This window comes from Musa acuminata, chromosome BXJ3-11, assembly GCF_036884655.1.
Source record: "Musa acuminata AAA Group cultivar baxijiao chromosome BXJ3-11, Cavendish_Baxijiao_AAA, whole genome shotgun sequence".
NCBI lineage: Eukaryota > Viridiplantae > Streptophyta > Magnoliopsida > Zingiberales > Musaceae > Musa > Musa acuminata.
The window spans coordinates 2,564,627-2,679,123 of NC_088359.1; the positions used below are offsets into that span (position 1 = coordinate 2,564,627).

The 114,497-nt window shown below is 38.1% G+C and overlaps 10 protein-coding genes and 2 long non-coding RNA genes across 15 annotated transcripts; 5 read left to right on the plus strand and 7 right to left on the minus strand.

The window, feature by feature from the left end:
* Positions 1–1,200: 1,200 nt before the first annotated feature.
* LOC135652691 (monothiol glutaredoxin-S6-like) lies at positions 1,201–3,825 on the minus strand. The gene is made up of 4 exons (XM_065173833.1): positions 3,586–3,825; positions 1,873–1,946; positions 1,644–1,742; positions 1,201–1,546 (listed from the first exon to the last, which is right to left on the minus strand). The coding sequence occupies exons 1-4, from the start codon at positions 3,750–3,752 to the stop codon at positions 1,485–1,487; spliced, it is 402 nt and encodes a 133-aa protein (XP_065029905.1). The 5' UTR covers positions 3,753–3,825; the 3' UTR covers positions 1,201–1,484.
* Positions 3,826–7,414: 3,589 nt separating this feature from the next.
* Positions 7,415–50,389, plus strand: LOC103970324 (kinesin-like protein KIN-7K, chloroplastic). 2 transcript variants are annotated; one of them, XM_009384056.3, is made up of 25 exons: positions 7,415–7,974; positions 8,181–8,278; positions 10,630–10,719; positions 12,221–12,273; positions 14,327–14,392; positions 15,834–15,887; positions 16,203–16,262; positions 17,472–17,550; positions 33,097–33,164; positions 34,338–34,394; positions 34,478–34,582; positions 35,925–36,029; positions 36,247–36,354; positions 36,442–36,573; positions 36,736–36,918; positions 39,284–39,466; positions 40,264–40,404; positions 42,913–43,032; positions 43,114–43,164; positions 43,324–43,371; positions 43,520–43,654; positions 44,959–45,717; positions 48,962–49,091; positions 49,184–49,291; positions 49,397–49,865. In XM_009384056.3, exons 1-24 carry the CDS (start codon positions 7,628–7,630, stop codon positions 49,267–49,269), a joined length of 3,258 nt encoding a protein of 1,085 aa, XP_009382331.2. In that variant the 5' UTR covers positions 7,415–7,627; the 3' UTR covers positions 49,270–49,291; positions 49,397–49,865. The 2 variants fall into 2 exon arrangements, with proteins under 2 accessions (XP_009382331.2, XP_065030770.1); XM_065174698.1 differs by lacking the exon at positions 49,397–49,865 and adding an exon at positions 50,366–50,389 and having other exon boundaries at positions 7,487–7,974.
* A 143-nt stretch (positions 50,390–50,532) lies between these two features.
* LOC135653143 (B-box zinc finger protein 20-like) lies at positions 50,533–51,939 on the minus strand. The gene is made up of 3 exons (XM_065174699.1): positions 51,639–51,939; positions 51,202–51,549; positions 50,533–51,112 (listed from the first exon to the last, which is right to left on the minus strand). The coding sequence occupies exons 1-3, from the start codon at positions 51,828–51,830 to the stop codon at positions 50,933–50,935; spliced, it is 720 nt and encodes a 239-aa protein (XP_065030771.1). The 5' UTR covers positions 51,831–51,939; the 3' UTR covers positions 50,533–50,932.
* Positions 51,940–56,156: 4,217 nt separating this feature from the next.
* LOC135652723 (uncharacterized) lies at positions 56,157–59,012 on the minus strand. The gene is made up of 3 exons (XR_010502182.1): positions 58,769–59,012; positions 58,489–58,611; positions 56,157–56,537 (listed from the first exon to the last, which is right to left on the minus strand). It is a non-coding gene; the product is annotated as an uncharacterized LOC135652723 (long non-coding RNA).
* Positions 59,013–59,678: 666 nt separating this feature from the next.
* LOC135652786 (uncharacterized) lies at positions 59,679–65,443 on the plus strand. Of its 2 annotated transcripts, none has more exons than XR_010502197.1 (3): positions 59,679–63,105; positions 64,892–65,038; positions 65,121–65,443. It is a non-coding gene; the product is annotated as an uncharacterized LOC135652786 (long non-coding RNA). The 2 variants fall into 2 exon arrangements; XR_010502198.1 differs by having other exon boundaries at positions 65,126–65,443.
* Positions 65,444–67,186: 1,743 nt separating this feature from the next.
* LOC135652438 (vacuolar iron transporter homolog 2-like) lies at positions 67,187–68,071 on the plus strand. The gene has a single exon (XM_065173366.1). It carries the CDS (start codon positions 67,265–67,267, stop codon positions 67,961–67,963), a length of 699 nt encoding a protein of 232 aa, XP_065029438.1. The 5' UTR covers positions 67,187–67,264; the 3' UTR covers positions 67,964–68,071.
* Positions 68,072–74,131: 6,060 nt separating this feature from the next.
* On the plus strand, positions 74,132–74,734 carry LOC135652738 (vacuolar iron transporter homolog 2-like). Its single transcript, XM_065173937.1, has one exon. The coding sequence runs from the start codon at positions 74,132–74,134 to the stop codon at positions 74,732–74,734; it is 603 nt and encodes a 200-aa protein (XP_065030009.1).
* Positions 74,735–79,839: 5,105 nt separating this feature from the next.
* On the minus strand, positions 79,840–81,315 carry LOC135652926 (uncharacterized). Its single transcript, XM_065174268.1, has 2 exons — positions 81,156–81,315; positions 79,840–80,526 (listed from the first exon to the last, which is right to left on the minus strand). The coding sequence occupies exon 2, from the start codon at positions 80,472–80,474 to the stop codon at positions 80,043–80,045; it is 432 nt and encodes a 143-aa protein (XP_065030340.1). The 5' UTR covers positions 80,475–80,526; positions 81,156–81,315; the 3' UTR covers positions 79,840–80,042.
* A 6,889-nt stretch (positions 81,316–88,204) lies between these two features.
* On the minus strand, positions 88,205–91,919 carry LOC103970865 (endoglucanase 4-like). The gene is made up of 7 exons (XM_065173127.1): positions 91,516–91,919; positions 91,002–91,409; positions 90,843–90,935; positions 90,575–90,763; positions 89,969–90,056; positions 89,663–89,826; positions 88,205–88,531 (listed from the first exon to the last, which is right to left on the minus strand). The coding sequence occupies exons 1-7, from the start codon at positions 91,744–91,746 to the stop codon at positions 88,205–88,207; spliced, it is 1,500 nt and encodes a 499-aa protein (XP_065029199.1). The 5' UTR covers positions 91,747–91,919.
* Positions 91,920–93,697: 1,778 nt separating this feature from the next.
* On the plus strand, positions 93,698–101,858 carry LOC103970328 (probable ribonuclease P/MRP protein subunit POP5). Of its 2 annotated transcripts, XM_009384061.3 has the most exons (5): positions 93,699–94,000; positions 94,512–94,714; positions 94,869–95,006; positions 95,826–95,980; positions 101,581–101,858. In XM_009384061.3, exons 2-4 carry the CDS (start codon positions 94,534–94,536, stop codon positions 95,972–95,974), a joined length of 468 nt encoding a protein of 155 aa, XP_009382336.1. In that variant the 5' UTR covers positions 93,699–94,000; positions 94,512–94,533; the 3' UTR covers positions 95,975–95,980; positions 101,581–101,858. The 2 variants fall into 2 exon arrangements, with proteins under 2 accessions (XP_065029472.1, XP_009382336.1); XM_065173400.1 differs by lacking the exon at positions 101,581–101,858 and having other exon boundaries at positions 93,698–94,000; positions 95,826–96,301.
* LOC103970866 (endoglucanase 8-like) lies at positions 100,421–103,748 on the minus strand. Its single transcript, XM_009384788.3, has 7 exons — positions 103,358–103,748; positions 102,844–103,251; positions 102,685–102,777; positions 102,416–102,604; positions 102,012–102,099; positions 101,616–101,779; positions 100,421–100,784 (listed from the first exon to the last, which is right to left on the minus strand). Exons 1-7 carry the CDS (start codon positions 103,586–103,588, stop codon positions 100,458–100,460), a joined length of 1,500 nt encoding a protein of 499 aa, XP_009383063.3. The 5' UTR covers positions 103,589–103,748; the 3' UTR covers positions 100,421–100,457.
* A 1,913-nt stretch (positions 103,749–105,661) lies between these two features.
* Positions 105,662–108,330, minus strand: LOC103970867 (endoglucanase 8-like). The gene is made up of 7 exons (XM_009384789.3): positions 108,157–108,330; positions 107,621–108,028; positions 107,435–107,524; positions 107,179–107,355; positions 106,566–106,653; positions 106,117–106,280; positions 105,662–105,985 (listed from the first exon to the last, which is right to left on the minus strand). Exons 1-7 carry the CDS (start codon positions 108,316–108,318, stop codon positions 105,662–105,664), a joined length of 1,413 nt encoding a protein of 470 aa, XP_009383064.2. The 5' UTR covers positions 108,319–108,330.
* Between the last annotated feature and the right edge of the window lie 6,167 nt (positions 108,331–114,497).

The window sequence follows — 114,497 nt, forward strand, 5'->3', positions numbered from 1 at the left end:
AAAAATCTATTAAAATATCAATATTTTTTTAATTAAAAACCATGACATATGTCTATAAGTATCATATCCAAAGCTTACTTCAAAATTTTAAATCGTTTTGAATAGTGCATTTATTTGATGCATTGTTTTTTTTTTCTCAAAAATAATGCATCACTTATTTGATTTTTTTTTTTTTTGCTAGACCAAATTTTCTATATATATTGAGGACATATTTAGAAACTTAAAAGTGAAAAATATTATATTATTACATTATAGTTTGTTAGAAATATAAAAAGAAAGAGAAAATAAAAAATGACACACATTTTAGATACTAAAAAAAATAAAAATATCAAAAAGCTCTCTAAAATAGAAAACTAGTTACATATGTCCATAAGTGTCCTATTCAATTTTTTTTTAATAATTTAATATCATTTTAAATAATGCATCTGTGCAATGCATTAATTTTTTATTTTTTTTTCTCAAAAATAGTGCATCACCTACTAGAAATTTTTTTCTAGACTAAAATAGAAAACCGAAGACATATGTTCATAAGTATCTTATTTAAAATTTTCATACAAATTTAAGATCATTTTTAATAATAGTGCATCACCTATTAGAAAATTTTTTCTCTGAACTAAATTTTTTACATATATTGTGAACCTCTTTAAAAGCTCAAATGTGAAAAAACATTGCATGGATGAATTATAATTTGTTAGAAATGAAATAAACAAGTGAAAAATAATTCACTTTGTTGGACAAATATTTTATTTTTATAAAGAATGCTCACAAATAGTGATAGTAATACTGTTCACAATAATAAACATCAATTCAACCCTAGTGTTCTAGCTATATAATAAACCAAAAATTCAAAATTTCTAGCAAATATTATTAGAGAAATGCAACCTGTGATATATATATATATATATCACATCAACTACTGCTCAATACGTTAAAATTATCACAACTATTCCATTCTCTAATACTAACCATCCAAATACTTGGATGATCACATCTCAGTATTTGACTGAAAATCCTGTCTCATATCAGAGACAATGGGCAAAAGCTCAGATCATATTAAGAAAAACCATCATAATCTTTTTATTTCTAATTACAGATTGTTAATACCTGCCATTAAGATGCAAACACTTCTTGGCTAGCTTGCTTCTACGAAGAGCGAAAATAACCGGTGCAAGAGAAGGAAAGGTGAGCAGAGGAAACAAATAAGCAACCTCGAGAATAATTCTTGTAGAAGTCATCATGTTTTACCACAATAAGACATTGCACATAGCCATGACAAGTATCTGTTGAGGAGCTTCCGGGACAGTAACATTAGCAATAGTCACAAAATGATCATCAATATTCCTGCATATTTTATAATTCCATCCACTCTAAACTTAGAGCATAAACATCAAAACATTCCAGGAGAAAAGGTTGCTTTTTGATCTGAAGATGAACTTGTATGTTGTTTCCACCTTTGCTACAGTTATTAGCATCACCAATAATAACTATATGGAACTCTTCCCAAGAAGTTTCTGAAGCTGACCATTAGCAAGTGCATCCAAAGTTTCTGGTGACATGGAGAAAAGTGAGAATCACACTGGAAATGAACCAAAAGTTGACTCAAATTTAAAACACAAAGAACTTATCGAGTGGGGGATGCCAACCATCTGAGCCACCAACATGTTGACCATTGATAAATACTTGAGGTACAGTGTAGCGGCCAACTAAATCTAGCAGAACATTTTGAATTTCTCGGCCATCATCTGCATAATCAGATACCAAGCGAGAAAAATGGCAAAAAGAACCGGTTAAAAGTTGGAACATTTTAACTTTTTAGGCAATTCTTTTCCATTCTGCTGAAAGTTGTATGCAAATAAAACGCAATGTCATTACCCCGAAGATCAAGCTCTATAACAAACGGCTTCTCCTGTAGCTCACTGAAAACTCGCTTAGCGCGTAAAGAGTACCTACAGCAGAAATGCAGTATCAAACCATACTTGTATTTTTATCAAATGAAAAATGATGATAACCAGAATAAAATAACAAATAATGACTCTAGTTGCATCCTGAAAGACTCGAAAATTCCAAAGTCCTTGCCAGCAACCTTAAACACCGTCCAACCCCCCCCCCCCCCCCCCGGGCGAAAAAAAACACCCACCCACCCACACACACACACACACACGCACAAAAAGGTCATGAGAGGAATCTAATAGTTCATTAAACTACCTATTATCCATTAAATACTAAGAATATCAACATAAAAAGGAACCTTCAAAACAAATTCTCAGCATCCAGTTTTAATGCACTATTATTACAAATTATCAATTGTGAATGAGTTTCCTGGACCTTGTAATCTATTTTACTGCTAATATATTATTATTTTTTAACATCTTGAGATTTTGTTTGGAAGTAAGGAGCAAGTATGCTTAGAATGACTTGATATCAATGGGGTCTGTTGCAGATATACCATCAATAATTATGATATTATAATTTCCTTTCAGAATTATTGCCGTCATCATCGCATAAAAATTGCACAAATGCTTGATTAACCAAAGTTACATTTGAGAAACAAACCATGCATGTGTTTCCAACATATTTATCCATTTTCACTTCTTTGTAAACAATAACAACAAGATTACTAGGCCATCATGCACAGAATATAGATCAATGACTTGACAGATTGAAGATTTTTGCCAAAGAGAGAGAGAGAGGGAGAGAGAGAGAGAGGAATCTCAGTTTGTCAGTGGCTAGCATTATGGAAGGACAACCAGAAAGATTCAGGGTAAGTTAAATAACCTGTTAGTTTAGCATTCAATATATCACCTAAGTTGATGACTATATCAAGCATAGGTTCCTACTAGAGATGTTGAATGAAATCTGACTTATCATGATCCACAATTTTTTAAAGTTTACCTCCATAACACCATTGATAATCCAGTTTATTCCTCATAGTGAAAAGCTTTAGGAAAGAATGAGCAGAACAGAGTTACTACAGAAACACATCCAAATTCAAGAAGTGACAAAAAATTTCTTCGACCCTATCCAACCTAAATCAGTGCATAATTGTTCGATTACCAAATTGCCTATTGCAACCAACAAAAGGACCTGCTTCGAGGAAATCCTTTTTAAAATCTTTTTGTTCCTATTGTAAAATCTTTTGCAAGTGCCTATTCTACCAAAATTCCTTTTTCAAAGTGAATATTGTAAAACCTTTAAACCTTATTTTTTGCCTATTATAATTTTAGTGCCATTTAGGCTATCAATATATGTTCTATTATAATTTTAAATGAATTATTAACAAAATTAAGATAATATTATGGTCAAGTAGAACTTTTTATTGGAAGAGAAAACGGGAAATTTTGCTTGAGCTCATTTATTGCCTCCCCGGTACATTAAACGACGACGATGACCAAAATCTCGTTTTTTGGTAGACCAAGTCTCGATAATCAAGACATCAATTCATATAGGTCATCACTGAATCATAAGAACAACATATAATTGCCGATACCAAACCAACGAGATCGAGATCATATAAATCCACATCGATCACCATGCAAGAATGAAGAAACTAAACCAAGAAACCAGAGAAAAGGAAAGGAGAGTTACGGGCAATAGGATTTAGAAAAGATGGCGATCCTGTTGGAGTAGACGACGTTTTGGACGAAGGCGGCGGCAGAGTTGCTCCCGCGGTCGGCCTCCGTCGCGGATCCCAAGAGCAGCAGCCCCACCGCGACCACAAGGCCGGTGATGCCCAAACGGCGACCACGATGCATCGTCGGCGCGTGAAGGGGCTTAGAAGAACACCTCTGCCGTGTTGCTGCGTCCGCCTTACTTTGAAGCAACCGTACGCTTGTCCGTGGGCCGAGCCTGACTTGGCCCATAACATATGTGGATTATAGCCTTCATTTCCCTGGTTTAGTGCAAAATAGAGATACATGTGCATGCAATTATTGAGTGTGCTGCTCGACCCAATCTCATATGCATAAGATTGCTCATGTGAATGCTCAAATGGTAGAAGTGAGTGTCGAGTTAGGTTGGATTCGAGCCTTGTCTCCTCGGGCTCACCTTCTCTCTTGGTAGGTTGTCTGCTTCTTCGTCGTCAAGCTCCTGCACATAAGCCGAAATCGGAATAGGATTTCTCCACTCGATCCCTCCGAAGTTTCAGTTAATATTGAGAGAAGTAAGAAGAAGTTGAATACTAAAAATCCTCTCCATGATGTTGGTCGAAAGGTTGGCTTTTATACCTATGAACGAGGGTCAATCGTACATGATTCTTTAATGATTGTCGACTCCTTGGGCGGCGGGCTTGTACCTTGCGGATGAGCACCAATTGACTTATACGAACCCGCGTCGTGTGGCACCATTCCGAGCTTTTTGAAACTGCTCGTACCCAACAGTACAAGGGCAAGTGGTCGCCATGTTCGGGGTCTGAAGTATCACGTCGTGCTAACCTGGAGCTCCTTTGTTGGCATTGTCATGGTCGTCAACAACTGTCACGTGAATGGTACTGAAATATGTCATATCATTCTCCCTCCCCCTCCCCCCTTAGGGGCATGCACTAAGTTCCTCTGGGAGGGGCTCGGGGCATGGCTTAGTACCTCTTGTTGGCTAGGTTGACCGTCATGCTGGGATTAGTGGTTCGGTCGTTGGTTAGTCGGCGGCTTCCACTCGGGGTTGAACAGGTTGCGGAACATCACTCGGGGATGGGGTTGGTTGATCAACATAACTCAAATGATACTGTACGAACACTCAAGTGGCTGAAGGGCATTTCTCGGGCACCTGGCGCATTACTTGGGCCCATGTTTGACCGAGCAACTACTCGGATAGTGATTGGACCAAGCAACGAGTGACCGTATATGACTAGCCGAGCAACACTTCTTGGGCATTGGGGACTAGTTTGGCCGAGCAGTTGCTTAAACAATGATTAAACTAGGCAATGATTTAATTGCATATGATTGATTGAGCAAAACTGCTCAGGCACTAAGGACTAGCTTAGCCGAGCAACGTAGCTCGGGCATTGGCTTGGCTGAGCAACACTACTCAGGCCTATGTTTGATCGAGTAGCTGCTCGGACAATCATTGAACTGAGCAACAACTGATTATATAGGACTGGCCGAGCAACGTTGTTCAAGCACTAGGGACTAGCCTAGCTTAGCAATGTAGCTCGGGCACTGGGTTGGTCGAGCAATACTACTCAAGCTTGTGTTTGGCCGAGTAGCTGCTCGGACAATGATTGAACCGAGCAACGACTGACTATACATGACTGGTCGAGCAACGTCGCTCAAGCACCGTGGAATGGCCTAGTCAAGCAACGTAGGTCGGACACTGGCTTGGCCAAGCAACACTACTCGGGCCTATGTTTGGTCAAGCAACTGCTTGGATAATGATTGAACCGAGCAATGACTGAAGGAGGGTCATTCTTCTAGTACTAAAATATCGAGAGACCTTTATGCCATAGCCGAAGTGTTAGTACGGCTTGGTCCAATCTCAGATGCTCAAGGTTGCCCATATGAATGCTCGGATGGTAGAAGTGAGTGTTCGATTAGATTTGGTTCGAGCTTCGTCTCCTGGGCTCACCTTCTCCCTTGGCAGGTTGCTTGCTTCTTCATCACTAAGCTCCTACACATAGGCTAAAGTCGAAAGAAAGAAATTTCAACTCGACTAATCCGAAGTTTAAGTTAGTGTTGAGTGAAGTAAGAGGGAGTTGAATACTTGAAATCCTCTCCCTAACATTGGTTAGGTGGTTGACTTTTATACAGGGTTGATCGTACATGATTCATTAATAGTTGTCGACTCATCGGGTGGTTGACTTGTACCTCGCGGATGAGCATTGATCGACTTATACAGACCTGCGTTGTGTAGCGTTGTTCCGAGATTTTCGGAATGACTCAGCGGTATACGACGTTGAATCGTACGAGAGCAAGTGATCGTCCTGTTCGGGTTTGAAGTGTCGCATTATATCAACCTGGAGCTCCTTTGTTGGCACTATCATGGTCACTGACCGCTGCAATATGGACGGTGTTGAAATATATCATATCAATTAGTGATATGAAATGAATATTATTTTTTATTTTATATACTCTAAGAACTATTATTTTATGCGTAGACCAAACAATTCAAAGGAGACACCATACATATTGGCATAATTCTCATAATGATTCCGTCAATCACTAAGACCGGGACATTTATTACTTGTTTATTACCCAATGATTGCTGCTTAGACTAAACCAAGCCAAAATAATTAGTGTGGTTCCAACCGATCAATGAGCGAGAGCGAGAGAGAGAGAGAGAGAGAGAGAGAGAGAGAGAGGTGCTAACTGTCAACTCCAATGGAACTTTTGCAGGCCAACAGTATATTGACACTGCTGGCTTCTGCTCCTCGGAGTTACTACGCCTGCAGTGCTCGTTAGAAGGGGAGACGAGAGAAGGCATCCAATGGGACGCCATGATGACTCCTAGTTAATGCCGCAATAACCAAAGCAGTGTCCGTAGATGAGACGATCCATTTGATACAAGGCACAACAACAAGGTACATCTTCTCATCGACAACAAGGTATGGTTCCGTTGCCATCAAAGGTCCGCAGCACAGTAGATGGACATTGGTATGAGCGTCCCTGTCACGTGAGGCGCACGCTGTGCATCTGCATCTTTTTCGATTCATGTTCAAAAGATCATAGATCTATTACAGCATTGATGATCATCAAAACGATCACATCGTTCTAATCACATGAAATATAATCTATATTTATGCTAATATAATCTAACATCCTGTTCAATCAATTCCCAGATTTGTTGTTTTGGTCCACCAAGAGTTCTACACCATAACCGGTCCGAGTCATGGAAGGTTCACCGTCGTTGTTGCCATCATGAAATCCGTGCCCGGTTCAGCCCGCGGCACCAGAAACGGCCGTTCCCATCACCAACGACGCTTTTTTGTCGAGTCGGACCAAATCATCCATCAATAAGCTGCAACCAGCGGTTATTCCCGCTCATTCACTTTATTTCAAAGTTTTCCCCTTGGTCGGGATCCCCTGCAATCACGGTGACCGTTCGAGTCTCCAATCCAACCTTGAATCAGCAGCCCCAAATCAATGGACGGCTTTGATCTGGAATAACATGTTTACAAATGAAAGGAAAATTGGGTAGGATCTACCCCCCTCTTTCCAGCTCGGTTACGGCTTACCCCACACGTTCCATCGGTCGTCGCGTCGCTTTCTCCCGCCCCGTAAACGAGTAACCCTTTCCATTGTGATTGGACAATCAAGTGGGACCGAGTTATGGACCAATAGAAAATTAGGTATCGCGGATCTGTCGTTTAAGTTCCATCTAATTAAGACGCTCCACGTCGGCTCACGTTTTCCACGTCACCCACGCCCTATTTTACATACGGGAGAAACCTACCCATTTGCTTCTCCTCTTTAACTCGTGCCCTGGCCACCGACTGAACTCTTCCGCAGAAAAGGGGAGACCGAACCCCTGCTTGCCTCTTCCTCTTTTATGTTTCGAATCTAGTCATGTGATATCGTCCGACCGATGTTTGCTTCCTCCTCGCCACTTCTTACCCTCTCCACCTTCTCTTCTCTTTCTCTCCGTTAGCGCGTGCCAGCGGGCCGAAGGAGTGGGGGAGAGTTCTTGATCGCCGCCATTGATGGTGGGTCCGTACTCCTCCTCCTCGTCGAGGGGGCGGAGCAGCTCTCCCTTCGGTCACCGGAAGCCGCCCTCCACCTCCTACTCCTCCTCCTCGTCCACCTCCTCCTTCGCGAACGGCCGCCTGATCCCCCGGTCCTCCCCGTCCTCGGTGTCATCCCACTTCTATGGGTCCTCCTCCAATGGAGGATTTTCCAGATCCGTGACCCCGACTCGCGTCCGCGCGGAGTACTCTAAGGCGCGGGTGGCACCGGCCGGGTTCTCGGCCGAGGAGCTGGTGGTCGAGCCTGCGGACTCCGGAGGATCTGGGGATAGCATCTCCGTGACCGTCAGGTTTCGGCCTATGAGGTAAGGGGGATGGATCTGAGGGTGTGGCGCAGATCTGAGTAGGTTGGGCTCGGGGATCTATTTATTTTGTTTATGGATGTATTTATTTTTTCATGCATTTTGAAGTGGGTTTTGGTGGTGAATAAGGTGTTCTTGGAGGTTATTTTTTGTTGTTATTTTAGGATGTCGAAATGAGTTTATCAGATGAATTTGGCTGCGCATTGCAGTGACCGTGAGTTTAAGCAAGGAGATGAGATGGCTTGGTATGCTGATGGGGATAAGATAGTCCGTAGCGAGTACAGTCCATCCACATTTTATGCATTTGGTAAGATTTTATTGCTAATTGTTTTCTGATTTTCGTGATACTGATATCTTTTGTGCAAAAAAGAAGAAGCAATGAATTATCTTTTGGAATATTTTTGTTGTTGCTGTTCTTTTTAGTAACCTGTCATGCTGGACAAACTAACTGCAGCTATTGAAACTTGCAATTGATCTCATTGTGATGTACTAATTGTCCACTGAGGAGTTGTTGCACATAGCTCCTACTCTGTCATATCTTCTGAACGTGTCCCAAGCACAGTGGGATGGACTTTCATCTTCATTGTTCTGGAATGGAAATAGGACCACTGCAAAGTTATCCACTTCACGTGTCAATGTGACATTACTTGTTTTGTACATTGCTTTACTCGGCATTAGGATACTAGGAGTGGACAATTACAGTCTTGTGTCATCGTAGATTGGTTCATGCATGGACAGAAGTGGTTGTGAATCACATTATGTTGTTCTGTGCATTACCTGGCCTTTTGCTGTGCTCCTATATGGTTTCTTCTGTTCCCTGCTAAGACATTCATTTAAATATCCTAAGCATGATATCAATGCCTCTTGTCCCATTCCATTTTCATTTGACAGAGCTTCATGTTTCTGTTATCTTTCTGATGTTATACTGGTAATGCCAAGAATATAATTGCAAGATTAGCCTAATTTCTAGTTCTATTATTTCAACCAGATAACACAGCACGTCTTAGCCTTTTGTAATAGTCAAAAGCTTGGTGGATTTGGTTCACGTGTATATTGTTTTTCCTGATCAGCATCACTACTGCTCATCTTGTCATGCTCTAGGCAGTAAAGTACCAAGGTTGATACTACATTGTAGTTGTTCTAGCCTTCTTCATTGGAGACTTGTGCAAATCATCAAATACTATACGGACTGGTCAGTATGGGCTGTTATTTACCAGTCTGACAACTGATGGAGATGCAGATTGGATGATTTTGCATGGTTAGGGTTATATGGGTTGGACTGGCTGACTTGCTCATCATACCAAACAGTAAATAACCCAATACAAGTACTTGATGATAAGATTATTGTTCGCTATATAATCCGTTTCTTTAATTTTTGACATTTATATTTTTCCAATTTCATTGTCCTCAATCCTTACTTCTCTCTCCCCCCCTCTCCTCCTCTTCCAGCGCCATCTCCTCTTCCTCATTGCATGGCAGTTGTGTCCTCCATCACTGCATTCCTGTTGGTGTCTCCCCTTCCTCCTTGTCCCGGTCACCGTTTCCTCCACCATATCTCGTCCTCCTCTTCTCCATCTCTCCTCTTCTCTCCTGTTTGGATGGTAATGGCCTGTACTGAAATTTGATGCATTGGTTTGTACAGGAACCATACTGATAGGTATTGACACCCAACTGAGATCTTAAACCTTGGAGTGGAGATCCTTGCGACAAAAGGTGGATAGGTTCATCTGTCCCAACCCCATCTATGCTAGAGATCCGTCATAGGCTCACTGTCTATATAGGAGTTGCAATGTGAATTATTTGGGATCCAGACCACTTAGTAACCTTTAGTCCATCTTAATGCCACCCCTAATACATTATATTTCAGCTTATTAGGCAATTAGATTCAAGTTACAGTTTCTTCATAACCCTGTGAAAATGAGTCTTGATTGACATTTTTATAGGGCCATGAACTAGAACCTTTTTCATGAAGCTGGCAGGACACCTAAATGACTCATAGGTATTAGTTACTCTTCTCCCTCACAATGATCCTTATTTAGTTTATTGTTGAAGTAGATGAATGAACAGTGTAATTTGCCACAATTACATCTCAAGTGATGTTAATATAAAATTCTCATGATATTTCAGGACTTGGTTTAAGGGTGCTGTATGTGTATTTGAACTTTTTTTTGGAGTCTACAGTTGTAACTTTATGTACATTCTTCCTACCATGTAGCTCTACCAAGGCTATAGCTCGCATATGATGAGGTTGGAATTTTTTCCTTAAGAAGAATCAAATCTATCTTTTCTTTTGCAGCTAAGCTTTGTCAAGGGTAATTTTTTTGAAGGCATTGCAACTGTATGCAAAGTGTTCTTTTAAAATTCTGATTTTTACTCTATCTTGCAGTTTTTTGTGTGTGCAAAAATTCTATTCCACTGTCATCTCTTTCAATTTTGTAATCGCACAATGCGTCGAACAACAGAATACTGTCTCCTACTGTCCAATTGCCAAGTCTTGCTTGCTATGAAGTTTTGATATGCGTATACTGTTTTCCTCTTTGCTGAAATGGAAGAAACTATTGGATGATACATCTTTAAATAATACCAGTTTCAAACCTTAATTCTTTCTTATTCTACCCTTATTAATTTGTCATTATCTAATATTTGTTTATTTTGTAGACAGAGTTTTTGGTCCTTCCACAACTACTCAAGTAGTTTATGATGTTTCTGCTCGGCCTATAGTCAAAGCTGCGATGGAGGGCATCAATGGTTTATTAACTTGGTCTTCTTTTTCATTGTTTAGCTGCAAGTTCTCAAAATTTTATTTGCATATGTTGAGTACAAATGTGCTTTGTATTCTTCAATTATGCCGTTTCTTTGGCTTGGCAAGGACAAGGTTGGTCTTGTAGATAAAAATTCTACTTCTTTACTGTTATAAAATTTAAAGAAATAAACTTCAAAATAATTGGTAGGAAACGTTATCCAACTTTTTATAATATTTAGCACTTAGACTAATTGACTAATTACAAAATAAAAGGGATATGCAATGGGAGATATTTATACTATATTTGCTTGATGTTATTAAATTGTAACAAACCTTTTGTTGGTTGGTGACTAGTGGAATCATGGATTGTATGCCAATCAGATATATAAGTACTTGACAAGGTTTATTATTCTTGGTGAATGTTACTTTGGGCAAGAAAGGGGCAAACTGTGTGAGTTTGATGTAAAATAGAAAGATGTAAGGAATCAAGCTACTTGAATGCCTTTTCCTTAACTTGTGGCTCATTAATTTTTGGATGTTGCAATGCATTTATGGGCTTGTGATTCTGAAAGTCGTAGTAGTTGAGGAAGATTGTATGAAAGTGATCCATTAATTTTGTTGAGCATGAACCATTAGTCAAAAAAATTGAACCAGTAGTCAAAAATACCTAACCTTGAGTTAACAGCAACTATCAGACCCTTGTAAATCAGACATCAGACCCTTATAAATCAGCCGTTAGACTCTTATGAGTCGATATAGGTTCTTACTCACTTCGGATGTGAGACTAAATTGGTGGCTTGACGTTCTCATCAAGTCCAACATAGGCTAGACCAAACCATAGCATGACATATGTGAGGTTTGCATAATGGTGGCTCTATGCTGTGACATACCTTGTGGTCCGGTCTACGAATGATCTTTTCTACTCAAATCCCTCATCATGTCCAATACTTGATCAACTCACATCATTTGTCATGATATGACTTGATGGGATAACTAACCCATTAATTTTATTGAGCTGAAGCATTTGTTCACTCATCAGAGTCAATTTAAGTCCTTGCTGACTTTTGATGTAGGACTAAGTTGGGGTGTTACAAAGATAATATTAAATTCCTTGGATTCTTATAATTTCTACACCTTTTTTTTTTCAACTCTTTGATGGCTCTGATGTTTTTGAGCATGCCTGGTTCTTTACTATATTAACTTATATATTTTTAAAAGCTTTATTTAAGTTTTGGATTTCGATCAGGTAACAGTTGAGTGTAAGAAAGTTGCCAAGTATCATTGTCAATGAACTTAACCAAAAAATTGCTTGTATTTTCATATATGGCATTTCTTAGCCAAAAAAAAATTATTTGTGCTCTTCTATTTGAAAGAGGCTCTTTCTACTAATTGGAACTAATTAAAATTTACATTGGCTTGTTTCTATAATGCCGTGTTCAATCTAGATCTTTCATATCTAAGCATTAGTTAGCTGCTTACTAACCTCAACTCCACATTGACTTGTAGGTACGGTTTTTGCCTATGGTGTGACTAGTAGTGGCAAGACCCACACAATGCATGTAAGTTGACAGTCATGTGATAGACTATCCTAATGATCTTTATTTTTCACAATTCTTTTAGTTGATTATAGTATTTCTTTTGGTATTTTCTCTTATTTCCAACCCACGTAAAGAGACATGCTATCACCGTATCACGTTTTCAGTGACTCAATTTTGAAGTTTCCTGCTCCCAAATGAACCCATCTAGTTTGCTTGAGTTTTAATCATTGGTGCACAATTTTTGTCATATATTAATGTTGGTTCACTTTCTTTGTGATTGGTTCTGTTAAACTTGCTTAAGTCGTGTTCGATTAGTATTTCAAGTTGATATACTTTCTATTTATTTATTGCATTGATGCTGGTACCTTCAATAAAAAAGGGGAGAGAAGAAACTATAGCGTTGAATGATGTTCATCTTGATGCTCCATCCAATGAACCTTCATCTCTGATGCAAGTGAAGGAAATATGCATTCAGGGAGTAATACTAGTGTGTTATGAGAGAAAGCAAAGAGGCCCATTTGTGCTCAAGACTTAATTGAATAATAATAGGCCCTTGATTCTACTGCTCTTTAATTTGACTACATTGCACAATTGGTGGATCATTTCCACTTGATTCTGCTGTTCAATGTTCTTATCCTTGCAAAACTGGTGGGTCAATTTTCATGGAAGAAGATATAATAAAGGGAATATGTCACCATATCATATGGGAGTAGTAGAAATTCTTGTTTATTTCTCATGGACTTCATGTCCAAAAACTAATTTCCAAATATAGTTTTCTCTGATGATTACTCCAGGAATTCAACCTGCACCTTCTCCTTAGCAAAGTAAATTTTACTGTTTGACCATATACATGCAAAATACTGTGGGATAATTGAAGTTTGCATATTAGATCTAGTTACTCTATTGGAAGCTTGAACTGCAACATTTGACAATAATCAACTTCTGTAGATGCTTTTTGGTTGTTTACTTTTGCAGAGTACCCTCTGACAATGGCCAACTGAAGGTCACTTTCATCCTCTTCTATAAAACATTCTTGCTATGGTCACTTGATTAGTTGTTACTTAAATGCCTTTTCATTGATCTGATTAGTGTTAAGAATATCAGCCTTAGATTTCTCATGTGACTGATTCCTGACTCCATCTTTGGACAAGTTACAGTACAAACACTAAGAAACACTTGACTAATCATATGCTGGGTTGAGAACAGATTAACATTGGATTGCTTGACAAAGCATGTGTGATATTAAAATCAAAGAAGAAATAAAAGTTGATGAGATGTAGCAAAAGGAGACAAAAAGGGGGGAAAAATGAAGAGAATGATGATGCAATGCCAGATCAGTCTATGGTATTTCATAATTTGGAATGTATTCTTGATATTGACCATCAACCAGGGCAAAATTATCAATGTGCCAGCACATAGTGGTCAGTCACCAAGGTCCTTCTCTCTCTCTCTCTCTCTCTCTCTCTCTCTCTCTCTTATCCCTATACTTTCCTTAAAAGAATAGCTATTTTTAATTAGGCTATATTAGGAATTGTACAATTACTACAAATCAACTCCGTTGATGGGCTAATGCGGCATCAAGAAAAAGAAAATAAGGCATCTACAAGGAGGCTTCTAACGATGAAGATAATGTGGAGATTGTTGTGAACTTGAGTACTAAGAGATTTCAGATCACACAGCATATTAGGTATTTGGCAAGCAGCTGCTGAAGCTAAGCTCAAATTCTTACTTGATGTGATGTTTCAATTTATATCTACTTCTCTTGAAGACTATTGCATCAAGCATTTACTTCTTAATGTCTCATTGTATACTTGTAATATATTCTTTAGTAGGATCAGAAATTTACTGCTATTATCTTTTTTCTCTGTTTTCTCAGTATTGGCTACAATATCACCTTGTTAATGCATGAATTTTTTTTTGCTTGCTACCTGTGTGAACCATGAACTTCCACATTGAACCTATAAATATGAGCATGAATCTTTGAATCTTTGTGAGGTATATACAAAGTTTTCCATGCAGCTGCATCAATCCTTGTTTAAACTCATATCTTTTGTGCTGATTCTTTCATTTATAGGGGGATCCCAAGACTCCTGGTATTATACCACTGGCCATCAAGGATGTCTTCAGCATAATTCAAGATGTATGCTATTAAGTGTCTCTATTATTATATTTAGCCGGTTATCTCTTTTATTCAGATTGGCTGTAACCCAATATCTACTGCAATTTCTTTGTGGAACTGAGAACATTGAGTATTTCTCTATGGGACAATACATGGTTACAAGTTGCATTCGTAACCATGTTTGAGTTGATTATTTGAATTTTATTCATTATTATTATAGTCAGCATTGCTAAATAGGAAAATGATTAAATCTATGTGTTTACAGTGTTCAAGATGGCTTAGTGTTAAGAAATCTCTAAAATCAAATGAATATAGAAGCTTGTTTAATCTTATCTCTTGGATCAAACCATTAAATGTGGTTGTTATATTACATATTCTAGTCTTGTCGACTGACACTTTATTATATGTTCATATGATTATCTTGTCTCGTGAATAATGAACCTTAAACCAAAAGGAAATTAGATAGAAGATAACGAATAATAAATTATATGTCAAAGTGAATAAATTCGTAGCATACTTAAGGTTAGTTACAATTTTCTTTTCATTTGCATCATACTATGAGTACTAGGATAGCTAAAAGCCACTATGTCTTTCCACTTTCCCAATCATCATTGCAAGTCTGAAGATTAGTTGATACTAAAGAGCTTAATGGATTTGGTGGCATAAGAGAGGAATTGTATTGTAGTCTTAGTCTGAGGTCAGCTAAATTACCTGTTTCATGGTATTTTTGGAAGAACTACTTTAATTGTTCTTTAAAAGGCCATTCGTATTGGGTTTCCATAGTTAGGATGAGAGGAGAGCAATAGGAGAGTAGGAGAGGAATGGGAGAGCTACAGATTATCAGTGTTTAATTAATGTCTTTCTTCTTGCATAACTACTCCACTGCCCATTATATCAGATCTACTGGTAGAAACATTACAAAAGTAATTGTTTGGTATATACTACTAGAAGTTGATTTTCATATAACCAATAGTAGGTAGTACTAAATCTGATTTGGTTGTGTACAAATTAGATCTTGGTTGATCCTTACATGAACCAGTTAATAACCAGATTAGTATATCAATTCTCAAACTGAGTTTTAAGGGAAAAACTGTGGTCCATACGTGGAATAACAAGATTGGAGTAAATCTGATCTTGATTTAATCCATTTACAGAGTTCCATGAAGCTATTGCCTGATATGATGCATTGACCTTTCATGTGAAGACACATTGTTGCATTGATATATTGAAACTTGACCAGAAAGGTTGAAAAAAATAAAAAACATTATACTTTTGTGGTCTTTACATATTAAGTAGGCACATTGTGGGGGCAATGTTTGAAATTGCACGTGACATTGTAGCTGAATTTTTCTTTGGAAATTGTAATTTAAACATACCTTTTGTACCGGATCCTTCTTGCAATACTAATTCCTTGTTTAGTCAATTAAAATTGTGATTCTGAAACTTGAGTTTTTATTGGCAGACCCCAGGAAGAGAGTTTTTACTCCGTGTATCATACCTTGAAATTTACAATGAGGTAAGGGTCTACATCATGATTTATTGTAGTTGAAATATAATTGTTAACTTTATTCTATAGCTTACATGTGAGTCATTTATATGTTTCATTGGGTGCTAATCCAATTGAATATTTAATGTATACTTGTAATTCGATACCTGGATTACTGTTGTCTTGCTAGAAGTTTCCCGATCAAATGTACTTAAATTTGATCACAAAAATGCCATTGTAAATAATTTAACAATCTTGAGCTTTGTTGCATGTAATCTATGATACTCTTCAAAGCATATATAATTTCCTAGGTTTTTGCTAACCTATTGACTTGTTATTATTTAGGTTATTAATGACTTGCTTGATCCCACTGGACAAAATCTGCGTGTAAGAGAAGATGCTCAGGTATGAAGACATTTGTCTAATTAATGACAATGTGCATATTGTTTTCTGGCCCTTCGTAAAATAGTTATCTTGCCTAACAATGATGATGCTTGGAGAAGTAGAACATGACTTGTTTATAATGTCAAAAAACAATTCTATGGCCCTTCCTGACATTATTGTTAATGGTGGTCAAAGGTGGAGAAATATTCATGCAGCTAATTCCAACTGGTTGTAAAGAATAGGTTGTTATTTTTCTCTTACATGTGTATGCTTGCTTCCTAAGCTTCTACACCGAACCTTAGCAGGCCAGATTTACTCAAACAGTTAATGGTTTGTTGAAGCCATCCAGTTGTCTGTAAACTCTTTAGGTTGAATTATGCATTTTTAGTTGTTATGTTTGTTCTTATTTCATAATGGATATATTATTGGTGGGGTCTTGAGTCCAGATGGTAAACATGTGAACAAAATAAATTATCTTGAAGGTCTCATGTCACATGTCTAAAAATCAGATTTAGTATGATACAATGGACCATGAGCTATTTCAATTGTCATTTTGGCATGCATGGTTTGGAATTGCTTACTTATTCCTGAAATGTTCAAATAGCATGCATACTAAAAAAAATGTTACATTCTTGCATGAACCAAGAAGTGAGCAAGTATATTTGATCGAGGAGAAGGCTATATACATTTTGCGGGATATCAGCCAGTGACCATATTAAGATGGAATTTTGTATTTTTGGATATGAACATGATTTTATCTAAATTTTTACTTGCCTTGGCTTTAGCATTTTATCTCAATGAATGATTCGGCTTGAGGCTTGTTTTAATCATTTCAAGATGGCTAAGAACAGAAAAATCAGACATCTAGTGTCTCAGATATTGTAAGGCCAACATTAATGTTTGTAATAGGAGAGGAATTTCCTTTTGTAGATCAACATGTGATTTTTTTCCTCAAAATATTTGTTGTTGGAGAGCTTTGTTTTTTTTTAACTATGTATTTATGTTTTGGCATTTGTTAGTGGCCTTTTTTGTTTGGTTGTCTATGAAACTTCTGGAGCTTAATAATTGAGGTAAATATATCACTTCAATTGTTTCTATTTATGTGATTTGGCTATTCTGCTGTTGGCTTAATAGGACAGTTTCTCAATAAGTTGAAACCTTTCTAAATCAGTATGTTGTGGAGAAAGCTTTTTCTTTCCTTTTCTAATCACAGTTGAAACCTTTTTGTAGGGTACTTATGTTGAAGGTATAAAGGATGAAGTTGTTTTATCTCCAGGACATGCACTTTCTTTTATTGCCGCTGGTGAAGGTGGGTTTTCATTTATGCTTCTTTTTTGCCCATATGAATATTTAGTATGCAGAAACAGAAACCTAGCATGTTGGTGAAAGTTCACTTAATGAAAACATGGGAAAATTATTAATTGATATATGTTTTGTGGTTATGTCCTGTTCAAAAATGTGTCAACTGTAATATATTAAGTGGCAGATTTCTTTGTAGATAGTGTCTTTAATGTTCTATATGGTTGGGTAATCCTCGACATCGACTTTTGATGCAGATAATACATCTTATTATTCTAGGTAGACTCAAAAAGCAGATAACTACGTTGCAGTTTTCAGTTACTTTCTGCAGATTGTGTTTGATTGCTTGGCATGGTGTTGAGCGCACTGTTTTCTGGCTTTATTGATCTTGATCTTTGTTCTTATAAATTATAATTATATATATTTTTCTTAGAACCTTTTTTGTCTGTAAGTGCATTTCTATACTTCAGATTCTGTTGGCCTTTTTTATTAATCATTCATAGACAGTATCCATAGCTGCATTTTGGAGCTGTTGTCCAAAAAATGTTGGTGTTATATGCCAATTATCATGTCCCAATCTATATATTAATATTTTTTTTGAACCCTTCAGTTCCTTCCAGTGCCAATTATCATGTCCCAATTATCATTTTCTTCAGTATATCTTATTTTATGATATAGAACTATGTGGAGAAACCAAGGATTTTGTTTGAAGTAATATATCAGATGTATAACAAAACTAGGATCCCCTGGTGATTAGCAAATTGGCTTCTCCATTTTGCCATGTATCATATCCGCGGGATGGTAGGGCGACTTTCAAATACCCCGAATGTCGCCTTTGCCTATGAAATTTCAGGGGTGGTGGACTACCTGACGAGTCATGGCGTAAGGGCTTTACCAGGAAGAAGGTACTCCACAGCAGACATAAGAGGAAGGGATTGGACAATAAGACCTACTCAGGTGTCAATCCCCATGCAACCTGCTGAACTCAGGAGCAGGAATCTCATTGATGGAAGGATCTCCATCAGTTTTGAAAATTACAAGGCGGCCTCAACATCAAACAGAATTAGCTACAACAACGCTGATGATGAAACTTTCAGTGATGAAGAGGAAATAAGAAGCCACATAATAGCTGTCAATATTCAACTATCCGACAAAAGTGAAAATGATGCGGAAGAATTACAAGAAAATCTGAACAACTACTTCCAGAAGATCTACACTTCAAACGAGGACGTAGAAATGCCGTATCCCCAGAAACTTCAGAAGGAATTAATTGCGGCAGGACTAGAAGAAGATCTAGTCATGGAATACCCGCAACTGGCAAGATTATCACATCAGATATACTCATCATCTGCCATCTCAAATTACAGGCCACCCGAAGACTCAACAATGGTGCCAGTAAACTACCCCCCAGCAGTAAATATTGAGTCCACAAGACAGCAGCCTGAATATGAGGGAAGCTCGAGAAGACCCAGGTTCAAAACCAAAAGCTTTTCTGAAGCCTGGAACCTTCCCTCAGCATTTCAACAACAAGGAGCGATTTTCATAATCCCCACACAGTTGGGAATGTTTGATGAAGTATTTATGAGATGGGAATCCATAACAAAAAATTTAGTATCTTTACAAGGATTCACGGATACACTGGCAAAAATGGAGTTCATAGAAAACCTTCTCGGGGAGGCAGAAAAATTGGCATGGATCCAATGGAGGATGGCATACCCAGAGGAGTATCAATTACTCATAGCCAATGCGGATGGAACGGGAGGTACACAAAATATTCTTTCCCAATTAAGAACAATTTTTATATTAGAAGATCCGTTCCAGGGATCTACCACGGCTCAGGAGGAGGCCTACCGTGATCTTGAAAGGTTATCATGCACTAACCTTAAGTATATCATTCAGTTCTTAAATGATTATATGCGATTGGCATCCAAAACAGGAAGAATGTTTTTAGGACCTGAATTATCTGAAAAATTATGGTCCAAGATGCCAGGAGAATTGGGAAAAAGAATTAAAGGAGCATTTGAAGCCAAGTATAGAGGGAACACTATAGGAGTAATCCCAAGGATTTTATTTTCCTACAAATATCTGGAGGCAGAATGCAAAGATGCCGCCTTCAGACGAGCACTAAAGGACCTATCTTTCTGTAGTGAAATCCCTATCCCGGGATATTATAATAAACCAGAAAAGAAATACGGGGTGAGAAGATCAACCACGTACAAAGGAAAGCCCCATTCTTCCCATGCAAGAATTGAGAAAAGGAAGCATTTAGTGAGAAACAAGAAGTGCAAATGCTACCTTTGCGGCGAAGAAGGACACTTTGCAAGGGAATGCCCTAATGACAGGAAGAATATCAAGAGAGTAGCAATGTTTGAACAGCTGGACATCCCGGAAGACTATGAAATTCTATCTGTTCAAGAAGGGGAGAATCAAAGCGATGCTATATATTCAATATCAGAAGGTGAAGACATTGAGGATCTACAACATGGTATTCACTCCTTTACCCACAAAATCTTTGCATTAATAGAAGATAGTAGAACATGGTGGATTGGACCAGATACAGGCTACAGGGCACGAGTACAAGTTTCCCAGGAGCAAGCAGGATGCAGGCATGTATGGGAAATTAATACTGAACTACCACCAGCACTAGAGGAATGCAAATGCTGCAAGAGAAAATCCCAGAGGAGGCATAGGAGACATTGCCCCTTATGTAAAATCACGTCATGCGGAATGTGCAGCATCTACTATTTTGACAAGAGAACGCCTGTCATGATGGAAGAACCACCAAGGTACGAACCTAAGAACCTGCTTCAAACCCAGCAAGATTTTATTAATCATTGTGAAGCAGAAATAAGAAGACTCAAGCTGACAGTTGAGTTTGAACGACAAAAGTCTAAGGAGCTTGAGGAAATAAATGTTCAAGCAATAGCAACTGCACAAGAAAATCTTCAGCTAAAGAAGGAGCTTTTGGAACTCCGAGAAAAATATGAAAAATTGGAAAGAGAAACACTAGAGGTATATCAACTACGACTGGAAAAGGTAGATCTACTTAAAGAAATACAAAAGCTCGGAAAGAGAAAAACTGAAGAAAGTGAAGAAGATGAAGAGGCTTTTGTCCTCTTGGAAGATGAAACTCAAAAGATCCTCTCCATGGAGACAGAGGAAACGGGAGGATCAAGAAAATCCAAAAACATGCTCCTCAATCTCAAGGTACAAATGGAAATTTTAAATATTCCTCCTTTTGAAATAAATGCAATACTAGACACAGGAGCCACAACCTGTTGCATAGATGAGGAGGCAGTACCAAAGTTGGCGCTAGAAGAAAATCCCTATGTAGTGCACTTTAGTGGGATCACATCCAAAACTACAGCCAACAAAAAATTGAGGGGAGGAAAAATGACCATTGGAAACAACAGTTTCAGGATCCCGTACACTTATGCGTTTCATATGAAACTCGGAGATGATATCCAGATGATAATAGGCTGCAATTTTATCAGAGCCATGCAGGGAGGAGTAAGGATAGAAGGTAACACTGTTACATTCTATAAGAATCTGACGACTATTAATACTCTACCTTACATCCCAGCAGCCTCAGCAATAGAAGAGCTGGATTTAGACGAAGATGATTACATACAAATACAGGAATCGGTGTTATATTCAGCTGAGGACCAACAGGGCTATGAAACTATAAGGGCTAAATTCGGAAGCTTGCTAGACCAGCTAAAGGCCCAGGGATATATCGGGGAAGATCCTCTCAGACACTGGAAGAAGAACAAGATAATGTGCAAATTGGAAATCAAGAACCAGGATTTCATAGTAGAAGACAAACCCTTGAGGCATCTAACACCACAGGCGAAGGATGCATTTTCTAAGCACGTAAAGGCATTACTTGAAATTGGGGTCATCAGGCCCAGCAAGAGTAAGCACAGAACAACTGCAATAATTGTCAATTCGGGAACAACGGTGGACCCAATATCTGGGGTGGAAAAGAAAGGAAAAGAAAGAATGGTCTTCAACTACAAAAGACTCAATGATATCACCGAGAAAGACCAATATAGCCTTCCGGGTATCAACACAATCCTTAAAAAGGTTAGCAACAGCAAAATTTATTCAAAATTTGATTTGAAATCAGGATTTCACCAAGTCGCTATGCACCCGGAATCCATTGAATGGACTGCGTTCTGGGTCCCTGAGGGATTATATGAATGGCTGGCAATGCCATTCGGACTTAAGAATGCCCCCGCAGTGTTTCAAAGAAAAATGGATAACTGCTTTAAGGGCACTGAAAATTTTATTGCAGTATATATAGATGACATTTTGGTCTTTTCAGAAAATGAAAGGGAGCACGGGCAACATCTTGCTAAAATGTTGGAGATATGTCAGGAGAATGGACTGATTTTAAGCCCAACAAAGATGAAGATAGCAGTAAGAGAAATTGAGTTTCTTGGAGCAATTTTAGGAAACTCAAAGATAAAGCTCCAGCCCCACATTATCAAGAAAATTGCAGAGTACAAAGAGGAAGACTTAACCACAAAGAAAGGCCTTAGATCGTGGTTGGGTATTCTAAACTATGCCAGGAATTACATACCTAACTTGGGCAGACTTCTAAGCCCATTATACTCAAAAACAAGCCCGACAGGAGAAAAAAGAATGAATGAGCAAGACTGGAAGCTGATAAGAAAAATCAAGGGCTTAGTACAAAATCTCCCTGATTTGGAAGTTCCCCCTGAAAATTGTTTCATAATCCTAGAAACGGATGGGTGTATGGAGGGATGGGGAGGAATTTGCAAGTGGAAAAAACAGAAGTATGATCCCAAGAGCACGGAAAAGATATGTGCATATGCAAGCGGCAAGTTCAGTCCAATCAAATCCACCATTGATGCAGAAATGCATGCTGTCATGAAGACTCTAGAAGCCCTGAAGATATATTTTCTGGACAAAAGGGAGATTATTATAAGAACAGATTGTCAAGCCATAATAAGCTTCTTCAACAAATCATCTCAAAATAAACCTTCCAGAGTCAGGTGGATGGCCTTCGTGGACTATATAACTGGAAGCGGCGTGGACATCAAATTCGAACACATTGAAGGAGAAAATAATGTCCTAGCTGATTCATTATCTAGACTAATCAATGTTTTGGTTGCAGGATGGCCAAGCGAATCTCTGTTTCTGATCCTAGGAGCCACCCAAGAAGTACAGGCCAAGCCCAATGCTCGGGCAGTGGCTCACCTGAGCCAGATGATAAATCAAGTGACCTCCTCCTACAATACCAACAAGAATTGGATAAGATCACCACCGGAACACGTGGAGGACTTTCATTCAACAAAATGGGACTGTCAGAAAGAAGACTGGGAGCCATCCAGAAAGAAGCCTCCAGACAGGCAGTTAGTGCGCTCCAGCAATTCATCAACATCCACTCAATCAAGACAAAAGAATACAAGAAAAGAAGTGGGGGAAAAGACAACTGGTACAGGGATTGGTTACCAGTCATCATTCAACAGCAACAACAGCTGGAAGATGCCTTATCCCTGGTAAAAGACGTAGCGCAAAGAACAACCAGCTTCAGCATGTAGGAAAAGGCGGACCCCTGCAATCAGCTGAAAGAATCAACTTTTCTTCGCCGCCAAATAAGAACAAAAGAACCACCAGTAGTGTTTATACAATCAATGTACTTAGTTTTCTTAGCATTCAAGAAATGAGCTGAGCCTCGGGGAGCCGCTCATAGTGCATAACAACTGGTAATAGCTGCAAGCAAGAATTATATAAAAAGGAGTGGATATGAACGCAATGGGGCCCAATGAGCACCCGATTCTATCCTTCCCTTCTATATAAACCCTTGCCTAGAACTCTTGCAAGACATCGGTAGACAACCAGAGTCTTACTTGAGCTCAACCCTGTAAGCTTTTAAAGTTCAATTTCTAAGTTCTGAGTTCCTAGTTTTAAGAATTAATTCTCTTTTGTGTTATACAAGTCTTCATCGCTTCCTTTCATGTCTTCATCGCTTCCTTATTCATCGCTTCCTTATTGGTATCAGAGCCTCTAGATTTACTATTTTAATTTAGATTTTTTTTCCAAATCATCTCGACATTTGTACTTAGTATGCTTCATAATACGATCTCTTGCTCTCTAAATCTGTGAGGAGCCCGAGGAAGGCAGCCAGGTCTGGGAACCAAAGTAAGACCTTTGACGCAAGCCCTCAGGATTAAGAAAGTAAGTAGATTTAAAACGATGCTCGCTTAGTACATGTCTGGACTTTGGGAAGAATCTATTCAAAAATGGTATCTAGATTCTCGAACTTCTCATCTTGATTACTTAAACTTAGCAGAAACCACAAATCCCTCAAGAAAAGAACTAGCCCACAATATCTCTGTCATATATGATAGGACTTGTCTATCGAGTCGAGTAAACCTTAGAAATTTCAAACTCTTACTCGAAGAAAACCAAAATCTTGAAAAAAGGATTAAGGACCTTGAATCATCAGTAAAAATCCTTTCTTCACTACTCATTGAAAACAAACCGTTAACCAAAACTGAGATACGGAAATTAGCACTTGAAATATCTAAGCAGCCAAAAATAATAGAAGAAGAAGCTTTAAGGTTATCCAAAAACCTGGACCAGAAGATCCAAAGGATTGAAATCCTGCTTTCAAAAATCGAAAAGCAAATCTTTGGATGAGCCATATATCCTCACGAAGTACCGAGTCATATAAAGAAGCACTAAAAGCTACTGAATCTATTGAACCCCCATCACTTGGTTTCCTTAAATCAAGTGACTTCCCAGGAGCTCTCAGTCACCAGGTAGCAGTTATCAAACAACATAACGTACAAATCCAGCTTCTGGTACAAATTGCTGAGGACATTAGAGGAATAAGAGCAGAATTACAGACACTAAGGGAACTACAGCAATCTAAGGCTGTGCAATCCCAGGTGGTTCCTGACGAACTAATCACCAAACTTACAAATCTCAGCCTAGGACCTTCAGAAAGGCCTAAGGAAACTAAAGGAAAAATTCTGGTATTCAAAGATCCCATAAAAATCTTCCGAGAAGCAAAAGGATGACTTCCAGAACTCAAACCCAGGAAGCATCTACATCCGCTCCTCTTGTAGAAGACCAAATCCGGAGCTACAGAAGAAATCAGAGGAGGATATTCAACGCCAGAAGGCGACTAGGACAGCTTATTTCCAGAAATTCAGACACAAATACACAAATTCTGGAACAACAAATAGACCCCCAGGCACAACTACAGCTATCCATGCGAGAAAGAGCTGCAATAGCACCTGCTGAGGTTTTATACCACTCAAGAAGAGATGACGTACACCATCGGGTCTACACACACAGATCAGAGGAAGCCATGCTGGTCACAAACAACCAAGAGGACAGAGCATTTATCCAAGAACAGAGCTTTGACCAGCTTATAGGAAGTGGAATGAGGTACGTTCACCTCGGGATTCTACAAACAAGGATCCAAACACTCCACAGGCAAGAAGAAGGGACACTAGCTCTACTGGTGTTCAGAGACAATAGATGGGCCGATGATAGGTCCATCATTGCAACCATGGAGGTAGATTTGACCAGAGGAAGCCAGCTGGTCTATGTCGTACCAGACACAATGATGACGGTAGGAGACTTCTACCGCAACATACAGCTGTCTATATTGACCCGCGGATATGATACATGGCAAAATGGAAAAGCCAATTTGCTAATCACCAGGGGGATGGTAGGGCGACTTTCAAATACCCCGAATGTCGCCTTTGCCTATGAAATTTCAGGGGTGGTGGACTACCTGACGAGTCATGGCGTAAGGGCTTTACCAGGAAGAAGGTACTCCACAGCAGACATAAGAGGAAGGGATTGGACAATAAGACCTACTCAGGTGTCAATCCCCATGCAACCTGCTGAACTCAGGAGCAGGAATCTCATTGATGGAAGGATCTCCATCAGTTTTGAAAATTACAAGGCGGCCTCAACATCAAACAGAATTAGCTACAACAACGCTGATGATGAAACTTTCAGTGATGAAGAGGAAATAAGAAGCCACATAATAGCTGTCAATATTCAGCTATCCGACAAAAGTGAAAATGATGCGGAAGAATTACAAGAAAATCTGAACAACTACTTCCAGAAGATCTACACTTCAAACGAGGACGTAGAAATGCCGTATCCCCAGAAACTTCAGAAGGAATTAATTGCGGCAGGACTAGAAGAAGATCTAGTCATGGAATACCCGCAACTGGCAAGATTATCACATCAGATATACTCATCATCTGCCATCTCAAATTACAGGCCACCCGAAGACTCAACAATGGTGCCAGTAAACTACCCCCCAGCAGTAAATATTGAGTCCACAAGACAGCAGCCTGAATATGAGGGAAGCTCGAGAAGACCCAGGTTCAAAACCAAAAGCTTTTCTGAAGCCTGGAACCTTCCCTCAGCATTTCAACAACAAGGAGCGATTTTCATAATCCCCACACAGTTGGGAATGTTTGATGAAGTATTTATGAGATGGGAATCCATAACAAAAAATTTAGTATCTTTACAAGGATTCACGGATACACTGGCAAAAATGGAGTTCATAGAAAACCTTCTCGGGGAGGCAGAAAAATTGGCATGGATCCAATGGAGGATGGCATACCCAGAGGAGTATCAATTACTCATAGCCAATGCGGATGGAACGGGAGGTACACAAAATATTCTTTCCCAATTAAGAACAATTTTTATATTAGAAGATCCGTTCCAGGGATCTACCACGGCTCAGGAGGAGGCCTACCGTGATCTTGAAAGGTTATCATGCACTAACCTTAAGTATATCATTCAGTTCTTAAATGATTATATGCGATTGGCATCCAAAACAGGAAGAATGTTTTTAGGACCTGAATTATCTGAAAAATTATGGTCCAAGATGCCAGGAGAATTGGGAAAAAGAATTAAAGGAGCATTTGAAGCCAAGTATAGAGGGAACACTATAGGAGTAATCCCAAGGATTTTATTTTCCTACAAATATCTGGAGGCAGAATGCAAAGATGCCGCCTTCAGACGAGCACTAAAGGACCTATCTTTCTGTAGTAAAATCCCTATCCCGGGATATTATAATAAACCAGAAAAGAAATACGGGGTGAGAAGATCAACCACGTACAAAGGAAAGCCCCATTCTTCCCATGCAAGAATTGAGAAAAGGAAGCATTTAGTGAGAAACAAGAAGTGCAAATGCTACCTTTGCGGCGAAGAAGGACACTTTGCAAGGGAATGCCCTAATGACAGGAAGAATATCAAGAGAGTAGCAATGTTTGAACAGCTGGACATCCCGGAAGACTATGAAATTCTATCTGTTCAAGAAGGGGAGAATCAAAGCGATGCTATATATTCAATATCAGAAGGTGAAGACATTGAGGATCTACAACATGGTATTCACTCCTTTACCCACAAAATCTTTGCATTAATAGAAGATAGTAGAACATGGTGGATTGGACCAGATACAGGCTACAGGGCACGAGTACAAGTTTCCCAGGAGCAAGCAGGATGCAGGCATGTATGGGAAATTAATACTGAACTACCACCAGCACTAGAGGAATGCAAATGCTGCAAGAGAAAATCCCAGAGGAGGCATAGGAGACATTGCCCCTTATGTAAAATCACGTCATGCGGAATGTGCAGCATCTACTATTTTGACAAGAGAACGCCTGTCATGATGGAAGAACCACCAAGGTACGAACCTAAGAACCTGCTTCAAACCCAGCAAGATTTTATTAATCATTGTGAAGCAGAAATAAGAAGACTCAAGCTGACAGTTGAGTTTGAACGACAAAAGTCTAAGGAGCTTGAGGAAATAAATGTTCAAGCAATAGCAACTGCACAAGAAAATCTTCAGCTAAAGAAGGAGCTTTTGGAACTCCGAGAAAAATATGAAAAATTGGAAAGAGAAACACTAGAGGTAGATCAACTACGACTGGAAAAGGTAGATCTACTTAAAGAAATACAAAAGCTCGGAAAGAGAAAAACTGAAGAAAGTGAAGAAGATGAAGAGGCTTTTGTCCTCTTGGAAGATGAAACTCAAAAGATCCTCTCCATGGAGACAGAGGAAACGGGAGGATCAAGAAAATCCAAAAACATGCTCTTCAATCTCAAGGTACAAATGGAAATTTTAAATATTCCTCCTTTTGAAATAAATGCAATACTAGACACAGGAGCCACAACCTGTTGCATAGATGAGGAGGCAGTACCTTGAGATTGAAGAGCATGTTTTTGGATTTTCTTGATCCTCCCGTTTCCCAACTGTGTGGGGATTATGAAAATCACAAATACACAAATTCTGGAACAACAAATACACAAATTCTGGAACAACAAATTCAGACACAAGTCTTCATCATGAAAATCGCTGTATTGGTATAATTAAGTGAAAATCGCTGTATTGGTATAAAACAGAGCGTTCTCTTGTCAAAATAGTAGATGCTGCACATTCCGCATGACGTGATTTTACATAAGGGGCAATGTCTCCTATGCCTCCTCTGGGATTTTCTCTTGCAGCATTTGCATTCCTCTAGTGCTGGTGGTAGTTCAGTATTAATTTCCCATACATGCCTGTATCCTGCTTGCTCCTGGGAAACTTGTACTCGTGCCCTGTAGCCTGTATCTGGTCCAATCCACCATGTTCTACTATCTTCTATTAATGCAAAGATTTTGTGGGTAAAGGAGTGAATACCATGTTGTAGATCCTCAATGTCTTCACCTTCTGATATTGAATATATAGCATCGCTTTGATTCTCCCCTTCTTGAACAGATAGAATTTCATAGTCTTCCGGGATGTCCAGCTGTTCAAACATTGCTACTCTCTTGATATTCTTCCTGTCATTAGGGCATTCCCTTGCAAAGTGTCCTTCTTCGCCGCAAAGGTAGCATTTGCACTTCTTGTTTCTCACTAAATGCTTCCTTTTCTCAATTCTTGCATGGGAAGAATGGGGCTTTCCTTTGTACGTGGTTGATCTTCTCACCCCGTATTTCTTTTCTGGTTTATTATAATATCCCGGGATAGGGATTTTACTACAGAAAGATAGGTCCTTTAGTGCTCGTCTGAAGGCGGCATCTTTGCATTCTGCCTCCAGATATTTGTAGGAAAATAAAATCCTTGGGATTACTCCTATAGTGTTCCCTCTATACTTGGCTTCAAATGCTCCTTTAATTCTTTTTCCCAATTCTCCTGGCATCTTGGACCATAATTTTTCAGATAATTCAGGTCCTAAAAACATTCTTCCTGTTTTGGATGCCAATCGCATATAATCATTTAAGAACTGAATGATATACTTAAGGTTAGTGCATGATAACCTTTCAAGATCACGGTAGGCCTCCTCCTGAGCCGTGGTAGATCCCTGGAACGGATCTTCTAATATAAAAATTGTTCTTAATTGGGAAAGAATATTTTGTGTACCTCCCGTTCCATCCGCATTGGCTATGAGTAATTGATACTCCTCTGGGTATGCCATCCTCCATTGGATCCATGCCAATTTTTCTGCCTCCCCGAGAAGGTTTTCTATGAACTCCATTTTTGCCAGTGTATCCGTGAATCCTTGTAAAGATACTAAATTTTTTGTTATGGATTCCCATCTCATAAATACTTCATCAAACATTCCCAACTGTGTGGGGATTATGAAAATCGCTCCTTGTTGTTGAAATGCTGAGGGAAGGTTCCAGGCTTCAGAAAAGCTTTTGGTTTTGAACCTGGGTCTTCTCGAGCTTCCCTCATATTCAGGCTGCTGTCTTGTGGACTCAATATTTACTGCTGGGGGGTAGTTTACTGGCCCCATTGTTGAGTCTTCGGGTGGCCTGTAATTTGAGATGGCAGATGATGAGTATATCTGATGTGATAATCTTGCCAGTTGCGGGTATTCCATGACTAGATCTTCTTCTAGTCCTGCCGCAATTAATTCCTTCTGAAGTTTCTGGGGATACGGCATTTCTACGTCCTCGTTTGAAGTGTAGATCTTCTGGAAGTAGTTGTTCAGATTTTCTTGTAATTCTTCCGCATCATTTTCACTTTTGTCGGATAGCTGAATATTGACAGCTATTATGTGGCTTCTTATTTCCTCTTCATCACTGAAAGTTTCATCATCAGCGTTGTTGTAGCTAATTCTGTTTGATGTTGAGGTCGCCTTGTAATTTTCAAAACTGATGGAGATCCTTCCATCAATGAGATTCCTGCTCCTGAGTTCAGCAGGTTGCATGAGGATTGACACCTGAGTAGGTCTTATTGTCCAATCCCTTCCTCTTATGTCTGCTGTGGAGTACCTTCTTCCTGGTAAAGCCCTTACGCCATGACTCGTCAGGTAGTCCACCACCCCTGAAATTTCATAGGCAAAGGCGACATTCGGGGTATTTGAAAGTCGCCCTACCATCCCCCTGGTGATTAGCAAATTGGCTTTTCCATTTTGCCATGTATCATATCCGCGGGTCAATATAGACAGCTGTATGTTGCGGTAGAAGTCTCCTACCGTCATCATTGTGTCTGGTACGACATAGACCAGCTGGCTTCCTCTGGTCAAATCTACCTCCATGGTTGCAATGATGGACCTATCATCGGCCCATCTATTGTCTCTGAACACCAGTAGAGCTAGTGTCCCTTCTTCTTGCCTGTGGAGTGTTTGGATCCTTGTTTGTAGAATCCCGAGGTGAACGTACCTCATTCCACTTCGTATAAGCTGGTCAAAGCTCTGTTCTTGGATAAATGCTCTGTCCTCTTGGTTGTTTGTGACCAGCATGGCTTCCTCTGATCTGTGTGTGTAGACCCGATGGTGTACGTCATCTCTTCTTGAGTGGTATAAAACCTCAGCAGGTGCTATTGCAGCTCTTTCTCGCATGGATAGCTGTAGTTGTGCCTGGGGGTCTATTTGTTGTTCCAGAATTTGTGTATTTGTGTCTGAATTTCTGGAAATAAGCTGTCCTAGTCGCCTTCTGGCGTTGAATATCCTCCTCTGATTTCTTCTGTAGCTCCGGATTTGGTCTTCTACAAGAGGAGCGGATGTAGATGCTTCCTGGGTTTGAGTTCTGGAAGTCATCCTTTTGCTTCTCGGAAGATTTTTATGGGATCTTTGAATACCAGAATTTTTCCTTTAGTTTCCTTAGGCCTTTCTGAAGGTCCTAGGCTGAGATTTGTAAGTTTGGTGATTAGTTCGTCAGGAACCACCTGGGATTGCACAGCCTTAGATTGCTGTAGTTCCCTTAGTGTCTGTAATTCTGCTCTTATTCCTCTAATGTCCTCAGCAATTTGTACCAGAAGCTGGATTTGTACGTTATGTTGTTTGATAACTGCTACCTGGTGACTGAGAGCTCCTGGGAAGTCACTTGATTTAAGGAAACCAAGTGATGGGGGTTCAATAGATTCAGTAGCTTTTAGTGCTTCTTTATATGACTCGGTACTTCGTGAGGATATATGGCTCATCCAAAGATTTGCTTTTCGATTTTTGAAAGCAGGATTTCAATCCTTTGGATCTTCTGGTCCAGGTTTTTGGATAACCTTAAAGCTTCTTCTTCTATTATTTTTGGCTGCTTAGATATTTCAAGTGCTAATTTCCGTATCTCAGTTTTGGTTAACGGTTTGTTTTCAATGAGTAGTGAAGAAAGGATTTTTACTGATGATTCAAGGTCCTTAATCCTTTTTTCAAGATTTTGGTTTTCTTCGAGTAAGAGTTTGAAATTTCTAAGGTTTACTCGACTCGATAGACAAGTCCTATCATATATGACAGAGATATTGTGGGCTAGTTCTTTTCTTGAGGGATTTGTGGTTTCTGCTAAGTTTAAGTAATCAAGATGAGAAGTTCGAGAATCTAGATACCATTTTTGAATAGATTCTTCCCAAAGTCCAGACATGTACTAAGCGAGCATCGTTTTAAATCTACTTACTTTCTTAATCCTGAGGGCTTGCGTCAAAGGTCTTACTTTGGTTCCCAGACCTGGCTGCCTTCCTCGGGCTCCTCACAGATTTAGAGAGCAAGAGATCGTATTATGAAGCATACTAAGTACAAATGTCGAGATGATTTGGAAAAAAAATCTAAATTAAAATAGTAAATCTAGAGGCTCTGATACCAATAAGGAAGCGATGAAGACATGAAAGGAAGCGATGAAGACTTGTATAACACAAAAAAATAAGGAAGCGATGAAGACATGAAAGGAAGCGATGAAGACTTGTATAACACAAAAGAGAATTAATTCTTAAAACTAGGAACTCAGAACTTAGAAATTGAACTTTAAAAGCTTACAGGGTTGAGCTCAAGTAAGACTCTGGTTGTCTTTTAAGTTGAATAAGCAACTTATCAATTGACTTTTAAGTTGAATAAGCAAAAAGAACCATCAATATCATAGGGTATAATAAGTTCCTTTCAAGGAAACTTGCATCCCTGTTAATTGTTAGTTATTAGAAATATCTCAATGTCTTTCCATTTTTCAGTATTCTATTCCACAAAACTGGTTTTACATTTTAAATGGGCTTAAGAGAGATCTGACTATGATGGTGAATCAACTTTTTTATCAATATCAAGTGAATATCTTGTGCAGCACTTCAATCTTACTGGTTGCTTTTAAACGTCTGCTATTGTGCTAGTAATTTTGGATATAGAACTGCCTTTTGGTTTCTTATCTCAGTGGATGTCTAAAGCTTCAGTTACTCGCATACTATTACTTCCTTTTTTTATTTTCAACCATACTAAATGTGAATGTGTGTCTTCTTTATCACATTGCTAGTAAAGGCACAAATTTGTTATGGCTGTACTATAATTGTTGTGAACATTGCACCCCGAGCTTACAGATATATATCCAGCGATTTTGCCCATCTCCAGGATGCTTTGGTGCATTTGCACCATTACGGTTGCCATTAGGACTTTCTGGAATACTTGGATCACTAAGGGTGTCTGGAACTCTGGATAGATCTATAGCCAGTTTTAGTGTTTTTGCGGTTATCTTATAGCCATTTATTTTATATGTTATTTCTTTATTAGATGTTCTCGTGGTGCTACTGTACTACAGCCAATAGAAACAAACACAGAGGTTTCATCGGTGACTGAAGCATTATAAACTTGATAAATATTGGGTTTCTAGGGTTCTCTGTCTTGTGTTTTGAACTTATAAGTACAAGCCTTCCCAAGTATTTTCTGTTCTGTATTCTTCAGAGTTTGGACCATGATATAATGCTTATGGATATAAAGTTTCCTGATCTGTGGATTTTGTCCAAGACTTATGCTGTCCAAAAGTTGCATCCACAGTCAAGATTTTTTCTTTTGGAAGAAAATTATTAGTGGTTGCTCATGGGATACTTTATCAAGAAGAAAGAAAGATTATGAAAGTATTTCAAGGGTCAGATCAAGCTAGAAATGCTTATTAATGTCGGTTCCTTCGTATTAGGATTTATCGCTGCACAGTACAGTGATACACTACATTACTGTTTTCTCCAGGATATTTGCTTTTAGATATTCACCAGTTGCTTTTGTTATCAGCTACGTTAAAATAATTGTAAGAATTTAGTTTCTGAATGTTTGTATAGTCATCACTGATTATTGTAATTATTTTGTTTAAATCGCAGAACATCGTCATGTTGGTTCTAACAATTTTAACCTGTTCAGTAGTAGAAGTCACACAATTTTTACCTTGGTATGTTGGTACAACTGTCAGTATTGTACTATATCCATTTTTTAGTTTTGCTATAGTCCAAATATTACTTCCATTATCCTATTTCTATTAGCTTATGTTTGCTCATCAGGTTGCACAGATCTTTCCTGCTATCATTCTTAATGTTATAACTTGCTTGCCAAGTAAATTTGTCTTTGCTCAAAAATTAAGTCGTGATTTTAGTGGGTGGACAAAACGACAATCTTGGTTTAACTAGCTATTATGCCATCGTAAAAAATCTTGATTATGCCATCATAACTAGCTATTATTTGTTTGAACATCTTTAAATTCTGTCTCTAAGCACCAAGCAATGCCAATATTACCACGTTAAATTTTCTCATCTCTCTACTTAAATACAACAAACCTGCATTTCACGTTCATGTGGATGGATCTGCAATAATCCAGGCTTGCAATTGACATAATCTTTTCCTTAACTCTGCTATCTTGAAAAGTATACTGCTAGATATAAGTTTGTCATTTATACCACTGCATTTGATGAAAATACAATTCTCTGGAGTCTGGACATAAAAAAAAACCAATTTTTTTTTATTCTTCAATAATTTTGTACAAATCAGTTTGCAAATAAGTCAATAATTATTCTACTTCTATTATAGAACTTTGCCCTGTCATGTATGTAAAAATGCTCAATATTTCTGTATTTTTTGATGGAAAAAGTGCCACATTGTCTTTTCCTTAACTCTGCTATCTTGAAAAGTATACTGCTAGATATAAGTTTGTCATTTATACCACTGCATTTGATGAAAATACAATTCTCTGGAGTCTGGACATAAAAAAAAACCAATTTTATTTGATTCTTCAATAATTTTGTACAAATCAGTTTGCAAATAAGTCAATAATTATTCTACTTCTATTATAGAACTTTGCCCTGTCATGTATGTAAAAATGCTCAATATTTCTGTATTTTTTGATGGAAAAAGTGCCACATTGTCTGATTGGCTTTATGAAAGTGATTTATTATTTTTTTACAGGCATCATTGTTTTAACCTTTCTTTTAGGTTCATAATATTGGCTTTATCATGTTGGCTACACAATGATGAGATTTTGCTTTAGACTCTTCTTTACCATGTTGCTTCTTCTAAAGTTGTGTTCTTTGTCATCTCTCATTTACTTTGAGGAAATGGTTCACTTACACAGATGATTGAAAGCAGCGCTCATGGTGATGAATATGATGGAGTGATGTATTCTCAACTTGTATGCTCCGGTTCTAAGCTTTAAACTTGTATCATGTTTGGTTGACTTTATTGCTTTGCTTCACCCATGATCTTCTTCTTCAGAATCTTATTGATCTAGCCGGATCTGAGAGTTCAAAAACCGAGACAACTGGTCTGAGAAGGAAGGAAGGATCTTACATCAACAAAAGCCTTTTAACTCTTGGAACAGTAGGTGCTTAATATTATTGAATGATATGTATTAAAATTTTCATTAACTACATTAACTATTCTTTTCCTTTTTTCTAGTGAGCTGATCTCTAATAACTTGCACTTGATAGATTCTCCTGTCGGAAATCATGAACGTAGCTCTGAAGTTTCTAGGTCTAAAATTTTTCTGGTGCTGGACTCTCATACATTCACTACAAATAAATCATAAAATATGACATAACTATTCTCTAATAATTGTATGATATGTATTAAAATTTTCATTAACTACATTAACTATTCTTTTCCTTTTTTCTAGTGAGCTGATCTCTAATAACTTGCACTTGATAGATTCTCCTGTCAGAAATCATGAACATAGCTGTTTCTAGGTCTAAAGTTTCTATGGTGCTGGACTCTCGTACATTCACTACAAATAAATCAGAAAATATGACATAATATTTTCAAGAAGCAATATAACTTGAAAATTATGATCTTACAAATAAAGTTTTAGAACTAGTATTGTTTCTGTGTTTGATGTTGATTGTAGTTGCTTTAGGATGATGAAAACAGAGACATCAAAATTTTCACCTCAACTTATTACCATTTTGATCAACATTGAATTTTTCAGATACAAAATTTTGGTCCTATTAAAAATTTGTAACTAGTCATATTAGTAATTTTGTTTTATATAATATTTTTGATTATATGATTACTGTTTTATGTATTTCATCACACTAATTTGATGATATGATTTTGTATAGTTGTCATAATTTATTTTTTATTTTAACTAAAATTTATTAATACTGTTTATCACTAATAATAAACTATTTTATTGTATATTTATCATAATAATGCATTTTTTTATTACTTTGAACTTTACATTTTTTGCTATTTGTTAATAATAAGAAAAACTATCTACAACTATTTTCGCTTCTATTATTCTTGTTTTTTCCAGACAACTTATGTCATCAGATCAAATGAACCTGCATAACAAGTAAAGGTTCTAGCATGAAAATGATTAGATTATCATTATACATGGTACTGAGAGAAGTAAATTAGTTTAATGTAGCTTTTTTGTTGATTTTATTATACTCTTCTCCCCACTTCACCTTCCTGCGAATTGTAACTCAATATTAGCATACACGTTGTAAATGCAGGTCTCATGAAAATTATTTTAATTTTGGAAGTAGAACCAACTTTTGCCTTAGATTGTTTAAAATTTATCAGCAAATTGTATTTGATATATGGTTCCATTATATGTGTTATATGGGCATCTGGTCTTGGTGTATCATTAGTAGTTTGTATCTATTTGTGAGTATTTGATTCTCCAGTTATAATGCTAACCTTGTCACTTACTTTTTAAAAGGTTATTGGAAAGCTTAGTGAGCGGAGAGCTTCTCATATTCCTTATCGTGATTCCAAATTGACTCGACTTCTTCAGTCTTCATTGAGTGGCCATGGGCTTATATCGGTGAGTCTTGACTAGCCATGCCTTATGATAATCTTTCAGTATGCTGCTATGCTTTGAGATGTTTGACTTGGTTTTCCATCATCTGTTGTACATATACTATTATTATATATTTCACTTTCCTACATGCAATTATGTGGTTGGATTTCTGAGTTTTGTATGTAAGCATAGTTGTTTACCAAACCGATGAAAAATCTAATTAGTTTTGTGTGTTGTGCAGCTCATTTGTACAGTTACACCTGCATCTAGTAGCATGGAGGAAACTCATAACACATTAAAGTTCGCAAGTAGGGCAAAACGAGTTGAAATTTATGCTTCTCGTAACAGGGTAGATATGCATTATTTTTTCTTTGGTTGGAAATGCTGATACTCTTAAATCGGGATGCTTATTAGCAATTTGAATCTGTTGTTCCAGATTATTGATGAAAAGTCATTAATTAAAAAGTATCAGAAAGAAATATCTAGCTTAAAGCAAGAACTTGAGCAGCTAAAGAAAGGAATGCTAAGTGGAGCTAGCCAGGAGGAAATCATGATCTTGCGCCAGCAGGTAAACATGTGAAAATGTGCTACAGGTGCCTTGAAAAGTACATTAAGATCATTCATGAAACAGATTTTTAATGGCATGTAGAATGAAAATGATCTCATCAGAACCTCAAATTTGGTAATAATACTAATGAGAAGGAATCATGTTCTCGTTTCGTGCAAGCAGCTTGAGGAAGGTCAAGTGAAGATGCAATCCCGTTTAGAGGAGGAAGAGGAAGCCAAAGCTGCTTTGATGAGTAGAATACAGAGGCTGACCAAGCTGATACTTGTTTCTACCAAGAACACTATCCCTGGTTGTTTAACTGATTTACCTCGGCATCAGCGCCATCTTTCCTTAGGGGAGGATGATGTAAGTTCTTAGCTCGAATTTGAATATACAATTGTTGTAATTCTCTTATTGTTTTTGTTTCTGAATATTCTCCATACTTCAAGAAATTAGCATTGACGTGATATGCATAATCTCTTTTAATTGCTGAAAATAATTTATTACTGAATGTGATACTTGCCATTCCAAGATTTTATTTTTTTGACCAGCGCGTTGATAAATATACCAACCTTTGGAGATGCTAGCGTAGGATGATCTGTACTTGCTCTTTTAAGAAAACCAATATCTGTCATAGAATAACCTGGAGATGCTAGCGTACGATGATCTGTAACATTCTTAGGATTTCAGTGGATCTTGGTAAAACTAAGAATTTTACTGATGTCACATGGCATGTTGGACGAGAAATTGAAGCATACTAATGGCATTTGTAAAAGGAAAACTTATGTTGCTTATCTCAAAGATGACCATATGGTTGAAAGCCAACATTTTGGTATCATGTGATGTGAAAAAGCCATTAAAACTATGACTGTTGTGAAATGTACTGATAATATGATATCGATGCAGTCATCAAAAGAATTAGTACGGAACTTATTAACAAATATGGGGTCTATGCTTGTAAGGTCGTACCTTTCCTCATCTTTTCTCTGAGTTCTCTTCCCTCTGTTCTTCATGCTCTGAAGTTAAATTTTAGATGAGTAATGTTTGTGTCTGAAGGTGTTTAGGAGAACACAAAACTTATTTTTTTCTCCAAATTGTTATGTTTCTTGGGCATTGTAATCCAATTCAATTCTTTCCATGGCACTAAAAGAGAAACATGTTTAAATTTTTTTTGCAGTTTACTTTCTCCAAATCTCTAACTTGGCAACAGCATTTTGAAAACTTATGTCCACTTATTTCTTCTAAATTGTTCTAGCTCAACACAGTGATCGTCATGACTCTATTTGGTTAAAGACATAATTCAGAAATATTCTATCGTAGTTTAATATGCAGTTATAATGAAACAAAAATTTCTGGACTTCTCCACCAATACTAGCTATTTTTAGTTTTACTAGTTTTCATTTATTTCCCTAAACAAAAGTCAGTGGCAGAAGAAGATCCATTTAGTTGATCCCAACTTGTTCGTACGTTAAGCCTTGCAGTAATAAATTTCCATTATATTTCTTTTCAATATGCTATTTTTGCTTCAATTGGTTGAGTTTGTGGTTTTATCATGTTAAGCTTTTACTGTGTTATAACACTAAAAATTTTATAAACTGAGATTTATTGTGGTAGTCTAAAAACTGGCAGAAGAACATCTTTGTTAGTATCACTGTATCAGTTTTGGAGTTTATGTTAGTTTTGTTCCAGAGATTTATGAAATGGATCTGGACAAATAATGCAGGTGGTTGGTTTTGAAATTCTGCAACTTGTGCAAGGGATGAGGTTGCTTAGCTGAGTTGGATTAAATCTCTGTTGGCGCTATAATTTTCTAAATTCTGCAACTTGTGTAAGGGATGAGGTTGCTTAGCTGAGTTGGATTAAATCTCTGTTTGTGTGCAATGTTCCGCTGTGGCAGAACTGTATTTGCTTGATCAATAAAAGTAGAATGTTTCTGAAAATAAGCAAGAAAACCATGGTGCATAATGAATTTTAATATCTTGGACCTTGATACACCATATTTGTGTTTTAATCCTCAAAACTGAGTCTTTGATTCGCAGATTACATACCCCATGCTTTGCCTAATAAATGTATACTATCAAAATAGAAGAAAATCATGTATGAAGCAGCTACAGCTGCATTTGACAATATTTTGATAGATTGAAATTGTCCAGCCATGTACTTAGCTCAAAGTTCATCGAGGTGATCTATGGTTGATTTTGTCTTGTAGTGTAATTAGTTGAGTGTTTCAGTATGGAACCTTATGTCCCATCAATAGCTTACTATACAACATGTTTTCTGATCCATCTATGTTATTTTCCTAATGGCTGTTAGTATAGCTGTTAAATATCAGACATCTGATTCTGAATAATAGTTTTGGGCTTTTTGCTACATGCACATATTGGTTTGGTCTTCTAAATTTGTAGATACAGTAATATCTTCACATTATTTTGTATTATCAATTTACATTGTAAGGGTTTTAAATGCTGGATACCATATATCATCTTTTATCCTTTTATATCTGCTACATTTTTTTCACCTCAGTTACCCAAGTGTTTTAGTGGCTTTAGTAAGTAGTGTTTTAGTTGATTTAGTGCTTATCCTCTAATCTCCTGCATTTGATGTGGGGATATACGATGTCCTTTTCCGTGCAGCTAAAACTTTATAACTTAAAGTGCTATGTGTTTCTTTGTGACTTAAATTTCTCTGTACATGTAATGTAATAACATCGGTCATATTTTTTTCTCCACAGAAACTGGATATACTCCATCAGAGTTCTCCACATTTTGAAAGTGAAAGCACCCTGAATGATGCAATGACTTCTTCTCTGTCAGATTCATTTGATACATTATCTGATGTTAAAAGTCGAAGACATTCAAGCAAGTTGAGTGAAGAACATTCGCCAGTCAATAGTTCAGTCACAGATCCAATGCAGGTAATTAAATTTGCTGTTGTTGTTGTTGTCAGTTGTTGCTGGTCTTGACTGATTGGTCCTTGAGTTTCTGTTGGCAGTTAGCTGGGAATTTAACTCTATCTTTGTGTAGGCTCTTTCCTTTTTTTTTGAGCAAATGAAATTTAAAGTCTTACACCATTCTAGGAATATTATGGACTAAATTAGTATATCTGTTTGTTTTCTATAATTTTATGATCTTGTTTCTGCTTAGTGGTTTTATCATTTATGCTAGTTGGTGTGTTATGTTTCTTTTTTGCTTGACCCTTCTATTATATTGGAGTTAATGACAACTCTTCTTCTGTGTAGGAGACAATTTCTTTTTCCATTGAACTGGCAAAGTTAACAAATATTTTTGGTTTTGATATCAGATGGTTACTTCTATAAATTCACTGATGTAATCAGCTAAATGGCCAACAAAGTGACTAGATTTCTGTATTTTGCAAGTATTCTGCAGATAATTTTATAATACTCAACGGAAACAAAACAACCTGACTCTTGATTAGTTTCCTCAACTGTGACAATTTATCTAGTGTAGGCAGGGCTGTTATGACAAAAGTTGTTATGACAAAATAAAAGCAAGTTAGTCTTTCTGCTTTCTTTTCTTTTGTGAGATATGATTAGATGCCTTTCATATCTAGGTCTCTATCCCCATTAATGTTGCTAGGATGTAACATCCTACTCGAAAGACAATTGTGCATGTCCAAAAGCACAATATTCCTGACTGCTTTTTAATTTTGTATTTCTCGATTGTGATCAACTTCTCTCATTCACATTTACAGACAAGGATCATGATGTCGGATGAAATGGATCTCCTGGCCGAACAAGTAAAGATGCTTGCTGGTGAAATTGCATTTGGTACAAGTACACTAAAGCGATTGATGGAGCACTCCGCAAATGATCCAGATGGCACAAAGATTCAAGTAATGTTAACCATCCTTAATGCTCGTCATTTTGGCTAGAAAATATTAAGCTGTACTGTTGAAACTTCATAAAAACTGGTTGTGCTTGTGTGTGCCATTGGGACATGAAGATCTAATGTCCTTATTTATTTATTTGAACCTGTTGTAAAAAATTGGTTTGAGGTTTAGCGGTAGCATTTGAAGAAAATGTTGAAACGTTGTTGAATGCACTTTCAAGTAGATCTATCAAGATTGCAAGGTTTAAAATCTTGGTCTGGTACTGATGTTGACCATTGTGACACTCATTATGGTTTGGTACTCCCTTGACCAAGAGAAAGAGGGAGAGAAGAGGGGAGAGGGAGGAGGAGGATGCAGAGTTGGAGCTTTGGCCAATGCCGAGGAAAGGAGGAAAGGGCTGAGGAAATGAGGGAAACAGCTTTTAATCATCAGACAATAACTTTGTAGCAACTGTTTCAGTCATTCAAACTTAAATTAATGTTAAAAATCAATATCCTTTTCCTGTTCGAACCAGACTGGATAAAATTGATCTGGTTTGAGTGTAAGTGGACTGGTAAATACTGTATTGCACTGGATGGTATGCCCAGTATTTAAAACCTTGGAAAATTGAACTATTATATATGTTCTATGGTCTCAAAAATTTATCCTGCAATCTTGAAGATAGCAATATTGTACCGGATGGAAAGCCCAGTATTTAAAGCCTTGGAAAATTGAACTATTATATATGTTTTATGGAGAATGGACTCTAAAATTTATCCTGGAATCTTGAAGATAGCAATGGATCCTGTTTGCTGCTCTGATGCTTCTTTAGTCAGTATGTGACTAGAGTGTTGGGTAATACAAAAATAAATGAAGAAAAAATTATTTGGATATGGTGTCTGTGGAATTTAAGATAATTGTGATCGTATGACATCTTCCTTCTCAGTTATGGCATATTTGTTTCCTCAAGAGGTTAAGGTTTTTATTATATTCTTGTCATCCACTTTATTCTTGTTATATCCTTTTCTCTCTATTTTATATGTGATAGAATGTTAAGAGATGACAGCTGCAACAAATAGAAAACAAAGTAGTAGACACATCTCTGTTTCATGGTCATGATAATAACTTTTCTCACTTTTATGGCATATTTATTTCCTCAAGAGGTTAAGGCTTTTATTTTATTTTTGTCATCTTCTTTATTCTCGTTACAAAGTAGTAGACACATCTCTGTTTCATGGTCATGATAATAGCTTTTCTCACTTTTATGGCATATTTATTTCCTCAAGAGGTTAAGGTTTTTATTTTATTTTTGTCATCTTTATTCTTGTCATATCCTTTTCTCTCTATTTTATATGTGATAGAATGTTAAAATATGACAGCAGCAACGAATAAACAACAAAGTAGTAGAAGCATCTCTGTTTCATGGTCATGATAATAGCTTTTCTCACTTTTATGAGTCAAGCGTATCATGTTGAAGTTGACCATTAATGTAACTGGACATGGAAGAAATTTGTAATCTTTTTGGTTCCTTAATTAATTAAGGGTCGGGCTTGCCTGAAAAATAGTTGATGGTTCATTGCTTTATGCTAATGCCATCTGTGCATTTGGATATGCTTCTTGGTTATTACTGAAGCAATTTATTGTGAGTTTGTCCAGCACATGCTTTTAGTTAGTTTGTACAGAAGGAACTTTTAGTTATAGGAACTTTCAGGTATTGATTATATGTCAGGATCTCATTTGATCATTTTTGCCTTTGAAAATAACATGAAAGTATAAAGGTTCAGGAGATAGTTTAACATGATCAAATACATGCTAGTAAAATCTGTGGATTTATTAGCTTCGATTTTGTTGCTTTTCTTAGTTACTATTGTAACAATTTATTTTGACTTCCATTCGTCACATGGTTCTAGCTGTATTATAAAGAAGCAAATATCATGGACTTGGACTTAGTGCTTCAACAATCAAGTCATGGGTCTTACAGAACTACCATCTTCATATGTGTGTGTGTGTTATTGTTTAAGAAACTTGCAAAATGATAATTGATCCTCATGAATTTCAATATTGGGGGCCATAGGTTTTGTTTAGGTATCTTGACATTTTGCTAAGTCTCCCAATAATTAGGTTCTAATTTTTCATCTCCCATTTAGTTTTCTTTGCTAAGAATATTAAAAAATTATGATCTCCCTTACTTGGCTAATGTTGTCTATTCCTGTCTCTTGGGTTTCATTTTACACTCTTTTCACATCAGAACAATCATTTTGTTTTTTTTGTTTGTTTGTTTGTTTTTTCCTTCACTGGAAGTAGCAGTTCTTCCTATGTAATCATCTGATCTGATAATTTACTCTGTTTCCTCATCTTTTGTCTCCTACAACCTCATCTTCCCTTCTATATGACTATTTTTGTTTTTCATTTTGTCAATAGTTTCAGCCTTGGCATAATTAATTATAAATTCGTCAGATGATCTAAAGTTACTTTTACTCTGTGCCTTCAAGGATTCACTAAACTTTTGATTGGCATCTCTATTTACTGTAGATCGAGAAATTGGAGCATGAAATCCATGAGAAACAAAAACGAATGAGGTTGTTGGAACAACGCATTATCGAGAACAGTGAAGCTTCCAAGGGAAATTCCTCAATGGTTGATATGCAGCAGGTATGACATCTTTGATATGCAGCATTATTTCTAATTATTTCTCTTGTTACTATTGACTCTTTCAATTTTTTTCACTCACAGACTGTAATGAGATTAATGACTCAGTGCAACGAGAAGGGTTTTGAGCTAGAGGTGACTTTTTTCCTTGTTTACTTCTGTTCATTTGACAATTTTACTTAGAGATGATTTTTAATTAGAATCAAATTTATAATGATTTCAATCTGCTGAGCTGTAGCCATATATTTATATATTTGTTGTTGCTATAATTCTACTATGTTATAATCAATGCAGTTAAAATCAGCTGATAACCGTATCCTCCAAGACCAGCTTCAACAGAAGGTTGGTATTGAGTTTTTGTGTGATTGGTATGCATATTTTTCAGATGACATACAAGTGCTAGTTCATGACTCCAGGCATCTTTTTTTCTCTCTCTTTTTTTTTTTTAATTTTTTATTCTAAAACCTCATTGAACTTTCATTTCTCTTAGTGCTCTGAGATCAAGGATCTGGAAGATAAAGTGCTTCTTCTACAACAACAGCTGAATTCATTCAAGTCTGAACAACTGCATGAAGAATTCGTCACAGAAGAAATCAGTGATATGAAGAGTAAACTTCAATCTCAGGTAATCTTAAATCTGCTAGAACTTTTATTATTCTACGTTGAACTGGATTTATATGCTTATGATGCCACCCTTTATTTCTTGTTTTGAGTTCTTTTAGTTAATTTGAAATATGAATGACTTTCTTCTATTACCAACAATAGTCATGTGCATTACGATATAAGTGTGAGGTTGGGGTAGGAAGGCTTATTATTAACAAAAATCAGATGCTTTATGGGCTGCTTAGTTGTATCATTTTGTCTGCTGTTTTTCTTGTCCCAATGACTTACCTGCTTCATAAGCTTAAAATAACTTTGTTAGATGCTTTTTGTATCACAGATAGGTTATTCATCTTGCAAACTTAATATGCCAGGAGCAAGGAATGTCATCTTGGGTCCTGGACCTATACTAGTTCATGATTGGACCCATATGGTTCTGATAAGTGGTGACGTGCCAGCACATAGTATGCTAGTATGTACCATGGTACCAAGAGAAGGGGGAGGAGAGGAGTACTGGAGATTAGATGGACCAACATGGCAAGCGATGATGGGCAGGTGATGGAGAGTGGAGCAGTGAGGGTGGCGAATTGATGGTGGGGTGGGTGCCGCTCACGAGCCCTAAAAGCCCTGCTGCAGCCTTTAAAGAAAAAACGAAAAAGAAAGACACTTTTTGCTTAAAAAAATGCACTTGACCGCCCAAAATGGGTGGTTCGTGTCCATGTTGACACATGAACCAGTAAATACCGTTTGTAATGAACCGTTCTGGGTGAAATTGAAGTCCTTGGTCAGAAGGATGGACTAGCTTACGTTATTTTTGACTGTAGTACGGAATTAGCTGCAGGCACTTGGACCATATGGAGCAGATAAGCGTCTATTCTTGTTTTAAACATTGTGTTTTTTGGTGTCGCTTATTATGATTCACTATAAACTAAATGTCTTGATTGCTTTGTTTTTTTTTAAACCTAAATTATAAATGGCTGTCATTGTGCTTAGTGGTCTTTGATCTGACCAAAAGTATGTACATTCCTGTGATAATATTGCTGAAACTGTGTGAAGTTTTGCTCATGCGTTTACGCATGCACATTGATCTGGTCTTTTCAATTCTAAGCATGTTATGTGAGATACTGAAGCGCAGAAACAACATTGATATGCTCTTTTCAATTTTAAGCTTGTTATGCGAGATGCTGAAACATGGAATACTTTTCTTTGTCATTGTGTGATAATACCAATCTTTCTTGTGCCTTTTCTTTTTCACTTTCAATCATCATATTCAGTCTGCATAAGTTTGATGGTTTTGAGGTAAATTACATGAATTTGTTATTTTGACAGGAGGCTGAGAATGAGAAACTAAATCTTGAACATCTTCGAATGATTGAGGAGAACCATAGCTTGCTTTCCCAGAATAAAAAATTAGCTGAAGAAGCATCTTATGCAAAAGAGTTGGCATCTGCTGCTGCTGTTGAACTCAAGAATTTGGCCGAGGAAGTGACAAAACTTTCATTACAAAATGCAAGACAAGCTAAAGAGTTATTGGCTGCTCAAGATTTATCTGGCCATTCAAAAACTGCTAATGGTACCATACGTAGGTTTCCTGAAAACAAGATAGATGGGATCAAACTAGGAAGAAGAAGTCGGCCTCCTAGTAGAAGTGGTGATTTTGGAAACACAGTATTTAATGATGTGGAAAACTGGAATCTTGATCTAGATGGCATAAGGATGGAATTGCAGGCCAGGAAACAAAAGGAAGCTGCTTTAGAAACTGCTTTAGCTGAAAAAGAGCATCTGGAGGAAGAATACAAGAGAAAACTTGAAGATGGAAAGAAGCGAGAAATGTCATTGGAAAATGACTTGGCTGGCATGTGGGTGCTTGTTGCCAAGTTGAAAAAAGGTGCTTTTGGATCCTTGGGGTTGAATTCTGATCAAAGATCTACCAATCCTGTTGATCTTATGGATGACCTCAAATTGAGCAATGATAAACACAATTGTTCTCTTCATCAAAGAAGACAAACAACGGATAGTTTTGTAAAGCCAAATAATGAACAATCGAATCAAAATCAAGAATTGGAACCTTTGCTTGTTCGTTTGAAGGTATGTTTCAGAGCTCACATATTTATTTCTAGATGTAAAATTGTTCTTCTATTTGTACCTTACCGTTAAGGACCGACATCCTCAGGTGCATGATGCTACTGCTACATGTTGGATAATTAACATTTCTATTTGTTGTTCTGTATGGTTTCTCTGGACTGCATATTTTGATAATGTTATGCTTTTATTTAGTGGTAATGCAACTATATCAGCTTGCCTAATGTACTTATCTAATCTTAGTAGTGCTTACATATGCTTCAAGAAATAATTTGCCTTGTTTTCATTTCCTCTGGTAGAGCAAGCATTCAAATTTACAAGGTTGGGTTAGATTTTATCATATTTGGTTCGAAACCAGTACATTTTACATTCAGTCACATCATTGTTAGTGTCATTATCATCTCCAAGGTTTGTCCAATCAGTACAGGTCAAGGATAGAGCATACCTCAATATTTAGTTTGCTGAATCATTACAACAAAATATAATCACCACTAGTCAATCCGACAGTAATTGTTCAAGTTGGTACCATTTTGGTACCAAAGTGTTATTTTGTACTTAATTGACATAATTGTTTTGATGGTTCAATAATGGAAATTCTATTTAGATCAAATTAGTGAAAATATAGAGTTACTATAGGTAAGTTGGATGGGCTTTTGGATCTAGTATGCCCTTTTAGGTTATTCAATGGCACATAGATAGCGAACTAATAGGCTGGTAAGTTTATGAGAATTATGTATTTTTTGGAGTTGTTTTATTGCAAGGTTTGCAATTTCAGTCTATATTGGTATACCGACCAATGATCGGTACGGTATGTACCAAAGTGTACCAACGATATGCTAGGGTGTGTCGATGGTGTGCCAAAAAAACATTGAAAATAGCTCCAAAAATATCTAAAAATAGAAAAAAAAGTTAGATTAGGTTTTTTAAGTTGAAAATAAATATAAATTGTATAATTTTTGAGAAAATAATCTAAATTAGGAAAGAATAGTGACACATCTTTTTCGAGCTTTGAGTAACTTTGTGGTATGTTTCGGATCGTCCTTCTATCAATATTGAATTATCTATAAAGAAATGATTTGAATTGTTAGATTTTTTTTAATAATTTAAACTTTAAGATTCAAATGAATCAAGTAATCGATCGATGAATATACTTGGTTCTATCACCAAAAAGAGCGACGAGACTCCATGGGCAATGAATCGAGGTCCTCGATCCTATGTATCTATATATAAATTTAATATGTTTGTTGGATTCAATCCTAAAATTACTGATACACCGTATGTCTGATCGTTGTGAATCACACATGTCCGAGACTGCTCTTGAGGTAAGTACGATTATGATATGTATTGGTGCGGAGCATAGAGAATGTCAGAACTTCTACTTTCATCACTGATATGTTATTTTGTATCATAAGATCGATCATCATACTGTTGCTCGGAGAAGTATGACCAATTATCACCGTACTCTTGTTGGTCATAAGATTCTCCATGATACGATGGCTGTGAATATGATGAGCTTTGCTTTGTGTCTACGTCATGTAGGTTCTATTGCATTTGCTCAAAATCATCCACTGTCTTCTCCTTTTCCTTTCATGTATAAACTTGATTGGTATCTCGTTGAGTTCCATGATCTAAATCTTGGGTAGCATGTGTAAAATATTGCTCCTCGGTTTATGCACCACCCTTAAATTGTGTAAATGGGACAATTGACTCCCTAACATTGCGGCCGTCATCGATTGAGGCACTACTGTTCATATCGTTGCCATGTCTTTGGATTAAGCGGGTTGTTGAATATGGTTGAGAAGGTATTTCGTCGCCTGACTTGATTCTTTCAAATGGTGCGGCTGATGCTACTGCCTTCCCCTTTGCCTTTGCCTTTGCACGTTGAGCGGATGATTGTGATGGTTTGGTGTCTCTAGTTCCTCGAGCAATCTGACTCGATGTTGTCTGTCTCCTTCCGTCACGTTAAGACTGAGGGGGTTCTGCCTCTTAATCTTTCCAAATTTGATCCAACTCACAAATCGTAGCTTTGCTAAGTTTAGGAGAGAAAATGTGAGAATGAGAGAGATATGTGAGTGAGAATGAGTTTGTGAGAGTTGAAGAGATTGAGAGAGTAATATGAGTTGAAAGAAAGGAGGAGAAAAAGGTTTAAAAATCCTTTCTTATGGTTCAAACGATCAATTTGATCATTTGAAATAGGGTGATCTCAGCCCTTGATCGTTAACGATCGAAATCCGGTAACGCTCGGATTTCGACCATTTCCATCTGGTACAGACCCCATATTGCCCGATACAGGGTCGGGTTATAGTATCGCCTAGTAAGGGACAGTCTCTATACCGGTCCCTTGTCGGATTGGTACGTACCAGGTGGTATGTGTTGGTACGGCTAACCCTGGTTTTATGTTTTTTTTGTGGATTTGGATGTCTTATTCTGATATTTTCTGTTGACTTTGATGAGTTCTAATACCTTTTGGCTTGCACATTTTGTTGTACATTATTTGGTACACCAATTTGAGTTAGTAATAAACTTTGTTTGAAAGAAATCTTTCCTAGTTATATGCCAGAACTTACTTTCAGTATTTGAATTCGAATATGCTTATCTGCTGACAAATTCAGAACTTTAATTATTATTCAAGTTATGTTAGACAAGAAAATGGTGAATAAATAATTCTGTTGATGGTCATTTACATGCATAATGCTATAGCCCTTAACTACTTGAAAATTATACCTCAAAAGAAATTGAAAAAAAGATTAGTTCATCTATTGTGCAGTAATGATCTTCCTATGCTAAATAAGGGCAAACCCTTTACACAAGGCTCTCGCCAATGGGGGGGTGCTCCCGCCAATGTGGGGTCTCAGGATCAAAGTATGCTGTTTGTAAGATTCGGACCCTGTTGGTCTCCTTGGTCATTCTGTGCAATCTCATTAATATTCTTATTGTCCAACAATTGGTGTCAGCTTATAAAACTTTATTTCATTTTTGATGTGTTTGTCCTTTCTCTAAAGTGGACCATTTTTCTATTTATTTTCTGTTATGTTTTGTCACAATGTATGATTTTCATGATGCTTCAGTTGCCTGTACATTTACCCTACTAGCTTGTTACTCCTGTTGTTTGCCAAAATATCTAGCATATCATCTACTTGCAGCTTTATCAGGAATGCGAACTTTAGGGTCATGAGACTGACAAATAACTGATGACACAAATAATCATGCATAGGTAGATACAGAGCTAACCAATCTTCCATGTGTTCAGGCCAAGATTCAGGAGATGAAGGAAAGAGAAATTGATTCTTCGGGGAATGGGGACAAAAATTCTCATGTTTGTAAAGTATGCTTCGAAGCTCCAACTGCTGCAGTACTTCTTCCTTGTCGACACTTCTGCTGTAAGCACTTTAACTCATGCTTGCCAATCATCTCAACAAGTGCCTTGTTTTGTTTTGGGATTAATGACTTTTTTTTTAAAACTTTGAACCAGTGTGTAAACCTTGCTCGCTTGCCTGCTCAGAGTGCCCCCTTTGCCACACTAAGATTGCTGATCGCATCATTACCTTCACAACGTGAGTAGTGGCCCTCCTATTTACAGGTACATCATATGTATCCTTCACATTTTCTTTTCATCATATTATGATCTCTTAGCTTTTCTTTTTATTCTTAGAAAATTGTCAAACTCTCTCTTTTCTTGTGTCAGGTCAACTACCATGTAGCGTTGTCTGTATAAAAACTTTTCGTCCTATTCTTTATCAGTTTTTAGAAGGTACATGCTCCGTTATTTGTGGCTACCTTGTGAGAACTGTAATTCTTTTCATTTCTCTCAAGGCCATATGCCTTGTATCTCTCCATATCTCTCTCCATCTTGTTTAAAGTGCAAGGAGCTTAATGTTCAACAAACAAGTACGAGGTGAGCCCCCTGGAAGTCAACGAAATCATCTAGATGAAGTATACAAAGAAAACATGCATGGGAAACTGCTTGTTCCCATATGATTTTAGCACCTGCTTATTTCCTGTCCCTATTTGTAATTTCTTAAATCATCAGAGTATAGTTGGGAATTCAATGAACAGTGTAAATGATTTTAAATGGAAATGACATTAGTGGTTCTTGCCACAGTGTTGTAACATTATTATCTCAATCTGAAGTAACCTACTTTTTTGAGAGGTAATGCTACCAAAATTTTGTTGATACCATTGAATGTGCAGCTATTTTCTATAATATTTCAAGGTCTCTAGATGGTTATCTTAACATGCATATGTAACTTGAATAGTATTGTATTGTCATTTGTCAGTCAATGTATTAGAAGGACAAGTATTCACTAGTATCTTACTTTGTGGATCTTTGCAAAGGTCACACTACATTTTAACAAGGGGCAATTTTATATGAGAAATGTGCAATATCTCCCCTTGGTTTGTCACCATGCCATGTTGCTATCCTCTCATGAGTTCATAGCTGAGGTCTATTCCATTCTCTGACTGGTTTTCTTTTGGAAATGAACATCCTGCACCAGCTTATCTTGCTCAGTAGCAGCAAGACATGATCATGTGGCTTTTTTGTTCATGCATTTTTTAAGTTCAGTTCTGCCTTGTTTCAATATTCCCCACATTATAAATAAATTTTCTTCATAAAACAAATTTGTGACAATTTTACATTGTGTTTCATTGACAGTGTTTTTGCAGCAAGGGGGATGCTAGAATTGCTTGGTGAAGGATGTGTTCACAAGACTTCATTTGTGAGTGTTACCATTCCAAACTTGACCTTTAAATGCTTCCATCCACTGAGCTACATGTACCATAAATACTGTCATCATCCATTTGATAAAGAAGAAAGTGGTCTAATACAAATGACACGCATCATATCAATTTAATTAACAACCGATGGAGTTGGCCACAACAGATGCATCCTGAGATGGACTACCCTCTCTCTATCTTTCCTTCACATAGTAAAGAAAGAAGAAAGAGAAAAAAAAAATCAGGATAAAAATGGCCAAAAGGCTGGAAAAGGAGAAGGAGAGAAAAAAAAAGGTACATGTTGGTACTAAGCATGTCCAACCACACAGGTAAGTCTACTAGTTTCGGCGTCATGAAAGCTTTCTCATTCGGAGAGGGGCAGACAGCTTAACAGCGCTGGGCACCCCAAAAGCTCAAAAAAAGAATGCGTCTCACAGCTGGGATTGTTGATTGTGTTCATCCTCTCGGTGAAATCTGACCATTGTTTGGTGTGACTACACGTTTGCTACAGGTACCTTACTGATATCCTCGGCCTCTTGTTGCAGCTGCTTGCCTTCAACTCTACCTGCTCCAGCCCGATTCCCTCGCCGCCTGAGAACCAATGCGGGACTCGAGGAACTGGAAGAGCCCCACCAATGGCGTTCGATCCACACAGCGGCTCGACCTCCTCCTCCTCTTCCTCCGTCTGTCATCATCACAAACCGCTGGCATCTTCAGAAACGAAGCGCATCATAATAATACAGGAAACGAGAGGAGGAAGCGTCGCTGACTCACCTTGCACAAGGCGGCGTCGTCGGTCAGGAAGTCCTCGACGTGCCACCCCGGCAGCATCTTGATCAGGTACTCTGAGATGCTGCTGCTGTTGCTGTTCGTGGTCGCCGCCGTGGTGGCTGAGCTGCTGCTGCTGCTGCTCTTGGCCCTCACGCCGCTGCCGCGCGGACAGTCCACCGCCTCGGCCTCCGCGGACAGCGACGGCGGGAGCGGAGCGGCCGAGACGCTGAGGCCGGTAAGGAGGAATCTGTTGTGCTTCATGGTGAGCGCGGTGGCGCTGTGGATCGGGACGTCGCAGTCCCTGCACAAGATCGCGCGGTCCTCCTGGCAGAAGAGCAGCCCCCTCTTCTCCTTTAAAAAAGCAGGGGAGGTGGTTTAGCTCCTGTATCTCCCCAAGACAGAGACCAGAGAGAGCGAGTCGTGAGAGGCCACAGACCTACCTTACAAACATCGCAAAGCGGCGGGGATTGGGCGGAAGAGGAAGGGTGGAGGAGCGAGAAGCGGTGGTGCTTGCCGGCGAGCCGGTTCGCGCGGTGGACGTGACGGTCGCAGCGGCCGCAGAGCGCGGCTTCGTCGGCGCAGCAGTACACCTCAGCGGCCTCTGCCGCGCAGACGTCGCACTGTACCTTCATGTCGTGTGCTGCTGCTGCTGCTGCCTGCGGAGGGGGAGAGGAGGTGACGGGGGTGGGGGAAGGAGAGAGGACTTTGTCGCTTCCTTTATTGAGGAGAGGAGAGCGTTGGAATAAATTAAACCCCCTACCATTGCGGCTGTTATCGTCTCGTGAAAGCGAAGTGAGAAGGAAAAGAGGTTGCAGCTGCAGAGAGGCATCATGTCACGGTCGTTCAGCAACCTACTGGCTAAGAGAAGCAAACGAGTCCATGGCCGCGTGCGTGATACATGCGGTCGGCAACCCATCTTCATCTGTTCCATGCTGTTGACCGAGTCGACACAGTGAAGCTTCGTGAAGTCAACTGCGTTGACCGTGTCAACACGGGATGCACATCTTGCTGTGAGTCGATCCACTCCACTTCGCTCCTCTTTTCTTCACCTTTTCGTCGATGACGATGGAGGAGGATCGAAGCCGTCATCCATCCATCTGCAATTTACCACCATTTGGAGAAAGGAAAGCGAAAGATTTCTGCAATAAATGACGGCATTTTTGATGGCCCCATCGGTGCTTGGTAAGACGGAGAAGCAAGGCAGGAAGGGACCATGCGGCGGTCACTCATCTCGGCTGCAACTTGTGCCTGGTTGCAGGCATTATTTACCTCTCTGGCTATCTCATGTTAATTGCACTTGAGAGAGCTCACTTCACCTTGACATTACTCTTTCTCTTGCATACAAACCAGCATTCTAGATAGATATTAGGCTTGCCCATACATGTTTCTCTCTATTTCCTTTCACCATTTTCCTTCCTCTCTGACCTCTCTGCTTGTTCTTTTCAGATAATTATTGGTAGGATGGGCAGCAAAAGAGTCGGGGATAGGGTCAGGTATCATCAGACAAGGGAACATGGGCATATGGCACAAAAATAAAGCCGGTCGCGACTTGATCTTGTCCCTGTAATCTTCCTCCAACGGCAGTCCCACAATATGTCGTTCTCACAATTTGTATTTAAGGTGATGTACACGATTTTTTACCTTTATAATTCTGTAACTCGTAATGTCATTATCATCATTAACATATAGACCTTGCCAAGGGTCACTTCTTTGAAGAGTAAATCTAGTGTATCAAGAGTTCCAAATTCCTGACAAAGTGGTGCAAGCAAGCCAAGCACTTACTTCTGTGCATCGTAAACCTAAAATGGACCACCAAATAAAGTGAGTACAGCGGGGGTCCAACACAGCACCACAGCAGCAGCATTTATTCTACACCTAATTGGCTTTGAGGTCCTCCAAGGATTTGATTTGGTGGAACGGTTCCATAGAAAGAAAGCACCAGCAATCTTATCTCATGGCAAGAGAGGAACACCAGCCTCTCATTTCTGTCCACCTTGCTTGAGGCACCTTCTTTCTTAGCCTGGTAGTAGTAGTAGAAGAAGAAGAAGAAGAAGAAGAAGAAGAAGAAGAAGGGATTTGTTTCGTGACGAGATCAAAAGGCGAGACTTGGCAGTATTCGGCTGTTGTCATCCTTAATTTCTCGGACCACCTCGGCATCCATATGATGCTTTCCCCGTTGCTTTTGTGGGTGTCGTCGATTCAGATCATGATGTCAAATGCAATACTCAAAATGCTCTTTTCCTCCTCACATTTCAGGGGCTTTGGTAACTTAACCTAACATCCACTTCAACCCAAAGCTTAGATCAGCTTTCGAATTTGCTCAAGCTAATAGTTCAATTTGAAAGTGCGTATCCTTATATTGCACTTGTAAGCTATAAACTATAAATAAAATATTTTCATTCCGACTTGAAACTTAGACTATGCATAAATGGATGTCTTTATTACTTTATGTTAGGATCCCTTTATTTTTTAAGTTTTTGAATAATATTTATTGAGTATGTTTAATTAATCGAATAAAATTTATTTAATATTTATTTATTATTAGAGTCTAAGTCCTAGTGGATTCTGGATGTAACTCTATAAATAGTGATGTAATCGTTTCTCTTGGGGAATCAATCAATGAAATATTATTCCAGTTTGTTATGACAAACCCTAGGAGGTCGATCCCTTCGAAGCGATTAAGAAGACTGATTCTCTCGAAGTGATCAAGGAGGTCGATCCCCTCGAAGCGATCATTTCCTTTTCTTCCATTTCTTTCATTTTTTTTACGATAAGACTTTTGAGTCTTATCATTTGGCATCATAGCTCATCCTTCTCATTAAAAAAATTAATATACTTTATTTACCTAAAACATAAAATATGGATTTGAAGTAGTCCCTTAATCACTCTTCTTCGTTAAATCGTCAGAATTAGAGTTTCATGAATTAAAGACGCCTCTCCTAGCCTAACTCATAGACAATATTAATCAAAACTATCTAATCCGTCTAAAACATTGATGTTTTAATTTGATGATAATATACCAAGTCCATTTATATGTTGAAAGTTTGAGACCACATTCGATAAATTTAAAGATACCATAATATTCTGAGTTTAAGACTTTTCTTCACTGCTTATTTTTTTTATTTTTTAGGGGGAAAAATGCACCACGTTTAACATCAAAATAATAATACCTGTGGCCTGTGGTTTGATTCCCTTTGCGGTTGAAGCATTAAAGAAAGACCGATGTGAGTGCCCCATTCTCCATAAGAGTGGAAAAGGGAACGTTTGTCGTTTTCTTCCTGGCCAAGTAGGAACCGTACCTTTTGGTCGTCGGTGGCCGGAGCAACAAAGTCATCCCAAGCTGGCATTTTACGTGTAGGGCCGAAAGAACATGGTGAAGCACAGTGCACTAAAGCATGCACTCTTGTCGGGAAGCTGAGAAGAACGAAGACCACGTTTTGGTTGGGCTGTTAAAAGAAGCTTGACGACCTCCTGAGTTTTTAGATTGGGGATTGGCGAAGAACAATTGATCGGCCTTCACATTTTAGAACAAAGGTGAAATTTAAAGAAGGAAACTTTGGATGCACCTTTGTGAAACTTTAACGATCAAGCAGGTGGGGGTTGGACCACGGTAGTTATTGGCCTAACTAATATCAGTTAATATGCCGTTTAGAGTATCCTAAGGGTATCATGACAGCCACCAACGGAGACTTTGACAGATGCAGGTTTACAGACACAAACTCTTATTCCTAGTTGAACAGCTACATTCCCGACTGACATAAACAAGGTTTTGAGTTATGAATAAGAAAAGCTTTCCACCAATTACTAAGTTTTCTCCATGATCCAAAAAAAAGGACAGATGTTTTAGTTATGGATGACTGTGTGGTTTCTGAAGGCAGCAATGTTCATTAACTTCCATAATCCAAAAAAAAAAATGATTCTTCAAATACCGCCCGATACGAGCGGTACATATCGAATCGAGAGAATATCAGTATACGAACCGTTCTTTACCGAACAGTATCAATGTTTTGATCGATACCGAGACGTACTTCGACCGTGATCGAGTCGTACCGATCGGTACGTTCTGACGCAATAGATAAAAATATTTTTAAGATTTTATGATGTACCATCGATATGTCCTAGCGTACCGACAATATATATCGATACATATCGTACCGAATATACGTCGATATGGACCGGTATTCAAAACTCTACTTCAAACCCTTAAAATCAAATCCAAAAAATATTGTTTATAATGAATATGCTAATGACGGAAGGTTGCTCACTTGAAGAATTAGCTTAAAGTCCGGAATCAATCTGTTTAAGAACTTAACCATGGAAATTACGACTCAAAATCTATTGCTGACTTTTGTGAGAGCTCATTAAAATAAAGCATTATGAAGCTTTGCCAGTCAGTTAACATGATTAGAGAGTAAAACTCAAGCTGAAAATTTTAAATGCAGAACTAGATAAAATGTTTTAGAAAAAAATATCAGTAAAATATCTTACATCGACCTGCCAAGGTTGCATTGATCAAGTGAGACAAACACAGGCCAAAAAAAACCAACCTGGAAGAAATACATCTTGAACTAAAGCAGTATCCAAACAGGATGGATTCGAGTCATAAAATTCCACACACCGATGACAAACTTAATGATCATGAGTTTATTCCTAAAGTTTTCAAATGACAATTATACCCCTCTATATGGTAGGGCAAGCTGATGAAAGGCTCCTCCCTAAAGACAAACCTATAATCATTATGGGTTTAACAAATGCCTCCAACAGTAATCATACCCATAGAAAGAGAATGTTGAAGTATCTTTGCTCCTCTTTTTCCTAAGCTAGCATAGAACTATGCACAGAATTTTGCAAAAGATGTGAAAACCGAACAGCCAAAAGAAAGGAAGTTCTATCTGAACATTGCAACTAGGCTGATCATTTATTGACTTGCACATGAGAAAATAAATGGCAGATAAATTTATAAAAAGGGAATCATTCACAATTCACAAAGTTCAACCAAGTTTTCAAAGTAAAACTTTGCAACGTCCTTAATGAAAGAAGCAAATAAGACTCTTCATAAATTGTGCAATTCCTGCTAAACAATGTACAACATATATGAAACATATAACCAACACAATTAACAAGTCACTGTAGTAAATGTGAAGCATGATAGGATCAGTCAAGCATTCCCAATTTCATCCACTGTTTGAGTACCTCAAAAGGTCAATCAATCTTACCTGCTTATAACAGCCAGAGGAAGTTCAAGTCGAAACAAGCAAAAACATAAAGCTGGATTATGATTCAATAGGCTTGATCTTGAACTGCAGTGAAATCAGAGAGACGACAAAGCACTTGAGATCCTGCAAGAAGCGAAAAGGTCCAAATAAACATGATGGGACCTACTAAAAAAAAAGATACGGTCGACTGCTCAACAATTTATTCTAGTACCTGTAGAATAATGAGCATAAAAATTTATCATCACAAAATCTACTAATGAATCTACGTGCTAAACTTAAGTGGACATGCACTAAAAATCATATGAGGATAACCTAGATGATCTTACATATACATTCAACAAAGTTTACTACTGGCTTTCATTTAGTCCAAATGAGGGATGCCTTTATGTGCATGCATAAAATTCTAATGCTACTAAATGACAACCAATTACCATCATGAACATAGATGCACTGAGATAATCCAAAATCAGATGTATTGAGTGCTTTGACACCACTTATTCTCCTAGCAATTAGGTTGATAAGAAATCCCTCTGAAAACATATCAAGAATGCAACAAAAGAAGCATGTCATCATTAAAAGTTTTTTAGTTAGCTATTCATAAAATATGACACTCCCATCTTTGCTACCAGACCTTCATTTAATCATTAAAACAACCAATATGGTTAACTGAGAGGCCAGAAACCAGAAGTACAGGTATACTTGCTCGAAAAAATTATACAAACCTATTGTGATAAGTACTTTGTGATAAATATGAAATGTGAGGAAAAAAGAAGAGACTATAATGCTGCTCATACACCACATTCACAACAAGGATCTAGTTCCAAATTTCCTCCAAAAAAAAAAAAACCGTTCGTAGTTCATAGCTTCAAGAAAGCATGAGAAGCACCTGAAAAAGGTAAAAAAAAGGGTACTATGAAGGTCAACAATAAATTCGTGCCTTAGAGAAACTGATGACATTTTCTATGATATGTTATCACGAAGCATTGTGATCTTATAAGGTAAGGTAGATTAAAAGGAAAAAAATAAAAGATGGTAAACAGAAAATATTTAACAAGTCTATTGAACTAAAACTAGTTCATTAAAACTAAACTTGTCAATTGGTTTGATGTTTCTGTAAAACTTGGACAATTGAGAGCATTAAATAAATAGTGTTTTGAGAAAAAAGAATAAAAGAAAGAAAATTGAATGGTGATGTGTGACCAAAAACCATATACCACACTTAACAAAATATGTGTCTAATTGACATCAAAAGAATTGCATAAAGGATGAGAAGTGTAAGAAAAATGAGTTAATCTGGACTCAAACCTCACAAAATGTAAGGCAGGTGGTGCTGAAATTAGATATGCAAATTTAGGCCAAGAGAGATGGATAAGAAAATTGGAGACCATTCTAACACATTTGTGAGAGAAAATCAAGCAAAATAAAACAAGAAAAAGTGGAAATGGAAAACTCATATGGTAATTAATTTTAAGAGATAGGCCAATTGAAAATGAAGTAGGAAATTAGAACTGATGAAATGGAAAATAAGATGATATAAACGGGATTACTTGTCTACAGAATAACTCTGCATCAGAGTTAGTATAATAAGCGGCATCACTAAATCATTATCTACTAATTCAAATTAAAAAAAATATTACCAAGAGAAGGTAATAGAATAATGATCGACTTAAGCGATAACTACCAAAAACACAATGGTTTTAAGCAGAATATACAAACAGTGGAGTTCATCCTATGCTTTTAAAATGAAAAGAGAAGGAACAGTCCAGTGCTAACATTTAGTACACTACAGCTAACGGTACTTTGCCTGGATCCAGAACAAAATAACTCACATAATGATCACCATTTCACGAATGGCTAGTCCATAAATAACAAACATCCCAAAAAGATCTCTGGTCACTCTGGACCTCCACCACATGAACACTAAACTAGTAAATGAATTAAATTTTCAAAGATTAGCTCAATATTAAGAAAAGTATCGGTCATTGTCCACCATACAATCATTTGTTATTTAAATGAGGAACATGAACGGAAAATATGAACAAGATTCGGATAATCGAATAGTCACGGTTCAAACCTGAACTAGGTAATAGAAGACACGAAACCCCTTCGGATCCTGGCTACCTTGGACGTCCACAAGGGACCCAGTCTTCGAAGTGGTGAAGGAGATGTGCTCATTGTTCATCACGACCTCCATAATCTGCAACCAACCCCCAGACGCAAACGTCGAAATCAAACCCAACCCCACAATGGATCTATAACGAAACCTTATAATCGATCAAAAGGAACAAGTGACAAACGTCAACGAAACGAAACCCTAGAAATCGATCGGAACCGTAGGTGGGGGGAAGAGGGACCTCGCTGTCGGCAATGATGCGGCGGCACTGGCGGAGGACGGCAGGGAGACGAAGACCTCCTTGTGGATCATGGTGTCGTTCTTGTAGTAGGAATTATTAGCGTACGGAGATTGCCGTCGGGGCGGAACTCAAACTCCAGGATATCGTGCCCAAACTTGCCCTTGTGCTCCACCGAGTAACGCAGGTAGAACTCATCCTGCTCGCCATCGCCATCCCCACCACCGATTCTGCTCCCCCACCTCTCTCCCTCTCCCTCTCCGTCTCTTTGGGACAAATGCAGTTACATCTCGCTATTTATAGGAGGAACACGACGGTGTGTCTGCGTTACATTTGAATATAAATATATTATAGTTAATTTAAATATGACTTGGCATCATCCAAAATATTTGACGTTACACATTATACCATTATAACTTAAGGAATAGTTGCTATTAATAGATTATAAGGTAATAATATAAGTAATTACAATTCGTTTAATTGTGAATTATAACTTGATTTGATGCTACTCATTATCCACAATATACTTTTTCTAAAAAAAATATTTATGTTACCTCAAGCTTTTAAAAAGAGATTTTAAATGGTTTTTAAAAACCAAAGAAAAATATTTTAGATGAATTCTTTTAAAAAAATCTCACATTTTATTTATTTTTTGCCCATTACTTTCTCAATGTAATACTAAAGTGTTCTCAACTTAAAGTGGAGATTATTTTTTTAGTTAAACCCTTTTTCAATTAAATCTGTTGAATCCATTCATTTTATTAATATATATCTAATTTATGAAAATATTTCCCAAATAAAAATAAAAATACTAAATGTTAACAGACACAACATAATAATATTTGTATGATTTTAAATAAAAAATAACAATATATATACCTATTATTCTTTCCGAACTCGTTAGTTGGACTCGAACGTCTACAGGAGACGGAGAGGGAGAGGGAGAGGGAGAGGGAGAGGGAGAAAAGGGTCGACAATCGTCAACCATCGCGATCCACCGGCCTCCATCCTCCGCTGCGCGATCGATTGGTTGGTCAAGGCGAGCGATGTAGCATCCACCTTCGATCTTGGCCGTGCTCCCACCTCGACCCCAAAACTGATCGGTGCCAGCATTGGCCGGCGGCGGCTCAAAACAACCAACCAACTTCCACGGCAGGTAACAGGGCGGCGTTTGGCTCTTCGCGTCGCCCTCCCGTCATTATTACTAGTAGTTGTTGCTTCGATTTATGTCGATCTTGTTCCGATTCGAACAGGATTCAGGGTATGCAGGGCAATGATTGAGTTATTTGATATCAAAAGGCTTTCGTATTCTCGGTTGATTTACTCTTCTATAGATTGTTGAAATCTATGGCCGTATTTCTTAAAACCCTGGGTGTGTGGTGTGTCCAAATGATGGTTTGGTCCTCAACATTGATTCCGAGGATCCACAAGCTGGTTGCATAAATCACAAAGCACGTTAACCTGTTGGTGGCAGGGGCCATGTTGGCTTGTACACAATTTTTGGATTGATACTTTGGTACTCTGTGAGTGTAGTTCAGAGAATAAGCGGCTCCTTCCATGACAGAGTTCGTTTAGTTTAGTTTTGTGGTGTTATCTTTTTGTGCAACCAAAGATCTTTTGGTTTTTGACACTCATTCTTCCAAGACCAAAACCGTGTTCCCACCGCCAGCTCTTTGTTATAGATTTATTGTTAAGATAAATATCTTGAAAATTTGAAGTGGTTCTGCTTTCTGATCTCCAGTTTCTTGGCAACCACTAAAGGAACAAAATTTAATGATCTACAATATTAATAATTATTCCTCTTAATGCGTATTATCATTTGGTTCTTAGCTTGATATTTTTATGTAATATCACAAATTTACCCAAATTGGAATTAATTTTCAGATTTTTCTTATTTTGGAGGAACTAAACTAAGAATATGAGTCGAGGTTTGAAATTTCATTATGTACAAAAGCTCGGTACGGTACGGTACGCCTAATTTAGACATAAAGTCCTCCGAAAAATATCTGAAAAATAAAAAAAGTTAGGAAATGATTTTTAAGTTAGAAATAAATATACATTTAGTATAGGTTTAGCTTGGCACACCGCAACTTTAATCACATGTTATAATAGATATATATTAATTTCAATACTATAAACATGTTATATTTACTCATTAATTAGTTACTTCTCTTTCAGTTAAATAATAGATATTAAAGACACTGAATTAACCCAAAATCGATCAAATTTTGATTAAATCATCATTAAAATCATTAATCATAACATTAAATAACTTTAATAAAATATAATTAAACATATTTTATCATCATAAATATCTTTCAATATTTAATATTAAATATTTGACAAGTGTCTAATTTTGAATAAATTAATATTAAATATATTAATAATAATATTAAATATCTTAATTAATATCTAATTAAAGAAAAAGAATACATACACTTGATTAAAAAGTTCTTCCTCTTCATCCTCCCAAATTATCCTCAATTCAATTCATAAATCATTACTTTGTAGAGTTTAGGAGAGTGCAAATGTGAGAATAAGAAAGAGAATATGAGAGAAAATGAATTTGAGATAGTTTAAGAGAGTGTGAGAGTGAAATGAAGTAAAATATGGGGGATGATGTATTTAAAAACTTATGAGAAAGGGCTCCAATGATCAAATTGACTATTGAAACATTGATACATGTCAGTAACAGTCGATTTCGACCGTTACTAACTTTTGTCGGTAATGGTCGAAATTTTGACCATTATTAATTGTACTAGGTAGTAATGATTGAAATCAACCGTTACCACCCGATACAGCCCCGTATCGTTCGATACAGGCCTAAATCAAGTGTATCGCCCAGTAGCAGGTGGTATGATTTGGTAACGTATGGGTGGTATGATTCGAAATTTGAATCCTTATTATAAGTTACCTTTTTCCATGTTCACCACAAATATCTGCTTGCAGAAACTACCATATCACAATAACAGATAGTACATACAAATTCCAGTGGTTGCTTCTACAGGCTGTTTTCCAGCAATTTGAAGTGGTGGATATGGAAGTTCTGACAAACTGAAGATGCAGCAGAACATAAGCAGGTTCACAAGTTAGAAAAGCTTCATAGATCAACCTGCTGGTAAGGTTGAAAGCCCTTTCCACTTTGTCCTCCCATCCATTGTCTGTTCTCCCCTTATCTTGTAAAAGCCTCTTGATCATTTTCATCCAGCACTTTCAAAGGGGTATGGTGCATCGTCTGGAAGGTCAAACTGTTACAAGATCAAAACTAGTTGAAACAGCCACACTTCTTATTTCTGGGCATGTTCTATTCCTTTGTGTTTTCATCTATTGCCCATTTTTGCATAAATCAAGTTCACAGACAACATTGACTTTATAGTTCCATTTTCTTTTGTCCGAACATACTTTTTTTTTCTAATATGGTTCATACTTCATGGACAATAAATTGTCTGAAGATAGTAGAAAATATGTTGCTGAGAACACCTGCACCAGTAGGAATATGCTATCAAAAGCTATTTTACGTTATGCGAGAGCTTGCGCTTTGAATGGATTATGAATGTGGCAATCTTCTGAAGTTCACAGCACCTTTAATAATCACATTCTCCAAATTAACAGTCCTTTTCAGGCTTTCTTCTGATAACATAGTTGGAGATATTGACCTATAGAATTGAATAAGTTCTTGTGCATAATTCAAGTGCTATTGTCCTTTTAATCTCTTTTATGTGATTGATCTAAAGGTTACAATTAATTTGCACCCCGTTGTATGAATGTTGTGTGGTGATTATTCATTGGATTTACTATCATTAATCATGATAGTAACTACTTAAACACCCTTCCCTTTTTTTTGTTGTATGGAACTTGTCTGTACTGGAATGGATTGGTAATTTATGTCACACACATATTAAACTTGTTGCTAATTCTGTATATTATTATTAATCGACTACTGACAGAATGTGCTTACATTTATTTGGAAGGTTTAGATCTTACTTTTGCTTATTAGGTCCTTATTTTAACTATTTTGTAATCCATAGTTATTTCATTAGATCCTTATTAGTCTTGTACCAACTGGTTGCTAGCCTTGGATGTCCTTGATAAATTCCTTGAAGCATATCCAGCTGGTTAGCAGAAAGCTGAAGGCAGGTATCACCTTTATGTTGAGATGTCTTCATGGAAGATACAAGTAGATACTTTCATGAATCACTGTACTATGCTATCTCTTAAGATCATATTTGTTAAATGAGTTTGAATCTAGCACTTTCACTGTTCTATGCAGATTAATGCAGCATTCAAGCAATACCTGAATTTACTGCACATTCATGGTCTCTTCCTTGTGACCCAACTTGGTAATACAATGCAAGAAATCTTACATAAGTATTGAGAAAAAGCTCTAAATACAGAATAACATAAAGTATGACAAAATTGGAAGTTATCAATGGATGTTTTAAGTTTTGACTAATTGATGGGTTGCATGCACTGTTGTCGACATTCTCGTTGATACATTACTGAAAGCTGAGAAATGATAATCTAGCTTGTAGAAGATTATGTTGTAGTAGTACATTGCTTTTCCCTTCATGTCTACCTTATAGGATTTCAGGACACTGCATGTTTGCTCTTCAAAATGTCCTTTTACTTCTTTATTTATTCTTAGTTCGTGCATTCCTTAAAAGAAAAAAACAACTAGAGAGCATATAAGCTACAGGTGCTATCTTGTTGATCGAGTGTTGTTACTCAGAATTGCTGAATTTTCTTGATTCATATTTTGTTGCAAGCTCAGGAACGCTACTTATTTTATATAAGTTGTGAGAGCTTGTAACATTATCGGCAAACATGTAAGATGTTTTGTTTATGTTGGTACGCCCATGCTCCATGGGCAATTGCATCCTTGGGCTGTGTGACTGCAGCATCTAATGATGTGAGGCAATGTTTCCACATTAGATTGAAATATTCTAGAAATAAATAGTAGTTTTCATTTATATTTCATTTAGTTTAGATATTAGGGCTGCATCATTGTGAGGCTAAGTTTTGTGAATCACCTTAGGTATCTGCACATAGACAGGCATATGTTTTATCTGAAAATTTTTCATGTCATGATACTTTATGATTGTGTTCACCTTCCATTAGTACATTCTTGATTTGGCTGCTGCTGAATTTAACATGGGACTATCCCGGGTTGAAGCCGAGGACCCTAGCATTCATGTTGTACTTGATCTCACCATCATAAAGCAATTTGTAGATATACTGTTCATCTTTTGTGTAGCCTAATCTTACTGTATGCTATTGACTCATTGCTTTTGTAGTAAGATCAGTGTAGGTTTTTGCTGTTTTTTAACCTTTCAATTCTTATAATTATACTTATCTGCAATGATCAGATTGAAGAGATCCTCACATTTTACATGGATCATTAATACAGAAGGAATTCAAATTTGTCCAAACTAGTGCCCATGGAAGATGAATTTATTGATATCAAGTTATGCAAGTGTTCTTTAGCTCTCTAGATTTGAACTTACAGATTGCTCATGAATGCTTGACATAATGAATATATATTTTCTGTTCTTAGAGCTCTTGCATTGGTGGATAAATATGCTGCAAGAATTGTATTACCTCACCACCTCATATTGTTAATGATTTCTTGGAAGTAGCCATAAACCTGTGGTCACACAAACTCGTTGGTGGAACCGAGAATGAGGCTAAGCTTGACAGCAGAAAGCTGAAAGCAAAGCTTAGGATGTTAAGAGGGAGAACAGCAAAAACACTTCAAAATCCCATGGTCATCAATCAGATCATGGTTCATTTTAGTTCACTCAGATCCTTGGAGTGTAGAACTTCACAGGGAAGACAGAACTGACACATCCTTCAAAAAAGTCAATTTGTGTTTTCTAAAGATAAATATGTGAAAAACAAGAAAGTAGTACAATGTGACATTACACAAAATTAAGTTGTAGTATGTCTCTTTGTGGAGTGCTGCCCCATGCCTATGACTGTTCTTTCTTCTCTTAAGATTCTTGTAGCAATGCAATATGTTAATCCTTCACCTGCTAACCTTTTAGCAATTGAATAGCTCCTGATACAGCTTTGAGGAATGGCCATTGAAGTTGGCTCACACCTTCTTCTTGCATCCTTACCTTGCAGACCAAGAAAGGAACTTTCTTTGGCTAAGTTGGATGGGAATAAAGGCCTTCCGTCATGATGAGGCATCTTAAGGTTTGATGTGAGATGTTGGAATGTGATTCATGGATGTCGCAACCTCAAGGAAGAAATTTGGGGAGTTATCTTCACGTATGAAGCTAAGAATCTCTCTCTCTCTCTCTCTCTCTCTCTCTCTCTCTCTCTTCTGATATATTAAACAACGATGCCTCAGAACAGATCCATTGCAATACAAAAAGAATGAGATATCTGCAAATTGCGGCGCCCACTTCACCGTATCTGTCATTTTCTAGTACCAAAAAGTCACCCCTTCGCGTGGCTTCCACACGCAATGCACGCGCCATTTCTCTAGTGCTCGGTTGTCACCTCTTTAATCCTCAGAAGTACGAGTTATTCGTAGTTCGTGCCTATTAATGGGTGTACAGCATGCGAAAGCAAAAGAAAAACTAGAATAATGACATCTAGAAGTTTCATATAGATTCTTAAAATTATTCGAGTCATTGTAAATTTGATCTTGTTGTTGACTGTATTTAAATATTAGATTTTCTTTTTACCTATGAGATATCAGATATTGTTTATCCAACTACTTGCATCCTACAATTCTGCCCTTTTAAGTGATTAGATAAGATTTGGAACAGACTTAGAGCTAATGAGTCAAAAGGAATTATGTTGAGCAAATTCTCAACTCATAATTTTAAGAAATTTTCATAAAGTATCCCAACTTTTAAAAATTATGGAAAAGTCCTAATTTTTTTAAAAATGATAAAAATAGCCCTATAACTAATTTTTTATCTGTTTTCCTTAAAAGTTGTATCTTCTCTCTCCACCTTTTAATAGAGAAAATAATAAAAAAGATAGATTGTTCATACAGTAAATAACCCAAAAAAATCAAAATATTATTTAAAATATAAATGTATCATAAATGTCCATCATGATGATGTCATTCAAAGGTTTCATTAAAATTTCACAGTATTTTTATCAAATACACTTGTTTTAATTTCACTCAAAAACAATGTATTTGATACTAGGGCTTGGGTTTTATGGATCAAAATTTTACTATAGGCTTCTCACCTATTTAGAAGCCAAATGTCAATCATAAGGATCTATCATATTTTGATGAAAATAAAAAATTAGAGAAATTATAAAAAAAAACATACTATTCAAATAGTAAATAACTGAGAAAAATGTCAAAAATAAAAATAAGAAAAACATAATAAATGTCTATCAGGGTGCCCACTCATGGGTTTCATTGAAATTTCATATTTTTTTGACTAGTCCTTGTATCAAATATGCTATTTTTTAATTTCACACTAAAAAGAATGTATCTTATACCAAGGCTTCGATTTTGTGGATCAAATTTTTACTATAGGTTTCTCACCTATTTAGAAGCTCAAATATCAAAAAATATTATATGGATCCTTCATATTTTGATCAGAATTAAAAAAAAATAGAATAAAGTTATGCGTTGACATGGTGAATAATGTAGAAAAATATTAATAGTAAAATTTTATAAAATGAAAAAACCATAAATATTCATTAGAGTGTCATTTAAAGGTTTAATAAAAAATTAATAGTATTTTAACCAGTCCATATCTCAGATACACTATTTTTTATTTCACCTCAAAAATAGTATATCTAATATTAGGGCTTAGATTTTATGGATTAAATTTTTACCATAAGTTTTCACCCATTTAGAAGCATAAATGTAAAAAAAAAAATTGTATAAATATATATATATATATATATATATATATATATATATATATCATATCATATTTTAATGGAAATAAAAAAATGTTAGAAAATAGATAAATTGTTTAGTTGTTGAATGACCCAAAAAAATAAAAAATATCTAAAATAGAAAAAAAAAATATATGTTTTTTTTTTATTTTTTATTTTTTATTTATATCAAAATATGATGGATCCTTGTAATATTTTTTAAAATTATTATTTTTAAATATTAAAAAACTAATATTAAACAAATTTGATCCACAAAACCTAAACCTTGATATTAGATATATTATTATTAGATGAAAATAAAAATAATATATATGATATGATAACTAATCAAAATGCTAACGAATGTTTTCGGCGATATGATATATATGATATGATATGAAATCTTCGAATGCCATCTACATTACCATCCTTTTTCTCAAAACTAACGAATGTTTTCGGCGATTCCCTTTCTCTCTCTCTCTCTCTCTCTCTCTCTCTCTCTCTCTCTCTCTCCTTTATAAATTGAGGCAAGAGGGGCGTGTGGCCAACACACTCCCCCAATCCCATTCCAATCTCCACTGTTCTCTTCTGCTCTTCTCCCACCATTTCTCGGCTTCAGGCCCTTCCCAGACACCACTAATGTCGTCTCGTCTCAGCTCTCACGTTCATGAGAACCAATCGCCGGATCTTACGCAAGATCTAAAGCAAGATGGGTGCGTCCAGATCGCCATCCCGCCCCGACCTCATGAGCCAGAATCGATGCAAGCAGATCCGGTGGATTACATGGCACGAGCGCAGTGGCTCCGCGCCGTGGTGCTCGGCGCCAACGACGGCCTCGTCTCCGTCGCCTCCTTGATGGTGGGGGTGGGCGCGGTGGGCCAAAGCGCCAAGGCCATGCTGGTGTCCGGCCTGGCCGGCCTCGTAGCGGGCGCCTGCAGCATGGCCATCGGCGAGTTCGTCTCCGTCTACGCGCAGTACGACATCGAGGTGGCGGAGCGGGAGAGGCGACGCCAAGACTGCGGGAGCGAGGAGGAGGGGAGCCTGCCAAACCCACTGCTGGCGGCGGTGGCCTCGGCGCTGGCGTTCTCACTGGGGGCAGTGCTGCCTCTGTTGGCAGGAGGGTTCATCAGGTCATGGGGGGTCAGAGTTGGGGCGGTGTGTGCGGTGAGCAGCCTGGGCTTGGCTGGATTTGGTGCAGCAGGAGCTGTGTTGGGTGGTGCTAATGTGCCCAATTCTGTACTCAGGCTGTTGTTCGGAGGCTGGTTGGCTATGTTGGTCACTTATGGTGTGCTGAGAGTCTTTGGGATTATATTTGGCATGCATGTCTCCTCAGCTTAGGGTGGCGAGAAAACAAGGAGGAAAAGACATGGTTCTTTTCTATGTAGGCTATGGATGTTTGTGATTGTTTTGCTCTAAATCCATAATGTTATTTTAAGATTTGATTCATATCTACGTAGTTATTTTAAGAATTTTAAGATTTGATCTCCTGGTTATAAGATAGTTTCAATAACTATCTCATGATCTAGTAGTTACAAGGTAGTTTTAATAACTACCTCAATCATGGGTGACACGAGGAGCAAGGTAGTTAGTCCTATAAATAGGATCATAGGATCATAGTTTATCAAGGTATATAGAGAGTGTATGCATGGTATATAGAGAGTGTATGTATTTGGGAATATCTTGTAAGTGTTCTTGTTAATTCTCCTGTTTTTAAAAATGTATATAGAGAGTGTATGCATTTGGGAATATCTTGTAAGTGTTCTTGTCATCCATTTATAGTACTTTATGCCATCTACCATTTCGATCGGAATTTGATGCATCAAAGTCACATCAAGATTTCATTTTTTTTCTTTAAATAAGCAAATCAAATTTGCTCCATGATGTTCATGATTATACCTTCAGTTTATGATTAGAAGAGAAAATATTTTTTTGCTTTCATATATATATATATATTTATATATCATTATTATTAAAATTTAGTATGATCTTATAATGAGAAAACAAGGAGGAAAAGACATGGTTTTTTTCTTTGTAGGCTATGGATGTTTGTGATTGTTTTGCTCTAAATCCATAATGTTATTTTAAGATTTGATTCATACTTATCTACGTAAGATAGTTTCAATAACTATCTCATGATCTAGTAGTTACAAGGTAGTTTCAATAACTACTATATCATGAAATTGTTTCAATAACTATCTCATGTTTGTGATTGTTTTGCTCTAAATCCATAATGCTATTTTAAGATTTGATTCTACCATGATCTCCTAATGATAGGATAGTTTCAATAACTATCTGTAGTTTAAATAGGATCATAGTTTATCAAGTAAGGTATATAGAGAGTGTATGCATTTGGGAATATCTTGTAAGTGTTCTTGTTAATTCTCCTGTTTTTAAAGATGTATATAGAGAGTGTATGCATTTGGGAATATCTTGTAAGTGTTCTTGTCATCCATTTATAGTACTTTATGCCATCTACCATTTCGATCGGAATTTGATGCATCAAAGTCACATCAAGATTTCATTTTTTTTCTTTAAATAAGCAAATCAAATTTGCTCCATGATGTTCATGATTATACCTTCAGTTTATGATTAGAAAAGAAAATATTTTTTTGTTTTCATATATATATATATATATATCATTATTATTAAAATTTAGTTTGATCTTATAATGAGAAAACAAAGAGGAAAAGACATGGTTCTTTTCTATGTAGGCTATGGATGTTTGTGATTGTTTTGCTCTAAATCCATAATGTTATTTTAAGATTTGATTCATACTTATCTACGTAGTTACCATGATCTCCTAGTTATAGGATAGTTTCAATAAGTATCTCATGATCTAATAGTTACAAGGTAGTTTCAATAACTACTATATCATGAGATTGTTTCAATAACTATCTCATGTTTGTGATTGTTTTGCTCTAAATCCATAATGCTATTTTAAGATTTGATTATACCATGATCTCCTAGTGATAGGATAGTTTCAATAACTATCTCATGATCTTAAAGGTAGTTTCAATAACTACCTCAATCATGGGTGACACTACCTCATGGGTGACACGAGGAGTAAGGTAGTTAGTCCTATAAATAGGATTATAGTTTATGAAGTAAGGTATATAAAGAGTGTGTGCACTTAGGAATATCTCGTAAGTGTTCTTTTCAATCCTCCTCTTTTTAAAGAGGTATATAGAGAGTATATACATTTGGGAATATCTTGTCTGGTAAGTGTTCTTGTCAATCATCCCGTTTTTAAAGAGGTATATAGAGAGTGTATACATTTGAGAATATCTTGTAAGTGTTCTTATCATCCATTTGTATTTTATGCCATCTACCATTTCGGTCGGAATCTGATGCATCGAAGTCACATCAAGATTTCAATTTTTTTCCTTTAAAGAAGCAAATCAAATTTGCTCCATGATATTCATGATTATACCTTCAGTTTATGATTAGAAAAGAAAATATTTTTTTGCTTTCATATATATAATGATATATATATATATATCATTATTATTAAATTTTAGTTTGATCTTATAATGAGAAAATAAGAAGGAAAAGACATGGTTCTTTTCTATGTAGATGTTTGTGATTGTTTTGCTCTAAATCCGTAATGTTATTTTAAGATTTGATTCATACTTATCTACGTATTCATACTTATCTACGTAGTTACCATGATCTCCTAGTGATATGATAGTTTCAATAACTATCTCATGATCTTAAAGGTAGTTTCAATAACTACCTCAATCATGGGTGACACGAGGAGCAAGGTAGTTAGTTCTATAAATAGGATCATAGTTTATGAAGTAAGGTATATAAAGAGTGTATGCACTTGGGAATATCTGGTAAGCATTTTTTTCAATCCTCCTGTTTTTAAAGAGGTATATAGAGAGTGTATACATTTGGGAATATCTTGTCTTGTAAGTGTTCTTGTCAATCATCTTGTTTTTAAAGAGGTATATAGAGAGTGTATACATTTGAGAATATCTTGTAAGTGTTCTTATCATCCATTTGTATTTTATGCCATCTATCATTTCGGTCGGAATCTGATGCATCGAAGTCACATCAAGATTTCAATTTTTTTCCTTTAAAGAAGCAAATCAAATTTGCTCCATGATATTCATGATTATACCTTCAGTTTATGATTAGAAAAGAAAATATTTGTTTGCTTTCATATATATATATATATATATATATATATATATATATATATATATATATATATATATATATATATATATATATATATATATATATCATTATTATTAAAATTTAGTTTGATCTTATAATGAGAATTTTTCCTTTAAAAATTTATTATATCAAATAAATTACATGATGTTTACACGTTGATTGGAATATGAAAGATATCTCTTGTTCATCGATGCATTAACTAATCCAGATATTTCAATAAGATCTTGGAATGAGAATAAATAATTAGACTAATCACATAAAAAAAAATTAACATGTGAAAATTTTAATAAAATAGAGCTTTTTTTTTTCAAATGAAAACCATTATTGTCGAAACTTATTGTGAGGTCGACCTTAAAAAAAAAGGTAAGTGCCTTTTTTTTATATATCAAACGAAAACCATTCAATTTAGCTAGATTAATTTTAAGATTCCAAATATAACTTTTAGTCTTAAAAAGTGTTCATTTAAAAAAATATTATTATTAAATTTAGTTATTTAGTTTGATCTTATAATGAGAATTTTTTTTATTAAAAATTTATTATATCAAATAAAGTACATGTAAGTTTACATGTTGATTCTATGAGATATATCACTCGTGCAGTAATGCATTAACCAATCTGGATATTTCAATATAATCTTAAAATGAGAAAAAATAATTAGACTAATCTGAAAAAATAAATTCAACATATGAAAATTCTAATAAAATAGAGCTTTTTCTAAAAAATAAAAACTATTGGATTCTATTATTATCAACCAAGGATTATTAAATTTATCGTGAAACCGATCTGAATAACTTATGTGTTAAACAATGATACTTATGTATTGAACAAGGAGACTTATGATGCAACTTATGTCTAAATTTTATTAATTATTTTTTAAAATTTAAAACTTGATTGAATATTTAGGCATATAGATTGAATTTGTCTATTGAACTCAACAATAACATTAAAAAAGTTTTATTTTGAATTCAAGTTCATCACATTTTTAAAATGATATATAGATAGGGGTGTCTTGTTATGACCCATCGTCAATTGATCTCTCGAAGTCCATAACTTAAACTTATATTAAATATTAAGATCCTTCATGTTATAATATCAAAGTAATTTTATTTTTACATAATTAGAATATTGATATAAAGGAGGAGAAATATGACTATAATATCATGATACCACTCTTTTCTTTTTGCTGATAAAAGGGGGACCAAGGGAAGAGAAGTGATGACCCATGCATGAAAAGAAGAATCATGATGTTTTACAATATTCTTTTATTATGTAATTGTTAACTTATAGTTATATTTTGATTGATATTACATATTGATAATTGTTAAAATTTAACTTGAAATGATTATGATTATGAAATTTAAAATTTGATTGAACATTTATTTTTGGATTTGAATGATTAATTCATAATATCAATAAGATTAAATTTCTTTAATGCAGTATATGCATTTAAAATGACATATAATCATTTGAATTTAAGTTTATCATAATCTTTCAAAATGACATATAAACAGATAGAGCTTGGTTAAAACTCCATAATCAATTAGCTGTCATCATAAAAAAAGGGAGATTGTTGAATCTCGAATTTTAATGATGAAATCAATCGATAAAGTTTATGGACTAATATATTTTGAGATAAGTGACATAGGAAATACTTTGATCACAGACTCGAACCATCAAAAAGGTAAATTATCGAAGTAAGAGAATCAAACATTGTGCCGGAAAAAGTATTATGTCAAAAATTGGACGTTGAGTTGGAGGATTAGTTGATGTGTCGAAGATTGAACTTCGTGCTATAAGTTCAAGCATCATGCTAGAAGAAAATACTTCGATTGATATATTTATGGACTAATATATTTTGAGATAAGTGACATAGGAAATACTTTGATCACAAACTCGAACCATCAAAAAGGTAAATTATCGAAGCAAGAGAATCAAACATTATGCCGGGAAAAGTATTCTGTCAGAAATTGGATGTTGAATCAGAGGATTAGTTGACATGTCGAAGATTGGACGAAGTATCAAAAGATCGGACGACATGCCAGAATGGCGTACAACATTGGATTAGATCTTTTTTGGTCAAATTGAGTTGGTATTAGGTCGAAACCATACCAACTTAATAAGGAACCCATTGGACTAGAACCATGGTTGAATTAGATATGTTAGAAGGTCAAATCGATGACCTAAAGTGGGCTTGGGCAGTGATATCGCTAGGCCTAAGCAGTAGTATCGCTTGAGTCAATCGAAAAGCACTATTTATGCTTTTTCAATGGTTTTGATAGTAGTATCACCTAGGCCGACGATAGTACTACTAGAGCCTTGATTCGTGGCTCGTTACGATAGTAGTACCGCCCATTGCTGGCGGTGGAATTGTCAGTACCCTAAAATTTTGGGATTTAAATTTTTGATTTTATTCTTGAAGCCTTTTTGGGTCTATAAATATCTTACTCATGCTTGCTTGATGAAGCATGAATTCTTGAGCACAAAAATGTTATAAACTCTCTCTTTAAAAAGTGTTTGAGTCTCTTCCTATCTCTTGAGTTTAGAAGTAATACTAAGTTGTAAGAGATGATAGATCTTAAAAAAAAAAAAAAAGAGTGTGAATATTTTCTCTAATATTTGATAAAAGGAAAAAAGCTATAATAAGAATAGTTGATCTTTGTTCTTTGGAAAGAATATTAATAATAAAAGCCGATGACCTCGAGGGAAGAGGAATTGAGAGTAGACATAGATCAGAAAGACGGAACCACTATAAACCAATTTGCATCTCTTCTTTTATTTTTATTTTATTATTACTTATTGATTTATTTCACTCACTACCATTACTCACACTTTTCATTAAACATATTTTCGATATAAATTTATCGATCTAATCTTAAAATTATATAAAATTACTATAACACTAATTCGTCTCCCCTCTTATTATCATTACAATCCTAACATAGCCAAACACACTCCCCCAATCCCATTCCAATTTCCACTAGTCTCTTCCTAACATGGCCAACACACTCCCCCAATCTCATTCAAATCGACACTGTTCTCTTCCTAACATGGCCAACACACTCCTCCAGTCTCATTCAAATCTCCACTGTTCTCTTCCTAACGTGGCCAACACACTCCCGCAATCCATTCCAATCTCCACTGTTCTCTTCCTAACGTGGCCAACACACGCCTCCAATCTCCACTGTCCCTTCCCAGACACTACTAATGTCGTCCCGTCTCAGCTGTCACGTTCATGAAAACCAGTCGCGGGATCTTACCAAAGATCTAAAGCAAGATGGGTGCGTCCAGATCGCCATCCCGCCCCGACCTCATGAGCTAGAATCGATGCAAGCCGATCCGGTGGATTACATGGCACGAGCGCAGTGGCTCCGGGCCGTGGTGCTCGGCGCCAACGACGGCCTCGTTTCCGTCGCCTCCTTGATGGTGGGAGTGGGCGCGGTGGGCCAAAGCGCCAAGGCCATGCTGGTGTCCGGCCTGGCCGGCCTCGTAGCGGGCGCCTGCAGCATGGCCATCGGCGAGTTCGTCTCCGTCTACGCGCAGTACGACATCGAGGTGGCGGAGCGGGAGAGGCGACGCCGAGACTGCGGGAGCGAGAAGGAGGGCGTCAAGGAGGAGGAGGAGGAGGGGAGCCTGCCAAACCCACTGATGGCGGCGGCTGCCTCGGCGCTGGCGTTCTCGCTGGGGGCGGTGCTGCCTCTGTTGGCAGGAGCGTTCATCAGGTCAGGGGAGGTCAGAGTTGGGGTGGTGTGTGCGGTGAGCAGCCTGGGCTTGGCTGGATTTGGTGCGGCAGGAGCTGTGTTGGGTGGTGCTAATGTGCCCAATTCTGTCCTCAGGCTGTTGATCGGAGGCTGGTTGGCCATGTTGGTCACTTATGGTGTGCTGAGAGTCTCTGGGCTTGTATTTGGCATGCACGTCTCCTCAGCTTAGGGTGGCAAGAAAACAAGGAGTAAAAGACATGATTCTTTTTCTATATATGCTATTAATGTTTGCTCTAAATCCATAATTGTATGACAGGATTTTTTTGGCATCCTAAATTCAAGTAAAACCTTCTTTAATGGAAGTAATATATGGGTCATAGTACCCAATCAATTAATACGATGAATGTGTATCTAAAATCCCTTTTATGATGTTATCCATTTGCACTTCATGTCATCTACGAAAAATACTATTCTGTCTTTTGACAAACCATAGGAGGTCGATCCCCTCGAAGCGATCAAGGAGGGTCGATCCCCTCGAAGTGATCAAGGAGGGCCAATCCCCTCGAAGCAATCAAGGAGGCCGATCCCCTCGAAGCGATCATTATCATCCCCATTTTTCTCCATTTTCTCCCCTTTCTTCCACGATAAGATCTTAGGGTCTTATCAATTGGTATCAGAGTGACGATAAGACTTTAGGGTCTTATCAATCTGATGCATCAAAGTCACATCTAGATTCCAATTTTTTTCCAGCAAATCAACTTTTGCGCCATGATATTCATGATTATACCTTCTGTTTATGATTAGAGAAAGAAAATAATTTTTTTTCATATATATATATATATATATCCTTATTATTAAAATTTAGTTTGATCTTATGATGAGAATTTTTCTTTTAAAAATTTATTATATCAAATGAAATATATGACATTTATAAATTGATTCGAATATGTGTCATATCACTTGTGCATCAATACATTAACCAATATTTCAATAAAATCTTTCACATTGGTTTCATGTATTCCGAGGTAAGTAATCAGACACTTTGGTTTCATGTATTCAATGGTAAGGTTTGTCTCAGTCGAAGCTTTTGTGATATAGCTAGATGAGTCATAAGAGCATGCATGTTCAACGTGAAGGAGCATAGTTTGAAGCATACGGGGCAGTTCGTCAAAAGGAGACGGGGAGGTCCTCCAACCAAATGAGAGTAGAGAGGAAGAACATGATGGAAGAGCAGAGGGTGCTGGAGAGGAACCTTGTCAAGGTGAGAAAAGAATGGATGAAGGTGAAGGAGGAGATGGTTCATGTGAAGCAGAGAGGAGAACATCTGAGAGAAACACTGAGGATGCTTGTGGAGCTCGATTATGTCCATGAGCATGTAAGATATCTAATGGCATTGAGTGATGAACTTTTGTGAAGATCGATTAGAGTTTTCCTTTTCCTTTTCTAAGAGACCATTTTATGAAGTTGAAAAATCATATGAGAAATAATATAAAAAAATTAATTTGAGGGTTAATTTATCTCATACATTCAAGACCGGATATTATGTTTGTTATTAATTTATTATCCAGATTCATGCATAATCCTAGCAAGCATCACTTTACGGCAGCTAAAAAAATTCTTAGATATATCAAGAGAACTCTCAATTATGATATATATTATTAACAGGTAAAAGATTTTAAGTTATATTCTTATATTGATAGTGATTGGACTGATTGTGTAGATGATAGAAAATAAAAATATTTTTTGGATAATAAAAAAATAAGAATATGTTGTTCTCTCAAGCTTTAAGACAGAGTATACTGTGACTACAAACATGACATGTCAAACAATTTAGCTTTGATAAAATTTTAATAAATATCCAAGAAAAATAAGTTTACTATTACAATGATAAATAATTCCGTCTTCTTAGGGACACACTAACTACATGGAAATTTGATATCACTTTATTTATGAACTAGTTGATAAAGAAAAAATCAAACAGATTATTATAGTACTAAAAATCAGCTTGTCGACATCTTTATAAAAGCTTTGGTAAAAGAATAATTTTATTTTTCTAAAAAAACATAAATTTATAATTATTTTGAATTAAAAGAGTATGATAAAATTAATTTAAATAGTTATGATTAGATGTAATAAAAGATAATGATTTAGATTAAGGTAAATAGATGAATGATTGATAGGATGAAGAGATTTGTTGGGCTATGATTAGAATTTTTTTTAAAAAAATTATATATATATTTTGATTAATATTAATGCGTACATTTTATTCCCTTTGTTCAAAGCCAACAAAGATTACTACTTTGTGGGCTTTACCATCCCGAATGCTAAAAAAAAAAGAAGGAAAGACTCTACCCTGCAAATGAAGGCAGAGTAAAACATGAGAAGACCAAAGGAAACGAACAAAACACCACAACAGCTTTACATGCGATTCGTGGAAGTATGAAGCGTTTCTATAATAATTGGATCTCAGCCATACAAGAATTGCGTGGCAGATATGAGACCAAAACCAGCCGACGGTTTTTGACTACTTGGGCGTCTCCTCCTCCTGAACTCCAAGAGACCTTTGCTTGATTATAACCAGTGTCCACAGATCTCGCAGAGGCCACAACAACATGAGCATGCCAAGGGTTGAGGCTCGGATGGCGGAATCTGTTGGTTTGCTGCTCCTCTGTGTAATCTGCATCTTGGGAGCGTGTGCAAGCCCTGTTTATTGTGCTCGAGCAGGCACTTTTCTTCCGGTGAAGGACTACCACCGTCAGCTGCTCGCACCGCCAGATCTGCCGGTAGCTGCGAGTACAAAGCGTCAGCCATTAGCACCTCCACCACCTATGGGTCACTACCACGTCTCACCATTTCGACCTCGCATACTCCCACTGCCACCTCCGCTGACGCTGCCTCCGCCTCCGCCTCCGCCAACGACAGCTTAGTAGACGCCGACCTGGAATCGATGCCGTCCAAGTTCTTTGTTCTCCTTGCAAACGGGCGAGATATTGCTGTGTAATGGCACGAGTTCAGCACTGAAAAGTTCTTTGTTTGGATTTGATGTGCTCTTAATATGAAGTTATGCTTTCTTTTCTTGATTTCCTTGATGCAATTGAGCCGTTTAAGCTCTTGTAGAGCTGGGATTTGGGCATGATCACACTATTAGGACTAAGATCTTTATCAGATAATCTAGCAAATATCTTAGAAATACACTGAGAAAGATCTAATAATAATAATGTTAAGGTGAATGCAATCCATATTTCTCACTTCACTGGACACTGGTTTCCTATTTCCATGTTTGGTTGAAAGCTGACGATTACCTGATTACTGCACCAAGAGGAGTGTCTGGGAGATCTCTTCAAGCTGTTTGGAATCCTTTGGATCATCATGCATCAGTATCCCAAGAAATACCCCAACTTTAGGGGAAACAGAAAAATCAATGACTGGCTTTCTGACAGGCATGAACTCAAGATACATGTTCGACATACACCAACTCACTAGAGATTTAGGCTCATGTGAGAAACATTAATTGGGAATAAAACAATGTAAGATCATCCGCAACATAAAACAAATTCAGGCCACAACTTGATCATGCAGATGAGCAGGTCAGAAATGCAGCTGATATTTGTGACTATGAAGTTGACAGTAATCACATGGACAGAATTCTAGAAATTGTAGAGCAAGTCCTTGAATCAAACATCATCATAAGTAACAACAAAACGTGAATGCTCTCCCAAACAGATTTTAGGAAACAAAAACATGAGGACATGAACAAACCAGTAAAATTGAGACTAGGAGAAAAGATTTGGTGGTGCTTAGCAAGCTCTAGTCATGTGAAGTGTACCATTTGAAGATACATATATTTGATTTTCTTGATGATATGTACACACTCTGTGCTAGATCTGTGAGTGACCATTCTTTCTTGAAATATTTAATACTCTCAACAATAGTCTGATAAATTCTTGTAATATAAATGATAGCAAGCAATGAACCAAAAATTATTCTTATTGTCTAGAGAGTAGAAGCACCTAAATACCTTGTTCACACGCTGAGGGCTTAACGCATTCACAAACTCAAGTATTTTGCATGTCCGAACAACTTAAAAGAGTCATTAGATGCTAGGAACAACAAATACCAACTTAATGCGGTTACTAAACAAAAGAGAAAATTCATTGAAGAAACATACCACAAAAACAGAAAAGCAGAAACAAACTGCTCCAATCAATTATAAAATAATATCATGAAAAAAACGTTGGATATGTTTGCCTACAAAAATGAGGAATATCACTGACGTATACAAAAGGAATATACGATCTATACTCTATCATATGGCAGACTGCGCCTTGAGATCATGAAAAAGACCGACTTAGCTTGTAGAAATAAGCTTTATGCTTTTCAATTCTTCCAAGAAAGTTTCAATATCAATGCCCCATGATTTAAGACATTTGGGTATCCAGATGAATTGGAGAGCCAGGTTGATGTTGAAATAGCAAGATACCTTTAAACGGCATCTCCTCACTACTGACAGGATATCAAATATAGTAGCAGCAAGGTTAACCAGCTAGATCAGCAGTATCTTCGAAGGACATCCCCTCACTACTGACAGGATATCAGGAGCCAGTGCACCTCACTGCCAGCCTTCGAGAAGTAATCATCAACTTCTCACATCTTATGATTAAAACTGTTGGATTGCAGCCATCATTTTTCACCTGCAAATTGGAGATATAAGATTAGGGTTCAATAATCTTTGTGCACTAAAATCAAAATCAATTCAGCGAAAAACAATTTTCATATACTGATCTCTCAGTGCCTGAATGACCTGCAAAACAACATAGATGTTCAGACATGCATACATAAAAATCAAAATAACAATTCATAAGTATAGAACTAAACAGCCACCTGCAAATGGTTAGAAGATAAGTCAATTTATTAACAGATAAAGCAATAATAGCACAAAACCTGCAGTCAAGTTAACAAAGAATTAAGCTAATGAATAAGCAAAGTACAAGTACCAACAAATCAAAGATAAATGTACTATTAATTATTACAAGAAATTAACATGGCCCTCTTTAAGTTGTCATACTGACCTACAAACAAAACAGAATTAAACTTTGATCAGATTTCATAAAACAATATAGAAATGTTAAGCTCATCATATAATAATACCTTAATTAGCAAGTGAGAAAGCATTTAAATAAACCACAAATGACATTCTAAACCAATTAATAGGAGAGGATTAGTTAAAAAAAATTAAGAGTGCAGTGAATCTAAAAGGACTTGGTCTGTGATGCATCTATGAAGAAGTCTGGAATTAGCAAATATGATATCCCTCTCTGAAGTAGACCTCCATAGTTGGTTTCCAAGACAAAGTTCAAATTAAACAGTTACAGCAGAACAGTACCAATTAGAAGTTACTACAGACTCCCTACATACCCATAACATAAACAGAATTTCTCCAGGTCCCATAATAGAACAGAAGTTCTGGACTCTATCCAAATGAAAGTTGGCAAGAGAAGAAACAAAGGGAGAAACGAAATGGTCGGAACTAATAAGCTCTAACTCATATCCATGCCATCTCCAATTGGATTGCATATTGGAGAGACTGCAGAAAAAGCCCTCTCAAAAGGAGAAGGATGCAGCTGGGCATCTCGCCTGCGCTTAAAAGCACAGCCATCAGTGTTGGTCACTTCAAGCTTCCTCCGCAAACCTCTCACCGCCTGCTCTTCTGCTAGCGAAAGAGGAAAAACCTGTCCACTCACTCTGCAAAGAGAACTATGGTTATCATACAAAATTCTCTGGTCACAATTTTTATCGCAGATGTGCGTCAGTCCTGTTAGTTTGCAGCGGTACATATTTCCAAACACTTGTTCGTTTTGGCACCTCTTGTCACATTTGTGACTAGGAATCAACCCTTCCTTGTTAAGAATACTGGACAAATAAATCACATTGCTCGTCTCGGCAATCATGGATTTGCCATATACCTCCATTGCTCAGCTAATTGATGCTTCAGTTCACGTCTGCTTCCTTGGATCAAGGTCACTGCAACCCAGAAATGACAATGATTTTACCAACGATGTCAATTTTCACAAATTCGTGTGCATCTCCACTGAAGGTCAACAGATTTACCCTTTACTTTAACCATTGATGAACGAATGTATAACAGAAAATAACAAAAATAGTAATCTAATCAATGCCTAGACATTTCTAAACAACACATCATGTTTTTACGTCAAACCTAATAAACAAAAATCTAAATCTAAACATCGTAAAAGTAAATCTATGTTCAAGATATGTAGTAATTTTCCTCTGAAAAATTACGATTTTTCTTGATAGAATACACTCGACGTACGTCCAAAGCAAATTAAGCGCAGCATCCACTCGCTCGAGATGATAAAATTTGGTCTTTGCAGAAAACAAAATAGACAAAAGTACTTTTTTTGGCATACAAAAGGTAAAATAAATCGAAACATCTCGAATCTGAACAAAAGACAAAAAATACAAAATAAATAAAAATTAATCATGTTTTACGACCAATTCATCTGCAAACATCTTAGATCTGGAGCAGCAAAGCGCTCAAGATTAGCATCTCGGCGTCCTAAACTACCAACAAAATCCTAGCCCTAATTTTTGAGCTAATAGCCAAGAACGTAAAGATCGAAAGGACTCACAGTAACGGAAACCGAAATCCGGGAAGCGATCACGAAAAGAAGAGAAACCCCAGCTGTGGAACACAAGGAACAGAGGAATATCTTCGCGGATTGCCTCGCCGCCTTCGTCAACCCTCCTCACCGCGTCCGATTCCCCAGCGCTTCGCGGAATGGGAGAACGCAGGGGATCAATTTATAGAGACCCCCAAATCAAAGCCAGCTATATGCTCTGAAACGGCGGCTCGGCGAACGACGCCGTGCGGGTGAGCCAACGGCTTCCCACGTAACAAAAGAGTAGTGACAGTCCCATGCTAAAGGAATTTAATTAAATTAATAAATATTCTCATCAACAAATTTATTTTCTTTTTTTAGTGCATGAATTATATTAATATTTTCGACTATAATGATTTGGTTCCATAGTTTAACTTGCTTCAACCATAATTGCAGGACTAATTATCAACAAGAACAAAAAATTTAGTAAATTAATATGTTTTTATTAATTTAATTTGATTTCTTTGACTACTTATGCGAGCTGTAAAACCTGTGTTTCGTGTTCGAGATAGCGCAGCGGAGCCGGGTTTTCCTGTGGTTCGTTGTAGCCGAGCCGCTCCTCTGGCTTCAGGGGGGGTGGAGAGTGGTTGCGCGGACCACGTGTCGTGAAGCGAATGGTGTTTGACCGAGAAAGGCTAAGGGGCACGTGAGTCATGATTAGAGCAACGTGGCGTGTTAAGTGCGGTGGGGGACCGCGTCCCCCTCGCAATTTGCTTTGTCGTTATATGGTGGGCGAGCGCGATGCTTCCGTGAAGTAAGAGCTACCGTTGGATCGAAATCCGAAGGTTGGAGATGTGTATTACCTCTCCGACACGTTAACTGCATACGCTTTACTTGCGATCACTCGAAAGTCACGTGCTCGCAAGAGGCAGAGCCGCGTCTACGTCATCCGTTCCAAGTCTGGGTATTTGATGATTACCCTCTATTTGCGATCCATCCGTGTTGTCGATTGCCGTCTTTGAGATCCGCTTTATTACATATGGACGGCGTGATTGCCGTCTCTCTGTGCCGTGCTGGAGAGGCCCTGAACTCGCCGAGTCTCCAACGCGACTCTAACTCTCTAGTCTCCTCCATCTCCTGCCTCTCCTGTTTCGTCGCCCTCCTCCCCTTTCTTCTCCTCTCGTCTTCCCTCCTTTCTCGTGATCTTCTCTCTTCGTTTATCCTATTACACGCTGAGGGACTCGCTTGGGATCTTGCTATGCCCTAACTCTTTCCTCGGTCACACGCTGCTGCCTCCGCCCTCCCTTTTCTTCGTTGGGATATGCATTAGGGGTTTTGCTTGCACTACTCCCACTCTCTTCCCTCGGTCGCCCGCTGCTGCCTCCGCCTTCCCTCTTCCTCGTTGCACACCGTAGCCGTCAAAGAACTGCGAAGGGGTGGTATTACTCTCTCTCTCTCTCTCTCTCTCTCTCTCTCTCTCTCTCCATGATCGAGCTTCGTTTCTGTTTCTCTATTCCTATTTCCACGGCACCCTCATAAAATCATCTTTTAATTCTTTTTTTTTTGTTAATGTATGTTTTCTGCTTTTGATTTTTCACGATTGTCAAATGGTTGTTAGTTTTTTGTTGTTGATGTTCCTTGATTGACATCAATTGTGTTCTATAGTCACTAATATTAGCCTCAGAAATTGATGTTAAAGAAACTTTGATCTTAATTCTCTATTTCTCTGTTTATTGCCATGTTGGCAGAAAGCAATGAATTTGATGCATATGGATTTTGATAAATGTACTAGAAGGCCATTTTTTTTTCGTTTCGTGCAATTGGATTGGTTTCAGTGCTTCTGAACATATTGTCTCCAGAATGTTTCGTACTTATTTAGATAATTGATTAATTGCACTACTTTCCGTCTTAAATGAGACAATGCTTTGACTGTATCTGAACCTGGAGGTTGTAGACGAAGTAAAGCAGCATGGTGCAATTTAAAAATAGATATATGGTGATGGAAATTTTTATTGATGGAGAAAGAGAATTGGTTGGTGGTGACCCAAAAAAGATTCTTAGCTCAAACAATGTCTCCAGAGCAATTAAGGATAGCATTCGGTTGAATTTTGGGGAGTGTGGTCTCGCCCTATCACTTGGATCATTTCAAGGTAACTATTGGATCTGCTATCTACTCAGTAGATAGAATCATATCACATATTATAGAAATGAAGATTCTTTTTCAATGTTGATTGTTAGTTGCTTTCTTCCCGTTCTCTAAAGCTGTCACTTGAATCCTAACGCATCTGCCAAATTTTGTAGTGAAATATCTCAATGCCATGACAAAGATATGCATCATCCGACCATCTCATGTGGATCACCAAAAAGTTTGGTCTGCTATAACAATGAGAAGGAGCATTGGGAATTGCCCAGCTATGTTTAATTTACTTGACTTGAGCGGTGAGTGAAGTTTTCCTAAACAGAATCTACAGCTTTTAGTTCAAATTTATTTCTTTAACTAAGTACATTTTGCATGTTTCCCTTTTTTTATTGGTACATATAGAAGCCTTTTGTTTCTTTTTCCAAATTTCTGACTGAAAAAAATGAAAATGCTTATTTATTAATTAAAATTTACATGTATCTTTAACTGAAAGGTTTTATTTTGGACTTTTCTTGATTTTTTTACCATAAATTTAGGAGGCTATTTAGGAAGAAGCATAATACTTTTTAAGCTTACTGTCATCTATTCTGTGTAACTCGTGTTACTTGATTGAATTATATGTAGAACTTCTTAGTTGTGTATGCCCATAAGATACCTGTAAAGATCAGAGGATTTTGTTTAATTATACTGGTTGTACAGTCAACCAAAGGCTGTCTGCTTAAGGATATTTTTTATAATACATGTTTTTATCGTTTCAAGAAGCTGTAGATTACCTAAACTTAGATATATGGAACGGTCACTGTACTTGTTTGCAATCTGATATGTCAGCTGTGTTCTGTAATTTGTAACAAGTGATCTTTCCATTTTTAAGAAAACATAATGACATTGTATTTGTTAACTTAATTACTTGGATTGGCCAATTTGTCACGGACTTAGCTGGAATTGCCTAAGTCGTGATGTACCCTTGTGGTCAAGACGCGAACTTAGCTTACGTTGCCTAAGTCGCGCTACGCACTTGGGATATGCGTCTGCAAAGATCAACCCACTTACAACCTCTCGTAGGTCCCGAAGGACCTGTAAAAGAGAAAGTTGATTAGTTCGAAGAACGAGCGACGGATAAGTCCCGAAGTCTCACGAAAAGGGGAAGCTTTACAAGCAATTCAGCGAGCACCTTGCATACACAAGAGAAAAGAGAGAGAAGAGGAAAACAAGGACTTTAGAAGGTTGAACGAACAGTTGCAAGTCCACAAACAGCTGCTCACCGGGTGTCGAGTGTGACAACAAATTCTCGTCAAGGTAACGTGCGAACTTGTGAAAGATTGTTCAATGCTCGACACTATACCGAAGCCCCATCCCTCATGGTGCCACCCAGGTGGTTCCATAGGGCTGAGATGACTGACGTTTCGCGTGCTGCTGCGGGCTGTAGAAAACAGCCCGTGGCACGCGAAAACGGAGCCATTTTGGGTTGTTTTGCTCGGTTCGATGAGCGATCGCATTGTAGTGCTGCAACTTGTTCGAACTTACATTTTTACAAGCAAACAAACATAAAACCAAGCCAAAACATGTTGCCAAGCAGCTGTACATGTAAGCAAAAGCGACGAATGGTTTGTTGAACGGAGTTGTTGCGGATGAGCGACGATCATTAATGACATTCTCTCCCACTTAAATTGTAGACGCCCTCGTCGACGCTTGCTGGTAGTTGTTGATGATTGCCTCTTCAAGTCGTAAGGCGTCTTCAGGCTCCCAACTAGCTTCAGTTCGAGGAAGCTTTTGCCACTTCACCAAGTACTCGGTCTGCTCAGCTACAGTGGGTAACTTTACCTTGCGATCCGCTAGGATTGTTTCAACTCGCTTTTCGTAAGAGGCTCTAGTGGGGGGTAGTCGAGTTGGAACACTTCGGGAAGCATCTTGCGGATCCGAGTGGTAGGCTTTCAAGTTGCTGGCGTGAAGAACATTGTGAATTTTGAACCACGTCGGCAGCTATAACTTGTAGGAGACGTTGCCCACCCTACTTATAATTGGGAAGAGCCCTTTATACTTGCGCACCAATCCTTTGTGTACTTTGTTCCTAAAGAATTGGAGTGATGCTGGTTGGAGCTTGACCACTGATGATATTGTGTGGGACTCCCCAATACTTCACCACATCCTTCATTATCAGCTTGGTCGCTTCATCTGCTGAACAGGTAGGGGAGCAACAATGAAAGTTGCATATTTTGAAAACCGATCGACCACCACGAGTATCGATCCGAGTCTCCCTATTGTTGGCAAGCTTGATATGAAATACAAGATAATGCTCTCTCACGGCATTTCTGGTATGGGCAACGGCTCCAAAAGTCCTATCGGCTTCTGTTGTTCCACCTCGTCTTGTTGGAAAGTGAGGCACATTCAAACATATTCCTCCACATCAGTCCCCATCTTCGGCCAGTAGAAGGCCCTCTCCACGAGAGCCAAGGTTCTGTGAATGCCCGGATGTCCAGTCCAAAGGGAATCGTGACACGCTCTTAAGAGCTCACGACTTAAATTGTCCACTCGAGGGACATAAACCATATTCCCTTTTGTGTAAACGAGTCCCTCCTGGGCCTAAAATCGTCGTGCCTTGTCTTCTTGAATGAGCTGCATCAGGGTTAATACCTGGGGATCACTGTACAGTCCATCCCTAATCCTGGAAAGGAAGTTGGAGTGCAAATGACTTGCTTGGCCTTTACCCTCTAATTGTATGACATTCACACGCTCCACTTTCCGACTCAATGCATCGGTCACGATGTTTGCCTTTCCGAGCTTGTGCTCCATTGCCATATCAAATTCAACTAGGAAGTCCTGCCATCGTGCTTGCTTTGGGGAGAGTTTCTTCTGAGTTTGGAAATAGCTCAAAGCAATGTTGTCTGTCCTCAGCACAAATTGCGATCCAAGAAGGTAGTGTCGCTAAACTCGTAGACAATGGACCACCGTTGTCATCTCCTTCTCATGCACCGGATACCGTCGCTCGGTCTCGTTGAGTTTGCGGCTCTCGTAAGCCACCGGATGACCCTCCTGCATGAGTACTCCCCCAATAGCGAAGTCTGAAGCATCTGTATGGACTTCGAAGGGCTCTCCATAGTTCGGCAATTTGAGTACCGGTTCTTCCAACATAGCGGCCTTCGGATCTTGGAATGCAACTTTGCATTTATCCGACCACCTCCAAGGTTGTTCCTTCTCCAACAACTCCGTCAGTGGAGTTGCACGCTTCAAATACCCCGTTATGAAGCGTCGATAGTAGTTGACAAAACTAAGGAAGGATCTCAACTCTGACACCTTCTTTGGAGTTCGCCATTCTGCAACCGCTTGCGCCTTCGATTTGTCCATCCGAATGGAGTCATCATCAATTCGATGCCCCAAGAATAAAATCTCTATTTGAACAAAGTAGCACTTCTCCCTTTTCACGAACAAAGTGTTCTCCCTGATGTGAGATCCTTATAGTGACCTCGCAACATATTCGACAATTACATCACCGTAATGTGAGATCCTTATAGTGAACCTTCTTAGAAGCTTTCCACCACACAAAAAATATTTGGTAGACTTTAGGACGTTCCCTCTGGATCCATGTGCAGTTGGAGCACCTTTCTTCTTCAAATTCTTCCTATTTATAAGCTTTCAAAGATCCCTTCTCCTATGAGTGTTATTTCTCTATCATCTTTGCGGATGAATCTATGAGTCATTTCGCCTTAGTGATTGCATGTGCTAGCTCACGAACATTTCGACAATACAACTCCTGCTAAGCCCACAGTTTTAGACCATTGAGGAAGAAAAAAATTGTCTTTCTTGGACATACCTTGGATGTCTAGTATCAATATATAAAATTATTTCACATGATCTCGAAGAGTCAAGATTTAGCGAAGTTGTCGCAAGTTTCACCATGCAATGGACGTTGCGTTCTCTAGCATGAATTGAGTTTACAATTCCCTCTTCATGGCTTCCCAACATTTCTTCCCACCATGTACGCCACCATAGTTTTGCATGACAGTTGAGATACATCATTGCTAACAACACCTTGCAAGCTTTTGATTTAGGTTGGGTCTCTCTTAAGTATTATTCCAATTCGAAGAGAAAGTTTCCTTGTTATCCTAAGCACCCTTGTAGCATTGCATTTTAGGAGCCCTTAATCTCAATGAGAGATGGTTACGTGACACTCCACTCGCATGAGTACCTAACACTTGAGCTGTGAAGTTCCTTATTTGGCCTTGTATGTATTGCATAGACTCTCTTATGTCATTTGTCAACCTTTCGACTCTAATGTCTAGCAATCTAATTAGGGTTCCAATCCTGTTTGCATGGACTCTACCATCTCAAGAAGCTCCCCACTTTTGTAGAGATTCAACAACTTTCAGTTGACAAGGTCGAGCCACAGCTCCAACTCGACCACTCTTTTTTTAGTGCCTCTATGTTGCCAACTTTTGCCTCTTCTGCATGAGAGAACTTTTGCATTGTGGAAACATCATTGCAAATGCCATACACCACTTGAGCGTCTTTGCTAGTTTTTGTGCTGAGTACTTATTTCTCTAGAATGACCACATATTATTGTTGCCCGTACTATATAGTAGTGCTAGTTTTGCCACACTATCCTGACATGATAATTCAATGTTTACTTGCTTTGATACCATTCTATCATATCTTTAGTTGGGATTGGTTAATATGTGTACCACCCAAATGATAAATGTTCATAAGGGTTAATCTACACCTTAACCTCTATCAAATCTTGACTCAAATCATATTTAGGCATGCGTAGATTAGATTTATATCAATCAATCGAGATGTGATGTTTTATCAATAAACAAATGTATAAAGGGGCAAAAGCATCATTATTATGTCATGCATTCGATCATTGCATGCATCTTATAATATTCTCTTTAACTTGGAATGTATGATACTGGCTTTCCACAAAGGAAGTTTATGTACAAAGGAATCATCCATATCTGCTAAAGTAAGCCAATAGACCCACGAAGGGCGCGTTCATGTACGTGGCAGGTTCGGATTGGTTCGCCCATGGTCGGTAGTCCAAATAGTCATCGGATCCATCATTTGGTCCACCGGAGAGGGCTCCGACAAGCAAGTTGGGGTTGGGGGCGTCGGTTTCGTAATACGGTGTCCCGTCCTTGCAATAGAGGTGCTGTGGGTGTTGGTCAACAGAGGGAACAGAGGCAGCTCTGTGGTGGATTCTCTGAGGAAACTTGTTGCCGTAGCCCACCATGTACGACATATTCAGTGGGTTATCTCCAAGGATGTAGTCCACCTGCAATGACAAATATATTAGCCCACTGATTTAGATCGATAGTTAACAGCTATAGATCTAAGAAAAAGGTTGCCTTGCAAGTTTTTAGTATTATCATTTGGTGTTTCTTTAGATTTTCCTAAAAGATGTAAAGTTTTTAGTTTTTTTATTTGATTTTTTTTAATATCTTAAATGTCTCTCATCGTCACCTTCACCTATCTTGAGGTCTCATCATTTTCATTGTGTGGTTTTCTTCTCTTCTCTCTTTATACTCAAAAAAATTTTCTTTTCTCTTCAAACTTAGGAACACAAAGATAACAGGATCCGACGATGGGATGAAAATGATGAGACTTTATAAATAGGAATGAGGCCCTCGTGATAGGACGAATGACTACAAGATAGAGATGATGGGAGCCTCATGGCAAAAGCGACCGATGCAACAGACAATTGGTGGTGGAAGGGGTATTTAGGATACTAAGGAAAAAAGGTAACCAAATTAAAAAACTAAGAAAAGGATAGTTTTTGGAAAGAGCCTTTTTAGAAAAACGTCCAAGATTCAACATCAAAACAATTCAAAAGACATGGCGTTGAGGTTTTGGCAAAACTCATTATATATCTATGATTCTTGTAATCCATATCAAGATTTTCATTAAAAAAAAATAGATACTCAAGTTAGATTTATATGATTACAATATTCTGAATGGTTAATTGGACGTAGAAAATTAGCAGAGTGAAATATATAGATATACCATGTTGTCGTTCTTAGATTATACCAAATGGATTTTTATAGTACTTATGTTTAATCAACACACTTATATCATATTAAGATATTTGTTGATCAAATTTGGGATTGATATAGCAATACAACACACTTGAATCTTTCCAACAAGATCTTAGTAAAAAAATGGATACTCAAATTAGATTTGAATGGATATATACTTCGGATAGTTAAATGAGTTCAGTGAAATATGTAGATAGACTATTTGTTGTCTTTTTTAAATGACACTTGATGAGTTTTTTCTAATTTTATTATGATATTTGTTGATCAAATTTGGGATTGATATTGATAGCCGGATTGAAGAACAACACAATCTGGATTGATATTTAGCATGCATTGCCTGTAGAGAACAAAGAACAGTGATGCGCATATACCTGACTTTTGGCGAGATCTATAAGCGCTGAGGGGGGAAATTGGGTGTTGCCACACGTAACAATTCCATTGACATTACTGAGATGCCGACCATAAACGACTAGAAGAAAAGAAAGAGCTGTGACGGCCTGCAAGTTGGCCATCGACGCCTTGTGTATGAGACCGCCTACACACTTGCATGGGTCAGTTATTACATCTGCTCTAAACAGGGATTTTGCAATTATGTATATAATTTTATCGAGAAGTGCATCTTTATGCTAATGAATTAATGAAATCAGGAACATTTGGTTTGGGGGAGACATGCAGACCTGGAGTGTATTCGGTGGAGATGTAGGGAGACTGTGGCAGCAGTGAACATGCAAAGTTCTGGGCGTATCTACTGTAGTCATCATCAGTCTGCAACAAAAGATTTAATTATTGTAGTGTCCCCAAAAAAATATAAAATAATTAGTCTCTCTTCACCACTAATTTAACCATTTCATCTTTTTGTAACAAGTTAATTCTATTTCAAATAATTGTTTCTCACTTTATTATTTTTTAAATTATCTAAAAATAACAGCAATTGCTCGGTAAAATTCCTTCATGGCAATACATTATGGTTTTTCAAAAATATATATAAATTATGGATTTGTATGTTAAGTTAAACGTCCTAAAGCAACCCAATATTCACCAAAAACTTTCTCGTGGTTGTCTGTCAAATAACCCCTAATTTAACCCAATGTTCACAAAACCCCTTCTCATACTATGAAATCGCCAAAATCACCAGTTGAGTGTTTTTATGTAATTGCAATTATCTCAAATCGATTCAAACAATCGTCAAAAGCTTTCTAAATTTTTGCTGATCCCATTGTTTCTCAACCTCCATGATATTTTGTGTGTTCCTAATAAATGGTTGGATTCCTAAATGCCCAAACCTTCTGCATCAGTAGGAGGAGGATGTAGCATCCCGCACCCTTATCGTCCCATGAGAACTGCCAGTCGTAGCCATTAACACGAAGCTTCGTCTGCGTCTGGATCTGCTGAATGCCATGGATGATATGCTTCGTGTAATCAGAGCTGTTGGTAGCTCTGTTTAACCATGCTGCTCCCCACACCAGCTCATCCTGAGAACCAGTAGAGTTGACAGTGTCAGATCTCCAAACCCTAACGCAATTACTACCAAGTCTTTTGGAGATAGTAAACCTCATAGCCACTGATATCACAGTAGAACGGGCACACCCATTGGCCTAAACTGTCGGAATATGAACCCTGGTATCTGTAAGCGAAATCGTAGACCTGCACCAAGAACACTCGTATAAATCTGCAGTCAAACATCTCTAAAACCAAGATTGATTGTGTCACCTGTTTTGCTCTCGACAGCAGCGTGTCGGCATAGGCAGGATCGGATGATCTGAAAGCGATGGATGCAGCCGCCAGTGCAGCGGCTGTCTCGCCGGCGACCTCGGAGCCTGGGTGGGTATCGTTCACTTGGAAGGATGGGCGAGGAGTGTCCATGTCCTCGGGCCTCTGCCAGCAGTTGTGATCACTGAAGGGTTCGCCTGATTGGACGAAGACCCTGTTGGGTTGGGTGGTGGCTTTCAGCAGGTAGTCCGTAAGCCACCGCAAAGCCTCATGAGCGTGGACCAGTTCCGGACCCATCTCCGCCGAGAACTCGACGATGCTCCACGCCAACACGGTGCCGGTGAACGCCAAGGGGAAGCCAAACTTCACATTATCGCCGGCATCATAGTACCCGCCCACCAGATCAACCTGTCATCACGGCAAATGCATCCCTTACACTGTGAAGGAGAACGAGTCGAAGAGAAAGGACGTAAGCACAAGAAATGTGGTGGTTCATGCAACGCTGCATCCATACACCGGCATCTTGCCCATCTTGTAGGCCGGAGTCCTTCCTCCAGGTGACTCTTTGCGTGGGTGGGAGCTTCCCGGATCTCTGACCTTCATAGAACAGCAAACACTTGCTCAGTGCATCTGCGTAGTTCGGGGGCGGCCTGCTTCCTGCAACCGCAGATGGCATCATCCACGCCGCCATTGATGCCACCAACATCAACAACGCAAGACAAAACCTAACTCTCGTCGCCGCCATCTCACCGACCGATCGAGTTTCTACTGCACTATGCAGGCTTCCGACTTAATTAGGAAGCGAAGAACACAACCAGGGGAGATAGATAATCGCGCATTCTTGCGCATCGGATCATCATATATACACACCGACGCATTACTGTAACGGTAAGATTACTACATTTGGAATGTTTTAGATTCGCCAATACTCCACGTGTGCCAAACAAGAACAGCATACTAGATTTTGGTTCTTGACTTTTCATTATTATTATTATTATTTTGGTTTATATTGGATAAGTGCATATTTGTAGGTCCAATTTGGAATAAAGTGGTGATTACGATAATTGCACGTAATATGGCGGCCTTTGAACACACTTCAAAAACTTGCCCACCATAAACCTGACAAAAATATAATTAAAAACGGTTTGCTGAGACTCTTTTCTGTATTTGTTATTTCATTGTTCTCTGGTTGACATAACGCGAGTTATTCATCTTTCTCAGCAGTTTAATGATGACACTTGAGTTTGGACATTCAGCCCATTTAGAGGCACTTCGATGAATACTATCTACAATTGCTTAGCTAAAGGAATGAACCCTCATGAGAGAGCTGACAAGGTTGGAAGGTTGTTTGACAATTAAAAGTGGCTCCCAAAGTCAACATTTTCATTTGAAAGTGCTTTGGGTTGTCCCCATACTTTCTCATAGCTTTCTATCATTATTCATGGCATCACTATTTTTTTGTGTTTTTGGGTATTTACTTGGGGCATTCTGAGAACTTGAAAGGACAAATATGCTCTCATCCTTTCTATCTTTCGGTCTTCCTTATTATGAGGTCCAGTCTTCTCCCTCTTAAACCCCCTTGTATCCTTTCCTTCTTCTCGCATTCTTCTTTCTTCCCCCGTCGCCTTATGGATTTGTAGCTTGCGTTTCCTCTATGCTTCTTCATCCGTCATCTCGACCAAATCCATGGCCAAGTCATCGCCTTTTATCTCTTCCGATCTTTGACACTCTCCTCCCTCCTCCGTCGCCTCTCCTCACATCGTTCTCTACAGTAGCATTGTCCGGCTACGACCATAATGACCTTCCAAGAGAGCTCCCTTCACTTGTTCGAAGACATGCTTCAAATAGGTCTGAAGCCAAATATTTTCACTTACCTATACGTCTTGGATTCTTGCACGCACCTTCAAATTCCGGCTACGGTAAGAAATCTCACCTCCACGTTATCAAGGTCCGACATGATGCCGTCGCCTCAGTCGCCAGCTCGTTGTCGACCTTTTCCATGAGATGAAATCGTGTTGCCTCATCATCGACACAGAATAGATTTTGATGGCATGACTATAAAGACCGTAAGACCGTGAACAGAATGATCTCCGAACACGTCAGTTTTTGTGATGTAGATTCTGTGAAGAGGCTCTTCGAACATATGCTTCGGAGGATGCCACTGAAGGACGCGGTGTCATGGCCTCAATAATAACCAGAGAGTAGGGCAGATGACGCACTCGCGGGAGTAGGGGAGGAGACACCCATATTTACGCATGATTACGGAGCCGGGTTTTCTTGTGGTTCGTTGTAGCCGAGCCGCTCCTCTGGCTTCAGGGGCGGGTGAGAGTGGTTGCGCGGACCACGTGTCGTGAAGCGAATGGTGTTTGACCGAGAAAGGCTATGGGGCACGTGAGTCATGATTAGAGCAACGTGGCGTGTTAAGTGGGGTGGGGGACGCAACTTGCTTTGTCGTTATATGGTGGGCGAGCGCAATGCTTCCGTGAAGTGAGAGCTGCCGTTGGATCGAAATCCGAAGGTTGGAAGATGTGTGTATTACCTCCATGACACGTGAACTGCACGCGCTTTACTTGTTATCACTCGAAAGTCACGTGCTCGCGAGAGCCAGACCCGCGTTTATTTGATGATTACTCTCTATTTGCGATCCATGCATGTTCTTGATTGCTGCCTTTGAGATCCGCTTTATAACATATGGACGGTGGGATTGCCGTCTCTCTGTGCTGTGCTGGAGAGCCCTGAACTCGCCCGAGTCTCCAACACAACCCTAACTCTTTAGTCTCTCTCCATCTCCTGCCTCTCCTGTTTCGTCGCCCTCCTCCCCTTTCTTCTCCTCTCGTCTCCCCTCCTTTCTCGTGATCTTCTCTCTTCGTTTCTCCTATTACACGCTGAGGGACTCGCTTGGGATCTTGCTATGCCCTAACTCTTTCCTCGTTCACACGCTGCTGCCTCCGCCTTCCCTCTTCCTCGTTGCACACCGTAGCCGTCAAAGAACTGCGAAGGCTACTCTCTCTCTCTCTCTCTCTCTCTCTCTCTCTCTCTCTCTCTCTATGGTCGAGCTTCGTTTATGTTCCTCTATTCCTGTTTCCACGGCACCCTCATAAAATCATCTTTTAATTCTTGTTTTTGTTAATGTATGTTTTCTTCTTTTGATTTTTCACGATTGTTAAATGGTTGTTAGTTTTTTGTTGTTGATGTTCCTTGATTGATATCAATTGTGTTCTATAGTCACTAATATTAGCCTCAGAAATTGATGTTAAATAAACTTTGATCTTAATTCTCTATTTCTCTGTTCATTGCCATGTTGGCAGAAAGCAATGAATTTGACGCATATGGATTTTGATAAATGTATAGAAGGCCATTTTTTTTTCGTTTCGTGCAATTGTATTGGTTTCGGTGCTTCTGAACATATTGTCTCCAGAATGTTTCTTACTTATTTAGATAATTGATTAATTGCACTACTTTCCGTCTTAAATGAGATAATGTTTTGACTGTACGTATCTGAACCTGCAGGTTGTAGACGAAGTAAAGCAGCATGGTGCAATTTAAAAATAGATATATGGTGATGGAAATTTTTATTGATGGAGAAAAAGAATTGGTTGGTGGTGACCCAAAAAAGATTCTTAGCTCAAACAATGTCTCCAGAGCAATTAAGGATAGCATTCAGTTGAATTTTGGGGAGTGTGGTCTTGCCCTATCACTTGGATCATTTCAAGGTAACTATTGGATCTGCTATCTACTCCAGCAGATAGAATCATATCACATATTATAGAAATGAAGATTCTTTTTCAATGTTGATTGTTGTTAGTTGCTTTCATCCCGTTCTCTAAAGCTGTCCTTGAATCCTAACGCATCTGCCAAATTTTATAGTGAAATATCTCAATGCCTTGACAAAGATATGCATCATCCGAACATCTCATGTGGATCACCGAAAAGTTTGGTCTGCTATAACAATGATAAGGAGCATTGGGAATTGCCCAGCTATGTTTAATTTACTTGACTTGAGTGGTGAGTGATGTTTTCCTAAACAGAATCTACAGCTTTTAGTTCAAATTTATTTCTTTAACTAAGTACATTTTGCTTCTTTCCCTTTTTTATTGGCACATATAGTAGCCTTTAGTTTCTTTTTCCAAATTTCTGACTGAAAAAAATGAAAAGTGCTTATTTATTAATTAAAGTTTACATGTGTCTTTAACTGAAAGGTTTTGTTTTGGACTTTCCTTGATTTTTTTTACCATAAATTTAGGAGGCTATTTAGGAAGAAGCATAATACTTTTTAAGCTTACTGTCATCTATTCTGTGTAACTCATGTTGATTGAATTATATGTAGAACTTCTTAGTTGTGTATGCCCATAATATACCTGTAAAGATCAGAGGATTTTGTTTAATTAGACTGGTTGTACAGTCAACCAAAGGCTGTATGCTAAAGGATATTTTTTATAATACACGCTTTTATCGTTTCAAGAAGCTGTAGATTACCTAAACTTAGATATGTGGAACGATCACTGTACTTTTTTGCAACGTGATATGTCAGCTGTGTTCTGTAATTTGTAACAAGTGACCATTCCATTTCTAAGAAAACATAATGACATTGTATTTGTTAACTTAATTACTTGGATTGGCCAATTGGTCTTTTGAAGTTTCCTTTTAGCTGGTCGTTACTGTATTTTTTTTTCCACTCTTATTTTTATTTATTTATTTAAAGTTGAAGACCAATTACTAAGAAACATGTTGTTTTACGCATATACCAGATGTAATAATTTTGTGCAATTCTGTAATAGGTTTAGAGTCTTCAAAATATTTTTAGTTAGTTGCTTTTCTTGTTAGGAAGCATCAGAACCTGTAAAACAGCAGCCTTGAAGTGTGAGGAAATGAAGTTTGAACAATACATAGTGGCTGCTGGAGATCACTGTCCACAGGATATCACTGATATTATGAAGGAAAGCATAGACAAAATCAATGCCTTGGAGAGCTAACAAAAGGTCAGCTGCAGATCCTTCCTATCTAGTTCTCCCTTCACTGTGTTCGATAGTCAAGGCAATATATTCAGATATAACTGAGCCCTTCCCATCTGTCAAATTTTCTTCCCTTTTTCTTCTGATTTTTGTGTAGCATACTTGGGTCTATATTATTTTCTTTCATAATTCTCCATCCGAGGAACTACAAAATGGAGTTAGAAATTATCACTGTGTAGCTTTAACTGGCTCATCAAGACCTATCTTTAGCCATTTATGCTGAAATTGATAGCAAAATGATAGTAAGTATTTATGCAATTTTCAGCAGTTGCTTGAGGTTTCTTGAAACATCATCAGTAGCAGGTCTTTTATGTAGCATTGACTTCATAAAACGCATCAATCGGCATATCTCATCATTCAATGAAAAATTGATGTCTATGCTTGTAATCATCATGCTATAGGGAGCACAATTAGTGGACACATGTCATAATTACATCTCTTTTGGACCAATTACCAGTAGCTGTATCATCGATACAAGGGGCTGTGCCGAAGGCCTAGTTGAGAAGGAACTTTCTTGTCCTCGTGGGTCAAGTCAGTTAAGTCCAACTTGAGTTGGACTCTTGTTGTTTCATTATAACTACAGCCTCGGTGTCGGGCTGCAGCACGATTAAGGCACATATCTTAATGGCACTAATCGTCCGATTGTACGCATTCCAAAGCATGAATGAACTTCAAATCTGACGGCATGCTTATATGATTTATATTGATCAAACTAGATGTGATGTTTTATTAACAAACAAATGTCTAAAGGGGAAAAAAAACATATTTATTATATCATGCGTTCCATCATTACATGCATCTTACAGTATTCTATTGAACTGAGAATGTTTGATACTGGCTTTTCACAAAGGAAGTCTATGTACAAAGGAATCATCCTTTTTTCCTTAAGTAAGCCAATAGACCTGTCAAGGGTGCATTGACGTACGTGGCGGGTTTGGATTGGTTCGACCAAGGTCTGTAGTCCAAAAAATCGGATCCACCATTTGGCCCACCGACGAGGGCTCCGTCAAGCAAGTTGGGGTTGTAAGCGATGGTGACGTAGTACAGCGTCCCGTCCTTGCAAAGATGTGCTGTGGGTGTTGGTCCATAGAGAGAAGAGAGGCACCTCTGTGGTGGATTCTCTGAGGTAACTTTTTGCCGCAGCCCACTATGTCCGACATTTTGAGTGGGTTATTTCCGAGGATGTAGTCCAACTATAGCACCAAATAAATTACTCCAATTTAGACCAAAATAGCTATCGATCTAAGAAAAAGATTTCCTTTCTTGATGTCTATGCTAACCAAGCATGAGTTTTTGGTTTTGACCAATGCTTCTTTGCGATAGGAGAATAAGGTGTATAGTAGCTTATAAGAAAAGTTACAAAGGTTCCAAAAAATATAAAGATTGAAGGACGATTTTCCTTACAAATCCCTCTTTGTGAGCTTTTCTCGTAAGATACCTCCCATTTTTTATTTTTAGTTTTGATTTTTTTCTCTAATATCTTAAATGCCCTTCGTGATCGCCTCTATCTTGTCGTGAGGCTCTATCACCTCCATATGGCCATCTTTGTCCTGCTTTCTCTTCTCTTTTTTTATCTTCAGACTCCGTCTATTCTTCAAGTTTCTTCTCTTTATGCTTGGTCATATAGAGACGATGAGATCTCATGAAGAGGTGAAAGTGGTAGGGGCTCACGAAAGAGAAATAGGCCCTTACAATGGGATGAAAGTGATCACGTAGAGGCGATGTGGCCTTACGATAGAGGTGACGGGTGGTGAGAGAGATATTAAGGGTATTAGAGGGAAAAAAGACACCAAATGGAAAATCTAAAAACCTGGGGTATCTTCCGGGGAAAGCTCAAGAAGAGTTTGTTTTTAAGGGAATCACTCAAGACTAAATAACACAATTCAAAAAGCTTAGGCCAATGAGGTCTTGGTAAAACTCATTATATATTATGGATTCTTATAATCCACATTAAGATTTTCATAAAAAATAGATACTCAAGTTAGATTTATATGATTACAATATTCTGAATGGTTAATTGGACGTAGAAAATTAGTAGAGTGAAATATATAGATATACCATGTGTTGTCGATCTTAGATGACACCAAATGAATTTTTGTAGTACTTGTGTTTAATCAACACACTTATATTATATTAAGATATTTGTTGATTAAATTTGGGATTGATATAGCAATACGACACATTTGAATCTTTCCAACAAGATCTTAGTAAAAAAATATATACTCAAATTAGATTTGAATGGATATATAATTCATATGGTTCAATGAGTTCAGTGAAATATGTAGATAGACTATTTGTTGTATTTGTTAGATGACACTTGATGAGTATTTTTTATCTGACAATGAGGTATCATCAATCATCTAGTATTCCGTAAGTGAATCAATCAGTGAACTCATTCTTCAATGAGCACTTGCATTGTATCGCTAGTGTCCCTACATAAGCAACTATGAGATCAGTCGTTTCCATCATATGAACGAGTATACAACACACTAATCTATCTAATTATCTCGATGTCTCTTTCGAGTAACTTATGATCGGGATTATTTATAGTTTGTGTTTAAAGATGAATCAGCCTTATTATCATAATCTCATCATGATTCGATTTTCATTTCATAGATCCATGAACATTATAATATATGCAATATGCAAGATAAAATAATAAAATATCAATAAATAATAATAAGTAAAAAGAGTGTTTGTCGTGTCACACGTGTCATGACTCACGTGATTGTTTAGCAGGACACCTATGACGAGCACCAACTTCAATCCAAGTTGCTTTGCATCTCGATCTGTTTGAAGTTATGTGTGGCTCTTGTGTCCATCAATGCATGAGTTGCCTTCCCGTTCACTTTGATGTCCATGAACACCAGTATGTTGTTATGTGCCTTCGCCTCTTTCGACGTTGCCTTGGACTGCTTCCCCACTTGACCTCACAATGCATTCGACAATTGCATCACTCTAATGTGAGATCCTTATAGTGAACCTTCTCAGAAGCTTTCCACCACACAAAAAATATTTGTTTTACGATGGTCCCTCTGGATCCATGTGCAGTCGGAGCACCTTTATTCTTCAAATCCTTCCTATTTATAAGCTATCAAAGATCCCTTCTCCGATGAGTGTTTTTTCTCTATCATCTTTGCAGACAAATCTGCGAATCATTTAGCCTTAGTGATTGCATGTGCTAGCTCACGAACATTTTAACAATACAACTCCAGTTGAGCCTATGGTTTCATACCATTGAGGAAGCAAAAAAAATTGTCTTTCTTGGACATACCTTGGATGTCTAGTATCAATATACAAAATTATTTCACATGTTCTCATAGAGTCAAGATTTGGTGAAATTGTCGCAAGTTTCGCCATGCAAGGAACATTGCATTCTCTAACATGAATTGAGTTTATAATTCCCTCTTCAAGGCTTCCCAATATTTCTTCCCACCATGTGCACCACCATAGTTTTGCATGACGGATGAGATACATCATTACTAACGACACCTTGGAAGTTTTTGATTTGGGTTGGGTCTCTTTGAAGTATTATTCCAATTCGAAGAGAGTTTTCTAACTCCTTGTTATCTCGAGCACCCTTGTAGCTTTGCAGTTCAGGAGCCGTTAATCTCGATGAGAGATGGTTGCGAGAAACTCCACTCGCATGCGTAACTCGCATGAGTACCAACACTTGAGCTGTGAAGTCCCTTATTTGCCCTTGTATGTATTGCATAGACTCTCTTATGTCGTTTGTCAACCTTTCGACTCTGATCTCCAACTGATCTAATCAAGGTTCCAATCCTGTTTGCATGGATTCTATCATCTCAAGAAGCTCCCTACTTTTGTAGAGATCCAACAACTTCAATTGACAAGGTTGAGCCACAGCTCCAACCCGACCACTCTTTCTTAAGTGCCTCTATGTAGTTCACGTTGCCAACTTTTGCCACTTCTGAATGAGAGAACTTTTGCACCATGGAAACACCGTTGCAAATGTCATGCACCTCCTGAACGTCTTTGCTAGTTTTTTGTGCAGAGTAGTTGTTTATTTCTCTAGAATGACCACACGTTATTGTTGCCCATACTATACAGTAATGCTAGTTTTGCCACACTATTGTGACATGATAATTCAATGTTTACTTTACCCGCTTTGATACCATTTTATCACATTCTTAGCTAGGATTGGTTAATATGTGTAGCACCCAAACAATAAATGTTCGCAAGGGTTAATCTAGACCTTAATCTCGTGCAAGGTTATCAAATCTTGACTCAATTATATTTAGGCATGCTTAGATTAGATTTATATCAATCAAGCGAGGATGTTTTATCAACAAACAGATGTATAAAGGGGAAAAAGCATCATTATTATGTCATGCATTCGATCTTTACATGCATCTTATAATATTCTCTTTAACTTGGAACGTATGATAGTGGCTTTCCACAAAGGAAGTTATGTACAAAGGAATCATCTATGTCTGCTGAAGTAAGCCAATAGACCCACGAAGGGCGCGTTGACGTACGTGGCAGGTTCGGATTGGTTCGACCATGGTCTGTAGTCCAAATAGTTATCTGTTCCATCATTTGGTCCACCGGCGATGGCTCCGACAAGCAAGTTGGGGTTGGGGGCGTTGGTGACGTAGTACGGTGTCCCGTCCTTGCAATAGAGGTGCTGTGGGTGTTGGTCAACAGAGGGAACAGAGGCAGCTCTGTGGTGGATTCTCTGAGGAAACTTGTTGCCGTAGCCCACCATGTACGACATATTTAGTGGGTTATCTCCGAGGATGTAGTCCACCTGCAATGACAAATACATTAGCCCACTAATTTAGATCGATAGTTAACAGCTATAGATCTAAGAAAAAGGTTGCCTTTTGGTGATGCCAACGCTGACCATGCATATGAGTGCTTGGTTTTGACCAATGCTTCTTTTGCGATCGGAGAACGAGGTATATATCAGTTTATAAGTGATAGTTTTCAGAACTAAGGACTAAGGATAGTTTTCAAAACTAAGAACTAAGGATAGTTTTCAGAACAAAGCTCAAAAAGAGAGCTCTTTTAGAAAAATCGTCCAATATTCAACATCAACACAATTCAAAAAGACTTGGCGTTGAGGTTTTGGCAAAACTCATGATTCTTATAATCCATATCATGATTTTCATAAAAAAATAGATACTCAAATTAGATTTAAATGGATACAATATTCTGAATGATTAATTGGACACATGAAATTAGTAGTGTGAAATATATAGATATACCATGTGTTGTCCCTCTTAGATGACACCAATGAATTAGTACTTTTGTTTGATCAACACACTTATATTATATTAAGATATTTGGTAATCAAATCTGGGATTGATATAGCAATGCCACACGCTTGAATCTTTCCAATTTGAATGGATATATAATCCAGAAGGTTAAATGAGTTCAGTTGAAATATATAGATAGACTATCTGTTGTCGTCGTTAGATGACACTTGATGAGTTTTTTCTAATTTCATTATGATATTTGTTGATCAAATTTGGGATTGATATTGATAGCCGGATTGAAGAACAACACAATCTGTATTGATATTTAGCATGCATTGCCTGTAGAGAACAAAGAACAAAGAACAGAGATACGCGTATACCTGTCTTTTGGCGAGATCTATAAGCGCTGAGGGGGGAAATTGGGAGTTACCACACGTAACAGTTCCTTTGACATTTCTGAGATGCCGACCATAAACGAGGAGAAGAAATGAGACAGCTGTGACGGCCTGCGTGTTGGCCATCGACGCCCTGTGTATGAGACCGCCTGCACACTTGCTTGGGTTATTACTTCTGCTCTAAACAGGGATTTTGCACTACTAATACATATGCATTTTCTTCATCAATTAGACGTCTCCTGTACTAATATTAGATTGTTTGATTTCTTTAATTATTAACTATAATGTGTTTATATATATATAATCTTCTCGAGAAGTGCATCTTTATGCTGTTGAATTAAATGGAATCATGAAGATTTGGTTTGGGGGAGAGATGCAGACCTGGAGTATATTCGGTGGACTTGTAGGGAGACTGTGGCAGCAGTGAACATGCAAAGTTCTGGGCGTATTTACTGTAGTCATCATCAGTCTGCAACAACAGATTTAATTATTGGTAGTGTCCCAAAAAATATATAAAATAATTATTCTCTCGGAGTTGTCTATCAAATAACCCCTAATTTAACCCAATACTCACAAAACCCTTTCTCTTATTATGAAATAGTCATAATTACCAGTTGAGTGTTTGTCATTCTCAATCACTACACGCATGCAATTATCTCAAATCGAGTAAAACAATCGTCGAAAGCTTTCTAAATTTTTACTGATCCTATTGCTTCTCAACTTCCATGATCATGCATTATATTCTGTGTGTTCCTAATAATTGCTTGGATTCCTAAATGCCAAACCTTCTGCATCAGTAGGAGGAGGATGTAGTTTCCCGCATCCTTATTGTCCCATGAGAACTGCGAGTCGTAGCCATTAACACGAGGCTTCGCCTGCGTCTGGATCTTGCGAATGCCATGGATGATATGCTTCGTGTAATCTGAGCTGTTGGTAGCTCTGTTTAACCATGCTGCTCCCCACACCAGCTCATCCTGAGAACCCAGTAGAGTTGACAGTGTCAGATCTCCAAACCCTAACGCAATTACTACCAAGCCTTTTGGAGATAGCAAACCTCATAGCCACTGAAATCACAGTAGAACGGGCACACCCATTGGCCTATGCTGTTGGCATATGAACCCTGGTATCTGTAAGCGAAATCGTAGACCTGCACCAAGAACACTCGTATAAATCTGCAGTCAAACATCTCTAAAACCAAGATTGATTGTGTCACCTGTTTTGCTCTCGACAGCAGCGTGTTGGCATAGGCAGGATCGGATGATCTGAAAGCGATGGAGGCAGCCGCCAGTGCAGCGGCGGTCTCGCCGGCGACCTCGGAGCCTGGGTGGGTATCGTTCACTTGGAAGGATGGGCGAGGAGTGTCCATGTCCTCGGGCCTCTGCCAGCAGCTGTGATCACTGTAGGGTTCGCCTGATTGGACGAAGATCCTGTTGGGTTTGGTGGTGGCTTTCAGCAAGTAGTCCGTAAGCCACCGCAAAGCCTCATGAGCGTGGAACAGCTCCGGACCCAACTCGGCCGAGAACTCGACGATGCTCCACGCCAACACGGTGCCGGTGAACGCCAAGGGGAAGCCAAACTTCACATTATCGCCGGCATCATAGTACCCGCCCACCAGATCAACCTGTCATCAAGGCAAATGCATCCGTTACACTGTGAAGGAGAACGAGTCGAAGAGAAAGGACGTAAGCACAAGAAATGTGGTGGTTCATGCAACGCTGCATCCATACACCGGCATCTTGCCCATCTTTTAGGCCGGAGTCCTTCCTCCAGGTGACTCTTTGCGTGGGTGGGAGCTTCCCGGATCTCTGACCTTCATAGAACAGCAAACACTTTCTCAGTGCATCTGCGTAGTTCGGGGGCGGCCTGCTTCCTGCAACCGCAGATGGCATCATCCACGCCGCCATCGATGCCACCAACATCAACAACGCAAGACAAAACCTAACTCTCGTCCCCGCCATCTCACCGACCGATCGAGTTTCTACTGCACTATGCAGGCTTCCGACTTAATTAGGAAGCGAAGAACACAACCAGGGGAGATAGATAATGGCGCATTCTTCGGCATCGGATCATCAAATATACAAACCGACGCATTACTGTAACGGTAAGATTACTACATTTGGAAAGTCTTCACTAGATTCACCAATACTCCACGTGTGCCAAACAAGAGAGGCATACTAGATTTTGGTTCTTGACTTCTCATTGGATACGTGCATATTTGTCGGTCCAATTTGGAATAAAGTGGTTATTACGGTAATTGCACATAATATGGCGGCCATTGAACACACTTCAAAAACTTGCCCACCGTAAACCTGACAAAAATATAATTGCCTCTTGATGAGATGGAATCGGTCTCTTAGAAAATCGATTCATGATCACTGGTATCATCGTGTAGCTATCAAACTCCTTATTGTAACATTTGGCCAATTTACATTCGAAAATTCATCCTTTATTTGTGTGTACTGCCCAACTAATATGCCTACTACTTTGGATCTTATTTTTGTATAATTTGTATAATATGAATTTTGAGCAGACAACCCGTTAGGTCAGCCCATTTCTCTTTTAACCTAAACCTAGAGGTGCGAGGTGGCCGCGAAAAGGGTTGAAAAAACTACAGCAATATGGTTCAAAAAAAGAGGAAAAGATAAAAAAATAAAAGAAGGAAAGGAAAGAAGACAAAACAACACGGAGACCGTTCTTAATCATCCAACTAATGTTCTTAGATCAGATTTATAGTGGACTCTTACTGTGATCACTTGCAGAGATTTTAAATATTGTGCACAGTGACATAATTCTTATATTTCAGTTATTCTCTTGTGACCGTTGCTTGGATTTTAGATAAGAGATTATGAGATTTATATATTTATTATTTTTATAGTGGATTTTCTCTGGCTTACCCCATGATTTTTACCCTTCTTGTTAGAGGAGTTTTCCATGTAAATTTTGGTGTCCTATTTTATTATGATTTTTGTTTAATTCCACGATACCTTACGACCTACTTGTATTTGTTTATATACAAAATTTCTCTTTTTATTTCATCTGAATATGATCGATGTTGGCCACCCAACTCGAATCTAAAATAAAATCCTTAGTAGAATATCTAATTTGACCAGAAACTTTGTTTGGAATGACAAATTTCCTAACAAACATTTTATCATTAATCGGCACACCACCAAGACCCAAAGACCATGGAGAGCTTGATATTAAAGAATTTGTCATAATTAAAAATATGATATATGTGCTCAAAGACTAATTTCGATAATCAATAATGAGTATAAACTTTGGATCAAAATTTTTATTTCTGAATATGACCCTTTTAACCCGTTGGGGGGATTATTCTAACAACTAAAATATCTAAAATTGCTTGTGCAATTTTCAACCTTTCTCATTGCTTCAAAGGGAATTTTAGACGACTGATCAATTGCTTGTTAAGAGGACTCTTGGCTTGACAACGTCTTCTTCTCCAAATGACACTCCATCATCAACGTTGACATCATGCAATAACACTCTCGGGTGGTCGACATCATGTTTAACGGCTCCATTGTTGTTCTCTGGTTGACATAATGCGAGTTAGTCATCTTCCACGACAGTTTGTGTTGAGATTTGATTCATAGTTATCTATCTAGATAGTTATCATGATTTAGTGATTATATGATGATTTCAATAACCACCTCAATCATGATATAGTAGTTATAGGGTGGTTTCAATAACTACCTCAATCTAGTAGTTATAGGTTGGTTGTCATTAGGTCCTATTTAGGACCGTAGTTCGTGTAGCAAGGTACAGAGAGACAGACAGAGAAAGATAGAAAGATAGCTGATAGGCTGTGGGTAGCCACCCATATTTACGCATGATAACATCATACTTGTGTCGATCAACCAAGAATTAGGTTTTTGGGCCGGTTTGATGGTCATAAACAAGTATCTATAGTAAGGGAACAAAGCTACATTGTTATTTCATGCATCTAATCATCGACTGATGCTTACGTTATCGTTTAACTTGGTACATAAAGTATATGTACGAAGGAATACTCATCAATTTTTGCTGAAGTAAGCCAAGAGACCCACCAAAGGTGCATTGACATAAGTGGTGGGTTCGGTTTGGTTCGGCCAATATCTCGAGTCCACGAAGTTATCGGTTCCATCGTTCGGCCCGCCGACGACCGCTCCGATAAGCAAGTTGGGGTTGGATGCGTTGCTGTCGAAGTAGGGCGTCCCGTCTCCACACAACAGATGCTGCGGGTGCTGATCCATCGAGGGAAGAGTCGATCCTCTGTGGTGTATCTTTTGAGGAAACTTTGTGCCGTACCCCACCATATACGACATGTTGAATGGGTTTTGTCCGAGGAGATAGTTCACCTGTACCAACAAAATCTATTATTCCTCCACAAACTTAGATCCATAATTAATAACCATAGATCACGATGAAAACCCAAACAATAAAACAAATCCAAGAATAGATATGATGGAATTTGGATCCGAATGACTACCTGACTTCTGGCGACGTCTATGAGAGCTGAGGGCGGATACTGAGAGCCGCCACAGGTGAGAGTTCGCGAGACGTTCGTGAGATACCGAGCATACAGGAGGAGAAGAAAAGAGAAACCCGTCACGTCTTGCATGTTGCACCCTGGCGTCGCGTAGATGAGACCCCCTGCCATGATCATACTGCATGGGTTACTTACTACGCACTAAACTTGTGTGCAATAATGCCATGTACATGTATGTATTCCTTCAAACATCGAGTAGAGGAGTCTCCTGTTACAAATATTAAGATTGATCTTGCTATCTAGAAAGAAAAAGAATTCTCGTTATATATGCTGAAAGGACGATGCATTTCCACTTCAAAGCTCCGGAAGTATATGTTACGAAATGGTCCTTCTCAGTGCTAATGAATTAGTGAGATCATGAACAGTTTGTCCAGAGGAGAATTGCAAACCCGGAGTGTATTTGATGTAGTTGGAGTGAGATTGTGGCATCATTGCACATGCAAACTCCTCGACCGGTCTACCGTACTCACTATCAGTCTGCAACAAAAAGAATCAATCACTGTAATGTATCAGCAATAAATCTACTCTTAGATGCACTTCTTCCTCCTTTCTTTTTATTTATGAGAGTTATATCTAATTGTTCCTGAAAAAAATCACATAACATTTTCATCTTATCTGAATAATCTTCTTTCGCGCATGTTATTTTAGGACACAGAACATAGATTACAAGTCTCCGCATCTATGCGTTCATGTTAGTCAAAATTGGAAATAGCGATATATAGATCATCCATTTATATGCTAAGTTTGACTGCCTAATATAACCCAATATTCACTCACCGAGAACATTCTCATAGACTTGTATCTCTAACGTACATGGTTAAAAATGCCACATATCATTTGTGATTATGAAAGATACATTAGTTACTATTTAAGCTACCACTTGTCCTTAATCGCAGTGTTTATTTCCATTTTAAATGTTATTTTCTACATAATCCTATTGCTTCTCAACTTGCATGAGCATGCATTGTATTCTCATAGTTCAAGGATCGTGATAGTGAAAACCTTATGCTGAAGGAAGAGAAGCAGGTAGTTTCCGGCATTCTTAGCATCCCATCCGAATTCCAAGTCGGAGACATTTTCCTCGAGCTCCATCTGCTTAATGCCATGGATGATATGGCTCTGATACAGTGTGCTAATGGTAGCTCTGTTCAGCCATGCTGCTCCCCACACCAGCTCATCCTGAGAACCCAGTAGAGTTGACACTGTCAGATCTCCAAACCCTAATGCATTTACCACCGAGTCTTTTGGAGTAGCTAACCTGATAGCCATTGTAATCGCAGTAGAAGGGGCACACCGCATTGCCAAGGCTATTGTACGAACCCTGGTATGTGTTACCGAAATCGTAGACCTGCACCAAGAACGATCACGTAAATCTGCAGTTAAGCATCCATCCACCTGGTTCAGTATCATCTCTGTGATGGAGGAACCAAGATTGATGTGTTACCGCCTGTGCTCTTGACAGAAGGGTGGCGGCATAGGCAGGATCGGATGATCTGAAAACGATGGAGGCGGCCGCCAGTGCAGCGGCGGTCTCGCCGGCGACCTCGGAGCCCGGGTGGGTTTGGTTAACTTGGTAGACTGGCCGAGGGGTGTCCATGTCATCGGGCCTCTCCCAGCAGTTGTGGTCGCTGTCAGGGTCGCCTACTTGGACGAAGATCCTGTTGGGTTGGGCGGTGGCTTTAAGCAAGTAGTCCGTAAGCCATCGCAAGGCCTCATGAGCGTGTACCAACTCCGGTCCCAACTCCGCCGAGAACTCGATGATGCTCCACGCCAACATGGTGCCTGTAAACGCCATGGGTAAGCCAAACTTCACGTTGTCGCCGGCGTCGTAGTACCCGCCCACCAGATCAACCTGTCATCAAGGGAAATGCATTCATGGAGTTCAGATCATAACGAAGACTCGCTTCAATGCTGCGAACAACGATCTTCTTCCACAAAGAACGTAGAAGACAAACACCACAGGAGACAATGAATCCATACACCAGCCTCTTGACCATCGGTTAAAGCTGAGTCCTTTCTCCAGGTGAGCCTTTGCGTGGGTGGAAGCTTTCCGGATCGCTGCCCTTCGTAGAACAGCAAGCACTTGGTGAGTGCGTCTGCGTAGTTGGGGCGTGGCCATCCGCCTGCGGTGGCAGATGGCATCCTCACCGCCACCAACATCAAGAACACACAACAAAACCCTACTCTCATCGTTGCCATCTCACGAGCGATCGTATTCCTCCTCAACTGTGTAGGCTTCCCACTGACACATTATTGGGCATCAGGTGATCACATATAGAAACAGACACGTTATTACAACGGTATCATTGCGACATTTGGAATGTGTTTCGTAGATTCTCCAACATTCACGTTTTACCATACGTGACAAAAATGCAAGATTCTGGTTTTTCCAACCAAATCTCTTCGATGAGATTTTTCCGTTTATACTGGATACGTTCTTGGTCCAATTTGGAAGTGTTGACTGCGGTGAACTATCAGAGGCAAGGAGGATCTAAATATGGCGGCCAGCGAACTCAATTAGAGAACTTGCCCATCATAAACCTCACTAACTATAATTCCCTTTATGAGACAGGATCGGTCTCGTAGAAAAATGAGTCATGATCACCGGTACCATTGCAGATATCAAACACATTACTGCAACATTTCTACGAGTTGTTCCAAGAATCTAATCGTTCCAATTTTTAATCAGACAAATGCATGCCTCATAAAGCATTTTATTATCTGATGTCATTTTATTTGTCTATGCAATCATTTACAGTTACTAACTATACTTTTTTTTTTTTTTCATTTTTGGGAATTCCAGCAAGAATATGATCTGATATTTTGTGTAATTTCTAAAATGTGAATATAATCATATTTGAATGTCTAAAAATTAATGTGTCTTCAAAGTACAGTTAAGGTTTGATGATAAATTTGCCCAAGGGAAACAATTGTCAAAAAGAAAAATACGAAGCTTTTTAGTGTGTTTGCCAAAAAGTTTGGCATCTCAATACATTTATTCTTTTTTTATTCCTCTTTTTTCTTTTTTCTTTTTTTATTCCATTTTTATTTTATTTTTTCCTTCTTATATTTTTTTTACTTTTATATTCCTAGTAATGCTCGATTAAATGCAATAGGCATATTATCAATAAATTTCAAAACAAATACAAAATATTATGTTATAGGAATAAAAGTGAAGGAATTGCTTTCTTGGAACTATATATATATATATATATATATATATATATATATATATATATATATATATATATATATATATATATATATATATATATATATATATATATATATATATATATATATATATATATATATATATATATATATATATATATATATATATATATATATATGTGTGTGTGTGTGTGTGTCTATTGCTCAATCTTTTTAATAATACTAATACTAATTTATTCTAATTTTATAATAATAATAGTAATAATAAAGTCGTAAGACTCAACTATTTGGGGTTAGCTATATGGATTTTTTATTACCATTGAAATAGGTAAAAAGTTAAGTTCAAAGTACTTATATATTTATGTATAGTTTTTATTAAAGTCCTTTTAGATTTTTTTCTATCTTTCCTTCTACTATTAACATTAATTATTTCACATCTTCTACTATCACATTTGGAGATCTCCTCAGCATATGCCTATACCATCTTAAATGATTTTCTCTTATATAATCCTCTATCGAATCATAGCCATTACTTTATAGGATTAGTAGACCAAGTCCACAACTCAAGAGCCATCATCTCCAACTAGAATGAGAAGTAGGTCATCTCTTGATGACCAACCTATAGGTCATCTCTTGATTAGAGAAGTAGGTGGTCGAGCTCGACGGCAATCTCACCAAAGAGGAACAGGCCAAGCAACTCTATTGAACCGACACTTCATGGGCGACGACAATCTCACCAAAGAGGACAAGTTGCTCCAACACCAAGTGGTAATAAAGGAACTAAAGGAGTAGCTTAAGGACCGAGATCAATAGGTTTGGGAGCGAGACATTCCGGTCATCAATTTTGTCGAGCAACTCGTGTTCGAGGTAGCTCTGCTACTAAAGAGGGAGGCTAAAATAGTTGAGAGCATGCTTTGATTGCGAGAGGCAACCTTCAAGTATGAGTACCCCCTTGCTTTAGCCTGATTCAAGGTGAGATATCCATGGGTCAAGGTCGAGAACCCCTTTATAGACAACTCGAAGGATAAGGATGTGTCGAAGCCATTAGACATTCCCTTCAATAAATGACCTAGAGTCTCCTCTTAGTGCGAGATCCTCAGGGTGCCTACTCCCAATCCCTCCTTGATCGATACTCGCCTCTCAGCGAATGCTTTCCCTCAAACAATATCTTGCACCTAGTTGAGTAATATGTACTTTTTTGCTATTTTGATAGAGTCAGGTAATTTTTGACACAAATGTAATACTTGACTCATATAATGTAATTCTATTTCATGAAATATACTTCCTTTTACAAGTTTGTAGAAATGTAGAATAAAAATTTTATAAGTTACTTAACGATACAATGCCACAATATAGTACCTCGGTTAGCTCGCCTATACCGAGGCCCCTCGCATTAAGGTTAGGACTTCAGATATATGTCATGTTCGTGGGAGCAACTCCTTCCATCGTCCTAAGCCAATAGGTCCCATCTTGGACCACCTTAAAAACTCGATAGGGTTCTTCCCAATTGAGAGCTAACTTTCCTTAAGGGTGCATTAGGTAGCTGATCTTAGCCTTTTGAAGGATAATATCATCAAAACCAATCCCTCAAGGCCGAACAGTCTAGTCGTAGGGTTGGGCAATGACCTTTCTATAATTGAGCACCTTCAAATGCACCTCGGCCCAAACAATGTTAATGAGGTACAACCTTGCACAAAAGCCGAAACAATGTTTTGACTTGAGGGGTCAGGAATAACATCTCAGGGGGCAAGACGACCTTCGTGCCAAACACCAAGCTGAATGATAATAGGTGGGCACTGAGCTAAACCTCAACTAAATGTCAAAAGATTGACAAGATTCCTCGAACTTGCTATTATTGAACTAGGTCCTTAATAGTGATAATGGCTCTCGGGATATCGAATAGACTGATGATATTTCTCCATACAAACCTTTCGAATTGCCTCTTGGTGATGGACACAAGGGGTTTAACCTTGATCCACTTTGTGAAATAGTCTACCCTAACTATCATAAATTGGTGTTGTCTTGAGGCTAGTGGGACGGGCCCGAGAAGGTCCATTCCTTGTTGGGCGATAGGGGTCAAATATCCGCCTAAGGATGGATCTCACTCCGATTCCATTTCTCTCTTAAAATCACAACTTTCTCAAGTTGGCTACATCCTTCATGATGGTCATTTCCTCACTATGATCATTTCTTAAGTTGGTTGTTTGGTCGTATCCATCAAGGCTATATTTTTCATAAGATGATTGCTTCTTTAGTTGGTTGTATCATCAAGATAATTACTCAATCGAGCATGGTCCTATTTAATTAGCTATGATATATTATAAATATAATTAAATTTTGATTATGGTCATTAATTAATAAAAATGACTCAATATGATGAATTAACTGTAGGCTCACGAGGAATTGTCTACTTTGGGCGATGGGTATACCTATACGATTTTATCCTTTTCGGAGCATATGAGCTTCAAAAAACACCTTTGAGGGTAAGAGAGACTTGGCGAGCCATTGGTTTTCATACCCCCTCAACCAATGTGGGACTAAATGGTCTTATCAACATCCAAAGGTACATATATATATAATTTTCGATCTATAGTTATTAGATTTTAATTCTTGATTATAGTTTTATACTTACACCATATGCATAAACAAACCTCTTATATATTTAGATGTTTACTTTGATTAATACGATGCTTCCAACTCCTTGGAGAAGACTAAGTACTAGATCTAGTGCAACCCACACCTCAGGCAGGTGCACTAGATCTAGTACCTAGGAGTTGGGGCGAGGCTGAGAACTCTTGAGGCTTTGAAGACTCTTAGTTTTGGAGGCTTAGATGGAGAAATGAATCTCACCCGATCAAGACAAGTGTCTCTTTGGAGGCAAATCCAAAATCTGCCATGATGGAGAGAGTACTCAAAACTCACAATGACATGACAGACCAAGAACTCAAAACTCGCCATGGCAGATTAAGAACTCAAAACTCGCCATGGCAGATCGAGAACTCAAGGCTCACTACAGTGGAAAGATCCAAAAATCCACCATGACGGAAAGAAGATAAAATTAGTATAGTAGAGGTGCAAGGCCAAACATGCTCTAGGCAAGAGTCGAGAAATCTGACCCGTGTTAAGATAGATCCATTATGACAAAGGCACAAGGCCAAACATGCCCGAGGCGTGTGAGTCTGGAAACCCGACCCGCACCAAGATAAATATACTATAGCATAGGCGTAGGGCCAAATGTGCCCGAGGCATGTGAGTCTACAACTCGAACCATGCTAAGATTAATATGCTACGACGGAGGTGTAGGGCCAAATGTGCTCGAGGCGTGTGAGTTAGGAAATCTGAACTGTGTCAAGATAAATTCATTATAACAAAGGCATAGGACCAAATGTGCTCGAGGCATGTGAGTCAAGAAACTGAACTCACGCAAAGATAAATCTGTTACAGTGGAGGTACAAGGCCAAACATACTCGAGATGTGTGAGTTACGAAACCTACCATATATCAAGATAAATCTACTACGGTGAAGGCATAGGGCCAAATGTACTCAAAGCATATGAATCGAGAATCCCAACTTGTGCCAAGATTATCTACTACGGTAGAGGTACAAGGCCAAACGTACCTGAGGCATGTCAATCGGGAAACTCGAACGTGCTCGAGACATGTGAATCAGAAAACTCGACCATCATCAAAATAAATCCACTATGGTAGAGGCGCAGGGCCAAACATGTCCAAGCATGTGAGTCGAGAAACCCAACCTGCGCTAAGATAAATTCGCTACGGTAGAAGCATCGAGCCAAACGTGCCTAATGTGTGAGTTAGGAAACTTAATGCACATCAAGATAAATCTATTATGGCGAAGGCGTAGAGCCAAATGTGCTCAAGGAGTCTGAGTTAGGAAACTCGACCGATACTAAGATAAATCCGCTACAACAAAGATGCAGGGCCAAATATGCCCGAGTCATGTGAGTCAAGAAATTTAACTAATGCCAAGATAAATCCGCTATAATGGAGGCGCAGTGTGTCCATGGCGTATGAGTCAGGAAACCCAACCTGCACCAAGATAACTCCACTATAGTGGAGGTGCAGGGCCAAACGTGCATAAGGCGTGTGAGTCGGGAAACCAACTTGCATCAAGATAAATTTACTACAACGGAGGTGCAGGGCCAAACGTGTCCGAGGCCATCAAGATAAATTTGCTACGATAGAGATGTATGGCTCAATGTGTTTGAGATATATGAGTCGAGAAATCTCACCCACGCTAAGATAAATTTGCTACTACGGAGACACAAGGCCAAACATGCCTAAGACATATGAGTTGGAAAACCCAACGAGTGTCTCTTTTGTGCTATAGAGAAACAATTTAATGAGAGGCTAATAAGGAGAATTGAGCCTTGAAGCATGCCTTTGGGGGGGGGGGGGGATGGGGGTTAGGGTGGGTTGGGTTGGCAGCTCATATTCAGCCCAAGGTGGACCTTATCAGCCCACAGATCACTCCCTCTTAACCTAACCCTAATTTATATTAGGGGAGGTATGGTGGCAATAAAAAGAGGCAGAAAAAGGCAGCAACGATGCAGTTTTTGGCAGCCACGGGATTCCAAAGAAAAGGAGGAGAACAGAAAAGAAAGAGAAAGAAAGAGAAGACGACAAGGACAACACAGAGAGACTGTTCTCAATCATCTAGCAGTGCTTTTATCTCAGGTTAGATCAAATCTACAAAAGATTCTTACTGTGATTACTTGGGAAGAATTAGGGAGGATTAGATATTGTGCACAGTGACGTGATCCTTGTATCCCAGTTATTCTCTTGTGATTGTTGCTAGGGTTTTGGACAAGAAATTAAGATTTGTATATTCATTATTATTATAGTGGATTATCTCTAGTTTGCCCCGTAGTTTTTACCCTTCACATTGAAGCTGTTTTCCACATATATGTTGGTGTTCTATTTGATTGTGATTTCATTTAATTTTCACTGCATGTTATGGCCTACTAGTATTTGTTCATATACAAAAGTTATATCTCTTTATATCCCATCAGGGGGGGACACAAATGATAGGGAATATCTCGGTGGTCAATCACCATCCAACACCTATCGCCACATGGAGATTGGCGTGGAAGGAAAGGAAAGGGTCCTCGTCATCTTCCACCTACC

Excerpts from the sequence above, each read along its gene's own strand:
- LOC103970328 (XM_065173400.1), top strand. The coding sequence starts at position 94,534 with ATGGTGCAATTTAAAAATAGATATATGGTGATGGAAATTTTTATTGAT. Across the intron at positions 94,715-94,868 it reads ATCACTTGGATCATTTCAAG|TGAAATATCTCAATGCCTTG; the intron begins GTAACTATTGGA and ends CAAATTTTATAG. Across the intron at positions 95,007-95,825 it reads TAATTTACTTGACTTGAGTG|GAAGCATCAGAACCTGTAAA; the intron begins GTGAGTGATGTT and ends TTTTCTTGTTAG.
- LOC135652438 (XM_065173366.1), top strand. The coding sequence starts at position 67,265 with ATGTCGTCTCGTCTCAGCTCTCACGTTCATGAGAACCAATCGCCGGAT.
- LOC135652738 (XM_065173937.1), top strand. The coding sequence starts at position 74,132 with ATGCAAGCCGATCCGGTGGATTACATGGCACGAGCGCAGTGGCTCCGG.
- LOC103970867 (XM_009384789.3), bottom strand. The coding sequence starts at position 108,318 with ATGCCATCTGCCACCGCAGGCGGATGGCCACGCCCCAACTACGCAGAC. Across the intron at positions 107,356-107,434 it reads GCGATTACAATGGCTATCAG|GATGAGCTGGTGTGGGGAGC; the intron begins GTTAGCTACTCC and ends CTGGGTTCTCAG. Across the intron at positions 106,281-106,565 it reads CTACATCAAATACACTCCGG|GGGGTCTCATCTACGCGACG; the intron begins GTTTGCAATTCT and ends TGATCATGGCAG.
- LOC135652691 (XM_065173833.1), bottom strand. The coding sequence starts at position 3,752 with ATGCATCGTGGTCGCCGTTTGGGCATCACCGGCCTTGTGGTCGCGGTG. Across the intron at positions 1,743-1,872 it reads TATAGAGCTTGATCTTCGGG|ATGATGGCCGAGAAATTCAA; the intron begins GTAATGACATTG and ends CTGATTATGCAG. Across the intron at positions 1,547-1,643 it reads ACATGTTGGTGGCTCAGATG|AAACTTTGGATGCACTTGCT; the intron begins GTTGGCATCCCC and ends CCATGTCACCAG.
- LOC103970324 (XM_009384056.3), top strand. The coding sequence starts at position 7,628 with ATGGTGGGTCCGTACTCCTCCTCCTCGTCGAGGGGGCGGAGCAGCTCT. Across the intron at positions 43,033-43,113 it reads CAATGGTTGATATGCAGCAG|ACTGTAATGAGATTAATGAC; the intron begins GTATGACATCTT and ends TTTCACTCACAG. Across the intron at positions 43,165-43,323 it reads AGAAGGGTTTTGAGCTAGAG|TTAAAATCAGCTGATAACCG; the intron begins GTGACTTTTTTC and ends TAATCAATGCAG.
- LOC103970865 (XM_065173127.1), bottom strand. The coding sequence starts at position 91,746 with ATGGCGGCGACGAGAGTTAGGTTTTGTCTTGCGTTGTTGATGTTGGTG. Across the intron at positions 90,936-91,001 it reads TGCTGTCGAGAGCAAAACAG|GTCTACGATTTCGCTTACAG; the intron begins GTGACACAATCA and ends TTCTTGGTGCAG. Across the intron at positions 90,057-90,574 it reads TCCTCCTACTGATGCAGAAG|ACTGATGATGACTACAGTAG; the intron begins GTTTGGGCATTT and ends CTTTTGTTGCAG.
- LOC135653143 (XM_065174699.1), bottom strand. The coding sequence starts at position 51,830 with ATGAAGGTACAGTGCGACGTCTGCGCGGCAGAGGCCGCTGAGGTGTAC. Across the intron at positions 51,550-51,638 it reads CGCTTTGCGATGTTTGTAAG|GAGAAGAGGGGGCTGCTCTT; the intron begins GTAGGTCTGTGG and ends GCTTTTTTAAAG. Across the intron at positions 51,113-51,201 it reads ACGACGCCGCCTTGTGCAAG|ACGGAGGAAGAGGAGGAGGA; the intron begins GTGAGTCAGCGA and ends TGATGATGACAG.
- LOC103970866 (XM_009384788.3), bottom strand. The coding sequence starts at position 103,588 with ATGGCGGGGACGAGAGTTAGGTTTTGTCTTGCGTTGTTGATGTTGGTG. Across the intron at positions 102,605-102,684 it reads GTGATTTCAGTGGCTATGAG|GATGAGCTGGTGTGGGGAGC; the intron begins GTTTGCTATCTC and ends CTGGGTTCTCAG. Across the intron at positions 100,785-101,615 it reads TAGATCTCGCCAAAAGACAG|GTGGACTACATCCTCGGAGA; the intron begins GTATACGCGTAT and ends TTGTCATTGCAG.
- LOC135652926 (XM_065174268.1), bottom strand. The coding sequence starts at position 80,474 with ATGGAGGTATATGGCAAATCCATGATTGCCGAGACGAGCAATGTGATT.